Genomic DNA, 144,179 nt, shown 5'->3' on the forward strand with positions numbered 1-144,179 from the left:
CCCCGCCCTCGCCTGGCTTAGCCTACTTCTCTGCGCGGTCATTACTGCGGTCTTTAGCTCGAAGTAGGTATTATGTATTCCGATCTCTAATAGTTTTGGGGTTGGTGTGTCTACCGGTAGCCCTAGGGCCACTTTGTAGGCGCTCCTAAGGATAGACTCGATGTTTGCTTCTTCACTTTTGTTTAGTGTGTAAAGGTACATTGCACGTTATCTTACTCACTACAAGGGCCTATACTAATTTAATTGTGTGCGCCTCCTCCATTCCTTTTTGTGATACGTTATTCTTTGCATCATTCCGGCAACTTGTTTCGTCGCGGATTTTAACATGTTTATTGCGTGGTCTGCTCTTCCATTACTCTGAACCTATTAACCCAGAATTCTTGCAACGGTTAGCTCTTTTATTTTGACTCCTTCAATTTGTATGTCAATGTCACCATTACTTTTGTATCTTCTTTCATGTACCGTGATAATTTCGGATTTATCTAGGGCACAAGTGAGCCCGCTGGTCCTGGCAAAAGTTTCAGCTGCTGTTGCAGCCCCTTGGAGTGTCTGCTCCTTGCTAGCCAGGCATCAGCGCATTGCCCATAAAGTGATATCATCCGAATATAAGGTGTATCTCAACTGCGGTACATCATCCAGGGCCCACGCGAGTCCTCTCCTGGCGATATTAAAGAGCAGAGGAGAGATGATGGCTCCTTGAGGGGTACCCTTGTTTCGCATCTGAAAAGGTTCCGACGTGACTTGTGCTACGCTTATTGCAGCACTCATCCCTGTTTGGAAAGTATTTATGTAATTGAAGGTGTTTTCACCACATCCGATGTTGTTTAATTCGGCTAGTCTTAAATGCTCCCATCCTTTGCGAACGGAGCTGAGGACTTCCTCCTGTAATAGGAGAAATGCGTCATGAGTGGAGAGGCCACTGTGGAAACGCAGCATAGAGGCTGGGAATAGGCCCTTGTCCTCTATGAAGTTTTGAAGGCGAATGTGAATAACCAGTTCAAAACGATTCCCCATGCACGACATCAGAGATATGTGTTTCAGTGCCTGCAGGGATGGCTTGTTCCCGGATTTCGGTATCATTATCATTTTGGCTTCTTTTCATTCATCGGGCATCTTCCCTTTGAGCCAATAGTGTTCGTTAAAATGGCTTGTCACTGCCTCTATGACCTTATCGCTGAGGTTCCTAATCATTGCGTTTGTAATTTGGTCTGCACCACGGGTAGTATTTCTTTTTGCCGCCTGAGCTGCCGCAAAGACCTCTCCGTTGGTTATTGGGGCATCGAGGCTCTCGTTTACAACACACGTGTAGTTAACTGGTCTCTTGGTAGTATTGGTGTCTTCTCCGATGTATCTGTCACGTACCCGGAAACTCGTCCGTGATTCTCTGTAATGTATTGCTCGTCACCGATTTTGAATTTTCTTGGTCGAGCATGTTCCTTAGGATGACCCACGTTTTTGCAGTGCTCAGAGAATCCTGTAGTGAACTGAAGAACTGGATCAATCCCTCGGATGCAATTTTGCTAGCGTATGGATTCGCCTCTTCCGCTAGAGCAGCGATACTGCGGAGGAGGTGCCTATTCAACCTCTGGTTTTTCCACCACTTCAGCAGAATGCGCCCGCTCTCCCACAGGTGGATCAGGTCCATGAACAGCAGGCGTCTCTGCTGTTCTTGCGAAGCGTTTACATTTTTGCTTGTGTGACAATCGTATGCATTCTGACCAGTCCCTCATCGACTCCGATACGGAGTCGGGTGGGGGACCATGTCGTCGGAACCTTTCTCAGTCAGTGATCAACATGTCCCCTATGACCCTGTGTAGTTTGGGTTTCGAGAAGAAAATGCTGATTATGTAGTGATCACTGTCTAGATTCTCTTAGAGATTTGTCCACTTGGCGTCCTTAACATTAGGCGTAAAGATGAGGTCTGGGAACGTGTCTCTGCTTATGCTGCTACCCACTCTCGTAGACGTGGTGGGGAGCGTAATTAGGCTCAATCCTAGTTTGGATACAGCGTGCTCAAGACGCGTTTCCTTGGGAGAATCCCTCGGATAGCCCGAAGTGGTGTTGGGTGCGTTATAATCTCCCAACACCATGAGTCTGTCTCTGGCCCCAGCAATTTTCAATGCCTCCGTAAGGAGTTCTGCAAAATCATATTTCATATTTTTAGGAGGACTGTATAGATTTACTCTCACCGTCCTTGCCCTGCCTCTCTTCAGAGGAAAGAGGCGAATTATTTGATGATTTATCTCTAGACTTCCTATATGTTCTACCGTTGCTGCAATACTCTTGTTAACCAGTGCGGCTACGCGGGGATAATTGAGATCTTGGAGACAGTAATATCCCTGTAGTTTGACCATCTTTGGGTCAACTTCCTGCAGGCATATTAGGTCTGGCTGAATCGGAGCCAAGTTTATGCAATTTTGGAGTGCTGCTGCGCGCTGGTGAAAAAGGCAACAGTTCCAGTGCCACATATTTCATTGTTCTGCACTTTTCGTATTATTTTTGGCCATGCCGTATGGGCGTATACGCGTCGTCTTGGGCCGTTATGATGGCTTTTCGCTAATCGGGGTGGAAAGGGGACGTTTATTTATTGCCCTCTGCAATCCTCCCACGGCTTCGTTAGCGTACTGCCTCTTAATTCTGAGTTCTTCTCCGACGAAAGCTTAAATTTCAGACATGAAATTGCTTATAAGTTTATTCAAATTTCCTATATCTCCCCTGTCTTCCTGAACCTGGGTCTGCACTTGCTGTATTACTTCGCTGCATTGCGACGGGGTACCGAATGTGTCTTCGCCCATCCCGTCGTTCGTTTCAATTTTCTCCTCGTGGGTAGGACACTTTCGCGCTTCTTTCTTAGCCTCGTTAGGGTTGCCTACCGACACCAAGTTTTCCAATGTTTTAATGGCACTTTCGAATTTTTTCTCCATTGATGAGATTGCTGACTGATATTCTCTGCGTTCTGCGGCCATTTGATTTCTAAGCTGTTTAATGTCTTCTGTAATTCTTTTATTCTCTTCTCTAATTTTCCTATACTGATGGTTATCAGATATTGGAACAGTGGGAGGCACTACCGTCACCCAGCTCACCTGGTTGGTTATCCGACCGGCGGCTGCTGCTTCTTCCTCTGCTTTCCCGGCCTAGGGGGAGCTCTTCTCTCCGCTGCTACAAGATGTGTTCTTGAGGCTGGGTTTCTCGGGGGTTTCCTCGGGTCTATTGGTTTCAGTTGGTTGTTGCCGGCTCCTTGATCTTGACGGTGATCTGGATTCTTGCCGGCTCCGAGCTAAACCAGCGATGAGACTTTTGCCAGTTTTGCGCGAGCTGAGGAAATTCCCTCTCCGAGTTTATCCATTATGTTTTTCTTCGGGGCTGCTCCAGTCGCGATATTCGGGGAAACACTTCTTGAGTTTTCTTCTGCACGATTTGTCTCCCGTCGCGTGCTCCTCCCGCATATGGCGCAGTTCGGGGCACATTCGTGTCCTTGGTTCGGATTGGACGCCCCACGCTTGGAGCACACGTTGGCGTTCGGTGTCGGGCACACATCGGTTCGCTGTCCTGTTGACCTACAGATCTTGAAAGCTTGTATGGTAGGCTTCTAGCGGTAACAGATCGCCTCTGCACCGATGAAGTAGACGCACCTCGGTAGTAAGTGGCCCGTAAAAGTTAGTATTGCTGACTTCGAAGAGCCCAGCATCCTGGCTCTTTCCATGTTCATCCCTTGAGTCCGTATTCGCAGGTTGGCCTAAAGTTCGGCCTGGGTGGTTCCAGGTGGTAGTCCGTGAACAATACCTCGCAAGACGTCTTAGGGTCTGCCATGTACGCGTTAAAGGGGCGAATCTGTCCTCTGATATTTAGCTGGCTGATCTCTCTCAGCCTGCCCGCCATTTGTTCGTGTGGCGTGGATAATATTACGATGTTCGAACCGGGGTGGACTCGCAATAAAAACTGCCCCTCCAAAACTGTTCCAGCAGGCCTCTATCACTGCCACAGAGAGCTCTGATCAGAGCAGATTCTTGACTATGAAGCTTTTTTGCGGTCTCAGAATAACCTTTATATCCTCCTTTGGGAGGAGCGGTGGGCCGCGGCGTTTTCTAGGTCGGAAATTCCGCTTGGTTTCATTCACTCCTCCTGCGGCAGCGGACGAGTTACCCAGTGATTTTTCATTTGTCTGTTCGCTTCGCTTCTCGGGTTCTTTTTCGCTTGTGTGATTTTATTTGCGTCTGCGTGAAAGACCGTTGCGCCAGCCGTCGTCCGTCCACGCACGAGGGAGACCGGCGTCGGTGTTCTCATTGGCGAGACTCGTGGCAGCGTTCCTCTCGTTGGCGAGAGACGCGTCAGTCAACGCCCGCGTTTCCACATTCCACTCGTTGCGAGACGCTACCCGCTTCATTTGCATAGTTCTGCGACGCCCGAGAGGGACAGGGAAGCTCCTCGTCGAGTTCTATATCATCGAAAAGTCGTTAGGCCTCTTTAGGCATGCTGTCGACCGCGGCCTTCCACCGCGCAAGGTCACTCGCTTCTTGCCAAATACGTGGGTTCTCGCGCTCAATAGTCAAAATGGGAGGTAAATATTTATCGTGTATGCCGATGAAACTAATCTTCTCATTTCTAGTCCAAATTCACAAGAATTAATGAAAAAATTCAACTATCTACTCAATAAGCTATCTGAAAGGTCAGTCATTAATTGCCTAAAAATAAACCGTACGAAAACTAAAGTAATTTTATTTCGCGCAAAAAAATAAAGTTATTACTAGTAATCAAACCTTAGTGTGTGCGGGTAAAGAACTTCAAATTGTTGATGAACATAAAATATTAGGCGTCACTTTTTCCTCGCACCTCACTTGGGATAAACATATTCAAAATATCTGCACAAAAAATGTCTGCTATCAGAGGCATTCTGTCTCGATGTCGGCGTCTTCTTCCAACCAAAGCAAAACTGAACATTTATTATGCCTTGTTTTTTCCCATTTAAGTTAGTGTAGCTTAGTGTGGGCGACTACAGGAAGGACAAACATTATGAAAATCCTTTCTTTGCAAAAGAAAATGATTCGGCACATTGACAACATGGGTTATCTAGAGACAAGGCGGCCAGCGTTCTTAAAGCATAAAATTATAAAAATAGAATATTGCGACACGTTTTACCTTCTAAATTCATTTTATTTCTCAAATACTGCCTTCAAAAATTTTCTAGTGTCTACTGCATCTTTGGCACCAAAATTCAATTCTTCCAATACAAGAAATAGTGTTACATGGTATGTCCCCTGGTTTCGTAATAAATATAGCCTACAGTCATTAAAACATAATATACCACATATTTTAAATAAATATAAAGGTACATACACCTCTTCATCGAAGGAACTGCGAATGCATTTTGTAAACATGTGATCAGTGATTGTTTATCGTTCTTTCAGATACAACTGTACGTGTTACTGATTTTGTAACCAATACACATGTATTTCTATCTTCTGGTGTATCAAATGTTTTTTTTTCATATTTAGTCTGTATTATCTACTCTCTATATCAGAGCGACTTGTATTAGTTTTGTTATTAACCCTTACACACATACTTCCATTTTTCTGATGTATGAATTATGTTTTTTTCTCTTAGTATTTACATTATTTTCGGTCTTGTTATTGTGCATTTATGTAATTAATTTATTCTGAGTGTCTAACAATGTTACAATTTTGATGCAACCACCATGTATGCCGTGTAATGGACCATCGGCCTAGTCAAGCTGTTTTCCAACAGCGTTTAGCCTTTGGTATCCACCAGAACACTTCTAATTATGGTAATAAATTGAATTGAATTGAATATCGCTGACCTTTGGCTTCTTACTTGGCGAGAGATTGTCGGAAAAAGTCCGTTTTATGGTTGTTAGAAAGTCCACGCACACACACTCGTCGCCGCACCCCGCACATGCGAGCGTCTCCGCGCTGCGCCACCGACCGAAGCCGTTGTTAGGGTTAGATCCGTCGCGTAGGTGGCAAGGCCGATAATGTATCGCACCCCACGATACATTAATGGAGCGTGTGCTGCACGCTAGGGTAATTAGAAGGAGCAGTAAAGCTGAGATTGCATCCACTACACGGTTTCGATAACTGTTGTGCGTGGCGATAAAATGCCATGGCCGGGGAGTAAAATGCAGGTGCGCTTAATACTTGTGGTCCGTGATTTATGGGCGCCCCTGGTAGCTTGTCACGAATTTTTGTGCCAAGGAAATTGCAGACGAGTTCACTCGCGGGACACTGATCGCGCTGTAACAGGCGGAGCAGAAATCGCTGAGCAAGCAGCTGGCAGCCGACAAACACGGATGGGAACGTGAGCTTCCCGTGAGAGCGGGGTTGCCCAAACGCCGCGGGACTTTCCAATTCTCTACTGCCCGGCTAGAAGAGGGAATCAATGATGTAATCGCCCGTAATAGTGACTCTACAACTTCACAACCGTACCCCACAGGGCCACAAATTACAGATTGTGCCAAGTACCTTCTTTCTAATAGGGGCAAATGATATACTTGAACATCCTAAATTGTTCGCCATAGCTCGTCAGAGTTTGCGATGTACCAATAATAGGCAGAACAAAGTACCCACCCATCGTCGTTGGAGTCAATTTGAGGACGCGCAACTCTACATGTTATTGCTCATAATCACTGCACTGACACTGGCAATCTTTGCAGCCTTCTGACAAGTACTTGATGTTGCTGTGATTAACACGAAAATCAGAACAGTGTTCGAGTGCAGTTTCGGTAGTAGAGAACGTCTTTTAGCTCAATAGTCCCATGTACAGCCCTTAAAAAGCACCAACGTGGTGTGGAAGGTCATACTTGGCAATAATGCGCCTTTTGATAGTCTTAAAAAACATATCGTCGACGCGGACCCTCACTTGCAAGAAAAATCGCATTACGTGAATATCCCCGTGTAGGTGTTACCCGGCCTATGGTGGCAAGGCGGACGAGGAGCTCGACACCCCCTTCTCCGTCTCGGAAGTCACAGCGGCCCTTCAAGGCCTCAACGGAAGATCGGCGCCCGGGCCTGATGGAATCGCAAACAGACTCCTTCGAAATTTAGACGGCGGCTCGATCGAACTGGTCACCAAAGAAATAAACGATGTCTTGGAGGCCGGCATCGTACCGGATGCCTGGAAGGAAGCCATGGTGATTCTAATTCCGAAGCCGGGCAAGACACCAGCCATAGATAGTCTGCGACCCATTTTGCTCACGTCTTGCGGGGGCAAGGTAGCGGAGCCTGTCATCCACAACAGAATATCGAGGCATGTCGAGGAACGACACCTCCTCCCGCCGAATATGGTCGGCTTCAGATCCTCGCTGTCCACTCAAAAGGTCATGCTGCTGATCAAGAGGCACATAGTCGAAGTGGTCACGAGAGACGTCCGAGGCATCTTGGCGCTGGACATCTTTAAGGCCTTCGACACGGTCAAGCACAAGCACGTCCTCGAATCAGTGACGACGTTGAACCTCGGCGAACGCTCTCACGTGTACGTGAGCTCTTTCCTAAGGGATCGCAAGGCCACGATGAAATTGGGCCAGATCAATTCGGACGGATACGTGCTGGGAGCCTGCGGCACGCCACAGGGTGCGGTGTGCCGCAGGCTCCCAGCGTTTGTAATAATGATATTGTTATTATAAATAATAATAATAATAATAATAATAATAATAATAATAATAATAATAATAATAATAATAATAATAATAATAATAATAATGCCTATATACATACACGCGTCGATTGAGGTAAACAATGCGATCGCGTCGCTGTTCGTCCTTCTTAGCGAGCGCCGCAACCACAGTTGAGGCGGCAGTATGGACGGCGACAATTCTGATAAGCAGGAGGAGGCCTGCAATCGACTTTGGACCTATCAGTCCGACTCGACCAAATCGCGGCCGTGAATCTCAATCGCGCTATCTACGCGGACGACATCATCGTCTGGTGCGGCGGTGGGTCGGACGCAGCGATGGAGCGGGCCCTGGAAGAGGCCTTGCACGTCACGGAAGAATTCCTCGAGGGCACGGGACTGGTCCTCTCGCCGACTAAGTTGGAACTCTTGATGTATTGACCCGACAGAAAAGGCCGCAAGTTCGACACGACGCTGGACCAAGTACCGATCGAACTCAAAACGAAGGCGGGTCAGCGCATCCAGAGGGTGGATTCTCTCAGGGTGCTCGGACTGGTCCTCAATGCAAAGGGCAGCAACACGCAAATGATCGCGCGCCTGAGTGCGAAGACGGAGAACATGCTCAGACTCGTTTCGCGAGTGACGAGCAGGAGGGGGGGGGCCTCAGCGAAGCTAACCTCATAAGGATCTACCACGCCTTCCTCATGAGCCATATCAACTACGTGGCTTCTGCGCTAAACTGGTCACGGTCGGAGGAGAACAAGATCGACGCACTCAAAGGAAGAGTATTAAACGAGCCCTCGGCATCCCCATGACGACCAGCACGGAGAAGTTCATGCAGCTCGGGTTCCACAACACCCTGAGCGAAGTCGTCGAAGCGCTGAAAACGGCACAGATCATTCGCCTCTCTACAACCAAGGCCGGCCGCCGAGTACTCCAGATGGCGGGTCTGGCAGGCATGGTCGAGGAGTCGTGCGCTGTCCCACTTTGCCAGGGTGAAAGCGAAGCCTTTCGGGTCTCCCCCTTCCCGAGGAATGTTCATTCACAACGCAACGAGGCCCGGTGCGCAGCGAGAGCCCGAGCACTCATAAAGACTGCCCTGCAGAACCCAGAGCTCGCGTCCTTTGTCGACGCGGCGTGGTATCCCGTATCAAACTCGTACGTGGCCACCGTGGTTGACTCCCAGGGAAACATCCTGAATGCGGCCTCTATCCAACGCTGGACGGCGTCCGTCGCAGAGCAAGTCGCAGTGGCGCTGGCTCTGTGGGAACCTGGGCGCACGCAAATCTTCACGGACTCCAGGTTGGCGGTGATGGCCTTTCTCGCTGGCTCGGTCTCGGCCGAGGCTGCGGCGGTGCTGAGGAGCCGCAAGACTGGCACGGCACGTCATGTCATCCCTTGGTTCCCGGCTCACATGGGTCGGAATGTCTCCCCCGGCTTGATCAACCCTAATGAGCTGGCCCATGACCAGGCGCGAGGTCTCATCAACTGCGCATGTCCGAGGGGCCCGGCTTCGCAGGGGATCGACTGAACCACGGACCCGCTGCTTACTTTCCACGAGATCACTACTCACTACCAGCTGGGATGCAGCATGCTTCGCTCCGGGACTTGTACTGCCTGCCTGATTTCCTCCCGGACGACCTCGGCCAGAGCGAGTCGCGGTACTGATACTGGAGCCTCCTGAAGCTCTGAGGCTCTTCTCGGACAACAAGCCTAATGAGCTCCGGCAAGGCGTCGGTATTGTCCAAGGGTATATCGAGAGGGTCACGCGATAAGGTCGAGACGTCACGGTTGTACTGCCTTGTTCGCTGCTGCAGTGCCTTTTCCATGATTATGGCTTCAGCGAGAAACTCTCCAACGGTCTTTGGTGGGTTGCGTATTAGTCCACCGAATAACTGTTGCTTGACGCCGCGCATTAAGTTCCTGAGCTTCTTTTCTTCCGGTATGGATGGATCCGCGCGTCGGAAAAGTCGGCATGTATCTTCCACAAACATTGCGACGCTATCGTTCGGCCGCTGCACTCTCGCCTGAATTGCAGATTCAGCTCGCTCCTAGCGATCGAGGCTGGCGTATGTGCTGATTAGCTGCCGTCGGAATTCGTCCCATCTCGATAGGGCCGCCTCATGGTTCTCAAACCATGTCCACTCATAGTCCTCGAGTGCAAAGTAGCCGTTGCGTAGCTTGTGCTCTGGAGTCCAGCTGTTGAATTCTGCGACACGCTCAATGTGATCGCGCCAGTCCTCAACATCTTCGAAGGTTTCGCGGCTGGTTAAGTATGACCTCGGGCGGTGCGGTTGAGGAAGAAGACGGAACTGAGGCACTCGTCCTTATGACTCGGTTGGGTAGAGGCTCGTGCTCAGGTGGCAGTCCTTGAAGTCGACGGCTTGTCCGTACGTGAACTGGAGTGAGCTCAACTGGACTTCGTACTGGGCTTGTAGGCGGTGTTCAATCTGGGAGTGGTAGCATGTACCCAGCACCTCCACCAGAAAAATGTAACGTAGATTAAAGTCTTAAAAGATAGACGCATCTGTTTAATGGCGGACCAGGAGAAGAACGTGCTGCTCATGCGCTTCATCTTCTTTCATGGCACCGACCATTGCGCGCGCCGTCCCCTGGTGCGGGAGTGCCACATCATTGTGTCAATATATGCCAAATCCTCTGAGCCTCCCCATTCCTTTGCCGGCGGCATGCTTGTGGGCGCGATCATATGCGTACTCATTATTGTATTCATTGCTTTGACCTATCAGCAGAACAGAAAATTTGCACTAACATGCATGCAGGTATCCCATTTGGTGGTACGCTGGAAGATAGGCTAGAAATGCACTGTCGTTGACGATAATGCAAGCGCCTGATGGGCCTTGTAACGCCTTTTCCAGACAGTACATTCATCCAAATGTGAGTTACAGTTTCATGCGACGCAATACAACGCGCCAATGCATTTCCTTTGTCCATGAAAAACACTGAAACATGGAAAGATAAGCAACTTCTTTCGCGGGCAGGGCTCGCCGAGAGGAGAGAGAGAGAGAGAAAATTAGGAGGGCGCTCAGTCTTTTCGGAGCGCTCACACCCTCGACTAGAGGTGTACGGCCAGGCGTCAGCGCGCTATTTAATTAATGCTAAAGTTTCTTTTTTAAGTCAATCCAGCTTCGTCTGAGATTTTGTGTTGTCTTGCCAGTCTCAAGCATAGAATCATATCAAACCGAAGTAACCCGGCTCTTCACGCGTCTGTGCACGCGTGTGGTCAAAGGTCGGCGCAACGTGGGATTTCGAAACTTCTCGATCAAACGCGCAATAATGCACAACGAGAACAAACAGCAGCCTCGGAACGTCGTAATCACGACTTGAGAACCGTGGGCACTGTAGCTGCAGGTAGAATCGGCAATATGTCTGAAAGCGGCATCAACGCGAGAGGTGCCACTTGTCGCAAGATAGAAATTTCTGGCTCCGATGTGTTAGAAGATGCCGGTTAGAAGTTTTCGCATTATTCCGGCCTTTGCATTCGAAGTAGTTTTTATACATTTGTACGTGTAAAAAAATATTTTTATATGTGTACTGTATGCTGCTCTTTCTTTGTAGCTTTCATTTAAAAAACTGAATGCAGCTGACATCGATAGCTGCACTAAACTATATAACAGTTTCGATGTGCAGCTTACGAAAAGAACTCTTTTATTTTTTTTTTTTCGATGACAATTGTACACCCGAGCAATGTCTGCATTTCTACTAATCCACGCTTCATTCATTCAACCTGGTGACGACGAGTTAACAGAAAGAGCAAATTGGTTTGCTACCGCATCATAACATATCTCGGCTGGAAAAAATATTTTCACCTGCGGCAGAAAAAAAGAGGATTTCGATTATTTTTCAGATAAAAAGGACGTAATAAGGAAAGTTACAGAAGCAAAGGGTGATTAATGTTAAGAACATGTGGTTTCACTTACTGTCCAGTCAGGATAATGTGCCTTATCAAATCTGTTATTTGGCTTACCTATTAAGGGCTGAATCCAGCAAAGGTTTGTCTTAGAAGAGGTCTGTTTTCTTTTACGCAAAGCATATTGTATAAGCACGATCGCATTGAGCAAGGTTAAGGTTAAGGAAGCAAGATTAATATATTTAGAGAGTGACACATGCGGCGGTGTTGGTTAAGCGCTTCTAGAATTCACTGACTGTTTGCTCAATGGACAAATCTCATAGAAGAAACCGAGGCAAAGCAAAGAAAATTGCGACTAGGGCGCAGAAAACAACAAGGCTCTGCATATTGGTGGAGGAAGGAACATGCAAACGCTCTACATAGACGATTTTAGATAGGTGCCCAACTTTTTTTTAAATGTGTTGGTTGAAAAGCAAGACTTACAAAATATTTTGCATTTCTCTCACGTTCAACACCTCTGTGTTCGGTCCTCTCAGCCCTTAGTATGAAAAGGCCGGAATTTCAACCAGTTTAGCAAAGACAGATTAAGCGAAGCAGGTTTTGAAATTTGTGCTTTCTGTTTCCAGGCCACCGGCGCGAACTAGAAACTAGCACCACGCCGCCGCCGGTCGAAGGTGGCATGGCGCACGCCTATACCGTCGTCGCCCCGAACGCCTGCGCATACGCAATGGCAGCAAAGGCAGCGTGCCTTCTGTCCACGTCAATTTGAATTCTCAATGGCTGTGCCAGTGGCCAGGCAGGCAGGTAAGTAAGTGGTGTGAGGTGTCTGCCTGTACCTTGGTGTCTGTGTATTTGTGTTTTCTTTGTGGCATCACGCGTTAGCTACCCTGAATGGTAAGTTCAATGCAAGCAGACATTCTGATCAATTTTACGTTGTAAACACTGACTCGCTAGATCAAAGTAGGAGGTAACCTATAGCATTGCTTTAAATTTATGGCGAACCAACCCTGGTTTCTATCAAAGAAGCGGCTTAGCAGGCTTTGAGAGGTGGTTTCTTGTGGCGCTGTGTTGCATTACCTGTGGCATGGTGGCGGCGCTCGCTTTACCATCCTTCATCATCAGCCTGGTTACGCCCACTGCAGGGCAAAGGCCTCTCCCATATTTCTCCAACAACCCCGGTCATGTACTAATTGTGGCCACGCCGTCCCTGCAAACTTCATAATCTCAACCGCCCACCTAACTTTCTGCCACCCCCTGCTACGCTTCCCTTCCCTTGGGATCCAGTCCGTAACCCTTAATGACCATCGGTTATCTTCCCTCCTCATTACATGTCCTGCCCATGCCCATTTCTTTTTCTTGATTTCAACTAAGATGTCATTAACTCGCGTTTGTGCCCTGACCCAAACTGCTCTTTTCTTATCCCTTAACGTTACACCTATCATTCTTCTTTCCATAGCTCGTTGCGTCGTCCTCAATTTGAGTAGAACTCTTTTCGCAAGCCTCCAGGTTGCTGCCCCGTAGGTGAGTACAGGTAAGACACAGCTATTATATACTTTTCTCTTGAGGGATAATGGCAACCTGCTGTTCATGATCTGAGAATGCCTGCCAAACGCACCCCAGCCCATTCTTATTCTCCTAATTATTTCCGTCTCATGATCCGGATCCGCCGTCACTACCTGCCCCAAGTAGGTGTATTCCCTTACGACTTCCAGTGCCTCGCTGCCTATTGTAAATTGCTGTTCTCTTCCGAGACTGTTAAACATTACTTTAGTTTTCTGCAGATTAATTTTTAGACCCACTCTTCTGCTTTGCCTCTCCAGGTCAGTGAGCATGCATTGCAATTGGTCCCCTGAGTTACTAAGCAAGGCAATATCATCAGCGAATCGCAAGTTACTAAGCTACTCTCCATTAATTTTTATCCCCAATTCTTCCCAATCCAGGTCTCTGAATACCTCCTGTAAACATGCTGTGAATAGCATTGGAGAGATCGCATCTCCCTGCCTGACGTCTTTCTTTATTGGGATTTTACTTTCTTTATTTACCTCCTTTACCATCCTTACGTGGGAACGAATCGGCAGTTCAGGCGCCACTTCCACAAGGAACAGTTCGGAACCCCATGAAATATCTCAGACGACACCGTCTACGTCTCCGATCATAGTAGCAGCATCTCTACAAGGCCGTGGAAAAATCGTAGCTCTCACCATAACAGAATTCGAGAACGCGCTCCTTGCCACCGTGCCACCATGTGGTGCCAGCATGTGGTGCCACTATGTTGTAATGAACGGTGGCACCACCGATACCAGCTGCACCACTGGTATTACCGCATTGGGGTACCGTATCCCCGTGCGCGACTTGCTGCTGTCCCAGACGGTTACTTTTTTCGGCCTCGGCCTAAGAAACTGGTCAGACAGTCACCATAAATCGCAACTTAGTGCAAATAATACTAGCCACAATAACAATTTTTGTCAAGGAAGGTGGGTAGCAAGAATTATAATTTTCATAAGACAAAATTCGCAGGATATAGTCAACAGCGTGTCATATTCACATCGCAAATTTTTCCTAAAAATATTCTATCCTTGATGTGATGACTTTGAGCAATCAAAATTTACCAAACTTAACCGTACTTCAGAGGCTGCATTACAGTCATGCGCACTGTTGAAATGAGCCTTACGCGGTTCAAGGGTTTCCGGTGCTCCGCAATTACGTTGAGTTTCGGCTTTCCCACGCCGTCTACTAGCCATGCTAGCAACCCATTCCACGAAGGACCTGACTTTCCGCTTACAATATAACGTGGAATAAGCTGCATACCGAATGCGTGATGGTTCACACACGGTTCACGAAGACGAGAAGTTAACTGTACCTTCCCATGCAGCTGTACTAATTTTGACTACAGCAGGAGACTCGCTTAATATCTTGCAGATGTTATGCAATCTATTTATGCTAACTTCTGGTCCACAAAAAGCTTCATTAGGTTTTATTTTGAGCTAGAAATTTAAATTATGCTTTAAGGTATAATGCGTCATCTGTTTATGCAAGGTAATTTTTGCGCATGAAGGTGCTGAAACGATGCCACTTTTCTAAAACGTGTTTGTGTTACAAGCACACTGACAGAAAACATCTTACATGTCGTAGGCGAGAACTTACATAGGGCTATTTTTCATAAAGGTGTCACAAGTTTGGTGTGTATGTCTGCTTGCGTGTTTGTGTGCGAGTATGTGTGCTTTTGTTTCTGCGTTTGTTTGTGTATGTAAGTGTCTCTATGTGTATGTGCGAGTTTGCGTGTGTGTGTGTGTGTGTGTGTGTGTGTGTGTGTGTGTGTGTGTGTGTCGACCTGGCTCAAATCATGAAATCAAGCAACATAGATGACATGTTCATGTTAAACCGAATAAATCCACTGTCAGAATACCACATTCAATGGCTATGCCAGAAGGAAACTAACATTATTTATTGCAATTATTTCTAAACTGTTGCTACTTAAGTATGCGTAGCCTTCGATCCGCTGTACAAAAACATGAATGGTGTGTGTGTGTGTGTGTGTGTGTGTGTGTGTGTTTGTGTGTGATCATTCTTGCGTCCGTGCTTCCATATTCAACACCGTAGTTCCTTCCAAAGTGATGGTAAAGGGGTTGATATATTGCTTGAGCCCACGCACGCTTGGCGCGAATCTGCCTCATTCATATTTTATACAACCCCAGCCGGCACTGTCTCGGAACGATTATAAAACATAACAAAGCCAACAGAGCGATCGTCATTACATTGGTCTCAGTGATGCTCTATAGGAGTTTACTATGGTGTTAGTGCCTGAATATTGAGAGTAGTTTAAGAATTAACACTTCAAAATCACTTGAAACAGTGGAAACGCACACAGCTATCAAACTTGGACAATGCGGTTCGCTCTAAGTGCTTCCGTCACGACGCCATGCGTCCGAGCTTGACACCCGCGCGCCAGTATCACTCTCTCCTGCCCACCGTCGTTGCTGTTTCCCACCTCTAGGCGAGCGTCTGCAAGCCAAAGCAGCCCTACCCAGATAAGTTTCTTCACTCGCTATCGCAGCTAAACAGAGAGAGTTGCCTATCTGCCTATCTTGCGCTTCAGCAACACTCCCTCGCAGTAGCGTCTAGATACGTGGACACCCTCCCCTCGGCCGTTTGCATAGCCCTCCGCTACAAAGCGCGCGTCACTGCCTGGTCCTCTGTGTGCCACTCTCGTTCCGTTAAGCCAAGGAGCAACCCACTGGAGACGATTCGCAGTCACCATGCCTGTCACTCTGTACAACATGCCCGCCAGCCCGCCATGTGGCTTCGTGCGCTGTATTGCCAAGCATATAGGGGTCGAACTCAACGTCATCGACTTGGACTTCACAAACAAGGAGCACCTAGGTGAGGACTACCTCAAGGTAAGTGAGGGTTTTATGGAGCCTTGCGTTTTATTGTTTCAAAGCTTTATATTATTTTGTTTGTTTCTTCAATGCCGTTTTACCAGTAAGAAGTCTCGTGGCCTGCTTCACACGAGAAGTTGGATGCTGTTGCAGGACGTTCGCAGACAAGCCATCGTTCAAATATGCCCCCTTACACACACACACACACACACACACACACACACACACACACACACACACACACACACACATATATATATATATATATATATATATATATATATATATATATATATATATATATATATATATATATATATATATTCTGATTAATGAATTTGCTCCTATATATTCAAAGTTTTTGTGCATTCTGTTTGTTCTTACGGAATTGATGGCTTCAACTCAGTATTGACGTGATTTAAATTTCTTTGCGTGGTTAACATTATTGCAGATTTTCCTTCTTGGTGGCAGTTATCGTGGTATATTCCCACTTTCCACGGCATTCTTAGTGTTCTTAAGTACCGTGTTTCACTTGTGCATATTATTGAAGCACGGACATGTTATCCAAGTGTTTAGTAGGACATTTGTTTCATGCGGAAGTTTCGTTTCCGCTCTAATACGAGTGAAAATCAAATACAGGGAGCAACAAAAAAATTCAACATTGTATGCGCAAGTGGAAAGCTGATAGTCTTGTTTACCTCTCAGGTACTTTTCTGAGAATTGCGGAAACGCTATCTTTAAGTGTCAGCCAGTTTTCTATCTATTCGTATCTAGATCTCGCCAACATCCATAATCGCGAGGAGTTCAATAAACTCCACTATCAATCTGCTCGCTTCTTGCACGCATCTGCCTCTTGATTCTGACGTGTCTATTGCTCAGTTGTTATCGTAATTTACATGTACACAAGCCTAATTGTTATTAGTTAATCTTGAATGAGATTTAGGTCCGCGCCTTTAACAACCGAGTGCTGACACTGACACATTGTGTTGCTTTATGGCTTTCAGCCCCATATTTTTAAATGAAATCTTTTCCGAAAAATGCGTTAATCTGTTTGGTAACCATTATTAAAGTACAGCTACCAACATACAAGAGAAAAAAAGATTATTGTCCTTTCGAGTCAGCATAGAATTCGTTTGCTGACCACGGAGTCCGCTCGGTGCTTTCAATAATGTGCCACTACAAGAATTACTGGGTATACAGTCCCGAGCAGAACAATGTTGCGAATCCACAAATGGCGAAAAAAAGTTAATTTTTTACAGACCTGGCTCAAATCATGAAATCAAGCAACATAGATGACATGTTCATGTTAAACCGAATAAATCCACTGTCAGAATACCACATTCAATGGCTATGCCAGAAGGAAACTAACATTATTTATTGCAATTATTTCTAAACTCTTGCTACTTAAGTATACGTAGCCTTCGATCCGCTGTACAAAAACATGAATGGTTAAACTTACACAGCAGCCTTCCACTGTTCAACATCTGTAATAGCCCAGTGTGTGGCTACGTAGCCACCTTTTTCAGTGCATTTCTCGAAACCTGATGTACCGTTCAAAAATAGTTTCCTTCGAAGGCGAACAAAATGTAGTCTTCTTTCCTCAAAAAGTACCACTAGTTTGCCATGGTCTCAGCGGAGTCGCCTTAAAGATGCATTTCAAAATAATCGAACCAAGCAGCAGTGCAGCAACGCCCTCACTTTCGTTCCTGCCAACGAAAGCGAGGGCTTGCATAAGATGTTTAGAACACCAAGCGGCGATGCAAGAAAGAGTTCCGTCCTCACCCTCCTTGTGACCGGGGACGCCTTTTGCACTGCACGGCGCACATCAGCACTGTCGCTGGCATGTTTCTGTGATAGTGACCTTCACTCGAAGCTGTAAATGCGCTTACGAAGAGTGTTGGCCTATATGATTTTTTATTGCGAAGGTCGTACATGACACTCACAAATCCACCTCTACACAGCTCGCTCTGATGTATTGGATCATAATTTTCCCTTCCGAAATGGCTGGCTCTAAGACGGAATACACACAGACAACCCTCCACTATCAACGCTCTGAAATTTTGTTTCGCTCTTTCCACATTGAGCGTGCGACAGCACCCGCACCATCCAGAACTTCTTTCTACTGAGAGAGGAGAGAGTAAAGGGTCATGAGAAAGAGTGACTATGGAGCACGGCTAAAGCAGGTTACTCATACCTCTATGAAAATTACTCAATGTTGAAGCGCTTGTTGCTCCGGCTTTTCCAGGACTTTTTACTCACTTGCACAGACACTGCCTGAGCGGCCGTAGACCAACGACCACTGAACACGTTGTTGCTGGCCATTAGCTGTGTTGTATGCTTCGCCATTACGGGAGTCTGTGTCGACCCCTGTTAACAAGTTTGAGCGGCACTTCTGGCGTGGTGCACATTGACATCGGTTTGGAACGAAGGAAGCAAAGCAAGTCCTCCTCACTAGTACCTAGGCGCAGCCCCACGTTTCTCTCTCTCAAGTTACACACGCTCACTGGCGCGAGGCAGTGACCCAAATGCGCATTCAGGTGAGAGATGCTTGACGGATACTACATTCAACGGCTTAGCGTGGAAGATTGGAGGAAGAGACGGAAAGAAGTGTGCAGACATCATTAAGAAAAAGTGTAAAAATGGTGCCTGCCGTGATTACGAGGCTGGTTTCGTCATTATGGACTGCAGTGCTCACCGGACTTCTTCATTAATGTCGCCTTAACGCACGCAGAATAACAAGAATGGTTATAGTTGAATTCCGCAGTTAAACAAAATGTAATTCTGGTGTTTTCTGTGCCAAAATCAAGAAGTTATTAGCGGACAAACTGTGAAGCATTATGCATTGATGAGTCTGCCAATTTTAAACACCGCCTCAGACAACGAGAGAACAACGTGGCCCAAGGACACGTAGCCTCTAATCCATTGGCCGAACACGTTGTTGGCAAGGGCCTCATCATAGACTAAAATTAGCGCAAATCATCGCCACCGAAGGGACATTATGTTCCAGCCTTTTTATTTATTTATTTTATTTTGTTTATTTAGTGAAATACCTTCAGGGCCCGAGGGTATTACAAAAGGGAGTAGAATGCATGACAGACAAATGTATATATAAACGAAATGCGGCAATACAGAAGACAAAAATAACACAAGAATGCGGAAATATAGAACACAAAAACAGAAACAAGTTAACTATGTTGCAGCAAAATGCGGAATGCTTAAAATGAACAAGAACTTTAATAGCAGATTTAAACAAGTCAGTGTCGCTAATACCGGCCATTGAGGAAAGCAAGCGGTTCCAGTCATGATTTGTCTTAGGAATGGATAAATAAAAATAGCAGTTCGAGGAATGAATTTGCAAAACACAAGGGCAATGAAAAAACAACGGAAGCTCCTTAATGTGTTCGTGAACTTACCTAAGTCCGGTAATACAGCTAATAATATACAAGACTAAAACTCATACTCATTTTTTCTAGCAGAGCAAATAGTTTCAATGGCTACATCTATAACATATACGGCAGTCGTCGTATGACTACTACTTATCGCAATTATCGCTGCAATCATTCTTTTTTCTCTTTCCCATAACTGCAGATGAGGCATGTTCCATGGTTTTAGCTCTTACTCTAAACAACACTACCAGTGGCATAGATAACATTTCTGTATATCATCTAGAATTTGTTGCACCACTTATTATTGATACACTTTGTATTATACTGAGCACGTGCTGGTGGGTGAGTTGGTTATGCATGATTACAACGAAGGCGCCAAATAAAACAACGGACGTAGGAAGGAGACCTGGTTGTCTCGTGTCTCCTTCCTACATCCGTTGTTTTATTCGGCGCCTAAGTTGGAAACTTCGTATTACAGTTAATGACATTTTTAATGTGGTATTTCTCCCACTTCTCTTAAAAGGGCTAAGATTATTCCTATACACGAGAAATGTGATAAAACGGAGTTGTTTACCTATCGTCCTATTTCTATTCTCTCGTCGATTAGTAAAGTTGCTGAGAAGATAATTTATAACCGCCTGAATATTTACTTTAAAAATTGTATTTGTTGCATTCTTCTCAGTCTGGTTTTCGCACAGACAGTTCGACTAACTTAGCTTTATGATCCCTAACCGAGTACATGCGTCCCTCGATTGATACGGGTAACTTCGTTGATTCGGTATTTTTGTACTTTACTAAAACATTTGATGCGAAAACGCCTAAAAAGTTACCTGCAAGACAGAGAACAAAGAGTAATTTTTGAAGGTGCTTATTCTGATACTAAAGTTATTAACCAAGGTGTACCACAAGGCCACATGCTAGGTCTCTTACTATCCTCTATTTATATTAATGATTTACCCACGTGTCTTAAATCGGTACATTGTGTACTATACGCAGACGATACTACTATATCAATGCGTGACAATTCTTTAACAACCCTAATCCATAAACTAAACAATGAGCTTGACCATATTGTTGCATGGTGTCCTTCCACTCACTTAATATCAATCCTTCGAAAACTCCATTCATTTTTTTTTCCTTTGTAGCGAAAGAATACTACCTTGCTTGCCTGAGATAACTGTAGATGGTCATCACATTCCCCTTTCCGGCTGTCTATCATTTTTCGGAATCAATTTCTCCTCTAACCTCAAGTTTTGTCAACACTTTGCCTTCCTTAAGCAAAAATGTACCTTTGGTATTAGGGCATTAATGAAATCAAAATCATATTTCTACAAAGGCGCATTATTACCATTATACTTTGCTTTCAATTACACATTAATTACGGCATTGTTTCCTGGGCAAACAGATATCGTTGTCGTATATTGTCTATTCAGCACTTACGAAACCAAGCAATATGCATTAACATTAACAGTGGGTTTTTCACGAGTGCCACTCTATTACTTCGTCAAATTAGCATCCTTGTTGCAACGAACTTGATAAACTATTATATAATAATCATGTGTTATAGATCTCTTAATAAACCGCTTTGATACCAATTGATTGATTCTAGGTACTTCAGCAATAATAATAATACGAGGCTTCCACGTAACTCCAGTTTTCTTCTGCCTATGGTTTATTCTAACTATGGAAAATGACATCATTATTCGCTGCTATAAAACTGTGGAATGGCTTACCGAGCACCATTAAATATTCATTCTTTCATGCATTTAGTCATGCCCTTAAGCTTTTTTATATGTATAGCTGAGTTGACGTCATTCATTGCGCTACATTTGCCATTTGTATGTATTGACAGTTTATTACGCGTTATAGGCTTGTATAGAACCAATTTCTTTCGTTAATTTAATTTTTCTTTGTTGTATTTTCGCGATTGTGTTTGTTTGTTTTAGTTTGCTTGCTCATCTTTAATACATCTCTCCTTTGTTATTATTAACCGAGGGTCCCTTTGCGGTCTTCGACTTTGGGACCCTCTATATATTGTCTATATATTACCCATTCATTGTATTTAAAGCATAATATACTGAAACTGCAAGTGAAACTGAAGCGGGACGCCTACTTTATGGATGGGATCTCTACGGAACGAAATGTACTCTTCCTCAGATAGAAAGACTTCTTTAAGATGACTATGATGTCAAATATTCTGAAAGACTGATATTTGAGACACTTTCCTTCCTAAAGAAAGAAGAGGAAAGTTCAAAGTAGCTTTCATGGTGGACACACTAGATAGACGACAGTAGTTGTGGAGTATGATCTCTCTTTTACTGGATGTTTTACCAGAATCTGTCTACATTCAGTCTACTGATCACACAACAAATCAGAAACATGGCAATATGCCAGACGTTTATCCAAGCAACACGCGCAATATTGCCACTACTTGAAAAACGGCATTCTGTACTTTCTCTCCATATTGAGCAAGGGACCCGTACGGGTCACGAAACGTAGTTAATTTTTCTTGAATTTTCTACATGGGCGAATGTTATTCTTTTTCTCGCAACCATAAGTAACAGCATCGGAGGTAAACGAGGAGCCCACAATGTGTGGCGAAACATCATGATTTCCTACTTCTACGTGACCACATACTGCGTCGCGATGTCACTGCCCAGGAACCTCATGGGTAGAAAACGAAACCAAAACTGGCAGTAGGAAATCTATTATATTCAATTATTTATCGGACTCAAAAGTTCGCTAGTAATTTTCCCGGGGTGTCCAGGTCTAGGGCCTTCGTTTAACGCAAGAAACGTATAGTCGGAAATATCATGTCGCATTGCCTTTATAGGTTCATATTGAAAAAATTACTGTGCATCCATCAGTTGGAGATGAGCGGTGATGTTAATATGATTAGCATTCTTTCTTGCGATGGGCCTGTAATTAGTTACGATTTGTAATGATGATATTTGGGACGGTGGAGCTATTGACACACAGGCGAAATTGTGCAATATATTGTGGAAGAGGCCAAGGATGCCCGTCCAATAAAGAAGCACGTGACGGGGAGCCTCTCCAGTCACGAGCTTCTGAATATTGCGCTTGTCTACAAACTCCTGCATCAGCACCGCGATTGTATGAAGCCCATGCTCGATGAGTCAGTTCATTTTGTAAACGAGAAGACGTCGGGTGCACATTCCCACCTCTGTGTCAGATTCACGCTTAGCACCGTTCAATATAATGTCGTAGATTACTTCTGGGGGCAGAGCACAAGAATGCGGTGACGGTCACTGCTAATTGCATTAACGTAGACACTCGTCTTTAACTTCGAGTTCCTGCTGTTGCTTGCGCATATAAGCACCGCCTTCCGAAGTTATCATCAAAGAGCTTCACTGAAGAGTGGCATATAGCCATTATCACATACCCAATGATCCAAACTGGTCGGAGAGCTTATTTTGGACCCGGTTTTCTCGGCACAGCAGCCCTATGATCAGCCCAGATGACTTTGACTAACGTTGTGATCTTGTGCTGAGGTCTGTGGTTCGGAATCAGACGTCACTTGAAGGTCGCGTGCCTTTACCGCCGAGACGCCTAAGACACGGTAGCTGACCTGCGCTACACTGGGGCGTGGCACAAAGCTGGCTAAGCGGACCAACGCCGTCGTCCATATATATCGCCGAGAGTTGCTTGTTGGTGAAGAGACGCAGTTTATTTAACATAATTAAACAACTCAGGGGACCAATTGCAATGCATGCTCACTGACCTGGAGAGGCAAAGCAGAAGAGTGGGTTTAAAAATTAATCTGCAGAAAACTAAAGTAATGTTTAACAGTCTCGGAAGAGAACAGCAATTTACAATAGGCAGCGAGGCACTGGAAGTCGTAAGGGAATACATCTACTTAGGGCAGGTAGTGACGGCGGATCCGGATCATGAGAAGGAAATAATCAGAAGAATAAGAATGAGCTGGGGAGCATTTGGCAGGCATTCTCAGATCATGAACAGCAGATTGCCATTATCCCTCAAGAGAAAAGTATATAATAGCTGTGTCTTACCAGTACTCACCTACGGAGCAGTAACCTGGAGGCTTACGAAAAGGGTTCTACTCAAATTGAGGACGACGCAACGAGCTATGGAAAGAAGAATGATAGGTGTAACGTTAAGGGATAAGAAAAGAGCAGATTGGGTGAGGGAACAAACGCGAGTTAATGACATCTTAGTTGAAATCAAGAAAAAGAAATGGGCATGGGCAGGACATGTAATGAGGAGGGAGGATAACCGATGGTCATTAAGGGTTACGGACTGGATCCCAAGGGAAGGGAAGCGTAGCAGGGGGCGGCAGAAAGTTAGGTGGGCGGATGAGATAAAGAAGTTTGCAGGGACGGCATGGCCACAATTAGTACATGACCGGGGTTATTGGAGAAGTATGGGAGAGGCCTTTGCCCTGCAGTGGGCGTAACCAGGCTGATGATGAATTAAACAACTTGCTCCAGCTATTGCACCACATTCAATGTCGGCGCATGTTACATGTCTGATCACTACATGCCGGAGCATACATGTCAGCACACACGTCACTGTGCCAAAGGAGTCCACTTTTGAAACAGTTGTTTCGCCTATGCAACGTGACGAGCAAATCTTATGACTTGGACGCGGCCAATCATAATGGTTGAACTGTTCTCAAAATCCAACCCATGACGTCACCCCGTTCCGGTTGAGTTCGCCTCTGATGCTGCACGATCACAGCGGCATGCGATGCAACCACGTGGCAATTGGGGATCCGAAGTCGACGTTTAGACGGGTACGCTTTCGTGGGAATCATCCAAGGAGTGCCCATTTCCGTTTTGAGAGATAAAACTACCAAGTGGCCGAAGCTGGCGGACAAACTGTGGGAGACATTCACAGAAAGACCAGAAACAGACAACCAGAGAGACACCGGAAAACGTTCGTAGTACCCTAAAAATTCTAATCGCAATATTGAGTTATGTTACATATCAATGCATTTCGTAGCCTACCACTAAAGCAAACGAGGACCTTCTCTGCCAAGGAAACACTATACATATATAAGATGTGTAGATGAATTGTCGCGTTCTCTTGGAGATAGAACAAGATTTATCAATGTTTACATGCCGAAATGCAACTCTATTTTTCATTACAGGTAAACCCATTCCACAAGGTTCCTGCCATTGACGATGAAGGCTTCGTAGTTTATGAAAGGTATTGTTCGATTGTTTTTTATTAACATTGGTCTTACAGGTAATCCTTTAAAAAAAAACATTCTAGGATTTGACTTAGCAACTTCGAGCAATGATAGTGCGTTTAAATTCAGAAAGTCCAGTGCAGTTTCATTATGAAATATTATAACCAAAACATTCATTACCTCTTCGCATCTGACCGTGAACAGGGATATCAAACTGTGCTCCCCAGAATTTCTAAACTGACCGGCAGCAGGATTATAGAAGCGAAATTTCAACAACATTCTGAGCGATTCCACGCCATGGCATTCACTCGCCATAGGTTCATGCAAACACCGCGCCGGGGGGTTGTTCAGAGAGTGTATAATGCACATGGCAGGGAAGCTGGAGACGCGTCTGCAGGCCCTTTCGTGCGAGAACTTCGTGGACGTCGCCACATGGCTCTCTGGTCACTGTCACAATGCCCTGCAGAACTTCCTGGCCTAGCGAGCCTACATGCAAGTGCTGTGTTAGGGTGGTTACAGCCTTTGTAAGGGCACTTGCCGCCGCCAGCTAAACTGGCGGGTTAAACTTTCCGATATATTATGGGATGTCGTAAGCAATATGGCGAAAGACCATCCGACCAATCACATTTTCCGCAACCTTTATGACTAATTAACCAATTCTAATTCTAATTAGCTAATTCTAATTAAATAAGCTAAAGCCAAAAGGTATTAAAAAGCTAATTCTAATTAGCTTTTTTAATACCCTTTGCCCTCAGCTGCCAGAGATATATAGCGTGTCTGAGCACAGTACGCGGTACGTCAGCGTTTTATTTCAAAAGGCAAGTAAACGTAGTATTTACCACAGCACACTTCGAAAACGCTAGAACGTTATCTAGTGAGGCGAGTCTAGCAGTGCTATTGGAGGAATTAGAGGGCAGTAAATGGGATATAATAGGGCTCAGCGAAGTTAGGAGGCCAAAATAAGCATATCCAGTGCTAAAAAGCGGGCACGTCCTGTGCTACCGGGGCTTAGAAGAGAGAAGGGAACTAGGCGTCGGATTCCTGATTAATAAGAATATAGCTGGTAACATCATCATCATCATCATCATCAGCCTGGTTACGCCCACTGCAGGGCAAAGGCCTCTCCCATATTTCTCCAACAACCCCGGTCATGTACTAATTGTGGCCATGCCGTCCCTGCAAATTTCTTAATCTCATCCGCCCACCTAACTTTCTGCCGTCCCCTGCTACGCTTCCCTTCCCTTGGAATCCAGTCCGTAACCCTTAATGACCATCGGTTATCTTCCCTCCTCATTACATGTCCTGCCCATGCCCATTTCTTTTTCTTGATTTCAACTAAGATGTCATTAACTCGCGTTTGTTCCCTCACCCAATCTGCTCTTTTCTTATCCCTTAACGTTACACCTATCATTCTTCTTTCCATAGCTCGTTGCGTCGTCCTCAATTTGAGTAGAACCCTTTTCGTAGGCCTCCAGGTTTCTGCCCCGTAGGTGAGTACTGGTAAGACACAGCTATTATACACTTTTCTTTTGAGGGATAATGGCAACCTGCTGTTCATGATCTGAGAATGCCTGCCAAACGCTCCCCAGCCCATTCTTATTCTTCTGATTATTTCTGTCTCATGATCCGGATCCGCAGTCACTACCTGCCCTAAGTAGATGTATTCCCTTACGACTTCCAGTGCCTCGCTGCCTATTGTAAACTGCTGTTCTCTTCCGAGACTGTTAAACATTACTTTAGTTTTCTGCAGATTAATTTTTAGACCCACTCTTCTGCTTTGCCTCTCCAGGTCAGTGAGCATGCATTGCAGTTGGTCCCCTGAGTTACTAAACAAGGCAATATCATCAGCGAATCGCAAGTTACTAAGGTATTCTCCAGTAACTTTTATCCCCATTTCTTCCCAATCCAGGTCTCTGAATACCTCCTGTAAACACGCTGTGAATAGCATTGGAGAGATCGTATCTCCCTGTCTGACGCCTTTCTTTATTGGGATTTTGTTGCTTTCTTTATGGAGGACTATGGTGGCTGTGGAGCCGCTGTAGATATTTTTCAGTATTTTTACCTATGGCTCGTCTACACCCTGATTCCGTAATGCCTACATGACTGCTGAGGTTTCGACAGAATCAAATGCTTTCTCGTAATCAATGAAAGCTATATATAAGGGTTGGCTGCATTCCGCACATTTCTCTGTCACCTGATTGATAGTGTGAATATGATCTATTGTTGAGTAGCCTTTACGGAATCCTGCCTGGTCCTTTGCTTGACAGAAGTCCAAGGTGTTCCTGATTCTATTTGCGATTACCTTAGTGAATAGTTTGTAGGCAACGGACAGTAAGCTGATTGGTCTATAATTTCTTCCGCAAGCGGGATAGCCGAAAGTGGACGTGGAGGGGCCCGAACGGCGAGACTAGAAATGAAATAGACCTCATACTCTGCGCTAACCCTGGCATCATACAAGATGTGGACGTACTCGGCAAGGTGCGCTGCAGTGACCACAGGATGGTAAGAACTCGAATTAGCCTACACCTGAGAAGGGAACGAAAGAAACTGGAACATAAGAAGCCGATCAATGAGTTAGCGGTACGAGGGAAAATAGAGGAATTCCAGATCAAGCTACAGAACAGGTATTCGGCTTTAACTCAGGAAGAGGACCTTAGTGTTGAAGCAATGACCGACAATCTTGTGGACATCATTAAGGAGTGTGCAATGGAAGTCGGTGGTAACTCCGTTAGGCAGGATACCAGTAAACTATCGCAGGAGACGAACGATCTGATCAAGAAACGCCAATGTATGAAAGCCTCTAACCCTACAGCTAGAATAGAACTGGCAGAACTTTCGAAGTTAATCAACAAGCGTAAGACAGCTGACATAAGGAAGTATAATATGGATAGAATTGAACATGCTTTCAGGAACGGAGGAAGCCTAAAAACAGTGAAGAAGAAACTAGGAATTGGCAAGAATCAGATGTATGCGTTAAGAGACAAAGCCGGCAATATCATTACTAATATGGATGAGATAGTACAAGTGGCTGAGGAGTTCTATAGAGATTTGTACAGTACCAGTGCCACCCACGACGATAATGGAAGAGAAAATAGTCTATAGGACTTCGAAATCCCACAGGTAACGCCGGAAGAAGTAAAGAAAGCCTTGGGAGATATGCAAAGGGGGAAGGCAGCTGGGGAGGATCAGGTAACAGCAGATTTGTTGAAGGATGGTGGGCAGATTGTTCTAGAGAAACTGGCCACCCTGTATACGCAATGCCTCATAACGTCGAGCGTACCGGAATCTTGGAAAAATGCTAACATAATCCTAATCCATAAGAAAGGGGACGCCAAAGACTTGAAAAATTATAGAGCAATCAGCTTACTGTCCGTTGCCTACAAACTATTTACTAAGGTAATCGCCAATAGAATCAGGAACACCTTAGACTTCTGTCAAGCAAAGCACCAGGCAGGATTCCGTAAAGGCTACTCAACAATAGATCATATTCACACTATCAATCAGGTGACAGAGAAATGTGCGGAATGCAGCCAACCCTTATATATAGCTTTCACTGATTACGAGAAAGCATTTGATTCTGTCGAAACCTCAGCAGTCATGGAGGCATTACGGAATCAGGGTGTAGACGAGCCATATGTAAAAATACTGAAAAATATCTATAGCGGCTCCACAGCCACCATAGTCCTCCATAAAGAAATCAACAAAATCCCAATAAAGAAAGGCGTCAGGCAGGGAGATACGATCTCTCCAATGCTATTCACAGCGTGTTCACAGGAGGTATTCAGAGACCTGGATTGGGAAGAAATGGGGATAAAAGTTAATGGAGAATACCTTAGTAACTTGCGATTCGCTGATGATATTGCCTTGTTTAGTAACTCAGGGGACCAACTGCAATGCATGCTCACTGACCTGGAGAGGCAAAGCAGAAGAGTGGGTCTAAAAATTAATCTGCAGAAAACTAAAGTAATGTTTAACAGTCTCGAAAGAGAACAGCAGTTTACAATAGGCAGCGAGGCACTGGAAGTCGTAAGGGAATACATCTACTTAGGGCAGGTAGTGACTGCGGATCCGGATCATGAGACAGAAATAATCAGAAGAATAAGAATGGGCTGGGGTGCGTTTGGCAGGCATTCTCAGATCATGAACAGCAGGTTGCCATTATCCCTCAAGAGAAAAGTGTATAATAGCTGTGTCTTACCAGTACTCACCTACGGGGCAGAAACCTGGAGGCTTACGAAAAGGGTTCTACTCAAATTGAGGACGACGCAAAGAGCTATGGAAAGAAGAATGGTAGGTGTAACGTTAAGGGATAAGGAAAGAGCAGATTGGGTGCAGGAACAAACGCGAGTTAATGACATCTTAGTTGAAATCAAGAAAAAGAAATGGGCATGGGCAGGACATGTAATGAGGAGGGAAGATAACCGATGTTCATTAAGGGTTACGGACTGGATTCCAAGGCAAGGGAAGCGTAGCAGGGGACGGCAGAAAGCTAGGTGGGCGGATGAGATTAAGAAGTGTGCAGGGACGGCATGGCCACAATTAGTACATGACCGGGGTTGTTGGAGAAATATTGGAGAGGCCTTTGCCCTGCAGTGGACGTAACCAGGCTGATGATGATGATGACTTCGAAAAACAACCTTTATATATCATGTACAAGTGGAAGGCAACGGCAATGCTTAATGCAGTTCACTTTCTTGGTGCGAGCTAAGGGCTCATTCACACCGACGACTGACAGTGGTCACGCAACCGGTCGCAAATGGTCGCAAAGGGTCCCTTTCTCGAAAAGCGACCATCTTGAGCCAGTCGCTCTATGCACGATTTTTCAGTCGCGCGACCGTGGTCGCAAAACTGATAAACCAATCAGTGGCGGACCGGAAGTGGACTTTCATGTGTCTACATCCGGCCTCCTCCCGCGTCGCGGCAAATTCCGCGTATATTCCGAGAGTTCTCGCTGAGAACGATAATCGCCGCTATTGCGATTGCGGGTCACGCTCAGACGCGCTTGCCGGTCTGAAGGTCACTCGCTTTCGGTAGTTTTTTGGTTGCGAGTCGAAAATGATCGCGCGACCTCCTCAAATCGCTGGTGTGAATGAGCCATTATAATACTACCACGAGTACGCCACGTGCCTGATAACTTTTTTGCTTTATACGTGACGCACGACATCTAATAGAAAGAAATGTGTGATGTGTAACAATAAAAGGAAAAGCCGACTAATTTTTTAATTAAGTATGCAGGTTACGTGTGCACATTGGCATAACACTAAATTAAAGACATTTAATAGATGGCGTGCCAACGCGGGTGCATCAGACGGTGACAAAAAAAAAAGAAAAAGCAGGTATGCGCCGTGACTTCTAGCAACATTGGGGACCAATATGGGTACTCGCCAAGTTTGACGGTAAGTAGCAGTAAAAATGTTTATATTGTCACCACCTTAAAACAGGGTTTGCCTGTAGGTTCCCTACCCTGGCCATCGGCACAATTTCCTGCGGGGGGCTGTAATTACCTGTCAGCCCCCTGCCAAAGCATTTCAGAACGTGCAGCGCCTACTTTGGTACTCAGGTGCAACAACCCCATGGGGATATAGTATAGTAGAAAGCGAAGGCTCTGATCAGACGGGCCAATAATAGCCACCATTAATTCGTGGAAACTTGCATACGTTGGATGATTGTGGCAGAAACAAATGCGCCGGCAGAGAGCGTCATTCATTTGGGGTCTCTTCAATGAAAGGAACGCTAATACTAGACATTGCAAGAGGTGCAGATAAACTACGCATTCTAATTCAAGGTATGATGGGGCACGTGTCTGCCATGTAAAAAAAAATAAACACCGGCTGTGTTTTTACGTGTGGACGACTGACATAGGACGTGAAGACGCAAAGTCGCTCTAAAGCACCACAGCGCCTTCAGCAAGCGCCTCCAGTACTTGAACACTCCAGCCACGATGGAATACGCTCGTGGGAAGGAATTACAGTGCCGACTTCCTCGCAAGGTAGGAAGAAAGACGCACGACAGGCCTCGAGCAAACACGTCTCGCTGGGTGTTCTGTGTACTACGTAGACAAACACAAGTGGTACGCGTAAGGTAACATTTAACATCACGTCAACACTCAAGATCACCGCCAGATATTGTCAGTGAACGCAAACAGGACAGGAAGTTTCGCTCACATCCATTCCTACAGTGCGTGGGATCTATTAACAGCGATGCGCTGTTCAAGCTGGGGATTAGGCCGGCGAGCGTGCGCAGCATAACCTCGCCGAGCGACGATGACATCGCGCGCGCCAGCACAGATTCACCGTAGCTGTGCCGCCGCGTACGGAGGCCGCGCATGCGCAGATGCGGATCTAAGCCGTGACGTCACCACGGGGGTATAAAAACAGCTCCGCTTCATCGCCGCGCCTGGCCGCGCCAATAGACCAGCCAGGTCTCCGAGGAGACGAAGTGAGGCGAGAAAAGAGCGTCACTCCCGAGAAAGAGGAAGCACGGCGGGAAAGCAGCCGCTCCGTTACTCGAGAACAAATGCGACAACTTCGGCCCAATTCCGAATATCGCGCCGGTGAAACTGCGGCGATACGTCAGCGAGTTGCAGAAGCTGTGCAGTTACAAGTTATCACACGATCGACTCGTGTGATACGTTTGCAGACAGAGAAGAGCAAAAGTAAATCGAGGTACTCTTTGACAATACAGAGGTTTCAGGCGGGACAGGTGAAGAAGAGGTGGAGGTTTATCGGAGTAAGCATCATCATCAGCAGCCTGGTTACGCCCACTGCAGGGCAAAGGCCTCTCCCATACTTCTCCAACAACCCCGGTCATGTACTAATTGTGGGCATGCCGCCCCGGCAAACTTCTTAATCCCATCCGCCCACCTAACCTTCTGCCGCCCCCTGCTACGCTTCCCTTCCCTTGGGATCCAGTCCGTAGCCCTTAATGACCATCGGTTATCCTCCCTCCTCATTACATGTCCTGCCCATGCCCATTTCTTTTTCTTCATTTCAACTAAGATGTCATTAACTCGCGTTTGTTCCCTCACCCAACCTGCTCTTTTCTTATCCCTTAACGTTACACCTATCATTCTCCTTTCCATAGCTCGTTGCGTCGTCCTCAATTTGAGAAGAACCCTTTTCGTAAGCCTCCAGGTTTCTGCCCCGTAGGTGAGTACTGGAAAGATACAGCTATTATATACTTTTCTCTTGAGGGATAATGGCAACCTGCTGTTCATGATCTGAGAATGCCTGCCAAACGCACCCCAGCCCATTCTTATTCTTCTGATTATTTCCGTCTCATGATCCGGATCCGCCGTCAATACCTGCCCTAAGTAGATGTATTCCCTTACCACTTCCAGTGCCTCGCTACCTATCGTAAACTGCTGTTCTCTTCCGAGACTGTTAAACATTACTTTAGTTTTCTGCAGATTAATTTTCAGACCCACCCTTCTGCTTTGCCTCTCCAGGTCAGTGAGCGTGCATTGCAATTGGTCTCCTGAGTTACTAAGCAAGCCAATATCATCAGCGAATCGCAAATTGCTAAGGTATTCTCCATCAACTTTTATCCCCAATTCTTCCCAATCCAGGTCTCTGAATACCTCCTGTAAACACGCTGTGAATAGCATTGGAGAGATCGTATCTCCCTGTCTGACGCCTTTCTTTATTGGGATTTTGTTGCTTTCTTTATGGAGGACTACGGTGGCTGTGGAGCCGCTATAGATATCATTCAGTATCTTTACATTCGGCTCGTCTACACCCTGATTCCGTAATGCCTCCATGACTGCTGAGGTTTCGACAGAATCAAACGCTTTCTCGTAATCAATGAAAGCTATATATAGGGGTTGGTTATATTCCGCACATTTCTCTATCACCTGATTGATAGTGTGAATATGATCTATTGTTGATCTATTGTCGGAGGAAGCATAACCACGCATAAATTTAGCCGAGCCAAGAATAACCTTGGGGGAGCCGCCAGCTTCGATGTTTTGCCGTCTTCGCGCCACTAGTGCAAAGCTGCCCCAAATATTTTTTTTTTGCTTCTCTTACCTGCTCCTGCAAATGAATTTGAATCCAGTCCGTGGTCGCTAGAAATATAAAGTTGTCATGACGAGCGAACTTTGGGAATCTCTCCTTGTCTTCCACAAAGGTGCTGTAAAACTGCAACTCAAGCCGATAATAAGGAATGATCAGTGTACGAGCAATCCTGTCGAAGCCGCAACTATTCTAATAAGTTTTCAATTTTACGGCGCTTAATTGCAGTCTTTCTGTCTAATAACTCCCCTTATTATTCTCGCAATGTATGTAGCTTATAGAGCCACGAAATCAGCTTCTTTTCGAAAAGCATTAGCTTTTGAGCGCCAGTTGTTGAGAGCTCAGCTCTTAGACGACCGTTCCTTCGTTGAGCTTCGGCGTGATTCTGCGTATACCTTGTAATAAAGCGAACAAGCACAGCGAAAAAGAGAGCAAACTCAGAGCGCAGCGGCGGATGAAAGAAGAGAGCTACAGTAGGAAACTGGAGGAGGAGGCTACAATGAAAACATGAGGCGGAATGTGGAGGGGGAGCGGAGGAGAAATGGCCTGCGCATCCGCTGTGTTGGCGGCGGCCTTGGCATTCGCAGCCGCGTCGGCGAACTTATCTGCGCTGCCGAGGGGGGGGGGGGGGGGGGGAGGGGGCGAGGGTTAAGGGCAAGATATAGTTCGGCGTAACGCGCGCGCGCGGCCACGCGCGGCGCGGTTAAGCGACGTCGGTGAAAAGCGCGCACTCTACAGTCCGGCGTCCCGGCGTAGCCGGCGTGCTTAAGCGCGCTTGGCGAGCACAATGCCGCCGGCGCGGACATAGAGCGTGTTCTATTTCACGCGGCTGCCGCTAGACCAGAATGCACTGCGCGCTGCAGCGAGCAGAAGGCAGAATGGCGGCCTGCGGTGCGCGTACTGACAGTGCGGCTGTGGTTTTTTGAACATCCGTGTGGGATGACAGCGCTAGTGAGGACGCCTGCTTGAAGCGATTTGCAACCTTCCATGTGTATACGATGTGAAACGCATGGACCACCGCGACACAGAGCGCAAGAACAACGCGTGGGAAGCTATACGAAAGCAGTGTGGTCTCGCCCCAGGTAAGCTGCATTTCGCAGCTCCTGTACTAGCTGGTGGTAGTCGCCGAGTTGAGGGCGCTTGTCGAATAGCTTTCGCATGTACATACATGGTCCGCTTCCGTTTTTGACGTAGCCGAAGTACTAGCAATATGAGTGCGATGTTCTGGCTGTCAGGCACGGCGGCCGCATTTCGATGGGTGCGAAATGCGAAAAACACCCGTGTGCTTAGATTTAGGTACACGTTAAGGAAGCCCAGGTCAGAAAGAAAGTGGTTTTCGCACGTAAAACCTTATGTTTTTTTTTTTCTGGCTGTCAGGACAAGTTAACGCCATCCCGCAAAAGTTTTCCTTTTAGCGCACAAACAGGGCGCGGAACGAGAAGCGTGCGCGCTACCCGAACGACGCGCATGCGCCATGTAAACAGCTGTTCGCCGCGGCGATGTTGCGCTCCCGGACGCACAGATGGCGCCAGCCTCGAGCTGCGCGCGCACGCCGAACTCTAGAGGAGGCAAATTTCTTGCACCCCTGGCGTCGCTAGCGCAGCGTATCCGACTTCGCCTGCCGCGGCCTGGCGCGCCGAGAACGCCGGACTATATCTTGGCCTTTAAGTGCCGTTTATAGTCCGACGTAACGCACGCGCGCGCGCGCGCGCGCGCACGCTACGTCACGTCGGCGAAAAGGACACCTCTATAGTCGGGCGCACCGGCGCAGCCAACGTAACTGGCGGCTTCCGACGCGCCCCGACGGGCCCGGCGCCGATTTGGCTCCGGAGCCATTCGCGCGTCGAAGTCGGCGGAACTGTCGCACCACAATGCATTGCGCGCGGAGAAAAAGGCGCCAACACAACTCCGCAGACGGGCTTTTGCGGACGGCGCGCGACTTGGCGAACCTTCTGCGCATGCTCTGAAGACAGCAGCCTACGGCGCGCGCGTTGAAGTATAGAGGGGATGGCATCTCGGCTGGCGCAGCGCAACCGACGTAGCGTGACTGACCGCGAACGACGCTCGCCCGCGCGCCGATAACGTCGGACTATAAACGGGCCTTTACGTTGGCTGCGCCGGTGCGCCCGACTATAGAGGGGTCGTCTTCGCCGACGTGACGTAGCGTGCCCGCGCGCGGGCGTTACGTCGGACTATAAATGGCCCTTAAACGGCCCTTAAGACTCGATTTGACGCTCCATTGGGTGTTGCCTCCGTTGACACTAATGGCACAATTTCGCCGCGACGAAGGGCAGCTCTCATCGTTGGTGGAACGAAAGCGTAAGAAGAAAACCATCGTGCCACGCAAGACGGGCTGTCCCGCAACAAGGGCTACGATATGGCGCCATAAAAGCGCGTCGTTTATATGGAAACATAGTGTGGTGCTCACAGCGTTCTCTTCCTGAACGGTGTACATGTATAATCACAATGGAAGGTATGTACGTGCGGGATAAAACACGTACTGAGATGCGTTCAAATTTCGCATTAGGGAGTATCGTAATCGTCGGTGAATTTTCCAGGCTCCGGTGGTTCGTTCACCCTGTCTAGTGTGTGGCGCTAGGAAAAGTTATTTTCAAGCAATTCGCATCTATAGGCGAATAGATGCAGATGGGTAAAGTTCGCAGATAGTTGGGTCATACTATGACAAAGGTCTGTTATGAAAATTGGTTTTCCTCAGGTTAGTTTATTGTTAGTTGGGCGTAAGTTATGTCTGTTGTTCACTGACGCCGTAAGGTCAAGTATTCATTCGGACAGCAACATGAACATAACAGACAAAAACGATTCAGAGGCTTCGAATTATAAAGGAAGGCTGGGTGCAATCGAGGCATGTCATTGGCTAGCGATACACTAGCATATGTGAGCAGCGACCGACCGCGCACATCAGATACGCTGCGCACAGTAACAAAGTAACACTTGATAACCGTTGCACCGATCCAACAATGCCATAACAATTTTGTATAGTATGCTTTTTAATGTAAAAGTTTGTATGTGTCTGCAGTTCATTACTTTGTGATATAAAAATGCCTTTCATAATATAAAATATCCCCACAGCATTAAATTTGTGTTCTAAGTCCCTGCGGGCTTTGATGGTTCGCTCTCAGCTGACCTCTTGTTTTAGGATGCATAAAAAGGAAGATGTTTGTACACATGTAATGTTTACATGTCCTTGCGTGATTTGCGGCCACATTATGTAGGGTATTATTGACCAATCGGCAGGATACTTTTAGTAAGTACTGATTTCTTTCATCAAGGTGGTACTTCGCGTAAAAGAACACCTGGACTAAAGAAATATGAAAGCAGAAGCGGCTGCCAATTTGGCGTGTGAAGAAATGTTAAGTCATGGCTCTGAACTCATTTTGCAAGGTTTGTTTTTTCTAAGTTCAGTAGGGATAGCAGTAGCTGACTTCAGAACGGGGATGTGAAAGCTTTACGGACAATCAAAAGCGAGAACTTAAGTTGATATCGCAAATATCGCCCCAGCAAGGTGCAGTCACCTGCTTAAACATTAAGGCCATTCTGATGAACAAAGAAAAGAAGTGATATTGTAATATGATGGTGGGTCCGTCAATGTGCTCACTCGTTTGTTCCTTTCTCTTCTTCCAGCTCAGCCATCGCCTGCTACCTGCTGCGCAAGTACGCCCCCAAATCCGAGCTGTACCCCGATGAAATCAAGGCACGGACGCGCATAGACCAGACACTGGCCGCACTTTCAGGCACTGTGCATGCTGTCCATCCCCTGGCAGCGGTTTTCTTCGTAAGTGCGCATGCTTTTTTTTTCGAGATCTTGGTCGCAGTGCTTAACAAACTTTTTCGGCACGCGGTCAAAGTTGGTTGTGTTTTAATGCAATTAGCGTTTTTTGCCTACTTCAGCTATTTTCAGCCTGCCTGCCTATCTATCTATCTATCTATCTATCTATCTATCTATCTATCTATCTATCTATCTATCTATCTATCTATCTATCTATCTATCTATCTATCTATCTATCTATCTATCTATCTATCTATCTATCTATCTATCTATCTATCTATCTATCTATCTATCTATCTATCTATCTATCTATCTATCTATCTATCTATCTATCTATCTATCTATCCTTTTACGGCGACCCAGTGGCCTAAGTTGTCTAATTGAATGGGCCACTATATATGTGCTCGTGTTATGCATGTGCTAGGTACATGTTCGTTGCGCTGTCGTCATTCAAGCTTTATCATCCGACTTTCGTCATGCCGTCATCGCCACGCCACCGTATTCGCACAGTCATCATGGATTCCATGTCACACCCGCATCGTGAGGCGACAAAGCTGATTCCAACGTGACCACCTCAGCTTCATCAACCAACTCTCGCTATGTCGTCGTCACGCCATCGTCGTCATACAGGCTTCGTGATGTAGTCGTCGTCACGTCATTGTCCTTACACACTTGTCGTCAACTCGTTGCCCTTATTCATTTGTCATGTCATCAGTCATTAAGTCATGTCGTCATAACTAGTACTAGTTATGATATGGGCTCTGCCATAATTCTTCATGCCTAATCACCTGAAGCGCTCCGATGGACTGATGTTTCTCCAGTGTTTATTTTAGAGTCTCCTTATTTAGCGAACCATGTTTCGTCCGGTAGGTTCAGCTCTATCTACGCAGCTCACTCATATTCTGCCGGTTCTCCGGATCGTGTGACGTTATAACGTAACCTGAATTCAGGCGTTAGGATTCTGCAAGAATAAAATAAAAACCGTATGCAGGTGTACTATACAAACATAGAACGCGTTATAAACGTAGCCATGAAAATCGGCAAAGAATGAGCCTAAATAAGAGCTTTATACTAATTATTTACTCACATAGGTGGCCAAGCTGCATCCAAGAACAAATCGACATCAACGTTCGGCAACTACACACTTCCGTAGTGCAACGACACGCGGGCAGCAGTGTGGGGCGTGAAAGGGTTTCCTGCAAGCTTAGTCATAAATTAGGCTTAGAGCTATATTGCTTTTGCCGCCGAAATGTTATCCTAACAGCGCGGAAACGTTTACCTACTGTAGCCTATCTCGCAGTATCATCTTAACGGTTTCTGGGAAAGTAGCGAGTACATTTTAATTTTGGCAGCGCTTGCATGCAACCAGAACAATACTTTCAGGCTCTGACGCTCATAAAACTGCCTTTAACGCACTGTACATGCGACTTGTTTTAAATATCTATACGTACGTAGCAGGAAAATCTATTAGATAATTCACACAATCAGCATCCAGTAAGCATCGGCAGCTACGGATGGGGCCATGCGGTGATCTTGACATATATTGACGTACAGTTGACCGCACAGCACATACTATTAACTCACGGAGGTTTATGTCGCATCATAATGCTACAGCAAGAGAATTAGGGCAGGGCTAAACTAAATCAAAGCACGCGATCGCATTCGCGATTTCGCTCCGGTTGGAATAGGGATGCTACTGCCCGCAGACACCGCAACAGCACCGTGGTAAGGCCGCCAACCAACACCACTGTTTTTGACATCAGGAAAGTTTATGAGCTCGTTTAGGAGGGGGCGAAAAAGACTGAGTGCATCGGTTAAAACGACATCCTGGGCGTTTCTCACGCAACTGCCGAGAACATCAGACCAACCGTTGAAGGAATGACTGCATGCTATGTAAATGCTGTGAAATGCTTTATTTTCTGTTAGGAAAGAAAGCTGAGGAAATGGTGAGTCAAATATATTGGTGAGAATGTGCTAAAAAAGAAACAAGAAGTAATGATGTATGCAACTTAGATGTAATTTACACGCAAAATGTAAAATACATTTTGCATGACATGGTATCGTGCTTACAAAACCGTACGGAAATCTGTGTCGCTATAGTATCAGTGCTTGCCGGCAGTAAAGCATTTCATCCAGTGGTAATGTTGTGCGGTAGTGTAAACATAGACTTTACTATTCCATGAGGCTATGTTTTTCTTCTTTTATCATATTTCATTTTTTTGTTGTATTGAAATGATAAGACTAAGAGAGCCTCTACCTTCAGCGATCATAACTTTATCAAAACCGTTTTTAATATCAACGGTGCACTCAAAACAAATTCAAAACAATATTGTAAGCAGCATACTTGTGCGACCTAATAGAATTTCACCCAGATTTGCAGCGAAGGTGTTTTTTTCGAGCTCTTGCAGCAACGATTCCCCTTAACACTCATATTTACACCACACCTTTGGCTGGCCGTCTTTCGTGACATTTCCTTTAGCTTTCTCTGTATTTATTAGGTAAATCACAGCAGAAGCAAAGTGCAAAACCCCGGAAAGACGACACACAGACTATCAGCTCATTCTTTTGCAGGGAACACACGTACACTCAAGATCAAATGTTTGAGGACCAAATGGGCCGCGATCGTTTTTTTTTTTTTTTCGCAACCTGGGCATTCCGGCGGATATCAAGAGCGCATGCGTACAACCAATACATTGTATTAAACCAATTCCAAGCTGCGGGGCTATGCTTGAATGTACTTTATTTTTTTTGCTGCAAGTGCCATGTTTTCCAAACTTTTGATCGCGATTGTTGAGGATGCAAAACATCTTGTTGAAGATGGAAAACAAGAATACCGAGCAATATATCCAGAGAGGTCTAACGTAAGCACTGAAAACCATTGTCTTTGCCCAGAAATTGACGGGAAGAGTGTTCCTATGTTGCTCTCCTACGGGGTCCATGAAATCCGCTTCAATTATTCCTCTATATTACGTATTTCCTTCAGCCTAACCCTAATGTTGTACTCGTCATAAAAGGAACGCAAACAGGTCATTCGCAATAATGGAATAACTTCCCTGCTTCAACTGTTCTATGCCTGATCTGTGTTGAAGGCGTGCTTAAGCCTTGCACGCGTTAAGTCTGTAGGGTTATATAGCTTGTTATGTCTGCTTTACATCCTGTATGTCATGTGCGTCTACGCACCTTTGCACCGCGCCAATAAGGCCGTTGTAACTCATATGTCTGCGTGTCGTCTTTTGGGGGAAGTTCAATGTCTAATGCGCTACAATTTACTTTTGATGCAAGACTGATTTGTATTTTCTTTTTACCGGATTCATATTTGGTGCCACATTCGACGCTTCTAGGCTGCCAGACAAATGTGCGCATAACACTTGTATAACACTTCCTGATGCTGCAATAAGAAATTTACCGCAAAGGGTTTGAATAATTCAAAAAGTGAAATTTGTCAACACATAACCCCTAACATACCCCCCACCCCATTCCTTCCAAATGAGGACGCGGTTGCACGTACACTTCTAATGCACGGCGTCAATTTTTTGAATTATTTGACCACGAGGTATTTTTTGTCATGGTAATGGCAGAAGGAGATGGAGGCGCACAAATGCGTGTGCAATTTACTCGTTGGCTGTTTTTAATATGACGTGTGTACTACATACTATTGCTACATATAAAAATATATACCATAGTAACAACGAAGTTGCTTTATCACATATATGCCTAAACTACACCATCATATTACGAAGAAACTCTCAAAGCAGTAATGTGAAGCACAATATCACATAAGAAAGAAACAATCAAACAACAATGGGAACCACATAAATATTTCATATACGCAGTGACATTAGGAGTAAGGAATGTTCTTATAAACACAATGCATATTTTTTTCTTGAATCAATACCAGCCAATGATGCTACTGTCTTCCAGCCTTTTTTATGCGAATGAAGAGCACTTTTGCACGGTCCTTGTTTTCACAGCCCCAATGATTTCTTTGGGCTGAATGGTCTACGGGTTAATGTCATAATTGTTATAATTGACGATTTAATTTGGCATCTTCGTGTGTCTTGATGCGGGCACATTTACATGAAAGCTGGTCAAGCTGCGATTCCTCATACTTAATTTGGCTTTGTTGTCAAAGACCCATATCACCATCTTCTAATTTGACAAGGTATGTATATCCTTGTAATTTGAAAAGGTATATATATTTCTCGCTGTTGACAGTCGATTATTTTTCCGCTAACTTTCTGCGCAGCGGCCTGGCTTTTTTCTCAAGAAGACGCCCACAGCTCCAGAAGTGACCACTTACGAAGAAAACATTCTCGACAACATTGAGCACCTAGTCGGGGACAGCATGTATGCCGTCGGCGACAACGTCACCCTCGCCGATCTTACCGTACTCTCCCACCTCGCCATGGTTCTCGAGGTAGGGGGCGAGCAAGGAGGTTTATAATACTACGCATGAGGTTCAAACACTGGCGTTTCTGACTGTTTGTGGAACGGTGGTTTGAGCAACCTTTTTTTTTGTTAGTAGACTTCGCATTCATTATTCGGCACGATATAGTATTCACGGGTATTAAAGCTGGGTTACGAGATTTTTATTGCTATTTGAAACAAGCGTGTTCTTTAGAAATTAGTATCACGTTGTGAGCGCGTTTTAGGCTTCCTTCGCATACTACTGAGAAATCCACTGAATTCACACCATTGAGCGCCTCGGTTTGCAAAGCAGAGATAAATAATGTATCTAAAAGCACGCAGGGTGAGAAGAGGTGCGTGGTTTGGGCTGGCTACATTGTATGGTGCAAAGATTAAGAGAATAAAGAGGGACGCTAACGAAATAGACCAAGCACAAAGGCAATCGATTTGTAACACAGAGCGTACTTAGAGTACATAGGCCCGTGGGGTTCAGAAACTTGAACCACAGAGCTATAGTAGTCTGTGGTGGGTTACATTGGGAGTACTAGTCAAAAGCTCTCTGTCCTGATAGTTTACAAACAAGTGTCCAGTCAATCAAGCACTAAACCCATCACTTCCACTTTCAAGAATTCAACGCCTGGGAACGCAAAATCTTTTGGAAGATTTTGGAACGCGCAGTATCTGTCGTTTCGTACTCTTGATTCCCAAGTCGTTATTTTCCTTTTTTGGTGCAACAATGTATTCATTAGGGCCATATAGTGGCCCTGCCGTGAAGCCAATGCATGGCCTCAAAGACGAGAAGCGTCTCGGAGGCCACTCCTTTGCCGCACGTCATTTGCCGCACACTCAGTGGCATCTACTCAGTGGCTCAAATTGGCGAGAGGTGCATTGAAGAGCGGCACTCAGCTAGGGCATTCATGGCGCAGCTCACTGAAGCGTTGGTGTGAAAGACCTTCATTGAAAGGCGGCACAAACCGAGTGCATTTGTGGCGTGACCTGCAAATGCATCCCGTTGCTGTCTTTGAGGAACGCTTGTGCAGTGCGTGCGATTCCGCTCAGCATCGGAGAAGTTTAAGGGGTATTATTCATCATGGTAGAATGGCACATTAATGGTGGCACATCCCTAGTTTCCCAAGTTGGGGCCGAAGACGCTCACTGAAAAGCAGCATACATTTTCTGGTGCATCTCCAGCGGCCCACGTCGGCCTGAAACAGATTACTGAAGACTGGCGCTGACCGAGGCGCCAATTCCCAGTGCTCTAAATCGGTGTCAAAGAGTTCTTACGAGCAGCGATAGCTACCCCGACCGGTACCTAAAGTGATCCATGTCTGCGCGATAAAGGGTCGTTGAATAGCGGCACGTATGTACACATTGCCACATACTCAGTGACTACACTTGATCAGACGGTTGCTTTCGAACCCTGTTCCCTCATCACAGCAGCCCGATTCGCTACCCTTTCACCCATGGACTATCCACTGATGCAGATAGGCGGGTGAATGGTTGAATACAAACACACGCGCAAAGATAGATAGATAGATAGATAGATAGATAGATAGATAGATAGATAGATAGATAGATAGATAGATAGATAGATAGATAGATAGATAGATAGATAGATAGATAGATAGATAGATAGATAGGCCCCCGGAGAGTACGTGAAGTACTCTCAGAATACGAATGCATTAAAACCTTAAGAATTGCGTATATATATATATATATATATATATATATATATATATATATATATATATATATATATATATATATATATATATATATATATATATATATATATATATATATATATATATATTCAGAACAAAACACATAATGCTATACAGAGTGTGTATGTCGCACCACGATGAATTACCTTTGTTAACACTTTCTCTATGTCATCCATATAAGCGAAACCCCTTAGTATGTTCTTAAATGTTGATTAGTTTTATCTCATGTTCTTGAGGAGCTTGACGCAAGCGGAACCAACATCAATATCGATTGCAAGCTGTATCGAACACGATAGCTCAACTGATTTTCAGCTCACAGCACTTTCAGAATGTCCTCGTTCTCATTCAAAATAACACAGTCGGCTGGGGAAGACCGCCGGAACGCCCTTCTTTCTCATCGGCATCGTGTTCAGGCGGGTCTTTTTTAAAGATAACATGCTTGGACATTAGCACTCGGTCATGACGCCAATCTCTTTGGGTTAATAATTGCTTCGCCGTAGAAACTAGGTCGCAGCAGAAGCATCAGCACCAGCTTGTCCAGCTGTAGTTTTTAGTATTCAAGAACTTTTGGGTCCAACGTGACAAGCCGCCTGCATATGTACTTCAACAAAAAAGTAGATGCAAAATTGTTTCCATAGTTACAGCCATTATGAATTTAATTCTCAGTGACGACACAGATTCTGGGCAGAAAGGGTTTGAATAGATTTATGCATATTTCAGTAAAATAGGGGTAGTTATTATGTGTACACCACACATGACGCCCTTACAGCATGCCGTAAGGTGTTATACGAAGTGCCCTAAGCACTTTTTGAGTTTACCGCGAATGCCGCGAATAAATGTACATGAACTTCCATGTTCCTTTTCTGGATTCTACAACAGGCATCTCATATTAGAATAAAGGTACCTAAAAGCGTTATATAGATCAGCTTTCACGCTTTGTGCGTCCGTTCGTTTTTTTTTTCGTAATGCTGTCATCCCGCGATTCTCGTATTCTGTCTATTACGTACTTGCTTTCCACTGTAGTAAAGGCACCGCTGACCTCAATAAATGGGTCTGGGGCATGTGTACACAACCGACGACCGTTTATGAAGTACTTATTAGGAATTAGCGGTCTAAATACTCTTCTCCTCAGACCATGATTGTCAACGTTGCCTTTCTGGGAGACACAACATTTTACTACGAGAGACTGTAAGAAATATTCCCAGTGTTTCTTCCTATTATTCTAGTTCTACAGCTTTCATCTCCTAATCATCATCGTAACTTTCTCCTTTTCACATTTCTTTATTTCTTTCACATTTCTTTATTCTGTCACGGGTTGTTGTTTGTCCTGAATGCGAATAGTGAGTGATGTTTGCCTAGGCATTCTCGCGTTGCCTGCTATATGTAAAACAAGGTATAAAACGCACTCATTCGAGTGGACCACTCAGCTTAGATATTATGATAATTTTTTTGCATCTTCCATTCTGTCTTGCGTCTTCGTATTAAGATAACCGCTTGTTCTTCTTGCGTAATTTCAGATCGACTGCGTTGACCATTCCAAGTACCCGAAGCTTGTTAGCTACTACGAAAGCCTGAAGTCCAAGCTACCTTATTTTGAAGAAATCTACAGGCCCGTCATCTGCTACGTGAAGCAGCACTGGGCTTCGTTGCAGTAAAGTATGGGACTTACATTAGTGACTTAATGAAGCAGAAAGCTTAACACATCCTGCCGCCAAAGCCGGTCAATAATCGACGCTATAAAACGCTTATTCCATCGAAGCTCCACTCTTCCTTTAAGTTTACTTCGCTCATGCATGATGGGGCTTACGTCGAAGAAGACGTTCCTAGTGATCTGGTTATTTGGTGCACATGGCTCCAGCATTTCTAATAAAACCCTCCAGGCTGCGCCCACACTGTGACGCACATAATATGGTCATCACGGCTGCACGCGTGCCATCACGTGCATGCTGACGCGTTCACGTGCAAAACTATGATGCCTTTCAGCATGTGCGTTAAGGGCCATTCCATCGCCTTTAAAATCACCCATTGATTTGAGGACATCGCCGTAGACCATAATATTTCCTGGAGCCCTCACGTAGCTCACATGTAGAGAAAACTTATTTTCATTATATAGCTTTACATGTTTAATGTTGGGAAAAGGTGGAGAACATCTGTGACTTCTTTGTTGGAGCTGTAGAGAGCACTTCTGGCGGGGATTTCTCCGCTACGTCCAGGCAATGTTTTTATACAGGTGCAAAATGAACCTCCGCGGGCTACGACGCGTATGAGCCCAAGCACTGCGACTTTGTATGGGCCTTCCGTGGTGTGCTTCTAGAGTCGTAATCACCGCCATTGCCGAAGACTGCCCGGCGTGTACACACACAACCTTCGTAACACTCATAATTCGCATGCGCCACTTATCCCGCTTCAAATCACCCCATCTAGCTTCTTTGTCTATGGCAAGACCACGTGGCACATTTTACGATGCTGTGACTGTGCCCCATGCACCTTTTACATCAGCCTTCAAGCCCGCTTCGCAGTCATCCACTGCCTTATGCTTCATAAAGCTCGACTAACCTATGATATCCATGTTATTCCAATGAAAATCGACGTGTCACGGATGGCTGAGACAAGTCTCCTTACAAAAATATATCAGATATGTTCTCAGTGTGTTCATCTATAATAAAATGCTCAGTTACTCCAAGCGGCTGCTTAAGTGCGGCAGTACTCCCTTCAAGATCAGCATCACTCACATTCAAGTACTCCCTTGCCATAACTTCAACTTCATTGGAACTTGCGGCCCTCAGGGCAGCTGTTTACTACATACATGCACAGGCGCATACCAGGACCAGCAAGCGGGGGATAGTTCGTGATTCACAGGTTGCACTCTAAATAATGCGCTCAAGCCTAATTCTTGGTTCTCATGAAAAGCTGCTTTCTCAGATCAGAAAATCTGTCCACCCGCTGTTGAAAATGGACACATAATAATATTTCAATGGTGGCCGGGTTATTGCGGCATTATCAGCAACGAAAGAGTCGACGACTTATACGGGCACCTATGCCATTTTGCAGACCTACTTGGTCGCCGAAGTACTTTACAACATTGTAATTCACCGTAATCTTCCAACCCACGCATGTACTCTCTCGACCCTTCATTGCAGCTTCGGATGCCCTCTGGTATGTGCTGGTTTGTGTTCATGCCACGCAACTTCTCAGTCGTCAGCTTTACGAACGCATACTGCTTCTTAACTGACGTGATCGGCAGTGCTTCGTGGAGCGTTTGATTGGTTCGAGACCAGAAAGCATATTGTAATAAAGTGCACCTATTTTGACAGTCATATAGAGACATTACGGGTTGCTTTAAGCCCACTGGAAGACAATGCACATTGTTACGCTAGACCGGCGGGAGCTGGCGATCTTCGGGGAAGCGACTGTCGGAAGGGTGCCGGCAGGTCTGCTGCGGTGGCTTGCTTTGAAAACAACAATACGTCAGCCCCCGCCCGTCGGCGCCACCATGTCTTCTGCGACGACTCGCTTTGTAAGGACCACAATGCACCGCGTCCTCAACCGAACGACGCCGACATGTCTACACGCAGTCGGCGGACCAGGTATTGTTAGTGGATTTGCCGTCACCGTCAAGGCTTCTTTGAAGTGGTGGAACTCCTGGAATAAGTTTTGTGGCGTCGTCTTACGGTTCTTAGATATCGTCAGTCAATGGACAGACGCGGCGGCCACTGTCTGCGGGGTCGACACTGGGACCAAGAGACGCCTGCTCAGGTCAAGACCTCTGTCCGCGAGAACCCTCTCACCTCGGTGTATTCAGTGAAACCTGTGCGGGAGTGAGTGGGTAAACCCTCTCCCTCAAAGGCGGGTTGGCTACCGTAACTTGGGACGCACCGAATTGGTCGACGGTTGAACGGCCGTTTACCCTCACCTAGGGATCTAGGGAGGACAGAGTGTTTATAAGCAGCTGTTGTCAGCTCTTCAGTGTGCATTGTCGTTGAGTCATGCTAGACTGATGAACTTTGACGTTCTCATGCACATACTGTAAATAAATCTCATATGCCTCGTTCTCGATGAGAACAAGTCTCTCCCTTCAACAACGTACTCAGCGTAGATAAGTTCGACGACGGCATGGACCAGCTATCATCTATTTCATGCCCGACTCCAAACATTAGAGTACGCAGAAGAAAAATACAGGCACCTTGGCCTCGACTGTCATCTGCGCGGCGAGCCACAAGCACGACGATGGACATTTCGAACACGACTGAACTCTGCGACCGCCTTCGCCTCTGCCAGGTGAACATTATTACCTGCGTACGTGCGAACGCCCAGCAATTGTTCTTCCTTTCTTTCTGCCTGGTTCCCATCAACATAAAAGCCAAGCACTCACCCACACGAGATCAATGTCACGAGACACCACCTCTCCCGCTGGCCGACACCTGTTGCTGCTTGTCTCAGATCTCACCCCTGATCACTAGTTGTAGCTGTGCTAGGTTATGTCTCGAATCCAGCTCCATATGGTAGCGTGGCGGAGGCTTCGGGTTGAAGAAGTCAGAAGGTCTGAAGTGGGGAAAATGGTATCCAATAGGTCTACTGGCACAAGAAAAAAAAACTTATCTACATCATTGAATAGGGAAAACAGAAACCAGTCAAGTGTTTAGCAACAAGCATCTGGATGAGAATCGTTTCCATGGCTCCTAGCAGCTTGTTTTCTCCCCGCACCGTTAATATAACAGCTGTGCTCCAACCCGTCCTCATAGCGGTGTTCAATCACACACAGTTCACAACCCACCAGGACGACAGCTAATCAGGAAGCACAAAGAACACTGTCGCAGACGGAATATCGGACCGGCAACCCCACCGAGTTCCAGAGGCTGCAAAGGCTGAGAGAGGGTATGGCCATGACAATGGGAGGTATCTTTTACTCGCAACTGGTCTTCCCCACTACTTCTCAGTAGAGGGAATGTAATAGTTCATGGTGGCTTTTTTCTAGGAAATCTCCATGAGCCCTTGGCGTCATCTGTGCCTCCACCGGACTGGCAAGACTTTCTTCCTTTTGTGGCGCTTCTTCTCTTACGATAAGAGGTCGTTACACGAAAATTAGCAGCACCCAGCATCGCATGGTAACTCTCCCCCGACTCTCTTTCCAGCGTAATTCTCGCATTCCAGTCTTGCGCGTGATAAGCAGCACTTGTCTACAGCAGTCATAACAATGTGCACTTCGCGAGGCCTGTGGCATAGTGCGGGAGCAATCCTGCAGTGCAGTACAATGAACGCAGATAGTGCGGAAAATCTTAACGGCCACGACAAAAGCAGCTGCATCGACACGAAGAGCATCCCACCACGACTGACAACCGAGGAACACTGGGAGTTCGGCAATAAAGGGCTGGGTTGTGGGTTGGGCGAGAGTACATGGAAGGAGCGTAGTAGCCAACACGACCTGATTACTTAGCGCCGTTGTGGTTATGCTTTGGGCTGTTTACGAACCGACCCTGTTGATATCAATGTCGCGAAGTGCTGGTCTTCTTTGCAGTTTTGAGCATGCAATTAATTGAATACTAATAATAAATATGTGTTAAGCCATTTCTCCGTTTATTTTTGTTGTTTACTTTATGTATGTCCACATAAATCAATCGCAACATGTTTTGTTGCGCGATAGCATATATCTTAGCAGTGATGTGTGTTCGGCGTGTGGGTACGCGAGCTTTCATCGGTTATCTTGCAGAACAAAAGAAATATGTTTGTTCCAGGCTTGCCCTATAATCTTCTAGCCTGTATGTTGTGTTTCTTGTCATTGGTTTTTCACGTTCAATGCGTTTACGCGAACCCGACGCTGCTCGAGGCATAGAGTCTCCTAGGAAAATTATAGCGTGAACCGTGTCGCCAGTATCCGCGGGAGCTGTACACATGGTGATTCATCCTGCACGTTAATGATGTGCAGTACGTGGATCTGCCTCAACTTCGCTCTTCCAGCCTCGGAAGGCTTTCCGGCTTTAAGAAAAAATTCCATTTCTAACCAAATGCTGCGTTATAAAACGAACGATATTGCAATATTTCTGCATATGCGCAGAGTCTCATTGCCTTTTGCGTTAACAAATTATAGCATTGCTTCAAAATTTAAGCCGAAACAGAAGGATGAGGCACAGCAATTAAAGCCTCGTAAAAGTTTCACGAAACAAGCACGAATTTTACAGAAATGCCTGCACCAAACATAATTCACATGCTGGCTAACCAATTGCCGCAACAGAGCTCCCTCTAGTAAATTTTTAGTAAGATCCATGTTTCGAACAGTCTGACGCTCAGCGTACGCCTAAATCTTTCTTACGCTGTAAAAAGAAATGAACAGAATTACGCATGGCAGCAGCCAGTTTCACCGAAAAAAAAAAAACAATTTGCGCTTATAATGAACACTAGAATAAGCTGCATAATGCACAACTTTAAGGAAGTGCCATGGCGCTGAAGTTGAACTAGATGGCTCGCAAAGCTAGGCGTATTTCTTCATGCGGTTCACACGCTTCAAAACAGAAAACTCGCTGAAAACCTGGTAGAAACAACAATTTCAAATAATTTTGTTACGTTAACTTCATGAGCACGAAGTTTTCTTTATTAGGTGTTAAAAGTGCTAGATAATTAAAATGAGCGCTTCGGCTAATTCGTTGATGCGTTTATGGAAAGTTGCTTTTTGTGCCATAAAGGTGCTGAAACGGTGCTTCTTTTCTAAAATATTTTTGCATTACAGTCACAATAGACCTCAATGCACCTCTCACGTGCATGCATACATACCTGAGATTAAAACTTACATTCGATCACCTTCCACAAAACAAAGGCATTATATGCGCGCGCGTGCCAGCATTCTTGCGTGCGCGCGCGCGTTTTCTTGAGCGAGCGTGCGTGTGTATTTGCGCGTGCCTTCGTGTCTGTTTCAGAACTACTTTCGGATCATCAGAAATCCAGTAGCGCTGCCATCACTATGTCGATCTCACTGGGAGTGGAGACGTTCACTAAACGGTGTGCGAGTGCCCGGATACGGGGCCCACTTCAAGCTTTATCCGTTCGAGCACCCTCAGAACTATGGAAACTTGGACACTGTGGCTCGCTCCAAATGCCTCGGCATCGACGCCTCGCACGTGTACCTGATATCGGCGCGCCAATATCAGTTTCCCACCTACCGCCCAACACTGCCGCAGTTTCCTACTTTTACCCGGTCGTCTGCGAAGCGAAGTTCAGCTCTTCGCCAATACGTTCGTCGGCTCGCTATCGCGCCCAGAGGGAAAGAACGTTGCCCACGTGTCTTGCGTGTAGCTGCGCTCAAGGCCTCTCGGTAACACCCCCCTCTGCAGTGGCGCCGCGCTTCGCGAAAGCTGTCTACACGGCCGTTTGTGCAGCTGTCAGCTATAAAGTGCGCCCCATCGCTCGGTCGCCCTCTGTACCATTCTCGGTCCATTGAGCCAGGCGGAAACCCTCCGGAGACGATTCCCACGCGCCATGCCCATCACTCTGTACAACTTGCCAGGCAGCCCGCCCTGCGGCTTTGTGCGTTGTGTCGCCAAGCACATAGGCGTCGAAATGAAAATCAAGAACGTGGACTTGGAGAACAAGGAACACCTCGGTGATGAATACCTCAAGGTAAGTGAACACTTCAAGAAACCTCTCGTGTCACTTTCTTTCAATGCTTTATTTCTTCTAATTCATCAACTTTCTGCTAGCAGAAAATTACCTTTTAGTCTTAGCTTATCATTACAAAGTAGTACTTCGGCTTATTTCACGTGCGAAGAACGTGGACGCTTTTGCAGAACGTTCGCCGGCTACGCTTATCCTTGAACTCCTGCCACCTAATCTTTATTTCGTGCTCGAATAACTTGCGAATTCTCATTTTGAGTAATTGTGCATTCATTTTGTTCTTGCGGAGTTGGTGATTGAACCCAGTATTGAGTATAATGAAATTGTTTCGTGCTGTCGTTGTTATTCCGTGTTTTTTCTTCTCGCTAGATAGTCCCGTAGTATTTCTAGTTGTTTGATAGTGGTGTTAACTGCTGTGTTCACTTGTCTTTCACTGAGGCACCCTGGTTCCCCCTCAAGCGTTAAGTAGCCCATTTTTGGTGGCGCGCCATGGTTTGAATTGGGCCTTGAGCGAGAATCCAAGAAAGAAGCAGATAGAAGGAAACGTTGTTTGCGCAAGCCTAAAGCCGCTGACGTTGTTTACCTCTCCGGTTTCGTTCTCGAACTGCCACAGACGCTATATTTATGCGTTAGCCAAGTTGCCTTTATCTAATCGTATCCAGTTCCCGCTGGCGTACACGCCCGCGAAGAGTTCAATAAACTGCGCAAGCACTAAGCGCGCTATCTGCAGACTCCTGCCTCTTGTTTTTCGCGTGTCTTTGCTCTATTGTTCTCCGCGATCAAATGTACTCTTAGGCTGAACCTTCCTTAACAACCTTACATAATGATATTGAGTAGCACTTTAAGAACCGAACATGCTAGAAATCCGAAGCCCCCAACTGCACCGTATCTCATAGCATGGGCTGTTTCAAGACGTTAAACGTTATCGCATTTAACGGACTACTAGCGCAGCTCAATCGGGTGTAGCTATAGTTGGAACTTGCCATACTCTGATATCGCAATAAGCACGTAGGAATCGGGAATAAATGTTACGCCCTAATCCGGCGTCGTAGGAGTGTTGGAAAGAAAGTCGCGCTTCATGGGGGAGCGTGGCTAACCAGTTACCGAACTAATGCCACTGATTTCGGTCTACATCACCACTTTCAATTTTAACGTGTAGCTGGTCTTTAAAGAAAAGTGCCTTCAATTATCAACATATATGTGGGCGGTAAGATTTGTAACTATGCAGTTACTAATGTAAATAATTTATTTGCAGATTGTATTTTCTTGTCTTTTTATTGTAAACTGCGCCCGGCAGAGCAGTAATATTTGTAGTGGCATAATTCCAATGCTCTGCAGGCTTTTTTTACATGCTGCAATTTAAAAAAGAAAGGAACCCATTGTATACTCAAGCGGCCAGTGTGCTTGCTCGTCGATAATTTAAATGCTCAGCTCAATGTGATGTCGATTTTTTTGGATTGAATGGCCTATAATAAAGATCAGTTTGATGAGTAGCTTTCAAATGGGGGGAAAAGAGGACGAATGTGGTAATTAAAGACTGCACATACGTCAGATTATCTTCTGCTCATGAAAATGGAATAGTGTTCAGGGGGGTAGTTTGTAGTGCGTGTTCTTGCATAATATTGGGCAGGATAAGTGTCCTGCGAACAGACTAGGCAACGGCAAGGCGAAAGAGAGCGGCGTTTCAACCTTCAACTTGGTCTTTCATCCTCTCAGCTTCATTTATTTCCCATTCTGTTCGCCGGCGCTCTCTTGCTTAGAATAAGTGGTATGAAAGTTGATTTTAGGGTTCCAACTGACATTCAATTTCCTTCCCAGGTCAACCCTTTCCACAAAGTACCTGCCATTGACGACGACGGCTTCGTTGTTTACGAAAGGTAAAGCCGGAGTGTTTTCGAATCGCTGGTCGTACACGTAACTGTTCGCTTACCCCCGAGGAGGCTTGAGTGCGGCTTAGTGACTGTTCGTTACCAGTGCGTTTGACTTCGTGAAGTTGCCTACAGGGTAATCTGGACCTCTAGGTGACGTTCATTATTGATGTTCCACCACCATGGACATCATATCATGCTCGATTGAAGCTATAGTAATTTGACTGCAGCGAAAAAAAAAGCCAACACAAACTATTATTTCAGTAACATTTTGATATGTTAGGTTGCATGGCATCATTCTGAATAGACAAATATGTGGCGGGTAAAGTTCATTGCTCAATTTTGTTTGTCTAATGCATCGGAAGGCATACGAGCGCTGCTGAGACGCCATGCAATGGTTCTGAAAATATTTTTACCTTTTCAAAAACTTCGAATTAACTAAACGCCGAAGACTGACTTCGAATGAGGGGTGTGAAAATATATTCTTGTAGAAATAGCAGAGATTCTACCACATTTTTTTGTTGTTTTTGAGGTGCGAATTGTAACGTTTGGTCGAATCAGTGCTCCTCTCACTAGCGCAAAGTTGACACGTGTAAAGATCTCATCTCTCTATATTCAGAAACCTTCACTTTTGCCAAATCAGTTCTGCGGAAAAGCGCAAGGTGGTGGAAAGTTCATGGACACTTTTCCTCCCCCCGACTGTAGTGTGAATAATGGAGCAATACTCGCGGCTACACCGGGCATATCCGCGTTAAAATGTGTCGCGTAACATGTTCGAGGTGATGTGTTCCTAATTTGCAAGGTTCTTTTTTAGCCATCTAGGCAGGCGCATGTTAGTTCGTAACGGTCACCCACTTCCGCAGTGTTGGCAAGTTGATATAATCCAGATTGTTAGGCACCGGGTAGTCTTGTTATCGGCGAGACAATTTGCAGTTAACAAGGACATTATGTGTAGAGATCACTGAATTGCTTATCTATTGTATTATGATATTCAAAAGCCGTCAAGGAAGTCCGAAGTTTGCACAGGACTAAATACGATATAGAAATCTTTGCACGCCTTAAGCAGTTTGCGTTTAGCTATCTTCTTGGTGTATTACACTTCCAAGATGGGTAGCTTTTCTAGTGTTTTCAAGATTTGTTGTTAATAACAGAATAGCGTACAGGATATCTGTCACTGTGCCAGCATGCTTGACGTGAGCTAACCGCTACCTTGCGTATGCAAACCTTTGGATAACCTTTAGTAGATAGATATGAAACCGTCAACCCTGACTGCGCCATCTGAACCTTTTTAAGTTGCAGTAAATGCCCGAAATCTTAAGATCACTGTGTCTAGGCTTTATTTGGTACAGTAGTGATAGCCGTAGCCGGATTATTTCGGAACTGAGCTGTGACGACTTTGATATCATTGAGATAAGGCAGACGCTTGTCTGCGCACAAATTTCGCTACAGCAACGTGTGAACGCTGACGGTAGGAGAAAGGCTATTTCGAACAAAATAGTAACAAAAAAGGCGCTTAGTTATATTGTGGCAGAAGCTTACTCCTCCTGCCTATTGGACATTTTAAGCCGTGCAGTCGCTCAAATTAGTCGTTCTCCTCTCGCAGCATAGCGATCGCCTACTACCTCCTGCGCAAGTACGCCCCAAGATCTGAGCTTTACCCCGAAGACGTCAAAGCACGGACCCGCGTTGACCAGGCCCTCGCTGCCCTCTCCGGTACTATCCATCCCCAGGCAGCGGTCTTCTTCGTGAGTTCGCATCTTGTCCTTTCAGATTCCGTGCATAAATGCTTCCCTGTAAGGTATTGTTTTTTATTATGGTTCTAAAGTTCCCCTGCATTGTTCTGAGATGACATACAGAAAGAAAACACGAAGACAGGATCTCAGCAGGCGTCCATGTGCATTTTGCACGTGCGTTAGCACTTCTTCTGTTTCGATAGGTGACAAGGAAATTGCATTGTGAAATCCACATAATATCGGTAAGCAGCAGAAATTCTAAATTAGCATTCTTGCTTCACGCTTTCTTTCCTTCTGTTTGTATACATGTAGACAGTGTGTGCTCTGAAGGTCAGTAAAACAGTTGGTAATTGGTTCACTTTCTTGTGCGTGATCGTTATTTCTTTGTCTGTCTTCTGTTGCAACGATGCAGTGCCGCTTAGCATCAATGGTCAATTTCTACTAATTAGCCCTAAATGTCAACAGCAGTTAGTCGAAAGTTGTGATATTTGTTGAGCCACTCACTAAGGCCCTCAACAGGGCAGATGCTCCTGCGCTTCTTGCTCCTTTAAGAGGTGGTCTATTTATGTGTTGTTTATTCACCCGTTTGCCTTTTCTAGAAACATGCGGCACATTGCAGTGCTGCAAAACAACAGCTGTGCAAAATGTTTTCGCTTGTGATTATATAGTATCAGAACTGCCCTTCAGCTGTTTCCGTCCAATTGACTCACTGTGAACCAATTCGTGAAAAAGGAATGTCTCCACGAAACCTCGTAGTTACAGCGCAATGTTACAGTGAAATGGAATTGAGGGGGGGCTCCAAATGAGGCATCACGAAACCCCGATTGCAAGCCTACGCTTGTTATGAACTCGCATAGACTGCGAAGCTGCACCAGAAAGGTATTCACATTCTCCGCTAGGCGATTCCATACTCCCACCTCGGCAGCGCACACTTAGCTTCACGGCGCCTGACGGATTGGCTTGTAAACTGAGCCCCAGATTACGCATCTACCCATAGTACATTCTTCCGCCCAATTTCTGTTCCAGCAGCAAACAAAATTTAATCTACAGAAGTATGTGGTTAACATACGAGCTTACAAGCTTCTTGCCAGCTTCGGAAAAAAAGTACCGAGTAGGCTTCAATTTCGAAGGGGTTGCTTTAGCCGTCCATTTACAATAGCGCATATCACGCTATACCTAGTAATGCGTGCGAGCTGTAGTAAGATGTCCAAACGTAGCGAGAAAATAAAATTACAGCGTGGGTATAAAGGCAATCAAGATGCCTGTATTGAGTAGTACTAGTGCGAGAGAAATTGGTTTAAATATAAAGAGCCTACATGACCGACCTCACTAAATCAAGACCGAATTTCCAGGAAAAAATTTTTCTTTCGAACGCTTTCATGATATTTTTAGATGATCCGCTTTGAGTGCAGTCATGCAAGTACACTGAAAAACGTCAAGTATAGCAATCATAAAATTGCCACTTTCGAGTAAATGTACGACTGTTTTTTTTGGGGGGGCAGCTATGTTTAACGGTCGCTGTTTAAACTTTGCCTAATGATAAGTCATAACATCCAGATTACTTGGTTTGTTACAAATTCTGCGACATCAAGTTCTTCCAGAATGGCGGGCAAACAAACCGCATGGTTTATTAAACCCCTTGCTACTTTTCAATGCTTAATTTTTAAAAATGCCTAAATGCTCATGTAGTCTTTCATGCACTTTCATTTCCAATAATTTACGCTTCATTTAGTTTAGTAAGTACAAGTAATTTCCGCTATGTTGTCCTTGGTGTCAATGTTTGTTGGCTTCTTGTATCACTTTATTGTAGTTTTTTTAGCTTTGCTTGATTAGCAAAGCTATAACCAGATAGCTGATTACTATTTCTTGGATGACCTTGTGTTCATTTGAGTCGCATGGCATTTGCGAAAATCTAGCGACTGCTAGACCTCTCGTGCTTGCACGACACTCTGCAATCGTGAGACACTGACACCACCATGTGTTGGGTGAACTGCCTGGCGGTATCGTCACGGCGATGAATACTTCACGCCACCAGCACTTTTTTTTACCACCGCGAATTCATCGTTGCCACTTTCTCTCTAGCGCCCTCGCTTCTTTCTCAAGACGAAGGCCAGTGCTGAAGAAGTGACAGCTTACGAAGAAACTGCTGTCAAAGGTATCCAGAACCTCCTCGGGGATGGAAACTACGCCGTCGGCAACAAGCTCACCCTTGCCGATCTTGCAATTGTCTCGCACCTCGTTCTGGCTCTCGAGGTAAGAACGCAAACTTTTCTTTAGGATTCGGTTCTTTCAATGAAGTTTCTGCCTTTATGTAATTAGAATGACGATCTGCGCAGTTCCTTTTACTTGTAGCTTGGTCTGGCATTCACTTTTCAAGACAAAATATTGCTGCTTTAGAACAGCCTTTGTTTGCCATTCAGAAATCATTACGATATTTAATATAGAAACAAGCCTAACTTTGTCAGCCTGTTATTCAGTTCCTTCACACGTTACTCAGACAGCCGTACAGCTTATTTAATTCATTGCCGTGTTTTGAGTAACAGAGAGGGAAGGCTTCATAGCAAAACATTCAGGTTAAGCAATGCTAGCCATTGTTGGCAACCCTGTACTCGCGCAAGAGGAAAGCGGATGGAACCACAATGAAAGCGCACATACTTAATAAAGAGTGTACGAACTTTGGCCGTATAGCAGGCAGTGTAATCCGTATGTTTTCATAGGTCCGTGCAACTCGGCAGCATGAGTGGCACAGACACGCGGAGACAGAGGCAGCAGAGTGGCACGCGGAGAGTGACGTTGGAAACACTGACCTAGAGTTCTGAAAACGCATGGCTATCATAGTCATCAAGCATGTGAAAATCATTTCCCTTTGAGTGCGAAAGCGCACATGGAAAGGCGCAAAAAAGTCTCTGAACGAAATTGCAGGTATATCCCCGTTCCGAGACCCTATAGGCGAGATTGCAAGTTGACACGGTGCCTTGCATTGCGTCTGTGTGTTAGTTGTCTTGTTTGGACGCGCCTTCTTATGGTTTATTATTGACTGTAATTTGAATTTTCGTCTGCGATTATTTGAAACCACTCCTGTAACGGTCGCAAGTGTTACTAACGGTATATGCAATTAAATAAATTAAAACATTGCACTTCTACCTGATTCAGTATTCGGTTTGTATGTTCTGTGCTATTTGATCTTTGTTTACGGTAGTTCTAACACTTGGCAGTTTGGTCTGTGTTCGCACGCAGCCACTTTCACATTTCTAAACTTTCTTCAGGAACATAATTTTTATTTCATGTCTTCTATCGAAAACTCGGTTTTACTTGTGCGTTTGTAGTACAAAAATAAATGGGTCACAAACTGCGATACGTATTTTATTATTCTCGCCGATGGAATTAAAAATAATAAATGCTATTGTTTAGGACATTCTGTAAATATCCGAGTACACTCTGGCAAAAGAGTGCCAACATTACGGCATGTCTACTCGGCGTATATTTTATACTATCAAGCACGAGGCAGCGGATATGTGCTCATTTACCAGCAATTCGCTACGGCAATTTCAATTTCGTTTGCGAGCGTAGTTAACCAATAGTGTCCAAATACGTAATGTATCTTCATCGCTAGCTGCGCCAGTAAGCTGCCATTGACATCTGCACAATCCAGTGCAAACATCCAGCATTACTGACAGCTACAGATTGCAACAATTAGAACAGATTTCCGGCATTCTCCGTTCACTCTATTGCTTATTTCATTCTTTGTGCAATTTTACAAATTCAGCCTGACGTTGTTCCATGCCAGTAGTGTGTTAAGTGCCGCTTTGCTCATCCTGAAATGGACAGTCAATGACTTAATGATTGGCTTGGGTTTACCATCGACCACGTTTTAAGGGCATTTTGGATGAGTGTTTCAAACACTCCCCGTCACGTTGTGAAGGTTACTGCGGCTTTTCAGACAGACTACGAACTTTGTATTCAACGGTAACAATTACTGTCAGTTATTTTGCTATTTTATTTATGAGCAACAGATCCTTTCCTAAGCGCCTTCGTTGATTTTTTTTTGTACTCTCCCTTCTCTTTCCTTAACATCTCACCTAGTAACTTAAAAAGACTTGCTCAGTCCGAGGATTCAGCCCTCGTTTCTGTTACATTATATTTCTGCCTTTCCCAGTCTCTCTTCCCCCATTCCTATTGCGATAACCAGTTGCTCTGCTTGCGTAATTTCAGATCGACTGTGTCGACCATGCCAAGTACCCGAAGCTTGTCAGCTACTACGAACGCATGAAGTCGGAACTGCCTTATTTCAAGGAAATCTATGGAGGTGCTATCTGCTACATTAAGCAGCACTGGGCTTCGCTTCAGTAAACTACAAAACTTACGCTACCTAACTAATAAACGAGAAAGTTCATGTTGTGACTGCAAAGCTGTCCTTATACGGTGCAATGAAAACCGCGTTGCTTGAAAGCTTTCTTCTTTGGGTTTACTTCGATAGTGTCACCACTCTCATTGCGGAAGTCTTTCTTGGTTAGAACAGGCATGCAGCTAAGGTAGTTTGCGGCGTTCTAACTTGAAAAGCATCGTTTCGCCACTTCGCGCGGTGTATTTTTAGTGCGAAAGCATTCTTAGCCTGCCGACGTTGATTTCGCCTGTCTGTTTGAAGCCCCTTCATGCAGCCCCGTGCGGAGAGGCTGTTCCTGCGCGTTTCGCGAACACCGCCTCTTTCTGTGCCCGCGAAGCGGCCAGCTCCCTCCATTTTCCTTGGCCGAGGCTCATTGGAGCTGCCGAGCGTGACGCCATTGAAACCTACTGCTCTCCCTATAAAACCAGCACGCGTGTCACACCGTTTAATCATCCCTTCCTTGCGCTTCACCTTGTGTGCAATCCTGCCCGCGCGCGTATGTGCGAAATAAATATCAAAAGTGAAACGTTGAAGTACGACAGATTGCACAAGCGTGCGACGTGCACTGGCGAAACGGATGAACGAGAAGCCCGACTAGCTGCGGACGTTGCTATTCAGCATTGCCGGGAAGAGGGGCTTTCTCACGATATTCTGTTGTTGACACAGCCAAAGCATCTGAATTTTTGTACCCAACGTCTATCGCGGCAACTAACTTGGGTTCAATGGTTATGAGACACTGGGTACGTGCCGCTCCTTAATGAACCTCATTCACGCAAAATTAGGTCAATGGATATTTGCCGCTCTTGAATAAACCACTTGCATGCCAACTTGGGTCGCTGTTTAAGTGCCGGTCTAAAATGAACCTGCTTCACACCAACCTGGGTCAATAGATATACGCCAGTCTTCAGTGAACCTCTTTAACACCGACTTAGGTCACTAGGTAGGTGGCTCTGTGCGCTTGCCAGTCTTCAATGAACCACTGTACACCAATTTGTCACGTCGTAGGGGCCGCCCTTCAATGCACTTCCTTGGCTATAACTTCTGTCACTGTGGAACTTGATAATGGCCGCACTTCAGTGAATCTGTAGCGCATACCGACGTCACAACACTGGGAGCTAAGGTCGGCACTCTCAGCCGGCGCCTTAGTGCCGGCGGCGATAGGCGACGAGAATAAAGATTGGCGGCGCGTGCTCAATGCGCAAGCAAAGCAGGTGCAGTTCCGTTCTACAAGCCTGCTTCCGTGGTGCTTCTGTTCTGGCGCTCGGCTGCGGCCCCTCGCGTCCTGCCCTTGTTGCCCCGGACGAAGTGATAATCGCAGCACCAACAAGGACCAATTCGGCATCGCCAGCTACCAAGCTCTGCCTGCAGTCCTGGACCAACTTGAACAGTGGCGTCTACCAAAGCTGGACGAACCTTGGTGCTTGCAAAGGTGTCCCTACCGTCCGCACAGCCCTATCGTGTGGTTCGCGTACGTAAATGCACAACTACGCGTAAATGGCTGTCATCGTAGCTATGGCGGTACCTGCTTATCAAGCGAGAAATTCCCGCCGACACCTTCTATGGTCTTCACCTTCCACCACCAGACCAGAACATGTACTGTGACCTCAACATCGCCATCAGAAACCTTGCCTGATGGGGAACGTAGCAGTTCCCCATCAATTACCCAGCAAGCCATTGTCTCTTTCAACGGCTGACGCTTCTAAAAGAGCGGCTCACCCTACGTTGTACTCTTCGCCGTTGGCGCCTCGTCAGAGCTGCAACACTGTTCGCAAATCTTCCGCCGCCCCTACACCACAGGAGACACGGTGGGGAGAAAAAAACTCGAGTCGCTTAACCTTTGCCTTAAAGAGAACGTGATAGCGTTAGATTCCCTGTCTGCTTCTCACACTTCCTGGCAACTGCAGATTATGCAACCGTAATCTTTACCGGGAAATGCTTCCGGCGAACGCTATGCACGGAGGCGACCTTTCCTGTTTCTTCCTTCCCCCCCGGCGCGGCCACTGGCGGGGATAGTAGAAATGCGCCGCGCCACGACAAGTAGAAAGCGGGCGGTGTGTGCCGCTCTGCGATTGATTGCTAAGCTGTGCGTTCCGCGCTGATTGGTAGACATGTTTCGCTCACACTCAACGAGCATGCTTAACGCCTCGCATGTCGTGTTCACTGGGCAATTGGGCAGCCTCCCAACGCTTTGATACGCCAGCTATGCCTCCTGTGTCTCGTTTGTCCCACGACATGAAACTTCCCGCCCCGCCAACTACACAACCGGCCAGTCCTCTACTTCTCAGCAACGATACCTTGCATCAACGCCCGAGCGTGCCAAAGCGCCGCCGTGCGCCCTTGTCTTGTCCTACCCCTACTCTCAGTGCACGTTCACTTTCTCGGCTTGCACGCACCAAGACATTGCATTGGAGCTTGCCCACACACATTGTGCCGTCAATGTGCGAGTTGCGCTAATAAACGTAATCTCTCTAAAGTTGACCCACTGTGGTTGCTTAGTGGCTATGGTGTTGGGCTGCTGAGCATGAGGTCGCGGGATCGAATCCCGGTCCCGGCGGCTGCATTTCAATGGGGGCGAATTGCGAAAACACCCGTGTGCTTAGATTTAAGCGCACGTTAAAGAACCCCAGGTGGTCGAAATTTCTGGAGTCCTCCACTACGGCGTGCCTCATAATCAGTAAGTGGTTTTGGCACGTAAAATCCCATCATTTAATTTTAATGCCCATTTGCAAATTCTACTCTACACCATAGAGAGTAAATGAGAACTGATGTGGCAAGAAACCGTGTTTTGGTGTGGTAAGGATGTTTTGATGTGGTAAGAAAAGTGGTTTTGGCACGTAAAATCCCACAATTTCTTTTCTCTAAAGTTGGAATATGCAATGTGCAAAGTAGCGTAAGAGTGCGTTGTGGGCGCACACACAAAGCCAACGCGTAGACATTTGAAATTTTCGGTTACCAACTAAGATTACTGGAGAGAGTGAAACGATGATATTTGTACTTTTAAGCCTCTGTACGAGTTCTGACCATACGAAAGAAATGAAACGAGGCGATTTCACACTTCCACACAGTACTCCACAAGTTACCTTTGTCCCTTCTGGAAAGTAGCCACTAATTTTTGTCAGTCAATCTTTGAATTGTGAAGTTTATGCAGTTTGTTATCGTGTGCAGCATAAAAAAAACGCGTTGCTGCGCTAGACACGGGACATAAGGAAATGCGCGAAGCAATAACTGTCAACCAATGTTCGTGTTTTGTTTTTTTACGCACACAGTAAACATATGCGGGTGCGCGAAGTGGGAAAGAGAGAGAGTAAGCTACATGGCACGAAGGAAAGGCATGACATTGAAAAACAAGATCACTAATGAGCACCCTCATCAATGTGCAAAAGGCAGGATTACCTTGGTGAGGAGTGATAGAAACTGCACACACACGCATATGTGACCTTTTTTTCTTCAACGCAATAAACCATGCATCTCTCATGGGCACGCAAGTTGCGATAGCACCTTAGTACTATAGTAACCCTACTTTTGAAAACGTTATGAGCTTTAATACACCGCGCCAAGGCTCCTGGGACATTAAATGTACCTTGGACAATGGCAGCCGACACACCTTCGTTAAGAAACATGTCTCCACACAAATAAACCTCAAGATGTAAGGATAAGTTGTTCTTACCATCAGCGCTTTTGCTAACAGAAGTGGTGGCTGACGTACTTGTGGAAGAATAGACGACGCGACCTTACAACGTCAGTTCGACGGAGTTCATCATCTGATGGAAGCACTAAAAATTGCGTAGAACTACGAAGCCCTTATCACGAGCCGAAAAACCCATATTATGTCAAAGGCCTCTAGACTCATGTTTGGCAACTAATTGATGCGCTTTGCTTTCCTAACGTCCACCAAGAAGAAGGTTTTGCCTTAAATACTTGCTCAGACCTGTTGTGGAGGATTATGCGAAAGGACGTCACTTGGAATTAGAAACACAGTGGTCTGCTTAAAATAAAAATTGTATGAGCTAGGGCATATATAGGAGTCGACAGCAATGAACACTTGCCTGCATGAACAAAAGTGTATCAACCTTTTCCTGACATTGTAAGAGGAGGCTTAGGCGCACCAATACTGCGGCAGCTACTGCTTACTCTTGAATATGTGGTACATACAAAATACAGGTGAACCACAATATACACTACATATACAACATAGTTACACTAAAGTTGCGTTATCACATGCAAGTCAAAATAACAAGGCCAGATTACAAAGACGCACTTAAAGCAATGAAGCGAACGTCAGTGTCACAAAACAAACACTCGAACAACGTTTCTAAGAAGAATACAGTCGCATATATAGCTTTACACCAAAAATAAAAAGCTCCTTCTAAGTAATTAATGAGTTTCTCCGCGAAAAATACCACTGTATTGCTGCTTTTTACTGATAATAAAGGGCAATTTTGCATTGCACTTGTTTGCCAGGGTCTGATTAATCTTTTGAAAGCAGAAGTTCTACATTCAAATGCAATTTATGACGATTTATGTCAGCGTCCTGGCGTGTGAGGGCGTGCGGGCATTCAAGCTGCAATAGTTTGCAGCTTGAATTGAATTGAATTGAGTTTGCAATGGCTTGAAAACTTGTGGTGTATTCGGATGGTCGCTTTCGAGCGCTCTAGACGGCTCCGAAACGTAGCCACGCGTTCGAGTGGTAGACGTCGAGTGCTCAGACTACATTCGGATGTATCTTTCGAAGCGTCAGCCTGTGAATCAGAGCGTTCCCAACTGCTCTGACTTCGAAGTGAGAGCGTTGGTGCGACCTGGCCCAGAGTAGTGCCAGGTGACACTAAAGAGTTAAATATATAGTCCGACGTAGCGTGGTAGCGCACACCGTTCGTCACGTTGGCGAGAACAGCAGTGTCCGTAGTTCAACCGATGGTTCGACAGACTGGCGGAGCCACGCAACCGGACGCTGCCAAAACTCTCCGACGCGCCTGGCGTCGAGCGATGCTCGCCCGGGCGCCGATAGCATCGGTCTATAAACGCGCCTTAACCACAGGGCACCTATATAAACTTAGAGAAGGGAAACTGTACCTTCCACAGTGCAACGAAAATAAGACTAGCGGCCGCGCTGTAAACTGAACTATGCGACCGAGAGATGGCGCTGGCAAAATAAACACTAATGTCATCATGATTACGTAGTGAGCAATGTGGCCGCTGCGGTAGCGGCTGGTAGGGCTCGTTGCGCTGCTCGGTCGCTGGTTTTGGACGTTGTGTTACCGCTTTCGGGGTAGTATTCACGTAGACGGTATTCTAAAATGATTACATATATCTTTATTATATCGGCAGGTAACGGAGGCCTTAAATGGAAAAAAAAGACACGTCAGACAAGTACGCTTACGTTGTTTATTTTCAATCGTGAATCGTACATGTACACAATGTTCGTACAGGTCAGGTGTCGCTAATGCTGTCAGTCACTCAGTTTACAACATACAGAAACCCAGATAGTATTCTATTTATTGGAATTGAAAGCTGAAATGGAGCGAAATTTTCGCATCGTGTTTGGCATGCCGCTAAAGGAAGAACGAAGCTTCACACAACGATATTCGTGCTGGGCTACACTCGTAATACGTACAGTGCTGTTTGACGTGTTTCATACTACAAGTATATTGTCTGCATTTAACAATTACAGGTAATTTAAAAAATAAACATAAGAAGTCCTCGGCTAAGATGTACTCTCAGTACGATAACCTCGACGTGCAGTGTTGCATTGTTTTCATTACACATTGGCGATAGGCACGAAATGTAGAGAGAAAAAAACACGTTATGCGAAATTTTAAATGACTTATTGTCTATCCTTCCTATTTCTGCTGCACATTTAGTGTTCAGGTGCAGCAGTAAAGGTTTTGAGACAAGTGGTGTACTCTTAGGAAGGCGAGGAATGTTATAGAGACAACAGTGCTTACAAAGACCTCTGCAAATAGTGTATAAAAAAGAGGCTAAATAAACATATAAATATGCCCAATTAATGCTCACAGATTCTTGGGAAGAGCAATTTACGGTTTCTTGCTGAAAAAACATCTTGGTTGGCGTGTTCAAACAATGCAAAAAGGTTACAAGGAGATGAACATTGCAGTTGAGTAACAGAGGTGAGCAAGGGAAGTTTCAGCCGCTAGGCAATGTTTTAAAAATCAAACACCTTTGTGAGGGCCGTGACGAAGACAAGTTCGCACGCTGAGGTTTCCGTTGCTGGTCCATTCTTGATTGGCTGAATGTTAAGCCAACCATCAAATATATTTCAAAACTTTTGTGAACAAACTGTCCTCAGGTATGACATCTGCTGTTTGGAGAGACAAAAAATTATTTTGTTGTTTTGTCACGTTTGAAAAGTCTGGAGTAGGCCAGTTTTGTGAAGTCTTTTCCAGCCGTCTCTTACGGTGCAGGGCTAGCCTAGTGACTGATTTCATACAAACTGTACATGAGCCGTTTGTAGTTAACATATGAAAAATAATGCATATATCAAAGTCTAATTCTAAGCCTATCACTTACCATCTTAACGGCGTTCCCTCAGATTTCTTCATCTCCTATAAATATATTGTTGTACAAATTACAAATAAGTTCAATTGGACCGATATAGAGTACATCCTTAACAATGCTATTCACATGCTCGGGTACTTATGGCACGACTTTTTCAAAAAACTGTGTACTTTAAAACTGCACAATTACAAGGCTCTCATACGCTCGAAACTTGGATATGCATTTTCAATACGCGATCCCAGTCTCCTTATTCTGATTACTTCACTTTAACTATTACAACATAACTCTGCTCGTTTCATTGTTTCAAGTTATAGCTGTACTGCGAGTATAACCTCAATGAAACTAATCAGCACTTATTCCCCTAGCTAACTACAGCAGTCGCCTGTGTTTCGCTATTTCATAAAATTTTTCATCATACCACACCTCAGACCCACTTCATACCACGGCCTCGAGTACATTCGAGACCGCATCTATCAGTGGACTGAGGTAGGAGTTGATTCTTGTTACACGAAGTCTTTCTTTCAATCTTTCATACCCTGTACATCGCAAGAATGAAAACACCTTGCCTCAAGCATCGTAGCCATCACCGATGACAAACTTTTTTTCGAAACATTAGCTAACATTATATAATAAGGAGAATCATTGCGTTACCAGAACGCGCTGCTCTTGTTCGTTGTTTTTACCTTACTGCTTCGTTCGTAACCACACCCCTCTTTAATGACATATGGCCCTGCAGGTACCCTAAATAAAATATAGAATAGTAAAGTTAAGAGTGATTGCCAGAGCTTCAGTCAACATGAAGCATCATTTCCTCAAAATATCACTGAGCGGTTTTGAAGGTTTCAAAATTCTTTGCAGTTTCGTGTAACAAATCAACACTATGAGGGAGCATGTGATACTTTGTGGTTATGTCCCTCAATCTGATTTGCAAATAGCAGATCAGAGTTTGTGAACTAGAAAATAGGAGCCTGCTACATTGTTTCTATTCTGGTCGTCATGACTGTAATCGCGGTAAAAGAAAAAAGTTGGGAGTCAACATGTTACTTATCGGACTGCAATAAAACGTCCTTATTAAAAGCAAGTAAGCTTGTATGCCAAATTTTAGCATTCCCGCTCGGTATGATACAAAACTGTTCACTGCTGCTTTCCTGATGGGGCTCACAGCCCTCTATCTGGTAAAGTTGCAAACATTTCATGGTGAGGCACGTAGTTCTAGAGGACCTGTTGTCGTTATGGTTACCGTTGAGCTTCTTATGACTTGCCATGGGCAGCTTGCAAATCAATAATCTCTCTTTTGACCTTTTCCTGAAAAGAGAAACAATGCAGTCATGACAGATATGCTAGCAATAAATGATGAAACAAAAGCTACTTTATTAAATGAACTAACAAAAAGCAGTTGAAGTGTTTAGAAACATACCTTGCGAGGATTCTGGCTCTGTGGTGACCCGTTCACTGCTGACTTGTACGTCCAGAGACAATAGACTGCAAAGGGGTGAACAAATATGAGCAGCGTCCTGGAGGCTGGAGGCAAAACAAGAGCATCAATTACTATTATGGTAGCGTGGGTGAGTTTGTGACTCACGTATGACTATGAACAATGCACAATATGCTCCATGACAGAAAAGCACGCACACAACGCTGTTTTCAGTGTGCCTTTCCTCCAATTGTGTCCTTGTGTGGGCTGTGCTTAGTGAAGCCTCGATTGCATGAATTTTTTGGCAGTTGCAATGAACTAAACACAATAATTTTATTATGTACCAAATGCTATTAATTCAACTGTATCACAGGAAGTACATTTCCACTAATTTGCAGTGAATTTATGGCAGTGTACCGTTCATGCAGGCACACCAAACACTATTTATATTTTATACTGTAGTCTGTGTTAGGAATTTTATCAACGTGGCAAAATAACAAGATCATTGTTTGAATAGCGTTTGAAGTGAACCCCTTAATCCGTATTTTCCACTTTCAGAAAAATACTAGAGGAACGTGTTTTATCCGCCGCGCACGCGAATATATTCAAAGTTAAATGCGAAGCAGTGTTTGTTCACTCAACGGTGCACACACCCGGAGGTTGCAATGTTAATTCGCTTTCGTGGGCAGTTTCCAAACTGACTTTGCTTGGTTCCAGCGGTGAATTTCCACGCTAGCTAGCACATTTTTTTTTCATGCAGCACGTCATTCCACGGTCAGATGCGGCAGATCACTGACGTCCGAACCCACACATGCAGCCATTAGGCCAGTGAAGTGCCGCAGCTGATAAAATTCACCGTTTTTAAACACGTTCGCCTGGTAGCGGCTATAGAATGTTGGACGAATAAACTGGCTGATATATAATTGTTAGATAATTAAAACGAACCTGCTCGATGCTGCTCAAGGAAAAGGACCACTTCCTTCGCGAATGTAACCGCCGTACATTTTGACTCGATAAACGGAACGGACTGCACTTGATACCAGTGGGCTGCTGCTTAACACACGTGACTGACTTATCAAAACCTTTATTCAAGTAATAAAGCAGATACTTTAATAACGAAACTCCAATAAAATCAATTACACGCTAAATAAGTTTGTCGTTATCGTTACTATAGGTAAATCTTTAGATCAAATATTTAACAGCGTTAAGCGCCTCTAGGAGAAAAAATACAATTGAAACAAAGTGACCAAATTACAGGAGCTCCACTTGCGTGCTTCATGCTCAAACCCGCCGCGGTTGATTTTTCGCCCTCTGTGGCGATCGCTGGCACTTGAGAGTCTGCGGGGCCTGCCTTAACAGCCGTGGTTTGCAGCGGTTGCCGACAGGTGACAGCGCCAGCACGCACTTTCTCCGCGAGGAGTTTTGTAACGTCGTGCGGGTTTGTTCACTTGTGTTCGTGGCATTTTGGTTTCTCATTTCGGTATTTTTGCATGCAGCAAGGCATAAACGCACTACGTCGATACGAAGGCAGCTACTAAAGGTGCAATAATCATCATCAGTGATACTTCTAGAGCACCTCGCAACCGAAGCCTTTGAACTTAGCAGCTCCGACGATGCCATTTGTAAATTTCGCGCACGAATGTTTGCGGCGGCTCTCCGCGCTATCCTGCGCCGGGGTGCCACAGGCGCGCTGCTCCTGAAACCTCTGAATCTTCCAAAACATGGAGGAAGGAAACTGAGGAGGGGCCTTACCCCCTCCGCGCGTTACGAGAAAAGTGTGGAGGAAATGACGTAGTAGCGTCTTCTATTTTGCTGTTTTTTATTTCTTTGCTGTAGCGGCCACGTCTTTCGGGCCACAATGGCGGTTTTGTTATTGTTCTGTCCGCTCACACGTATTGCTTCGTAGGTTTCGTACCGTGGCAAAGGCGCCGTGCGGGCAGGTTCGCGTTGGTCTCCGCGTTTTGTTGCGCTGTGTTATGTGGACCGTGCTCTACCATATGTTGCTGTAGCCAGATGGGACAGGAGGAATTCGTGACAGGAGAAGTTCGTGAAATCAACGCGCATGCAACGCTGTACGCAATGTACCGCGCCACGGCAATGGCAATGGACGAAGGAATATCCGCGGGAACTTTTGCCCTCTTTGGCGGAATCATGCTAACGCGCTAACGATTGTTTAGTATTGCTGCGGAGCGCGTGCGTGCGAGCAGCCCGGTTGCGGGCAGCGCGACGTTGGTTTCGTGAGAGATGTAAACAAGAGAGGAGCTACGCCATGAGCTACGCCAACTTCCGGCTTCACTTTAGCTTCACAAAGGGTGACGTCAGGGCCTCTCCTGAGTTTTTTTCCTCCGTGTTCCATAAGCAGCCCCAACCATAGAGTTTCCTACAAAAATTACTAGAGGGAACTCTGGCGCTGCAGTCGTAAATAAATCTTATTGTCGTGTATTTCAGCGCAATTTATATTCTTCGAAGTGCAGAAGACGCCGGGAACGCATGCAATTGTTATTAATTGCAACGATTGCGCTTGTCCGGGTGGCCAAATCGAAACACGCCAAGTGTCTCAAGGCACTGGCATGCCCGCGCTAAATTCATAAGGGCGTTTCATTCGCTTGTCGATACATGCGTCCGCGGCTTAATGGTTTTAAAAACAGGCTTCTGTGCTAGAGTCCCTGTGTTCGAATCCTGCCGTAGGGCAATATTAATGATGTTTATTTAATTATTTATTACGCAATATACTGTTGAAAATAACGAGTTTACAAAGTCTCAAAGCCGTTTGAAGCCGAAAGGACGAAGTTTAGGCAAATCCATGTACTTCCCATAATTCCCACGCTGGGACAACCATTCCCATTGCAGCTCCCCTAGACACTAGCGCCAGAATTCCCTCTAGTAAGTTTTGTAGGAAACTGTATGGCACCAACGACTTCCCTCTTCCTCCGCTCCACACCCCCGCTCGGCGCGACGTCAACAGTGGCGCCGCCTATGCTGGCGCTGCCATAGCAGACAAAGGCTAACGCGCTACCGGAGGAAATCCGCGGAACTTCGGAGCATATCCTCAGTGTGTTACGCAAGATTTCGCTCCGTCAGTCAGTAACTGGCTTTAATAACGTCGTGTTGTAATTGTGCGAATGAAAGAGAAAATGACCATTACTTGAGGTGTAAAGCGTCCGAATGTTCAAAGCTCGTGTTGCACAGGTGCGAGGCATGCACGCGGTGCGCTCAAACACCCACGTAATTACCAGAGTTTCAATTTTTCATGGCGTAAAAGTATGTGTACGTGGTTTGGTCGATTCATTTACGTATCTGCAGGATACTTTTGCTTGGCCGGCGCGTGAAATATTCCAGGTTTCTGGGGCCCGCAATGCCTAGCAAGTTTGACGCTTCTGCTCTGCCCCTTATACACATATGTGCAACGGATGCACAGGTTCCGGCGGCCATGATCGACGTCTTGCCACGTAGACCTTATTGATAATGTAAACAACATACCGGTAGTTTTCGCAGTACGTGAAATCATTTTTGCTTTACTTTATTACAGTGCAAGATGTCGGAATTTGATAGCAAGATTCGTTGTCACTGTATCATTGTTTAACAATCATTATGGCGCATTTGTTGCAATACTGCCACTGTGATGCAGTCTTGGTCGTTTCTTCATCGTCATTCTAGCTTCTCCATACACTAGTTGTCATATCGTTGTCGCCATGCCAGGCTCATCATACAGTCTTCGTGATAGCCATAGTGAATCAATGAATGAATAAATGAATGAATGATGGAATGAACCTTGAACCTGTTTTTGAACGTACGACATTTTCCTTACATGCATTCATCCATGAGTTATGATTTATATTCGAAAAAAGTCGTTTGGGCCGGCCAGACGACATTCCGGACGTTCCTCAACAAGTATGCCGATTTGGCAAGGAAGTAGCTCGTGCTCATAACCAGATTAATAAATCGCAAATCACTTTATTTGCCGTGGTGACCTGGCAATTGGAAGTACGCGGGATGATCCCAACTCACGAGAGTGAAAATATTAATGTGGCGTGTAACTTTTCTTGCATATGGATTACAAGCACACCTCCTGAAATCTTGGAGCAGAATAATATAAAATGCGTCATCGCTTTCTTGTTAAAGAACGACACATTTAAGCACATGTACAGCATACACACTTCAATAAATGTACACCCTTTGGGGTGTGTGTTTGTCACACAACAATAATGACCATCCGCTTTGCTTGCGTTTCCTTTCTTGAAAACGCTGTGCTCGGTACATTCCTGTCGAAAGTGCTCTGTCATGGTGACAGCGCGCATGCCGTTCCTGACATTGAAGTGCAGGGCTTGCAGTGTAAAAGAAATCAAATGCGGACAACACAGATGACGGTTATTGTTGTCAGGCAAGATACGACCCGAAGGATGTAATTCTGATTCAGAGTGTAGCATCTGAACCGGATTAAAACGTTATACATTGGAGTGTGTCCATGTTCTTGGAGAGACCTGGATTGGGAAGAATTGGAGATAAAAATTAATGGAGAATACCTTAGTACCTTGCAATTCGCTGATGATATTGCCTTGCTTCGTAACTCAGGGGACCACTTGCAATGGATGCTCACTGACCTGGAGATGAAAAGCAGAAGAGTGGGTCTAAAAATTAATCTGCAGGAAACTAAAGTAATGATTAACAGTTTCGGAAGAGAACAGCAATTTACAATAGGTAGCGAGGCAGTGGAAGTGGTAAGGGAATACATCTACTTAGGGCAGGTAGTGACGGCGGATCCGGATCATGAGACGGAAATAATCAAACGAATAAGAATGGGCTGGGGTGCATTTGGAAGGCATTCTCAGATCATGAACAGCAGGTTGCCATTATCCCTCAAGAGAAAAGTGTAGAATGGGTGTGTCTTACCAGTACTCGCCTACGGGGCAGAAACCTGGAGGCTTACGAAAAGGGTTCTACTTAAATTGAGGATGACGCAACGAGCAATGGAAAGAAGAACGATGGGTGTAACATTAAGGGAAATGAAAAGAGCAGATTGTATGAGGGAAGAAACGCAAGTTAATGACATCTTAGTTCAAACCAAGAAAAATAAATGGGCATGGGCCGCACATGTAATGACGAGGGAAGATAACTGATGGCCATTAAGGGTTACGGACTGGATCCCAAGGGAAGGCAAGCGTAGCAGGGGGCGGCAGAAAGTTAGGTGGGCGGATGGGATTGAGAAGTTTGCAGGCATGACATGGCCACAATTAGTACATGACCGGGCTTGTTGGAGAAGTATGGGAAAGGCCTTTGCCCTGCAGTGGGCGTAACCAGGCTGATGATGATGAGTAACAGGGGAACTAGAAGCTGTCATGGACAACTGGCCATTTATATTTAGATGCTTTTGTATATTCCCTCACAATTTATTTATACCAGTATTTCATCTGCTAGAGCAACTTTGGGAGTCCCCTTCGAGGCATGTTGGGTAAGTTCTAGGCTAATACTGTTTCTCGTTTTCATATACGAAGTTAATTTTAGTGGTTACTATAGCAATAAAACTACTTCAGATGAGCAAGAAGTATGTATAAAGAAATGAACTCCTGCATAGAGCGCCTCACTCTCGCTGCGATCCCCACCTCCCTGGCTTCCTAGAAAAATGGAGGCTTCGCGTAGTCTCAAATATTACGAGACAATCGCAGGTTAAACTTCTGCGACAATACGTAATTGTTACAGAATGAATCTGGAAAGCATTATTCCTTCTACAGACTGGTGTGTCCCCTTAACAACCTCAGGCTGTTTCTGAATGCACCTTCTACTACTACAATTTTAAATATACAGAATGGAGCCGGTTCAATCCGCAAGTTAGAAATGAAGTCAGTTGGGATGCGTTCACAAAGATAATTTAGGAGATATAGCAACACCTACAAACGCTCTTTCATGGATCGCATACTTTTAGGTTACACGTCCCTGTTCCGATTATTTATCTTGGTATGTTTAGCATTAATTTCATAAATTATCATCAATTATGTGTACATGCTGGAACAAAACTGCCGTGGCATCAACAGATTTTTTAAAAAAATTTCGTCTAGTACAGCTGCGCAACGTGTAGTGGTTTAGACTCAACGTATTTGTCGAATAGGAGCATGAAGGCTGTGCCATTTAATTCGAGCCAGCTTGTCTTGCACGAAAATAAGTAAAAAGAACATATTGCTACCTTTATGGATTGCTGTTCATTACTGCGTAAATGCACTAAGTTTCTTTCCTTGTTTTGTTCTGAGAACGTTGATTTTTTAGCCGCCGCGCATCATGCTCCATCTTATTTCCTGCAATACCACTGTTAATGAAAACCTATTTACGTGCGACTATTTTCTATTTGCTATGGTCTGTCTACGAGACTGACAGCATATTAAGTAAAATAGAACTCGTCAGCCCACCGTTAATGAGAGACGGGAATAAGGAAATGAATTTCTGTGAACTGGCTCTCATATTATGGTCTACTCTCTGTGGTGGGGCAGAGAGGGCGGTAGACGAGGGGTGAGAGGACCATTTTTTTTTCTTTAATTGTTGATTGGGTGTTTTAGCTTACTGATGCGAACCGTTGCTATGCACTTTTTCAAATACCTTCATTTACACATGCTTAATATGACCTCAACAAAAGCACTATGCAAACGTTCTCTTCATTTATTTTCATAATATACGTTACCGAGTTAGGTGTGACCAACGTTCTGTTATCTTTTGTAACGTTATTTAGCCGGCCGTAGTCACGCAACCCATTGTAGAGTTGTAAGACAATATTTAAATAGATGCCCCCCCCCCAATATGCCGCTCTTGCTGTTGAATGAGACACTGCTTCACAGCACGTGCGCTAGGTATAATATTGCTGTTGAATATTCGACGCACTTATATGGCAACAAGCTATAATTTTAGCCACATTACTGCTCAGCGTCCATTATTGTGCAGCGCCATCTGTTTACATATATTGAGCTCTATCGTATGCCAAGTAACCACCATTTTATGTTCGATGCATACACGAAGCAGACGTTTATTCTATTAGGGTAGATACATGAACAAAAAAATTAAGCTAGGAAATCCCGAGAAACTTGAGAATACGCATATATCATTGGCCACTCTGCACTTGGAGAATAACAAAAAGTAGAAAATAGCAGACGTGAAAGAAATCTGCCGCCCCCCCCCCAAAAAAAAAAATACGATAACGGCCTCTTACAAAGAGAACAGACTGTATACAATCCCGATGATGAAGCACACACACATAGAGAGAAGCATGATTTTAAATGAAGTTTCGCTAACTAGGCTACGTGGTCCTAAGTAGGTAACGGGAGGACGGTGGTCGAGTTGGTCGAGCATGGCACAGCAGGCAGTAAGGAAAAAAAAAAGCTTTTAGAGGGCACAACCCCGATTTGTCATTGGCCAGTTGAGGACACCGTAATTCCATTGCTTTGAAATCAGTGTGGTATCACGGGAAATGACCAACAGATGGAGTCTCCCCGATCTGCCCATGACCGTGCATACTGCGTAGCCACCCGATGTCAATGGAAGATGCAGCAGCAACGCTGTAGGCACGTGCAGCTGAGCTTACATTGTTCCAATCGCCGTTCAGCATACTTCACAAACAAGTGAATTTATACCCTGCAGCCTCGGTCACCAAAGCAAAGCTCCGTCTTCCACACGGTTTACTACCTCATTAGTTCTCATTTACTCTCTATGGCGTAGAGTAGAATTTGCAAATGGGCATTCTGTTCAGTGGTGCAAAATCAGTGCGCGTTATCTCGCCATAGAAATGTCCCCTTAAATTACCAGTACACTGGCATACGCGCGCATACGCTGAGAGAAACTGCTGTATTTATTTCGATTGCGTAAACGGTTTTGCACGTTTTTCACAAGCAAAAGCACAAGGTTTAAAGTGTACAAGAATCATGATGCAGACTATTATGTGTTCCACATTACTGTACATTCGCTCCTTCGGATGTCGCACAAAAAACGACCAGAAAAATCTTAGCGTTCTGCTTTTTTTGTACTTTAGCGCAGGAGGGCAGGGCAACCTGAATACTTGCAAACCGTGTTTCGTGACGAAAACAACCTACCCAAGAAGCACCCTCACTCAACTCTGATATCATCATTAGAGGCTCGAACAGTTGCTTCAATACTGGTCAAATGTATTGCACTCCATGGTTGCCTACAATTAAGTTATGCTCTCGAGTTAGTGAAATAACTGTAAAAGAGGAAAAGTATGATCCACCTGAATTGTGGCACAAAGCTACAAAGGTGAATAAAAGATCATCGCAGTTGAAGAAAAAATCGTCCTTCCCGGACAGACGCCTTTCCGGGGTTGCCGCTCAACCATCTCAACCAACAAAGAGGCTAGCAGGTCTCCGAACAACGGCAGATTAATAGACAACTGAAGGCACTGGGATGCTGAATATGGAAACTCAGTTCTGCGGACGCCTTCAAGATGAAGGAATGTATATGAAGGGGGAAAATTGTCATCCACCTGAATTGTAGCACACAGCTGCAAAGGCAATCAGTATGGGTTTTCAGTACGAAAGCCTTGAAGCTAAGGAAAATATAGTCCCGCGCTGGGATTTTAACGCGGGATCAATGCGTTTCCGGAGTAGGCGCTAACCAGGACGCTAGCACACTGCCGAGCGTGGCCACATTAGTCGACAACTCGATGCACTGCGGCGCTCAATACAATTTTTCCTTTACGCATAACTTTCCCCCACCTTGCGGGCTATCTGAGAACTGCTTTGTCATATGAAGTCACAGTATACTTACACAAGGGCCTTGAATTATTGCTTGAGATAGATTATAAATAATTGCATTTCACCGTTCGCTAGCACAAGCCAATATCAAGATGTTTGCCAGGATCATACCTTGCTTTGTTTTTCTAAAGATGTCCACTGATAACTCAAGCTATTTTCAAGTGGCAAACATTGCTTCAATAAGCGGTTGATTAGGATAGGTTTGGCAATGGTACAGAAGATCAGCCACTACTTCAATGGTGATGTTCGAAAATATTGAGTGCATTCTGCCACAAAATTTCCTCCGTGCATTCATCTGAAGCTATAGAGTGCTGAAATTCTTTTTTTATTAAACTGGAAGCATAGTTCGTAACGACAATGACCAGCAAAAAGCCATAATGTGACTAAGTTGGTTACATGCATTATACTCACTGAGAGCACTTCAGCACTAAGAGAAGAATTGTTATGCACATTGTCAAAGTTAAATTTTTGCATTATAGCCTGGGCTGCTATTGCGCCCTAAAATAGACACAGAAATTAGGGGCATCATAATGATGCTTTCTGAATACTATCGAGACAAAACTTTTAAGTGAAGTACGGCCAGGATACGGTTAGTAAGAGATTGCTAACGATGCAACAAGCGGTTTAAACGCTAATGAGATTGTCAGAGAACAAATATTCTCGTGCACGGTGTTTACATCATGAAATGGCATTTGCAATTTTTCGTGCGGCTCTATCCTGCCAAGAAATGGCAAAGGATGAGGACATCTCTACTTTGTGTTCCTAACTTAAACGCAATAAAATGGATAGGCACGCCTATATATGGGCATCATTTCATTTTGTTTATGTGTTATTATTTTCAAGCATTGATACGTCAGCCTCATACACGTTCCATGGGCTCTTTTGTAATTGTCTAAATCGTGTAATGAAGAATCCAATTTCATTTCTATTAGGAGAGCCTTGGAAATGAGCTTCACAGCATGGGTTCGGCATGCGAGCTGCGACTGAGCTAGAAGTTAGGAAAGTTGGCCAGATATAAATGACACTTTGGATCTTTAGAAGTGGCTAGAGTGGCCATGCTTTTCTTTTTGCTGTCTGGTTATTAGACCTAAAGCAATTTTTTGTGGCGCAATGAAAACCAGAATGTCTTTAAAAATGAGTAAAACGCATACTCTATAGCATCTTCTGTGTGGAAAATTTAAAGTTAGTTCGACAGACCAGATCGAATGACATTTCGAACAGAGAAAATTTTTTATATATATTATTTTTTATTTTTATTTGCATCGAGATATTAACTGTGTTCATATTCGGTGATACTGATACATTTACACTACGTTGCAGTAAGTGAAGGAATCAATGAGGAAAAAATTCCATTCTCCTGTTTCAAGTATAAAAGCAGGAAAGAAATATGGTAGCAGCATGTGACAGCAAAATTGCTCTTTCAACTGAGGCTGTAAATTGAGTAGTGACAAAACTAGGCCTAGTTCATCGTAAAGCCAAGCTGTGGTTGACGGAGCTCTCATGAACCACATAAACATTAAGAAACTCCTACATTCAGAAGTCACGCAATGCAAGCACGAAGCCAATCGCTATTCTAGTAATTTCATTTGGAATTACATCGTCTAACTGCCAGCAGAAAGAAAGTAAACGCGTTAATTGAAAAAAAAAGAAATCTGATTTCATAGCTCATTCTGGTACCACAGTGCACTTGCCATGCTTCTAATACGGGGAAATTTGGCCTTGACCGAATTTCCTGAGCGCTTGTGTCACGCTGTGCTCTTCATGATTTCTACCTAGTGACACATTTCTACTGCTGTTTCTTTGTTAGATATTTGTCTACATTAAACCTAAAAGAACAGCCCCAAATTGAATGGAGTAGAAGCATACCGGCAAGAGGGGGGAGGGGCTAGTACAATATTTCTCCTGACAAATTAAGGAGGATGTTGTAGACCACAGGCGGATATAGCCTTGCCAAGCACGCCGGCAATCACTCCGCCTGACCACCTCTTGTCAAAATAATTCGTAACTTTTCAGAAGCGCAGCATGAGATGGGCGAATAACGGCTTGTAATTAACGTTATTCCACTGCGAATCATAAATATGGTGAGGTATTTTCTTCTCAGCATGTAAAAAGACCGTTGCCGGAAACGGAAGCTTTCTTGGGTGTTTCTTTTTATGGCTACCTGTGTGTCGGGCACACGTTTGTATCCAATCGAAAGAAATATGTGTGTATGCAAGAATGTGAATTAAATTGTGAGATGATGTGTAGATATCTAGCTAAATAAAAAAAATCTACAAGATGCCGTAGATAAAGCTCATAATCGAATGAATATTCTAATAATCTCATAACGATGGTGAACCAGGTAGGTCTGAAGGGATTGCGGTAGCCCTCAGATCGTTCCGAATCAGTTGTACAGATGAGCCCTGTGAACAAAACGCGGAATAAAAACGCCGCACGAGGCAAATACCGGACTGAAAATGAAAGTTTATGTGAGGTTAATGCAACTATACACAAAAATTGAGTAGGCCCCCATATAAGGGTATACCCTATTGGAAGTCTTCTTGATATAATTAAAGCGTCCCGCTTGATACATTTACGACATTTCTGAAAAAAGCAACAATAACAACAACTTCGAAGACAAACCTACACTCTGCTCTATGCAGAAGAGCCACTCTTCCTGTGACGATAAATACAAACGTTAAGAATAAAGTTCTCTCTCATGTTGCCAAATTTTCACTATCCAAATCGCAGCTGTTGAAACCGACACCGTTCTCACGGTTGTTGATGTAACGACGGGTGCAAGTTCAGTAAACAAAGTTTAGAGTTTTACACAAGTGACGACACTGACACACTATCTATATTACAGATCTCAGATACGAGAGACATTTAGAGGGTTGTGCTATCATCAGCCATCATGCCACCCCAAAAGTCTTAATTTGTACCACCAAGTTCGTTACCAGCATTTTTCACTGGAATCACGAAAGGAAATTGCATGCATTGAAGTGTGCAGTGTCTCTTCAGTCTCTTTCTCATGGATCAAGCCTGGTCTCTTGACGTGATGATGCCGGCAGATTAGTTCTGGATAGAAAGGCGTAATTGAGTACGTTCTTTTCCCTCGTATAGCAGCTGTACATGTGTTACTCGACATGTTACTCGCGCGTCATACCCTCTTTGGTAGGCGGAATCTATTCTTCATTTCAGACCGACACGATCGCGTAATACCGTCTTCGCAAGTACGCTTCTTAGTCCGAGGTGTACTATTTCGGCTTTAGGAAACAAACTCGCGTTCTACTGAATTATACCATGTGCTCAGAGAAGGGTGCTTGACTACCACGAAGTGCATGCGCTCAGTAAGTAAAGTTTCAACTTTAGCTTTCCGTTCACAACTGACAAAGACGTTCCTGCTTGACACACCTCACAAACAGCAACATTCGGAGGGTGAGCTTGTGGCGGCGGATTCAATGAAAACACCAAGCATGCATTTGGCAACTCTCTAAGTCTGGAAAATGGCTACGCGGCGAGTTGTAACTGCGTGCTCAGTAGCTCAGATGTAAAGGAAAAACATGCATTGTGATTTGCTGTATTCTTTCCTTTGGAATTTCAGCTTATCCTGATGAGAAATTCGATGGTCAGTCAGTAAATTGGGGTATTAAGGAAGATGATGATCAAAAATATTGTGCTCACGTCACCATGTTGGCCTACGGCCTCTTTGCTCACACATACGTATATCGATTAACTGGAAAGATATTTGATGCAATGTGCCTCTTTAGACATACAGGTACCAATAACTTGATTTTCCTCAAGTACGCGTGACAAGTCTGGTCATCATCAATAGCCAATTCCAGAACTACTGATTTCGTGCTAATGGATGAGGCTGACATTTCGCCGGCATTTTTACTCCATATAGCGACCCTGTGTATGGCGGGACACAATCCAGACTGTCGAGGAAGTGACGGTAGTCAACGAGCACGTGGCCAAATGGCTCAAGCGTCTCGGCGGTGATGGCACGTTACACCGTCGGCCACATGCTAACACTAGCCCATTTCGCGATCGCCGGCCACCTCTGTCTGGCTATGAGATAAATATTCTGTCTGACGGCTTCGACTTGCCTCACTGCTGTAATTATTATGCAGTGCTGTAGTACCGCTCCCAATACTGCATAACATTCAGTGCAAACTCATATCACTCATAGTGCAGACGAATGTTGGGCGAGAATTACCGAAGGAAACTGCAAGGGATTTCAGTAAATAAGTAGGCGCTGTCACGCGATTGTCGTTCGCAACTATTTCGTATCTTACAAGTTTGTTTCTTTGTAAAGGTTAGGCATATTCGCTCGGGAACACCACTTAAAGCGATCTCTTTTTAAGCAGTACCCAGAAGATGGTTGTAGCCGATTGACACAATTGAAAGCGACAGGCCAGAATCACTCTTAAACAGTCGAGCATTGCGCCATCGCCCCATGGGCGCCAAAGACGAGAAAAACAGTGTCGCCATACACGAGGCACGGCACTCGTTTGCCGACGAACTATAAGTGGAGACGCCAGCAGCCGGCAAAAGAAGGAGCCGGGATTGAGAGACACACAAGTCTCCGTAGTGTGTAGGCACCGGATGTGTCTTTCTATCTTGTGCCGTTTTTTTTGTGATATGGTGGGGTTACCAGCAAAGGCAAACATGGCTGAAGCATCTGCCTTTGGTCTAGAAACTTTGCCCGAGAGGAAGATATCGTACTGGCGCTTGAATCTAGGGAGAGGACGGCAGCTTGTTCCGGTGAGGGCCTTGCCCCGGATATTTGACGATACTGACGGAAATACACACTTATCTTGGCTCACCAGACGTTTCGCTGGCGAGGTCAAACAGTTCAAGGACGTGCTAGAGCTTGAAAGGAGAAACTTCCGAGGAAAAGCGTTATTCGATAAAAAAAAACACACACAGTTCGTTTGTTCTTGTGTCATTTGGGCTCCAAGAAGATAGTTTACAGTGGTAAAGTATCTGTGACATATGTTTTATTAAGGCCGGAATAAGCTCCTCTTGAAATCGAATATGTTCACCTAACGAACAATGTGTACAGCTATGCTGAAAAACGGCACCAAAGGAGGCTTTCCCCGCAAAGGTTTCCTCATGGGATATTAGTATTGTCTGTGCTCTTTGTTGAGGCTGAGGTTGAGGTTTATTTTCCTTCAAAAATGAAAGAGGGAACTGCGACAAAAGGCGGTAAAGCCTGATGAGGTCACATTTGCCCAAAACAGTCGATACAGCAGTGAGCAACAGAGAAATAAATATTACCGTAGTATAATAGGGAACAAAATACATTTAATCAAACGACACTATTACCGTGAAAAATATTACTTTTGTTACAAAGACAGTGCACCATAAATCAAAGGCAGTGTACAAACATGGCATGAGGTCGCTAAAGAAAACACTCACACAAAGAACTTGACACGAAAACAAGAGATGCTTCGCTAAGTAAAAAACTGAGATTATATTGAGTCAGTGATGATTGTTAACTTTTCGATGTCTTTTTTAAATTTGTCATTAGGGAGATCAAACATGACACGTAAAGATGGGTTATTGAAAAAGACTAGAATCTGGCAATCGAGCTTTTCTTTGCCCTAATTTGTCCTTGTTTTAGGGAACAAGTTTCTGTGCTGCCGAAGGGGGTATTTAGTACGAGAGCGGTTTGGAGCAATGGAATACAAACGATTCCGATGGATGTACTATAACTGGCGAAATATGTAAACTTGGTTTGCTTTAAGTAAATTATGCTTATGATGGAGTGGTAATGTTGGTAGGATTTCCGGCCTACCATGGTAACCCTCAATAGCCCGCAATGCCTTCTCTTGCAAAAGCAATAACTTCTGAAAATTACTTATTGTTGTAGTGCACCAGACCAGTGTACAATAGTACGTACAATTTGGAAAAATATAGTGTGTAGTATATGGACCCTCTTAGGGAAACGGGCAAGAGATTGCTGATCCGGTAAAGACAAACAACAGTTTTACTAATGTCCGTAAGAAGTTTTTAAATACGTGTGTTCCATGATAAATGTTCATTAAACCAGACACCAAGAAATTTCTGAGTTCTTACCTGTTGCATATTTGTGTTGGTGTATATTAGCTTAAGTTTGTAATGAACACAGGTATTAATAGGTCTGAAAATCATGTACTTGGTTTTGGACAAGTTTAAACTGCGTGATTAGCCGTGCAGTTTTTGCAGCCTCAGAAATTTTGCCTGCATTTCAGTTCGTTGTTGGGTCGCCAACACCTACAGGCAAAAACAAATTGCCAAAACGTGGCAAGGGCACATCACCAACTGCTAACCAAATGTTCTTTCAGTGATATTAGAGATAAAAGAAATATTCTTCTGGACCCTTTTGCAGGCGTCTTTTTTCTAACATACACGCCAGAGCGGAAATACGTACCAGTTTAACAGGAGTGTCAAAGCGTTGCTTTTTCGTCGCTGATGTGTGCAGTTAGCCTTGGTCAACTGTCGACGTTTGATGACCAAATGATACAGAGTGGGTATATGAAAGTCATCGTATTGATTGCATATGGATTGATTGTATACTGTTGGAATTTTTTTACATGCCGCCAGACCACGTTGCGAAAAGTATTTTATTTTACATTCACCTGGTACTAAAATGCGACTGCGAATCTAACGCGCACCCGCATGCTTGCTCACTAGTGTCATTGCGTAGTCACTTATCTACGAGTGGGATGTGCAATATAACATGAACCCTATAAATGAAATTCGTTATACGGCTTATGTCATGAAGTATGTCATGCCTTGTCGTGTTTTGCACGGCGGATGTGCTACGGTAGCTTGAGCCTGCTGTACCTACTTTCATTGTACGCTCGACGCAATTGGAAAATGATTACGCTATTGTAAGAACGACACGGGCGATTCCGAGAGCTTTAATTTCAGTAAGGGGGTCTGCTTGCTTTAGCGGAAAAAAGCCGAAGCGTCTAATAACTTCTGAATTTCTTTTTGTGACACAATGCGCAAAAATAATTGGTCATTGCAGTGAAAAGAAGGCATTCAATTACTTTTCTTTTTTTAAGAGGTTCAATGGTTGCCCTCAGCTCCCGGAGTTTCTCATCTGCTTTCTCTTTCTAAATAAATTCATAGTTTTTTAGCAAAGCAGCATTGGCGCTGTTTAGCTCAGTAAGTGTTTTTTGCCTGGTCAATGGTCTCCAAAAATCAAGAAAATATGAACTCTTTAAACTTCAAGCAATCGAACCGACCACAAAAGTATCATTCTTGTAGCGGATCCTGAAAATTTAGCACGATTTCTTACTTGTTGCGAATATGACGCTTATATTAGGTTCTCTCCATTCGACTCTGCTACTACATTCAAACACACCGAGATGGCACTTTGACAATGTGCCGTGAGCCGAGTTCATCGGGTATGAAGCGTCGTTCTTCTCTCATATTGCCTTCTATGAATCCGTTTTCTCTGTTGCCTTCCACTCTCCCCCGTCACGTCATGCGCCTCTACGGGAGCCTCTGTCCACCCCCTATACCACGCCCACAGATTGGTCGACTCGCTGTAGCGCCCATTGTTGCGTCAACCAGGCGGCTCTTCGTTCAATGTCTTTATGTGACATTTTATGCAGCAGCGACCCGCTCTGCACCGTCCGCTTCCACTAAGCCGCAGGTGCAGGTGGCCGCTATAAAGCCTGTCTCACTCAGCGGTCCGACTCTAACCGCTCTCGGTCGGATTTTGCGAGCGACCATCCCCTGGAGGACAAAGCTAGGAGCCATGGCCATCACTGTGTACATCTTGCCGGAAAGCCCACCTTGCGGTTTCGTGCTCTCACTCGCCAAGTATCTAGGCGTGGAAGTCAAAGTCAGGATTGTGGACGTGGCAAACGGGGAGCACCTCGGTGAGCAATACCTCAAGGTAAGAGCACTTCAAGGAGCCACGAGTTTGTTTATTTCAAATATTGTAATTCTCTCTTTCTTCGAGGCCCCGGTTGTTACATTCATCTAATCATAAACGAAAACAATTGAATCGAACTGTACTCGACATACACGGGCACCCCTAAATAAAGAGGATGTGTGCCGACAAAGAAATCAGTTCAGGCTCTTTGCTTGCGCCAAGATATACTTATTTTGCGTCGAGAACATTCGCTATTGCATTTTATGTTGCCGTCTATTTGAACATTTTCGTAGAGGTAATAATCTTAAACTTGTAATGGTGCTGCGCAAATTCCTTTGGACAGTGACGGTGACCTGCCGCTATAAGTGCAGGAAAATTTTATGCGTGGATGTTCCCATTACTCTGGGGTAACTAAAGAGTACACCTAGTTTAAACTTTGATGGTTTAGTGAACACGTTGAATTTGATATGTGGGCGAATATTGCGGCTGAAGCTCCTCGACTCTTGTTTTTTGTCTGCTCAAATGTATTATGCAACACGTGGACATTTTGCATTTCGTCATGTCAGACACACATGCGTCAGTTACCTAAAATTAGAAGAACATCGCTCGTATGTTATAGGTGACGTGAGCGGGGAGTAGTGTGCAAGTTAAATTGGGCACTTTGGAGATTTTCAGTAAATACTTGTTTTCTTTCTTAGTAAACTCATAAAAAAAGTCGCAGTTTTGCCTGTACGACGAAGTATTGAAAGCGATAACAAAATAATACATAATTAGGCGAAGTAAAAATTGAAGATTTATGCGCCATATAAATTTCGGGAAACATTTCTAATAAGCCTGGTATCAGGTGTGTCCAAACAAACATAACGAACTGTGCTGCCGCTCGCTTCACATGCACGTGTCTCCAAGAATGAGCACGCATGAAGCCATCAGCCATCCTGGCTAGACCTTAACTCTGGCACCCGTCGCTGATAACGTCCAACGTCCAGTGTGCGGGCCACGCATACGTACATTGGCGCTAGCAGCCATGAGGAGCAGTGGGCTCATTTGTGCACAGCCACTCTCGGGATAGAGGAGGAAACGCACGCTGTCCTCAGTCAGCAAGCTCGATCACTTGACCTGGACTGGTGGGCATGAGGGAACACGACTCACATCATGCCGAAATCCTTCTTTAATCACCCTTAGCATGCGTGGTTTAAGTGTGCGGCCTAGGTGACTGTGTACAAGCGCATTCATGTTTGGGCTTTTGTGTCCAATCATTCTGAAATTCGCCTATGGGATAGCAGGTTAAATTACAAAGAGTGTGGATGTGCGTGATACCACATTCTGCGGGCGCGCAGGCGTGCGGGTGCGCATTGTCCTTGCAATTGGGCACAAACGGCGGCGGCGGAAATTTGCTTGCGGTGTCCATAATTGTTATCCCAATGAAAATTTCCGTTGCGCATTTTAGCAGTCATGGCGTAATGCTTCTGGGCAAGGGGATGACGATTGAACTTCTACCCATGGAGTTGATTTGACGTTTTTGATGATTCCTGATTTCAAAAAATGCACCTCTGTACTGGGAATGGTCGCCGGCTGATGAGACACTTGCTTGTGACGAAAGAAAGTGTTTCTGATCTTGGGGCACTATAACCTAAAACTATTCCAATCTTTTCTATTCCAATTTTGTAATCAGCCCTCCGTGATTGGCCAAAAACTTTATTGGACCATCTCCACTTCACCTGTCTGTCACGCGACGTCACGACAACCGCGATGGCTCCCCATCTGATATGACGTGTACGTACTGATTATGCAGGATTTGAAAAGACAAATTCTCGACATTAGCCGCCGGCTATTGGTCAAAAGTTTTCTGGCTGCACCCACTTCACCTGCCTGTCACGTGACGTCACACAACCGCAAGAGCTCACCGCGTCAAAGTGACGTGTACGCATTAAAGATGAATTATTATGCTGAACAAAACTGAATTTTCTTCTGAATAGCCGCACGCAGCCCCGTTCCGAGAGCAATGAAAGATTGCTGCCGCCGATCGCTCAGGCGATGGCTACTCACACCTGCCGGAGAGCATGAGTTAATTTGCGTATAATAAAACTTCTTGCGTGGCCGTGTAACATTTTCGAGCACTTTCGGCCCGTTTACCACCTCGTTCTGCCAATTTTTCTTTGCTGAGGATCTGTTTTAGTATCACTCTTAATCAGGAGACACACGGTACGATTCGGCGTCCGATCCGACGTGCGGCGCCGCATGCTCCGGCATGCGGCATACGACGATTCGGGACACACGGTGCGTGCATCCGAAAGATTGAGCGGCGCGTAAGCTCCGCCCAATCTTCATGTCCACGTCGAGAAACGCAATATAAACAACTCTGCACAACACTGCGTCGCTTTACGCGAACACTTCCAATAACGTTATGCCCCTGCGAGTGACAGAACACTTCACGACGGCCCGTCGTCCACTGACGACTCCGCTAACAGCCAGCGATAGGGCCGGTAGGCCTAGCTAGGCAGACGCCGCGGGCGACGGCGCTTACGATCCAACTCGAGCTCGTCGAAGAGCGCTTATGTTTGCCAAAACAATTAACACTGTACACTTAGGTCGCCCGTAATTAAATACAATTGGTTTACTCGACGCAGTCGTTGCGAAGGGCAAACGTGCAAGCAAAGCGAGCAGCCTCGCTCAGACGGTCGGTGTGTGCTGTCTGCCCGCGAAATGCCCTCGCGTCGCGTCTCCTGATCTTGCCAGTAGCCTAGTCCTAGTGTACTAGGCGTTGCTTAGAGTAACAGGCACACGTCGAGATAATTTTACTGAACTAGTAACTATTTCGTGTCGGAAACAAACTGCAGCAGGCAAGGAAAAAAAAAACACTGTGAGAAACCGGCCAGCCAGCGCCGCCTCCGTGGAGGGAACGTCACATGCCAGCCGCGCTGTCATTGGCTGCGGCCAGACGACGGTGCGGTTGTCGGACGCGTCGGACGATGAAAATCTGCCCGGTTTGTCGCACGCCGGACGTCCGATCCGGCGCTCCGGCACGGCAAAACACCTCGATTCCGGCTGCCGTTCCGGCGCGTCGGACGCCGGATCGGACACCAAATCGGACCGTGTGTCTCCCGCTTTAGGCTTCCGTTGCATACCGCCGCGATTTTCGACCAGCCAGCGCAAGCTAAGTAAGGGAAAGCGGACCAATCACAGACGCCGGCACCATCTCCTTCATCCGATTATCCACTTTCAGTGATATAGCCCGGCCCTATCGAATATCTCTCCACTTGAGCGTACTCCTGGCCTCTTGTCAGCCAATTATATAAGACAAGCCGCTGAGTGTAGGGCAATGTTACTCGGTTTTCAAGCAAACAAAAGTGACCTCCTATGAACGAGGGGAGCGTTTGATTGGCCTCTTCAGACAACCCAGCAGGTGACCGCCCGGTGTTTGCGTCGGCGGTTACGCAAATTTGACGTAAGGATATTGGAATGAAAACATATTGGAATAGCTTTATGTTATAGGGTCCGTGGTCGCATAATTCTATCGAGGCTTCCACGCGATATTTCAAGTGTATTGTCTATGTGAACGTGAGATAGGTGCATATTATGCATACGCATTTGCTTGGGAGCATTATTTGAATGACCTGTTCGCCAGCAGGATTAATTACAGAGATGATGAAATTACATGGTGGCGAATGCAACTAATACAACCTATCCCAGGCCTTCCGACATCACATGGCCAAATTCCTACTAACTGAGAACTTCCATCAGGAAAAAAAAAAATTTTTAAATGCGGAGACGTACGGAGGAATTCAGAGGAATTGTGAATGCGAAAGCTGTAACGACCCGTTGAACGCCGCTGAGCGGTCATTCCAGTTATGAACTACTTCCGGGCAAGCGAGCGCTTTTATACGTATAGACAACACTCCCTAGACAGCCCATGGCCGGTGCTCGTTGATCCGTGACGTCACGATACTTTGCCAGACTGCCGTAGAATTTAATGAGGACGCTACCTAGAAAGACGTTGTAGTTTTTACGTCACTGCCTTCGGCACTCCGGGTTAGGCAATGGAAATATTGTTGCAGGTAGCATGATGGTCGTAAAGCAGAGTGCACAGGAATGCTACCTAGGCGGCGCTGGCTTGTCCCAGTGGGTAAGACACTCGTCTTCTCTGGGCGGGGTCGTAGGCTCGAAACCCACTAAGGCCAGCGAGTTTCCTTTCGAATTTATTCTCTTGTTTATACAATACTTTCTTTATAGTGGCTACAGAGCCGACTTTAAAACGCAGGCGAGAGCTTGCCCAGATAAGGAATGCGAGGATAATACAGGCTTTCTAGAGTGATAGCCACGGAGACGTTGTATCGCGGCGATGCCCTCTTCCTCAAGCAACACCTGGCGCGCTAGCGAAGGAGCACGTGTCCCATTTCACCCGCTGTGCTCCGCCGAGGCGCGCAAGTGATGTGGTGTCGCAGCCACTGCGAATTGTGGGATTCTCACCCGTGCTCTTAGGACAAAGGAACGACAACACAGTAGCGCAAACAATCACAAGGGCATTCATTGCACCTTACATATATAAGTGCCTGCTGGCCGAGTTGCCATCCACAAAACATGCCGATGGGGGTGCGACAAATCTCGGAAGTCCGACTCACCGCGACAGGATAACGAGCGAATATGTTTTTCCCATGCTGCACCAATGCCTGGTCGTTCGCGCGTACGGTCACGCGAACGGTGGCGCGTTCTAACAAGGCTGACGAGACGGTCTCGCAGAAGCATGGATCGGTGCACGCGCGGAACGTCCGCGCCGCTTGCCGATCTCCAACCAAAGAGCAAGAGCCTTTTCCTTTCCGCGCCCAAGTAACCCCGCTGTTAGGCGGCACTAACAGAGCTACACTCATGCCATCTCTCGCAATGCGCTTCAACCATGCCGACTGCCACGGGCACCAGGCCTCTCGGCAAAGCCGGATTACAGGAGATGGGAGCTATGCGGGAAAAGAACATATCAGGGCACGCTTGAGAGCCGCGCCTGCCCGCAGAATTTAGATGTCATTTTGCTGCTCCAGATGACAGACGTCGGCTTTTTCACTCAATGGCCACTTTGATGCTCTCGCATCAAAAATAAAAAAGCAAAACACCAATTAACTAAGCGACTCGGTGGGTACTAGTTAACAAAATGCCACAGTTGCGAAGGTTGTGCCATTTCTAGAGGTTTGAAGCAACTTCTACTGCCTTTATGCTGAGAAATAGCCGGTATCACTGAAAACTGCCGGGTTCAGAACAAATCAGAGCGCATGGGAGTCATTGAGACGAGGTATACGCGTTATTTCTCCCGTCAGGTTGGCGTGGTCTATGCCCAAGTATTGGAAACCACTACTTCGTGCTCCTAAGGTTACGCCACGATAGTGGGTCGGGTATTCTCGACATTTTAAATAATAAACTTTCTGTGGCATTGGCATTTAGACAAGCATAGTATGTAGAAAGGTATGTGGGGAAAAGAGGACGCACACTATTTATGGGATAATTCTAAATTATATATATCTATAGCCACTCAATTACAGTGATGTAAAGAACTTTTTAAAATCCTTATTGTCTCAAATGCAATTCAATTTCCTTTCGCAGTTAAACCCATTCCACAAGGTTCCGGTGATGGATGATGATGGCTTCGTTGTTTACGAAAGGCAAGAACATGCAGTTTTTCACTCGCACTCCTATAAACGGCAAGCATTTAGGAAGAGGCGGTTGTTGTGTGCGATGCGAGTGTCTTTAACCTTACGCAGTTATATGCTGTTTTACTGTGACCTTTTCGAGGTCACACGTTTATTGCTTGAATGTGACAGATCCTGCCATTTATTCGTAGAAATTGAATCGGAGAAATACGACTATCGACACTTAAAATACAAAAAAAGCATTGTAAACTATAACGTGCTACCATCTGACCTAGCGCAATGTTTAGACCCCACAGTAGTCGCCATTATACCTTTATGATGTGTCTGTTTTCTTACATTAGCGTCTACAAGCTGTGTGAAAATGAAAGGACTGGTTTATGCGCCGCATATTGTTAGACGGCGGCAGAGCGAGGTCAAAGGAGTAGACGTTAGATATTTGGCGAGAGAACAATTGTCTTTAGAGGCGTATGCACAGAGAAGTTCGACGCATATCTGAAGGCATTTAAGGAACTTGTAACCTTTGCGCCACATTGATACAAGCCCATGCTGGCCACAACTTAGAATGGGTGACCAGCGCTGCATAGCGACCGACACGGAAACTTTAGCAAGGGTAGTCATGCTGGCTATTTTCCGTAATTCAAAACAGGAAGCTACGAATGCGGTAACTTAATTAAACTACTAGGAAAAGCTTTTGCTTAAACAGACGGCTTTCTAGCATTGGAGGAGAAGGAGGAAGAAAAGATGGAAGGAAAGGTGGGGAGGTGAACCAAACGCACGTTCGATTGGCTACCCTATGCGGGATAAGAAGATTAAGGATGAAAAGAAAGGAAAGGGAGGGATGGAAGTACTTTCAATATGAACATGCTCGGTTGTGCATGATTTCTCGCCTACAATCGATCACTGAGGCCAGTGTTGGTACTTCTTTATGGAACAAGCTTCCAGTTCATGCAAAAAACATCGAGCTCTTCTTGTGATAGTTAAAAGTTAATACAAGGAACTGTATGAGAGGTTTTAATTACTTATGTGTGTATGTTAACGTGATATGCTGGTAAAGTGATGTTTATATGTATTTGCTGCCTGCAAGTTTATGCATGTATTTGTCGCATGGATCCAAACTAGCATCAAATAAACAAAGTAATATCAGGATTCCATTAAAAGGTGTGCGTGCTTTTGAGACACGAGCCGCATCATGCCTACAAGTCGCAATTTATTTTTTCAACTTAACATAGGTGGGCACACGGACACTACACTGACGGTCAAAATTAACTGCTATATAGTTGTAGCCCGACTGTATCTTCATCTTTGGCACCCGCATGGTATAATCCACATATGTGTCTGCTCCTTTCCTCGTTATATAACTATGGTGGAAGTAGTTTCTCTGCGGAGATTTCAGGCCGGGGCTGCCCTTACTCCTTCAGGAACCTCGGTCTGAGCCCTAGCACCTGAAGAATACATGAAATGCCCAAAATGATCTGCCCGTGTCTGCAAAGGACGCTAGCCATTTGCTAGGGTAAAAAAAAACAACAAAAAAGTGCTTTAGAGTTTCCGGGATACGGACAAACTAGGTCACAGATTATAAACAGTTAATTGAGACGATGAGTTCCACAGGCCAGCTATGCACCTTTTTAACGGAGTAGGAGGGACCAAACTGTGGATTATTTTACGTAGATAAAGTTGGTCTCTCTCTTTTACACCCAAAAAGAAGGAATGCCGACATTTCATTAAACACTATGCCATTATGGCAAATAGCGCGATAAAAAAAATAACAATGAGCTGCACCATCCGATGCCGAAAAGCCCGCTGTCTAACAATGGGTTTGCCACTTGACACATATGAGAAATTTAGGCAAATAAAACGCGCCTTGGAATATCACGTAATTTTCAACAAAAGATATGTGTGCGTTAGAGATTCTTACGAGCAGACAATGTGTACTGTTTGTACGAGAATAGTTCATGTTTTATAAGACAGAACACAGGAGCGCTCACTGGCGCAATAATGGGGTTCATATGAAAGCCGTTCCCTATCTTCCATCATAGGCCGCTTTCCTATCTCTCGCTGAATAACAGAAATGAGATGATCATAAATGATTGGATAGGAGGCAAAAAAAAACTTCCGCATTCAAAAGCAGTGATGCACCCATCATGTTGGGGCTTCCCTAAGATCGGCGCAGCAGGCCATGAACGAGCTCACATGATCCGTTGTTGCCTCTCAGCTCGGCGATCGCCTACTACTTGCTCCGGAAGTACGCGCCAAAGTCTGAGCTGTACCCCGAAGACATCAAATTACGCACCCGCATCGACCAGGTCCTCGCCGCCATTTACGGCACCGTTCATCCACAAGTGGCCGCCTTTTTCGTAAGTGCGCATGCGGTTCGTAAACATTTCAAGTGATTTATTTTTGCTAAGTTTATCAGCCCCATACAAAGTAGCCAATGCTATTTATCGAAGAAACATCTGGTATGCTTATGCTGTAGGCTTCTTGTCAAGCCAGTATTTTTGAGCGGACTCCTCATATCGAACAGCATGCTGTCCAACTGCCATTCCGTCGTACTACACGTTCGCAAAGTGCCTGCGTCAGTAATGTCATATAATTGCCCCACTCACAGTTTTGGTTATTCAAAGCAATGTGATAATAATTTTTTTTAAAAGCAGTTCGAAAATAGTCATAACTGACCTTCTAGTCATTTTGCCCGAGTCAGCACCTGGTGATTAGATTCCTCAGGCATCGTATTGTGAAATCCCCTGCTTCTGGCTCCACATCAGCAGCACGAATGGCTTCAGGTTGCTGGTAGATAGACGAAAGGCTTGTGGTACTGGGTATGCACTACTCTTCAATGTACGTCTTTGACGCCAGCTTTCAGCATAAGTCTGTACTGCTCTACAATGAACCTCTTTTACCTTAAAGGGGCCGTGAAACATTGTTTTTTTACTAATGTTTTTTTTTCTAACAACGCAAGAAAACGGTGCAGATCTGTCGTAGAGGCCGCTGTGAACACGTGAGTAAAATATTACTACACTTCATGCAGCGCAGTATTCGCAATTTGCTGTCAAACACAGAGAAAAATTGCTTGCTCTCGCATCCGCAATGCATGAGCAGCGTCATCGAAAGCACCTGGGCTACCAACGTTGCTAGATGATTTAGTGATTGCGAGAGCACTCACAAGAATACATAATTGCTAATTGTGACCTAAGTAAGTTGAAAACATACATGTCTGTGAACCCAGGACGACCGAGAAATCATTTCATCTTTGCAGTGCTGGTAGTTGCGGCAGCTACGCGTGGCCTCAGAGATGGCAGCTACGTGTGGCATAGCGTAGCTTACTGCGGCTGCCACATGATGCCGTGACGAGCCCTTTCGCCTCCGCGAAACTCACGTCCAGGCAGGGGCATTAGTCTCTTAGTTTCTCCGCTGTGTAGCTTCCAGCGCGCTAGGGGCAGCGAAAAAAGAAAAAAGTCAAGTAGTGGTGCGAGAAATCCATGTATAACTGAAGGATTCAATTTTTTTTTCCGCCATGAGATTTGTGAGAGGCCGTCCTTTAATGGTTAGACCATTCAATGATTAGTTTCTGAAGTGATTTCAGGTCCATTTAACTTGTGTAACTAGGTATCGGCCAAAGGGCACGGAGTGATCTACAGTGACAACGATCATAACTTAAATTTCTCGCATCCTTCATACAATCCAACCAGCGTTAAAAATCGAGCCTGGGTGCATACGCGTGCACGTCTGGTCGTTGGCACCATGGTGTTTCGTTAGATTGCCTCAGTGCTGATGGTATAAAAGTCGACAGTCATCGTGAGATGGGTACTGCCGGGTTTTTTAATAAGTGCGCTAAATGGGTCTCAGAAACTAATGTTCTGAAGTTTGCTAAGCAAGAATACGCGATCAGTGGAATTACACGAATGCGACCGCTACGGAAACGGTAGTGAGCATCGTACTGATCAAAGACACCGTGGCCACGGCGTGTGAGGGCGCACCCGAACGTAACTTTTTGGCAACATTGTTACATATGACAGCAGATATGTGATCCCGTCAGGTGTAGCACGACTGGACTGGTTGCAGTGGACGCATGCTACTCCGCGCCCTTTAGTAGACTCGTTCATTCCTCTTGGCAGCATTAGGTACGCGTTAGCAGAGTTATAGTTACGCAATATCGCCCCGAGTGCGTGGCGATATTGTCTTACGGTAAATTATTCTACGCTGCTGTAATACGTTGCACTTCTCAGAACCAACCGTATAATAATGTCATTAACTTTCCTTGTAGACTCCTCGCATAGTTCTCAAGACGAAGCCCACTGCCGAAGAGGTCACTGCCTACGAGGATAACGTTGTCAGGGGTATCCAGCAGCTCATCGGTGATGGCAAATACGCCGTCGGCGACAACCTCACCCTTGCCGATCTGGCCATTCTGCCCCAGCTGAACTTCTCTCTTGAGGTAAGATGCAACGTGTCACAAGTATAACTACATGTTTTTCTTGTGGTGATGTGCTTTCAGCAGTAAGCCCTGCACGTAGCTGGCGCCAATGTATATTATTGGGTGCAAAGTAGTACATAACGTCAATTAAAGCACCATCACGAAATTTTTTTTTGGAATGGTTCGTAAGGGTAACCATTGAAATCGCTCATTGTTAGGTTATTTCACATCCTATTCTAACATTGGTGACGTATGCAGCTCCAACAGGAATGCTTGCGAAAGGAACCTTTCAGCTTATCTGCATTCAACGTTAATATACTTGCCAGTTAGCCGTACGTGTTTGGGTGGAGCTATATGCAGAAATATGTCCACCCTACGATCGCATTACGTTAGGCTTCCGTACACGTGCAAGTTGTGCCAGGCTACATTGCCAGTCAAATGGCTTCCTATATTAATGGATCTTCATATATTGTGATATATGCTGTGTGTCCCGACTACCGTAGACCACACTGTTTAAAAAAGGCTACGAGATACCACGATGGGGCAAGAGGTAATTTCTTAGTATTCACCTTGTCCACGCCGATGAATCCTTTTGTTATCATGGATGATAGATTGAGTCAAATTTAATTGCCTAAATTCACCAATTCGTGCATTATCGCGCAAGCTGTAATGTCAAATTTTGCATCAAATTAGAAAACATCGTATTCAACAGAATATAGCTCGCTCCACATATATATATATATATATATATATATATATATATATTGTCGTGTATATATATATATATATATACTGTCGTATATATTTTTGAGAGGGGGGTATTGACACGTGTACTTGTCTTTATCAGGCGACAAGTTTTGTCGCCTAACAAATGTTATCGCACAGCGCGGGACGCGCCTGCATGTATCCGAAGTTTCTGGAAAGTTATCGATGCTTCTATCCGCTGTCTGTTGTCGCCGAACGTTGTGTTATCTGATTTCATCGCTGGACACGAACGGTGCAGAACATTTTAGAAGGCATGCGGGTCCCAACGTTTAATCTGGAACATTCGATGATTGCTGTATAAAAGCCGACGCGCTTGACCCGCTGATCAGATTTTCGACGATCGCCGACTGTGTTCGCCGCTTTCGTTGTGCTATAAGTGTAGCCTGTTTTGTGGGCACAGGTTCGCCCAATAAAAGCTAGTTTTGTATTCCACCGTACTGCTTCTTTCTTCGCCGTCACTACCACGTGACATCTGGTGGAGGTGCTTTACGTCCATGTACCGGACGCCCCCGACAAGCCGTAATACAAGCCCGGACCGCAAAGACAACACCAGCGCCGTCCCGGAACATCGAGCAAGCCGCCGTCTTCAACAGCTGCCCCCGGAGCACGGACTTCTACCTGAGAAGACCAAGAAGATTGTGGACAAGGCAACCCCAATGGCAGCCCCAGCATCCCCCATCGTGCTGCAGCAGCCCAGGGAACCTCCGACGTTCCGCGGATCAACATTCGAGGACCCGGAAACCTGGCTCGAAACGTATGAGAGGGTCGCTAAGTTTAACAGTTGGGACAGCGACGACAAGCTGCGGCATGTCTATTTCGCATTGGAAGACGCCGCCAGGACGTGGTTCGAGAATCGGGAAGCCACCTTAACGACGTGGGACCTTTTCCGAAGCGGCTTCTTGCACACGTTTACAAGCGTCGTGCGAAAAGAGCGAGCCCAAGCTCTACTAGAAACCAGAGTGCAGCTGCCAAACGAGACGATCGCAATCTTCACGGAAGAGATGGCCCGTCTTTTCCGGCACGCCGACCCGGAAATGTCGGAGGAGAAAAAAGTTCGCTTCCTGATGCGCGGCGTCAAGCAAGACCTTTTCGCCGGACTTATTCGTAACCCACCGAAGACTGTGGCCGAGTTTTCTGCAGAGGCATCAACGATCGAGAAAACTCTGGAGATGCGCACCCGGCAATATAACCGCCAGGGGCACACGCCGCAGTATGCCCTCCAAGGACTGGGTTCGGACGACCTTCAAGAGACCATCAGGGCCATTGTGCGCGAAGAACTGCGCAAGGTCGTGCTTTCGTCGCAGCCTCAAGTGACCTCTATCGCCGACATCGTGAAGGAAGAGGTGCACCGATCCCTTGGAGTTCCTGAGGTGCAACCAGAACCACCGCAGCCGGAAGCAATGACCTACGCCGCCGCCGTCGCCCGCCGTCAAGGCCCCCCTGCGCGACCGCGTCAAGGTCCTGCAACACCGCAATTCCGTCGTCCACCGCCGCCGCCGCCAGCGCGCCCACCCGTCGCCCAGCGCACCTATACGAGGAAGACGGACATTTGGCGAGCCCCCGACCACCGCCCGCTCTGCTATCACTGCGGAGAAGCCGGCCATGTGTACCGCCGATGCCCATACCGCGACATGGGACTGAGAGGGTTCGCCGTCAACGCGCCGCGTCCACAACTTGGGGAGCGCCCACGTGACATTGCCGATTACCTAGCCGCCACTCAGTGGAACTCTCGACGACCGTCCCGTTCGCCGTCACCAGGCCGCTACCTGTCGCCGCAGCGCCGTCCATACACTGGCCCAGCCCGGGGCCGCTCTGCGAGCCCATACCCGGAAAACTAAAAGCAGCAACCGATGGAGGTGCGGTTGCTGTTCGTCGAACTGACGAAGATCCTCCGCCGCCGACGAAGACGACGAAGAGACCATCTCGACGACATAACGACACGCCGCCGTCCCGACGAAGTCTGGAAGCCAAAACTACACCGACGAAAGACGACTTGACGACGCGACGTTCCAACCTCAGTTCAACACGACGCAGCCGTGATCCAACGCCAAGACCTAACTGCAATGCCAGACAAAGAACAACCGACCTCGACGTGCTTCTCGATGGCCACGCAGTCACTGCCTTAGTCGACACAGGGGCCGATTACTCCGTAATGAGTGGACACATCGCCGCCCAGTTGAAGAAAGTTAAGACCGCATGGGAAGGCCCTCAGATTCGCACCGCTGGAGGACACCTCATCACGCCGACTGGGATCTGCACGGCAAGAATAACCATTCATGACCGGACTTACCCTGCCACCTTCGTTATCCTCCAACAGTGTTCACGAGACGTCATTCTCGGTATGGACTTCCTGGACCAACACGGCGCAGTCATCAACCTGAAGTCGAAGTCAGTAACGCTGTCGGAAGATAAAGCAATGCCGCCGGAGAGCCCTCGTAGTCACCACGCCTTGAGTGTGCTCGAAGATCAAGTGAGCGTCCCGCCTCACTGCAGCATCGTTATTTCGGTCAGCACCGAAACACTCGCTGACGTAGAAGGCGTCATTGAAGGCGACCAACGTCTACTGCTAGACCATGAAATTTGCGTCGCAAGAGGGATCGCTCGACTGCATGGAGGGAAAACTGAAGTGTTGCTGACAAACTTCAGCCAGGAGTTCAAGCACATCAACAAGGGCACGACGATCGCGTACATCGAGGAAATTCTTGAAACAAGTAATGCGTTTGTCCTCTCGGATTCCTCCGCATCTACCCCGACGACCATGGTTCCCGAACCAGACTACGACATTAATCTAAATCTCCCTATGATTAAGCAACAGCAGCTCAGAAGTCTGCTCCGACGATACAAAGGCTGCTTTTCGACGTCATCGAGGATTCGACAAACACCAGTCGCCAAGCATCGCATAATCACCGAGGAATGCGCTCGCCCACTCCGTCAGAGCCCTTACCGAGTTTCGGCGCGAGAACGTGAAGCTATAAGAGAACAAGTCGACGAAATGCTGCGCGACGACATCATCCAGCCGTCGAAAAGCCCGTGGGCATCCCCTGTTGTTCTGGTAAAGAAAAAGGACGGAACACTACGTTTCTGCGTCGATTATCGTCGTCTGAACAAGATCACGAAGAAGGACGTATACCCCCTCCCACGGATAGACGACGCATTGGATCGGCTCTGCAACGCTAAATACTTCTCGTCCATGGACCTAAAGTCTGGCTATTGGCAAATAGAAGTCGACGAAAGAGATCGCGAAAAGACCGCCTTCATCACCCCAGACGGCCTCTATGAGTTCAAGGTAATGCCATTCGGACTGTGCTCAGCGCCTGCAACGTTCCAGCGCGTGATGGACACGGTTTTAGCAGGATTGAAGTGGCAGACCTGTCTCGTATACTTGGATGACGTCGTCGTCTTCGCCGGAAATTTCGACGTTCACCTTAGGCGGCTGGCAACAGTACTAGAGGCCATCAGGTCATCAGGACTTACTCTGAAGCCGGAAAAGTGCCACTTCGCTTACGAGGAGCTTCTATTTTTAGGCCACGTCATCAGCAAATCTGGAGTCCGCCCCGACCCGCAGAAGACAGCTGCCATAGCAAAGTTCCCACAGCCCATCGACAAGAAGGCAGTGCGTAGATTTCTTGGCATGTGTGCCTACTACAGGCGATTTGTCAAGAACTTTTCACGCATCGCTGAGCCGCTGACGCAGCTAACTAAATGCGACGTCGAGTTCAAGTGGGAAACGCCGCAGGCCGAGGCATTTCAAGAACTCAAACGACGCATGCAGTCGCCGCCCGTACTTGCTCACTTCGACGATCACGCCGATACCGAAATCCACACTGACGCCAGTAGCCTAGGCCTCGGCGCCGTCCTGGTCCAGAGAAAAGATGGACATGAACACGTGATAGCTTACGCTAGCCGGTCGTTGTCAAAAGCGGAAGGCAATTATTCTACAACCGAAAAGGAATGCCTTGCCATCGTTTGGGCTACAGCGAAATTTCGCCCTTACTTATATGGCAGGCCATTCAAAGTCGTCAGCGACCATCACGCCTTGTGTTGGCTAGCGAATTTAAAGGATCCCTCAGGACGGCTGGCACGGTGGAGCCTCAGACTACAAGAATACGACATCACCGTAACATACAAGTCCGGACGAAAACACTCAGACGCCGATTGCCTATCCCGCGCCCCCATTGACCCGCCGCCGCAAGATGACGAGGATGACGACGCCTTCCTTGGAATAATAAGCGCGGAAGACTTCGCCGAACAACAACGAGCGGACCCGGAACTTAAAGGCCTCGTCGATTATTTGGAAGGGCACACCGACGTTGTCCCCAGAACATTTAAGCGCGGATTATCTTCCTTCACGCTTCAAGACAGTCTACTCGTGAAGAAGAACTTCTCGCCAGTCCGCGCCAATTACCTTCTTGTTGTCCCGTCAGGACTTCGTCCAGAAGTATTGCATGCCCTACATGACGATCCGACCGCTGGACACCTCGGATTTTCCCGGACACTATCGAGGATACAAGAAAAGTATTATTGGCCGCGCCTGACCGCCGACGTCGCCCGTTATGTCAGAACATGCCGAGACTGTCAGCGACGCAAGACACCGCCGACAAGGCCAGCCGGATTACTACAGCCAATCGAGCCTCCTTGCCGACCATTCCAGCAGATCGGGATGGACTTGCTGGGACCCTTTCCGACGTCAATAACCGGAAATAAGTGGATCGTCGTGGCGACGGACTACCTCACCCGCTTCGCTGAAACAAAAGCATTGCCGAAAGGTAGCGCAGCCGAAGTGGCGAAATTCTTTGTCGAAAACATCCTGCTGCGACATGGCGCCCCAGAAGTCCTCATCACCGACCGAGGAACGGCCTTTACAGCGGAGCTCACCCAAGCCATTCTGAAATACAGTCAGACAAGGCACAGGAGGACAACGGCTTACCACCCGCAGACGAATGGTCTTACGGAGCGGCTGAATAAGACCCTCGCCGACATGCTAGCGATGTACGTCGACGTCGAACACAAGACCTGGGATGCCGTCCTGCCGTACGTAACATTCGCTTATAACACGGCGGTGCAAGAAACAACACAGATCACGCCGTTCAAGTTGGTTTACGGCAGGAACCCGACGACGACGCTCGACGCCATGCTGCCGCACGTAACGGACGAAGAGAATCTTGACGTCGCTAGCTATCTCCAGCGCGCCGAAGAAGCCCGACAGCTCGCCCGCCTGCGGATCAAGAGCCAGCACAGGACCGACAGCCGACACTACAACCTCCGACGACGCTTCGTCGAGTACCAGCCTGGCGACCGTGTTTGGGTCTGGACCCCGATACGCCGACGAGGACTCAGTGAGAAACTACTCCGACGATATTTCGGACCCTACAAGGTCATCCGACGTATTGGCGCACTGGACTATGAGGTCGTGCCAGACGGCATTTCGCATTCACAGCGGCGCCGCGCACGATCTGAAGTGGTCCACGTGGTGCGCCTTAAACCCTTTTACGGACGCTGACGAACTTCGTTATTTTTGTTTTCTTTGCTACGAGTCATTTTGTTTATTAACTTCGTTTGTTTGCAGCATCGGGTCGATGCTTTTTGAGAGGGGGGTATTGACACGTGTACTTGTCTTTATCGGGCGACAAGTTTTGTCGCCTAACAAATGTTATCGCACAGCGCGGGACGCGCCTGCATGTATCCGAAGTTTCTGGAAAGTTATCGATGCTTCTATCCGCTGTCTGTTGTCGCCGAACGTTGTGTTATCTGATTTCATCGCTGGACACGAACGGTGCAGAACATTTTAGAAGGCATGCGGGTCCCAACGTTTAATCTGGAACATTCGATGATTGCTGTATAAAAGCCGACGCGCTTGACCCGCTGATCAGATTTTCGACGATCGCCGACTGTGTTCGCCGCTTTCGTTGTGCTATAAGTGTAGCCTGTTTTGTGGGCACAGGTTCGCCCAATAAAAGCTAGTTTTGTATTCCACCGTACTGCTTCTTTCTTCGCCGTCACTACCACGTGACAATATATATATATATATATATATATATATATATATATATATATATATATATATATATATATATATATATATATATATATATATATATGATGCGTTGCCTCATGGCTGCGCATCAAGACCAAGGGCAATACAATCGTTACCGCGCGCTGTATGTTGTACGTACTAGAGACAGCGTGCGAGAGTGTCCAGCGACGATGATGTTTGAATTCAAACTCGTGCACGCAAAGGAGGAACGCGTGGAGGAAGCGCGCCGTCTGCAATTAGTGCACGGCGCTGAAGGGGGGGTGGGGGGGCGTGCGTTCAACTCCGACGGCAGCTGCGAAGGCGCGCGCGCCCACCCGTGCCGCGCTGTCTTGAAAGCCATTTGCGACGGGGACATAGTCCACAAGACGCTTTGTTTTCCCTGTTCGCGTTGATGCGAGAGGCAGCACGAAGGTGAAATCGCTCGCTGCTGCTGGCGCGCTTCCTCACTCCAGCGTTCTGACAGCGAGTTTCCGCGGTCACCAAGTGAGACGTGTTCATGTTTGCTTATGCGCGCTTGACACCATGCTTGTTAATTAAGTTAATACGCCTATGTTTACAAGTTTATAAGGCCGATAAAACTACTATCCTTACTTAGTACAGCTGTTTACTAATTTGCTATCGCAATCGATGTTTCGGCTTTGGAGCGAAACTACGACTTTTTCGCCTCATGATCTCGAGTTCCCCCCGGGCGGAGAGGAAAACATGCGACAATGCTTTTGTAGATTGTGGCAGACAGAGATAAAGACGATTACAACAGACCCCATTCATGTCACCGCGTTGCTTTCCAGCCTCTTCGCTCACATGTACACCGCATGACATAGCCATAGGAACGTGTGGCCATATAACCCGTAGGCATAATACGTGTTTCTTTGGCTTACGCCCTTGTTCAGTACTGTGTCGAAGACAACAATCGGCGTGCCGTAAGCTTGCGTACAACGGCCTGCGTACAGATCAACGACCGGAGTACAGTACAGCCGCATTGCTTATCGCCACCGTAAGCCAATGCTCAATGCTCTAGCAAAGAGCATGAGAACGCTGCTTGCTCATAGCAGCATTGAGCAGCTACACCCTCGCCTTCTGACCTTTTAGTGGCCACTATGTTAGCCATCGAGTAGCGTTGATTCTTCGAAATTTTTTTTTAAATCGCTGTTGTCTCACGCGCTAAACGAGCGGCTACGATTTCACTTCGCATTCTGATTAGCTTTGTGCGCCACACCTTTGAAGGGGGGCAATAAAATCTGGTGCAAATGTGGCGAAGTGGCAACCGTTCTTAATGGTGCGTTCGGATGCGATGTGCAGTTTCACATTGGCAATTAGGCAGTTGTGCAAGTAATTATAAATTTAGGGAATCAATTTTGACGAATCAGCTAATAGATGATGACAGGAAAATTCACCAGTGTACGCAAAGCGACTGTTAACGTGCCACCATTGGTCTCATTGTTGTATCTCGAATTCCTTTTTCCTAAACAGCTTGTCCCGCTTTAGCTTGGAAACATCTATCGTTTTCTAGCTGTATCCCTTCTGCTGTTCAATATTGGTAGACGACAAGTACTGCACAAGCAAGTTTTCAGCTTTTTTTTTACAGAGAAGCTTTCTCCTATGCTTTTGGGTGAAGCAACTTCTTTCTATATGATAAATGAAATTATTACAATTAAGAATCAAGATTTTAATCCTGTGTCAATTTACCGCTTCTTCTTATTCTATTTCTCGTAACATGAAATACTTAAATCGGAGATGATCTCCGCGAAATGCTGACTGGAAAAGACAGAGAGGTTCTGTCTTTCGACTGTTCAAGAGATAGATGTTCAGATTTAACGCATGGAACCCGCTGTGCTGAATGTTCCGGCACGCCCGCGATAGCGCATAGGTGCGAAAGCCACATGAATTAGCACTGGTGTCGCAACTGTCTGAGTGCGCAACAGAAGTTTACATAAAACTTTGAGATCAAACGCACACAAACATTCACAGTCTTCCTTTACAGGCTTGCGCGTGCATCCCGCTAGATAATGAGCTAAAGAACGGCATAAGTATGGCACTGCAATATTTTTAATTGTTCCAGCGTTCATTACGCCTATGGTCGCCTTTATTCTGTGCCTTTCAACATCCCTCATTTAATGAGGTTGCAGGCTGTTGTGTTATACTCATTTTGAGTCTGGCTTGTCAATTTGTTAAGGTTTTCCGCCTTTGAATGGGGATAATCACTTTTTTCTGCTCATTTTATTTCAGATCGGCTGCATCGACCCTTCCAAGTACCCCAAGCTTGTCAGCTACTACGAAAGAGTGAAATCTCAGCTGCCTTATTTCGAGGAAATGTTCAGACCCATCATCAACCAGTCTAAGCAGCTGTGGGCCGCGCTGAAGTAATCTACTGAGCTTACATTAAAGACTTTATAAAAGAGAAACATGAATATACACTGTATTGTGCTAGAAGAGCACTCATCAAACGACGATAACACAAGATGCCGCCGACTTGTAGGACCCTGCCGAATCCCTACTCAGTTTCCCACGATGCTCGTTCTTTTGAGCGTTCGCCAAAAACAATATCTTGTGCCTTTACTTATATCTCACATTTTAAAATGTTCCCGCTATACGACTGGTCCGCTCCAAATCTAGGCCGCATAGGAAGCTTTCGGGCGCTTGCAATTTTTTTTTTAAAGGCAGTATTTCATTCACATGCATTTTACTCCAACAGGACATAGGCTAAATTATGCTTGGTTCGTAAAACACTCATAACGCTCCAGAGGGCTTGCATACGTAACTTGTTGCAAAACAGGCATTTACACAACACACTTCCAAATTTCGTTACAGATCACAATTATTCTAATGCAAACATTCACCAAACGCAAAGTAAGTGCCTGGTATTACCACCGTAATAGGCTTCATGCAGGGCACAGTAAAACTAAAAAAAAGGGGGGCGTTGGCTGTATAATTACTTGTAAAGCTCCTAACTGAGCGGCAAACGTTAAAATTTAGTGACACATCGCGACTCAGATGGCCAATGCTTGTGTTTAATATGAAGTTTGTGCAACGCTGAGTTGTCTTTGGACATTGGGAAAAGTAGATGATGACTACCGCTTGACATTTTCTAACATTCACCAAACGCAAAGTAAGTGCCTGGTATTACCACCGTAATAGGCTTCATGTAGGGCACAGTAAAACTAAAAAAAAGGGGGGCGTTGGCTGTATAATTACTTGTAAAGCTCCTAACTGAGCCGCAATAGTTAAAATTTAGTGACACATCGCGACTGAGATGGCCAATGCTTGTGTTTAATATGAAGCTTGTGCAACGCTGAGTTGTCTTTGGACATTGGGAAAAGTAGATGATGACTACCGCTTGACATTTTCTAACACTAGCTCGAAGAATGTTTCTGAAAAGTTGTCGTTGATCTTTGTGGCACTTACAATTTGCCACGATAGCGTGCTGAATTTAGCACATTTCGTAAAATAGGCTGATAAACCCCTGAAACACTTGAAAATATATTTTTTTGCAATTGCCGCAATTACCGCACACACTCTATACTTTTCCTACGCATTACTTATGACGTGCCCCATAGCTTCGCAAAATATAAGTAAAATACGTTGTTTCGTTCACTGAGCACTCTGGAGAAACTAATTACGACCCCCTTATGACTTATAAGGTAGGGAAAAAATGAGGTTTTCGTACACATTTTCAACATTTCTTACTAAGCCAGAAACGTGAAAATTTCGCCGCAAATTAAACTTAACGTTTCCGTTATGTTCCCGAATTGTGAATCGCTGCCTTGTAGTGTTGCTTTAGGACTGCGAGAAACATTACTGGTAACGGAAGAATAACACTTTCAAACATTTCACTAAGACATTTTTTTGCGTTTCGAAGGCTGTTATTAATTCACGCGCAGTTAACTTCTCACTCAAATTTTCTAAAAGATTTACCATTGTTTTACTAAACTTTATCTTGGTACGCTTTTTACGTACGGCGGGGCCATGGGCTACATTTCGCGCAGCTCGTAGAACTGATCTGTGTATGCTTGCGAACGCGCAAATGCGTAATTTATTGTAAAGGCCGTAATTACCTCAAAAACTTTTAATTTCACCCACGCACAGCCGAAAAGGAGACCATATTTTTCCCACAGAAATACTTTGAGTTACGCATAGCAATCTTAGAACACTGAGTTTTCTAGTTAGGCCAAAGCAATGCGCTAAATTTTGAGCCGATCATGAAACCCGCGCAAACTGCTCGGGAACACTTGAAGACATAAATTACTGCATAGGCCACATTTAACCCAGAATCTTTGAATTTTTCCTATGCATTGCCCGTAATGACGCCCGTGTTTTCTAATTATGAATAAGGTGCCTATTTCAGTTAGCCGAGGCCGGCGCACAAACCGATTACAAACATTTACAATTACAAACAGTTACAAAGACGAGAGTTCAGTATTTATTTGCAACACTTCTATATAGGCCAGTGACATCGCTCGTGTTGTCCACTTCCCTTGTGTCCGTGTCTGCATGCCTTACCCCTTCTTTGGATTATGATTCCTTACCAACTAGCTCAGCTTTCAGTAGTTGTAAGGTGAGAGTCTTGCGACACGTGCAACGTAACATTTCTCCTATTTTTTCTAAAATCTAAGTTTATCTATAGCACAGTTCATTTAAGTCTTTGGGAGACGCTACAAACTACCGCGGAATGACAGTATGGAACGCTTGCATAAATGGCTCTCTACAAGGGCGGTAGTTAGCCTACACAGATGAATAACTTATTTATATATTCATTCATTTGAGTTCCCTAAGGGCCCGTTAGGGGATTAAATGCGTGGGATGAAAAACGTTCAAGCGTAACTGGAATGTGTACAATGCAAATACTATATAAAGGCATTAGGAACAGTAAGAAAATTATCTAAACATCGAGCATGAAACAAACAAAAAGAAAGAAAGAAAGAACGAAAAGAGAAACGGAGGTTATAAATTATTGGGTAGCGTGAAAAATGCATTAGCGCCTAAAATGCGATGGAGACAACCAGTGCCCATCAGAACACGAGCCTAAAAATAGAACCGAATGATAATTTAGGTAAACAACCTACAGAGGTACATATCAGATGAAACCGTATGAATTTGATACAATGTCAAGCGCATGAAAACACCGTTAAATAAGCATTCAAGCAAATGTGGGTTCGGACAGGTTGATTCACTCTAAGAAGGTTAGCAGTGCTGCATGAAATGATGAAGATTCCGTAAGCCAGACAATGCTTGAATGTAGCGAGTTCCATTCGGCAATAGATAAAACTAGAGGCGAATTTCGATAAGCGTTACTCCTGGCAAATATAGGTTTTACTTTATGAACGTGGCGTGTGCACGTCGAAATGTGTGGAGCGTGAAGAATATGTGCTCGAGGGAACGCAATGTGGCTGTGGTATTCGGTATTAACAAAAACTGTAATTTTCAATGAAAAATAAATACCGTACCTCACATAGTTCACTCAGGATAGCAACTAAAATCAACTAAGTGCATCGTATAAGGCATAAAAATTAGAAGAGAGCAAGTATACAGTAATTATATAGAAAACAGATTGTTAGCTTGCGCACTTTGAACTTTCTGGGCACGTCACAATTAGTTTGGCCTCTATTTCCTGCAAATATGAAATCTCTACCGCTTTAAGTCTTCTCACTAAAGTCATGTAACATTTTACGCGTTTCTTATAACACGTCTAGAGGGCCTCAAAATAAATGTTTAACGCTTTGTGTTTGACTCCTGTGTAATAGACAGACCAAAAATTTCACCTGAATATCACTCTCAACATTTCAAAAGATTCCTCTACAGCAGGAAGATTGTGAGGAGCATGTTTTTTCAGAAAACTGACAACTTTTATGTAAGGATTTGGAGCGCTTCTAGTTGTACTATAGCTTTTCTGTAAATGCTCCTTCCCTGGAATAGCCGCGTTTGCTTCAGCTTATCTTCTTCACTGGCTTCTGGCGGGGTCCCCATTCGGAACACGTTCCTTAGTACTGTGTTCTGTAGATAACCGCGCGCTAGCATATTTGTTAAAGGGCCCGTAACCTGGTTTGGTCATCCTAAACTAAACATCGCAGTGTGCGCGACACGCACTGACAATGGTGTCTGCCAAATACTTCACCCCTGCATGCCGCGAAACCAGCTGAAATTTCGAGCAAAATGCCGCGCGGCCTTCTTAAAAGAGCCGCACTTCCGGCCGGCGAGTCGATGTCTGACGCACATGTGCCCTAGTTAATTCGCATTGCTTGAACGTCACTGATTGTGACTTGTAACTTACAGATTTATTCAACGCTAGAGCAGTTATTTGGACTACGTAATGTTCAGAGACATATTGAAACCTATAAACCGAAAGCGTGTGACACTTAGAGTTCATTTTACTCCATGCCGTAAGAAGAGAGACGTATTTCCTCTTCGTCTGTTGGTTACCCCGTCGTACGGACGCGCTCGCACAGTGCTGAACTATCCGCCATTTTCTACCGTGTTCGAGCACGCGGTGGTGCTCCTTGAGCAACTTGCGTCTGCCTCTGTCCTCATGCGGCACTGCCTCATCGTAGCGCTATTCTGGTGTTCTCGGGCACAGCGCCCTAAATTATGCGCGCAAAGCAAGACAAACATAATAACACGCGTGCGAGACTGTTGCCGGTGGTGCGTCGCGCATGAAGAACATAAGGAAAAACAAGGGGAAAAAATGCCGGGCTGGTGACGTTTGGGTCACGCAAACCTCCGTATTCTTTATGGGAAATTTTCTTAGTGGGCCAGTTGGTTATGCCTAATTAAAGCTGTTGCTAAAAGCAAAGGAGAGACAGGACCTAAGCGAGCGAGCAAAACGCGACAACCGAGTGCAAACTATCAACTGATTTATTTTTCAGAAAACAAGGCACACATATAGGCTAACCGCATGCGCATAGATGCTCTTCCCAGTCTTCCTGTAGCCTCTACTATCTGCAATCTCTCGTATTTCTTCTTTTTTTTTTCTGAGTGATATAGCCAGCGCGCTGACACATGAGCCATTACAATTACACTTCTAGTTCCATTAACATTACACTTCTAGTACATCGCGCCTTTTTGTCAACAAACTTCCTCCACTTCCCCGTGTATGTATGTTCATTGACTACAATGCAGAAACAAGATGAGGGGCTCATGCTCAACAATGGCATGGTGACAGAAGTGGTCGTTCATGGGTTTCTACGGAAGGTTGTAACCATGGGCGGCTGTTTGTAGGCGCACGTGCAAGATACAAATGTGCGAGGCTTGTCGACAAGTTCAGTTTTTCAAGGTCAACATAAATGTTACCCACGCCCCATGCTTGTGATCGGATTTGTCAACAATAACTTACAAGTTTTTACTGAACTTGGCAAACAAAAGAAGCGAGGTACATTGAACCTGGTTATTAAGGCTTTCATGTAGGAAGTTTCCTACGGCAAAGGAGCAGATCCTAATTTTCATCGACATCATGAGTCATAAGATGCCGGATCAAGTCGAAACGCTCCTAGAGAAAGACAAAAAATTTGCTATCGAGCCACGTCCAGCTCCCGAAGATTTGGCTGCCTTACCACTTTGCATAGGCTGCGAAGTGCTGGAGGAACTGAATGAGAAACGCTTGGGCGACGCCATGGACTGTGTTCAAATTTCTCTAAAGAAACTGCCCAGCAAGCGGAAGCCTTAAAATCCAAAGAAAACCATTCAATGAATGAAGTCTAACAAGTGCAAGTTGGTGCTGGCGGATAAAGTAGGAGTTTTTAATCTTATAGGTAGAACAGCATCGCTATGATCACAGAGCACCGAGGCCTTAGACAAGACCTTCAAGCAGACGTCGGTGTTGACGGAAACAGTGCGCTCTGAGTAAAAAACTAGGGCTGGAAAATTTATCGCAAGAGATCTCCGGCAGCTAGCAAAAGCAGTCAGAGCAAGTAAGGTATCAGCATTGAAACGATTCTTCTCTGCAAAAACCCACAAAACAGGAACTTCTTTCAGAGTGATTCTATAGGACAATGGAACCTGGCAGAGAGTATGCGTCTCTCCAAGAGGATTTGGTTCAGTTTGAGGTCAAGGACCATTTCCTGATCCCCAATTCTGGAGAAGTTGTAGCTTTTCTGAGGATGAGCGAGCCCATACGTGCTTTTCTTCTTGATGTCAAGGACATGATTTATAAGGTACCTCAAGAAGTTGTACAATTCCAGATTGAATGTGGAACTAGGTCGAAGAAGTTCATCGAACTCCTGTGCGTGTACTTAAAGTCACTCTTCTAGCGTTACCAAATGCCAGACCTTCCTGCAGAACGATGGCATTTGTATCGACTCCCGGATGGCCCCTATTCTCCTTGGCCTCTTTCTAGCCAAAGCAAAGGAGAAGTCGCAAGAGCCGCTAAGAACATTACGGGTAACCAACTGTTTAAGGTACTGTCAACCCCAAAAGGTTACCGATTTTGCAACGCATGGTCAAGCGCCGCAAGACTGCATTGCTGCGCGGTCTGCCATCACACAGCTGGGTGTCGAGGCTCCCGGCACCTTCGCGCCGGGCGCGCTTTGCCCATGTGTCTCCTTTCTTCGCTATCGGGCATGTCTCACCGCTCACTTTCGCGTGCTGCGCTTTCGACACTTCTGGAAGCTGCTGAAGCCCCGTGTCGCCATCTTGGCGCGTCCGATTCGGCTGATGCGATGGATGATGGAGCTTCCGAGTGTTTATGCGCAGCCCACAACGCTTTCTGTATAAAAGTTTTCTACCAAGTGATGAGCTGCTCGATCGTTAAAATTAATTTCCATTTCTTTTCACATCATTGGCAGCAGGCAAAGCAGACGCGCGGCGATGGTGACACGGCGCTTCAGCGGCTGCCACAGTGTCGAAAGCGCATCGGAGAGAAGCGAGCAGCGAGACATGCCCAATAGCGAAAAAAGAACCAAGCGCGAAGCGCGTGGAAGTGCCGTGAGCCTTGACACCACACTATGGGACTGCAGACGGCGCAGCAGTGCAGTTTTGCGTCTCTCTGCCACGCACTACAGATACCACAAACTTTCACGGCTGACAATACGTGGATCACTTCCTTGTCTGCCTAACCGCAGCAAAATCGACCGACAGTATAGACGACGAGCTGTTGAGGTCTTTTGGCAATGAACACAGCGAGCTCCAGTACACGTGCGTACTGCCACGTGGGAATTGTCTTCAATTTGTGTACCGAGGAGCAAACACAGGTATCTAGACTATGTGGAGCACATGTCACATCCGTTGAACTATGGCATGGTGCGTTGCTGTTCATTATGGTTATCATAATGACGGCATACACTTCGAAACGGGACGGCGACAAATAGTCACCTAGCTTGTTACATCCAGGCTCAACTACATGGAGCTTGCAAGTACTATATGCAACTCCTACATGTCGGGACACCTTGTAGAATCTAACGGAGTTGCAATGCAAAGTTTGTGCGTATCTATGCTACGCCGCGTGCATGACAAATGGAACATAATGGATCATAATGATGGTGCTGAGAATTTAGTGACATTCTCTTTGAAACGGTACGGTGAAAACCTGTAACCTAGGCTGCTTGAATTAGTCAGGTATGCCATACATGTTTTTCGTGACATGAATATTTATACCTCTCCTTAACATTCCCACAAGACTTCTCTACCGAAACTGCAGCTCCACCTATGCAGCTTGTACATTGCGTGCCACCTGGGGTAATTATATTGTTACATCACGAAAGAAACATGGTGTCTTTAAAAGGAATCAAGGCAAGCCTCGGACTGGGCAGAACATACTTCTTGTCTTCCTCGTGTTCGCCGCCCGCTTCCATTCATGCGGCTACATCGACCGTAATATTCCTCCCTTCTGAGATGAAGCCCGCCGGGCGAGTCAACTTCTCGGAGTGAAGGGCTTCAGACGAGCGACGTATTGGGGGCGAGCTCCACCACTGGAAAAGCTGACGCTGCCATCGGGGCGACATATTAGGGATGACATGGACACAGCGACCGGGTCGGCTGCTTCGGAAGCTCCAAAGCCAGCTGAAAATGGAAGTTTAAAGGTCCACCTGCGCTGCGGTTCTGATTCAGTGGGGAGGTTTCCCCGCTTCTGCTATCTGCTTGACAACACTTGAAAGTACTATAATAGGTAGTGGCTCCTTTAAAGGTGTCCAACGTGGTTAGACTACTGAGAAGTGTCGCAGGGCCAGACCTACGGGACAAAGCCTGCAGGATAAGAGGCTGCCTGAACCTTGGATTGTGAAACTTAGAACCGACAAGTAGTCGTCGGCTACAACTCGGGTGTGCAGCAAGCACTTCCGCGAGGAATCTGCTACGGCGTCGAGGCTGCGATGTTAAGTGAGTAGCAGAAAGCATGCGCTAAGACGCTCGCCCGCACGCGCTGATCAGCTAATTGTCATGAATTTGATCTTTGAAATTGTTCATGCTAGATCCTGGCAAATCCACATGAATTGAAAGGGAGCGGTAAGAAGCACAATTAAAAAGGGCATTGCATATGCTGAGACTTGTGTTAGCACCGTGCATTGAATGTACTGGATTAAGAAAATTAGGCAGCGGGAAATTTCTTGCTGAAAATACCGAGAAACCTACAGTGCTATGCAACTTGTGAAATGATATGAAAACGTCCAAGAATTTAGAAGAAGAGAAGATTGGGTCGTCCCGACAGCATATGAGCACTCGCCGTCGGCGTCGAAGTCCCTAGTTATAACAAAATTATTTTTTAGCAGCTCTGATAGCCTCCACGCAACATTGGCTGTTTGTGTACGGTAAAATGTTCATATGCTGTGGCCTGAAGCTCTCGGCACGGTGACATTGTGCGCGTGCATACATGCAGACACGCAGTCGGTCTCGACGAACCCGTGTGCTCGCTGCATTGAGGCTTCGTTCTGTTATGCTCGGTTCCGTTACACAGACAGGCCAGTGCAAGAACATATTTCACATCGTTTGCTCTCAGCGACTGCCTACCTTTCACGCAAGAAACCGGTTCGGGGAACTTCATCGCGGCGACCGCGCGCAGTGGTCATTCACTGTACCTATGCGGCAAAGATATGGTGTCTCCATACGATTCTGTGCTTTCTGTTTGCCCAAGATTATTATTTGAATGTGAACAGAATATGTACACAATACCTACAGGGAGGCTAATATTATTGCCAGTTACCAGTTACGTTCCTAACAACTTGTGGTCGTTGATCAATGTATGCATTATCAAATTGAATATAAGGTTTGTTACCGTACCGGTGTTATTCTTAAGGACACGCAGTTTTTTTATTTCTGTTGCGTTTAATAGCATATTCAAGTGCTGGCTACTGATGGAAATATGCTCGAAATGTATGCGCGCATAGCTGCACTGAAAACACAAGAAAGAAAAAGAATATAGAGAGAAAAACGAATTTTCATTGAAAGGTGCAGAGGGACCTACCAAGCACGTCGACACCACATTTATTTGGCAAGCGTCCCGCCTTTTCATCCTTTTTTTCTTCAAATGATAGCTTTATTTGGAATCTGGTGATTGGGAAGCCCGGGCCTGGGGCCGCCTAGATGGCCACTGGGAGATGCTGCTCCCGTGCGGCTTCCTTGGCTCGCTGGACGGCCCAAACTTGGTCTTGGAGTTCTGAGCTGAAGAGCATGGCCGACCACCGCGCCCGTAGATTTTCTGGGGAGACTGCCATTTTATTTTGGTATATTTGCCATCCCCACAACATGTGTTGAAAGGTGGCTCTAACAGACTAGCATAGCTTGCACATATCGCTCTCGTATATATCGGTGTAGACCATGTATTAGCACATGGTCAAGTTAGCCGTGGAGATGACTAAGCATAAGTTGGTCGTCTTCCCTAGCAGTCCATGGCGGGCGTTCGCATTCTGCCCATACATATAATTACCAATAAACTAATAACCCTGTAAACAAGACTTCCGTTAGCGTTAGTCACAGTGCTGGACCGTAGCTCCACGACCGCGACACCCGAAGCAACGTGGGCATATACATATTCGAAGCGTTCAAACACGGTTGCTCGTAAGTTGAAAACCCGCTTTCACTTGTTCTCCATGCTGAGCCATCTGCCCACTTCTTGCATCATTAGGAACTGCCTAAAACGTGGCCCGATAGCATTTGACCGGTATTAACCCTCATACACCAAAAAATGCGTAACCCTATCGTGTACGACACACGGCGTGTGCCTCCTTTCAAAGACGCCCCCTGCACCTATGTCCAGACAACTCAACGCTGGGAATGCGGGTGAGGGGACGGAAAGGAGGAAACCAAGCGAGTGGGAGATGGGAGGCTGCATTCCACGTTGTCTGCGCCTACTCCTTGGAGTTAGGTGCACTACAGTAGAAAGCGCGGCTGCAGTCTACTGCACTCTGCTTCGTCGGGTCAATCACCACGTTAATTCTTTCCTTTGACACGAATTTCACACATTCTGAACTTGCTTCCGAATTCGCAGCCGTGTCCGGCGTGTTATCGCGCTTTTCATAAGCTCGATTTTTCCATATTTGGACGTGATGGAGTTTTCTGTTAATTCGTGCATGTGGAAGGGAGGCGGAACAATTAACAACGATGAGTTACATATATTTACTCGCATGTCTGCCCGTGTTTGGTTTCATAGCACGGTCAAAATTAAAAAAAAAATGTTTAACCAGAGCAGTTTCTAGCTTGTTTTACTTTGAGTTCGCCTAAGTAGACTGAATAGGCCGGCGTTATTACTAATCCAATGTTTCACAAGGTGCTGCAAATGCGAAAATCGCAGCCGACGCAATCGGTCCATGAGAAAGCATAAAGTCAAGTTCGCATTTGCGATTGTTGCACCGCGTCAAACAAGCATTATGGCAAATAAGAACAGTGATTTCTTTGGGCCGCCACTCTTAGCGTCGTTCATCTTGGGCTGCCGAAGAAAAGCCATTTTTGATCATAGCGTACAATTGTTAGTTGACATAGTCGTTCGGATTTCAGTACAGTGATTCAGTTAGTGGACCGGGCAGTTGTATGCTTATTTCGCGAAAGAAATCGCTTCGCTTGAATTCGTGAGTTCCAAGGAATGTACCTTTTCGCTTAATATTGCACGTTGAGGATGCAGGACGAGCACCCCAATTAAATAAATTTCAAAGTGATGTTTTAAAGACAGGCTTTCGAAAGGATCTACCTTAAGCGTCAAGCGCAGAGGGAAACTGATTACCATTGCCTCCCCCGATAGGTGCCAAACGAAAACAAGCAAATGAGGCGGACTCGTGTGTATTTTTGCAACCGTATCTTACTGAGCTGTATCCCACTGAACTGTATCTTCCTGTATCTCACTGAGCATACTAGAGAGGCTGGGCGCTATCGCGGTAGTGTGCATCATGTTTGTGCCATCTTGCCACATGCTATCGCACGGGTTTTTTGTGTGGACATGTGTTTCTTTTGTTTTGATTCTTTCGCCTCATTCACTTCCTTTTATTCGTCATCACGTATTAAGCCAAGAGGGACCACTGCGCGAGCTGGTACGTATTCAAAGCAAAGGGTGCAGTACCGAAAACACAAGGATGGCACAGTGATTGTGGTGGCCGCTCTTCTTTCGTCCATGTATTTTACTTGGATGTTCTAGTGGTTTAGTTGGTTCATACTTGAACGGAGGTTAAAACGGCGGTGAAATAACGAGGACAGCGAAAGAAACACACAACACACCACGAGCACAGTGCTGCGCTCGTAGTGTGTTTTGTGTTTCTTTCGCTATCCTCGTTTTTTCCCCGCAGTTTTAGCCTCATTTCATGTATTTTACGAACTGTGCCATTTACCGGATCATATTTTACACGTGGCGAAGCATCTCTCGTTTGTAGCTAACCTCTCCAGTTAACATTAAGCTTTATCTGCATGTGTGTGCGTGTGCGTGTTTCTGTCGGTGTTTGACGAGCTGGGCCGAGTGCAATCACACGGGCTTTTCGCCTCCTTCAACAAGCGCAGCCTTGGACAGCCCTGCACAGAAGCGGCTGTGAACGAGCGTCCGCTTGCAGCTCAGCAAACTGCGGCTGCCTATCTTGTACAGCGACCATGCTCTCCCCCTTGTACTCGCACCCGCGAGGAAAGGGAGAAAATTACCGTCCGCCTAAACGACCTTGCCCGCTACGGCGGCACTTCGGCGGAAGCGGTGGGTGAGGGCTTCGCCGGGCAAGCCACGCCGACGTCCCCCTCCCCCGAGGACGGCAACGAGAGCCACTGCTCCTCTGGAACGGGACGAGAACGGAGCAGACACCGGCTATTGCGCGGGACGCCAGCATCCATTTTGGAGCATTCGCCTCGTGCACAGCACCACCGACCCCAGCGCGATGCCGTACACCCTGTACAACCTCTACGGCAGCCCACCCTGCGGCTTGGTGCGAATGCTGGCGAAGCACATCGGCGTCGACTTGGAGCTGAAGACCGTGGACACTTTCAAGCGCGAGCACATGTCGCCGGAATACCTCAAGGTGGGTTGGGTGGGTCGGCTCGCCGGACCAGTGGGCGTTGCCTGCGTGCGTTGGCATCGGTCAACGCGGATCATTGGAGAGTTTTAGATCAGGGGACGCGAGCGGCTTGCGTATGCAAGAACTAGGGGCGACGGTACTGTGCATGCGCTAACCCACTCGTAGGGGTCAGCGCATGCGCAGCACCATGGCCCCTAGTTCGTGGGTACGCAAGCCGCTTGCGTCCCCTAATTTAAAACTATCTGTTGTTGATGGCCACCGCGCTGCCAAAATGGCGCCGAGTGCCAAATTTGGCAGCGGTCCGTGTTTCGTAGGAGCCTGCGTTGGTCGGCGAACACACGCAAGTGACGAAGTAGCCTTCGCGTAATTTCATTTAGTAGCGCATGTCTTGCATAAAATTTAATTCGTTTAAAACGTGCATTTAACCCGGACGCAATCACGATACATAATAAGTCATTCTAAGGCAACAATGAAGGTGCATTACTTAATTCTATGCAGCAAAACGTTCGCTGTGTCAAACAGGGGCTTGCTATCTATCGGCGCCTTAGAGGTAAAGTTTTTTTTATAGCATAAGGAGTGACACATTTGCTGTGCTGTGTAATATATGACCAATACATCGAAGCCGGGCCCCTACGATACTGACGTTTGGCTTCACAAGAGGTATTCCATTTGTTTATTTTTGTCAAACTTGTTTTGTGAAAATTTACTCAAGGAACACTTGAACCCACGCTCATTCGGCGGCCATGAACCAATCTGCGAAGTTTTCTCGCGAACTCAATAATTCCCTTGGAAAATTGACTTGTACAGGCCTTGCCTAACATTATGATTTGGCGAAAGCGCAAACGCTACTTTCTAGCATATCTTAATTAGAAGCGCAATACCCTACCGAAACAAATAGAGCGTGTGCCACTCAACATATACATCAAAGTAGTCGACCCGCAGATGCTGTGTATTGGCTTTGGGGTGGTGAGCCGAACGGCAGTGGCATCAAATTCCCGCCAAGGCAGTGGCATTTCGATGGGGGCGTGATGCAAAAAAAAAGAAAGCTGTGTACCGTGTATTGGGTACGAGTTAAAGAACACCAGGGGAGCTATAACGTAAAGCTATTCCAAACTTTTCTATTCCAATTCGGCAATCAGCCCTCCATAATTGGAAAAAAATTTTCGGGCCACCCGCACTGCTCCTGTCTGTCAAAAGACGTCACGAAAACCGCGATAACTCCCCATCTGATATGACGGGTACACACTGATCATGCATGAACGAACCGAACGCAAGAAAAATAGTTATTTCTGATTCGACGCCTTTTTGCCACTAACCCTCTGCTATTGGTCTAAAATTTTCGGGCTGCGCCCACTTCACTTGCCTTTCAAACAATGTCACAAAACCACAAAAACACACCGCGTCAAAGTGACGGGCAGGCGTTACAAATGCATTAGAATGCCGGACAGTGCCTCTCAGATACTGGCCGCTTGCACCTGCCGGGAGCATGCGTTTATTCGTGTATAATAAAACTTTTGGCTTTACTATGTAATGTTTTCGAGCCCTTTCGGCACCTTTTCGACGTCGCTCCGCCAACTACTCTATGCTTAGGATCCATTTTAGCGGCATTTCTGACTCACCCTTGCACGCCGCCGCGATTTTCGACCAGTCACCGCAAGCTAATTAAGGGAAAGTGGGCCAATCGCACACGCCGGCACCACCCTCTTCATCCGGTTAAATATTTCCAGCGCGCTGGCTCGCTCTCATCGAAATCGTCTCCACTTTAGCCTTGTCGTCGCCTCGTATCACCAAATTGCATAAGAAAAACTACTCGATGTACGCAATACTATTCGCTTTGAAAGCAAAAAAAAAAAGTCACCTCCTTTAAACGAGGAGTGCGTTTAATTGGGCTCAAACAACGCTGCAGGTTACCTCCCAATGCATGTGTCACTGTTTACGTCAACGCGACGTCAGGAGATTGGAATAAAAACACATTGGAACAGTTTTACGTTATAGGGCCCCAGGTGGTCAAAATTGATTTAGGAGCCCCCACTACGGCATACCTCATTCATGTCTTGGGTTTGCCATATAAAACACCACAATTTGATGTTATAATCTACAAATTTGCTGGTAATCAGTCCTTACATGGTAACACTACATCAATGCGCTTTCATACACGCTGCTACAGCGTTCCACAAACACAGCTAAGAGCGCCGCCCAATCGCTAATTCTTTACTTTGACCATCGGCTTTTACATCGTAGGTGCGGACGCTCGTGAACAGGTCACAATAACACCTGACAGCACCGGCGCGAATGTAAAAGAATCTTAGAAGGGTGAGCTAGTTGGTATGGGTCATTCATCTTAAACACAAATCGACAAGCCAGTTCTAAACACAAATTGACATGCCTGTCCTAAAGGAGCGCACTAAGTTTGCCATGGCAAATCTGACCTAATGATGTCGCGGGATATCGAGGCATTGACAGGTGGCCTGAAGCCTGATTACTGTGGTTTTCATATGAACGCCAAGTTTCTACGGCAGTTCTTTGTAAATTAGTTTACTACATAGGAGTGACAGACGCTTTCAATCAATGTTCATTGGGTCTTTTAAATTTTGCTGTTCTCAGGTGTGCTCATGAGGCACGTGTTGAAGGGCGCCTACCATTTCTAAGTGTCACCCTATTCTGACAAACACATGTGCTTGGCGCGCCGACTTCGTTCAAAAATGGGATTAGTTCGCCGTTGCTTCACTGTAGTGCGGTTAAGCTTTAACTTCTTTCAGCTGCTTCTATTTGGAGCCCAGCAAGTCTCGTGAGCACTGGCTGGTAACTGGCTTTAAAGGTGACGTGCAGTGCCTCTCAGCTCCTTCCCATAAGAACTTGTTTCATATAATTTTTAGGATCCTCGCCAGGCCCAATCAGGTGGACGAAGGAAAACTCCTCCCTGGCATGCAGAGAAGCCCCCGCTGCTTTACCCTAAGCGCGCGAGCTGTTGCAGCTCTTGAAATTACTAATTGAAATTTGCTAGACTGCTGTATTTTCACAGCTTAACAGCATAAGTGTTTACAATGGTCATTAAGTGAAAATAAAAAAATGATGTCTGCATACAAAGCTTCCAAATATGGAAATAACGTGTTTTGCCTGTAGCGCCCACTTTTCAGACAATGCTCTGTAATGAGTATTTGGCAGTCTTTCAGGTCATCACAGTCACCATCATCATCATAATAAAGTCTGGTATCTTGTTATGCGCTGTCAATTTGCACTTTACCGCGTACCTCTACCTTGCGTAAATTGTTGCATTGGAGGGACCGGAAGGTCCGTTATTGCATGACAGAGAGTGTCCTGGCGGAAATCCAAGCACCAGCAGGGACGGAACAACTTCAAAATTGTTGTAAAAGAAAGCACGTTTGCAGATTTGCTTGAAGGGGCTGTGTTCTAGAAAAGCATAACAGCCAGAAACGCATGTCAGTATATGATGCATGTTATTTTAAGAGAGATAGCTTCTACTGTGTAAAACTTTCAAGCTTTAAAACATATTTGAAAATCGCTTGTGGTAGATGTCATAATTATATTCCTAGAGCAGGAATATGCAAAGATATGGACATTACCTGCATGATAAATCGAAGCACATAATCACCTATTTGATAAAAATATAATAATTAGCCTCCTAATTACTTTACGGTACATATTGCCATTTAGGAATTGTACCTGGTTAATATACAAAGCATATCAATTAGCAAAAGAATTTGACGATTGCATGGTTTCGAGAGAGGCGCCATGAAACTCGCGGTAAATATGCACTGTGTTTCCACTTACTTTTTTAACAAAATGCTATATTATGCATTGAGGCTCAAAATCCATTGGGGCGCCCATGTGTTTCGTCACGCATTTGGCACTGAACATCTGGAAACTGGCCTCATCATGCGAATTCTTGCTATATGGATACGCTTAGCAAGCTCACCGGGTACAATTAATAAATTTCCATATCTGCCGTAATGTAATTAATTATTAAAATAACTAATGAATGTATGCTAATTAGTTGAATCTATGTTTGAATTTCTCGTGCAAGTAATATCCAGCTTTATATATTCCAGCTCAAATAATGTAATTAGGCTATCTGCCAGAGGTGGTTTTAACAATTGCGGTGAGCTTAAGTGACCACTCGGTAAATATGTCAGGTACACAATGCCTGCCACACTGCCAAATTAGGAAATCTAATGCCTCTGCCAGCGGCTATGTGCTTGACATGCCCCTTTTTCTGTTGTCGGCTCTTAGTCTATTTATTTTTTTTCGAGCAAAGTCAGTCGAATACTAGCGTTACTCCTTCTCTGCTTCTTATGTTCCAAAACTACTAGGTAATGTGCAATAACATCGGGACCTAAATATTTTTTAGGCATCACGTACTTTCGCCAAATTTTGGTTTAATATTATAAAGCAGAGCACAAAGTGTCGTTTTCCAGTGCAGGACATTAAAAACATAATTAGTAGTCTCATTTATTCATGAGCATGTATTTTCACTAGTCGCAATACCCATAAACATATCTATACTGCTCACTGGAACAGCAAGGATGTATTTGTGCCCTACAATGTTTATAAACAATCTGTGGAATAGCGCAAGCTATTCATATGTCATTATTTTGTGTTTCCTGCAGATGAATCCCTTCCACAGGGTTCCTACCTTCTCTGATGATGGCTTCATTATATACGAAAGGTAAGATCCAACACATACGTCGTGGGGTACGTCGGTGGCCACTAAATACTATTACAGCCTCCAAACTGAACGCTCTGAAAAAAAATTTCCTAACAACGCTTTGGCTCAGTGTCCCCTATTGAAAACCGTGTGCAAGAACACGGGAAGCAAGAAGTAGATACTGTAGGAGGGGCTGTTTAATATCTTCTTGTGTTTTGTGACCAGCAGACCACCTTACTGCATATTCTTGTTTCAATGGTTCATTAGGAATGCAGCGATATTCCTTCCTTTTTAGTGTAACCCTTAAGGTGTTGGACAAAACTCTACGATGGAAACACTAAACTAAGCTGCATGGAACGGAAACAAACCACGGGCAGGGCATCACCGCAGTGTCTCTTCGGTTGAATGTGGAGTTACCTTGGTTACGCGACTATCACTACTGGCGATTATCGTGTCGCGGTTTCGATTGCGTATCGAATTTTTTTTAACTGTATCGGGCTTATATATGAATTTTGATTTTGAATTTTAGAAATTATATTGGCAGCATGCATGACTGCAAGAAACATGAACAAAACTGGGATAGAAATCTTTTTTATTTAATGAAGTATTAATGAGCTCATCCTAATTTAGTAGCCACATATGTATCTTCGTTAACTGGTTGTAAGCTTCCAAATGATACGCTACCAACGAACCTGCAGCACGTGTTTACAGCGATGCTATCACGTGCCAGCTCACGCAGTTCGAGTGAAAGTGGCTGGTCTTACATCTGCTCTGATATTCTGTTTGAATGCGTGATCTTTTGGAAGGCAGCTCTTAAGACCAAACTACACGTGCGCTTGCCGGCGTGCGAAATCTCACGCCCGAGTGCCTTGCGTTTTCCGCACCTCCTGAGTGAAGGCGTTAAGAACCTACAACGCGCGCTCCAGCTCGCCTCCAGTTGGCTCATATTTTTGCCTTGGTAGACATCGTTTCATATTTCTGTAAGGCAGCCAGAGCACCTACACCAGTCTGGAGAAGATTTATAACAGCTTTAGTATCGCGTTTGTTGCCTTACGTACGTTAAACACAAGCACCTTTGCGGGACCTTTTGTGGGCGTCTCTTCAGCACTTTTAGTTTAACGGACGAGAATGCAAAGGCAAGGAAGCTTTATTGAGCGTGATGTCAAAAACTAATTTTGCTCAAAGATGAAATGCAGCAGCGTGGAGCCTTCCACTTCCAGATTCAGCGACCGAGCATGATGCAACACGTACGCGATGGAAAGCTCCGCCAGCGCCGGCACGTTGACACGTCGACAAGTTGTCACGTTGACAAGCGCCGGGACGTCTTGACGTTGTAATTTGCGCAGGGTTCATTCGCATCTTGTTGCTCTGATCTCTCCTAGGGTTCGCCGTCATAATCACTTTGTGGGATCATAGTCCGAAAAATGCTCTTTCTTAGTTTCTCGGGCATCATATTGCAGACATGAGCGGAAGCACCATATTACTGCATCTGTGGTAAACATTTCTTACTCGACAACATGGGCACAATCATGCTTGCGGAAGTGTACCTTAAAGTGTCCTTCACCGACATCCGATGTGCGCTACTGCCCTTGTCGGAGTTAGAACAAAGCTGCTTTAGGCAACCGTGATCTACAGTTCAGAGCGAAGAAATAAATGAGCTTGTTGGTCTTCTCTGAAGCAGAAATACCACCACAATTTGGTGCGGACACTTGTTCTTATTCGCCATCGGAGATAAGGTAGACCTAAACATGCCGCTTGCATTTTCGTCGTAAAAGCGTCATCATATCTCAGCAACTAGCAACCACGCAATAACAGGGACTTGTATCTCCTCATTGGACAAACTGACGTCAACAGATGGAAGTATTTCACTATGCATGCTTTATTGGTTGCGTGCCGTCTGCCACAAGTACCACACGACACGCGCCGCAGAGAACCATTGTACTGAGTGTAGCGCCATATTTGCATCATGGTACGGAGCAGAGGGCAAATACGCTTCAGACGGGTTGGTCTTTTATGTGTTTCATTATGGCTAGGTCGGCCACCATAATCCTCTTATTGCTGTGCGAACGCGTCTCGTTAGGCTTACGCGAGTCACAATCGCAGAAGGATCTCGCAAATTGCACGCGCAAGGTGCTCCTAACTAATGTTTCAGGTGAGCTTAGAGAAAGCGAAAGCTCGTTTCAATAGTTCCTGGCAATCAACGCGAGTGAGAACGGAGCCATCACGATAATTCACGCTGAAGCGGGAGTCATGGGTGTCGCATATTGGACAATGCTATTTTTTTAGCGTGCGTGAACATATCTGTGCTTGCGCCGCGCTTCGACGCGTACGATCTGCCATGCACCATCTGCGCATGCGTGAGGCTCGTAGGCACACGTACGTGTAGTTTGGCCTCTAAGCAGCCGTTCCTGCGGCGAGCGGCGACGTCGCTCTCCACGTACCCGAACGGACGAACAAAACAGCGAAGGATGAAAGAGCGAACGCGGAGCGGCAGATGAAAAAAGACGCTAGCCGCCAATGGCGGAGAGCAATGGTAGCGGCCCCTTCAGTGAATCTGCTTTCATGCGGAAGTGCCCGACCGCTCGATGCGTAGTCGTATCTTCGTCTCAGCCGCACCGCTAGTTTCGTGCTATCATCTGCTCGCGTCCGCTACTGCTCGCGCTTGTTTGGTTTGCTTGGTTTGGTCTCGTTTAGGCTTGTTTGGGTTGTCATGGCTTGCGACTGCTTGGTAACCCGATTGCATTCCCGACGTGAATAGTGTAGTATTTTGTGGAAGTCAAACAGCATCAGCGATTTCCCTGGAACCTTCGACAAGTCATGTATAAAAGCCGACGCCATTGACCCGCACGTCAAATTTTCGCTGAGTGCCAACTCTGGCACATGTCTCTCTCAATTTCTTTGCCTCAATAGATCGCGAAACGAAAACACGTACAGAGCGGCGTTCAAATTTCGTATTGGGGGTCTTGTAATCGTTGGTGATCTTCTTTCCTCCGCAGTTCGGCTATCTGCTATTATCTGCTGAGAAAGCACGCCCCCGAGAACGAGCTCTACCCCAACTGCCCCAGGGCACGTGCTCGTATCGACCAAGCTCTCGCCACGATAACAAGCACCATTCAACCACACTTTTTCAAGTTCATGGTGAGTTTACGTAGGGGTTCTGTCACGATTAGTGGCCTTAGGTATAGGGATACTCATTTTCATGTTCTCTTTAGGTGCGTTCATCGGTTTGTGCTATATATTCTTCAGTTATTTTGTCACTTTCATTTGTTACACCTTTTAAAAGTCGTTGTTTTTTTTTTGTTGTTGTTGTAGCCTTGGGATAGGCGATAAGTTTAGATTACGCATATAACATTAGGCATGAACTACTCGCACTCATGTTCCAAAATAATCTATTCAATGTTTTCTAACATAGAAAGTAATGAAATAACTGTTCTCCTCCAAATAAGCAAAAGATAAGAAATTTTCTTAATTAAAGAAAAGAACTTTTAATGCAATGCAAGAAGAAAATAGGTAAAACAAGCTTTGCTTTGAGCTTGTCGGCGAAATTCAGCACTAAAAATTGTAACTTTTGCTTGTAATCTTACGTAATGTTTCTGGCAGTTTTTTACCGTAACATGCTTGTCTTTTTGTCTCTTACGCGTTAAGCATGCACTGCCGTTTTCCTCGTACAGACCCTTTAACAATTCCGGCGGCACGCAAATCCTTCAGCGGCTTTTCTCTTCTATCATCAACAACTTCTGATCTCCTTTCAATAACGGTTTATTTTTTTTATTTTTTTAAACATAAAGCATCAAGCAACTATTCTTTCTCAGAAAATGTGCCATTTGGTATTAAAAAATGTTCGGATTCCGTTAGTTCAGTTACTTTATCAACAAATACTGATCGTGTGTTTTGACAGATTCCAAATGTCCGTGATGGTTGGCTTCAGTTTTTATCTAGTCAGTACAAGCGTGATAGCTGGCTCGCCCTAAAGAAATATTTATGCTGCGAATATATACGCCTGCGCTTGACTATTCTATATTCTTACTCTTCGTATACTGTTGGTATTCGAAAATGATTATATTCACCCACCTCTGCTGTAGCGTAATCGCAGAATTATCTGGTATATTCATTACCTTGCCTGTTCGTTGCTTCCATGTATGGAGCCACACCATTTCTACCTCCACACATGGAACATTTTGCTTGTGGGTTTAGGATCAGTGTATATCGACACTTTTACTTGCTTACCTTTTTTTCCAGCGACCATTTGCACTTGCTAACAAATGTGAAAGTTATCGCTTGGCATAAGTTGCGGCCTGCAGACATCTGAAAATTCTCGATTCTCGTAGCCGATTATATCTGTTGTCTGAGTTGTCCCCGAATTTTTTAATAATCAGATTGCATGCAGGATGCGAATAGTGTTGTGCATCCAAGAGGTTGTGCGAGCGCCAGCGATTACGCTAGAACGCTCGATGAGCCAAGTGCAGTCGCAATCAAAAATACGCGGATCACGGCTCCGGTCGCAGGAGCGGCTGCAGGGCCACACCGCGGCGCTGTTATCTGCATCCGGTGCCTGCTTTGAGGGGGCACCGAGTGACGCCAATCTTCGCCCTCGCTCTCGTGTTTCCGTCACGCGCTTCACAAATTTTAAGAGCGACGTTCGAATGTTTCGCAGCTGATGGCCAGTGCACAGGAGGGCGCTTACATTTTGCTTTGTTCGCCGTGCTGATAGTAGTTCTCGGCACGACGGTGGCGGACGGCTTCCGGGCACGGCTGGCAGGTTCGGACGGATTCGGCAATGTGAGCCTAGTTGCGCTTTCGCCTTAAACGACAATGGAAGATTAGTCAGGACGGGCATTGACGCTAACAAAGTGGTGGCTGTTTAACTGGTACTCCTAGGCACAAATGCCTTTGCATGGCGTCTTTCGCTGAGAGTCTGCATACACGTGCGCCGTCCGTTCAAACGCCAAGCACGGAAGCGCGGCAGAGACGGGTGCGAGGCGCACGTAAACACGAAACGTGAAACCGAATCGGACACTGCCAGGCACACGTTCCGTGCGCTTAGCCGAACGGCCGAACGCGAGCTGACGCGGAAAGGAAGGCAAGCGTAAAGCCCCTAAGTTCAGGGGCTTTGCGCAAGCGCGCACTGACGAACCCACTTTCCAGCTGACCGTCAGCCGCGAAACAGCCGAACGCCGCACTTGAAATTTATCAAGCGCGTGACATAACCACCCGAGAGTGAAGGTGAAGATTGGCGCCACATGGCGCACCCTCAGAGAAGGCGCCCGATGTAGGGGCTTTATCCCGATGAAGATAGCAGCGCCGGGGTGTGGCCCCACAGCCGCCCCTGCGCCCGGAGGCGTATAAGGAAAACATGACCCCTGGGGACACCACACGCGCTTGTCGAGGTCAGACGTGCCTAAACACTGCTCCACGGCACGTACTTCGGCCAGAACCGCCGCCCCCAGCCGGGGCCCCCGAGGCACCGCGAGCGGCACGGCTCGCCTCGAAACCCCAGTGACACCAGCTGCCCAGCTCCGGCGAGACGCTCGGCCGCCGCGACGGCGAAAACTGCCGGTCGCTGCTATCTCGAGTGCGCACGACTACACCAACGCCTTCATACAGCATGGAGGTTCAGGTGCAAGGTACCGACATGGACCCGAGCCAGTATGACCCTCGGGACTGGACCGAAGTCCTGCGAACACAGGCGAATCGTCGGAAAACCAGAAAAGCAACCCAAGGACCAAGCGCCGATCCTGCCGGTCGGGAACCGCAGAGTCAGTCGCGGGAAACGCGGGATACCGCCACAACTCCCGCACACTACACAGCTCCTCGACGCAGCTACGCGTGCTCCGTACAGCTGCACAAAAGATCAAGCAACTCCCGGCTCTTCCCCCAGACGAATATAAAGTCGTCTTCCGCTCCCAGGGAGGCCTTGACCTGACGATGCTCCAGCCACGCTACCTCCTCACCGCTCTCATGCAGGCCGCTGCACTGACCGACCCATCTACGCTGACACTTCGGATTCACCCGGTCAATAACACTTGCATAGTGTCTGCGGTGAATCAAGATGACGCTCTCAAGCTCGTACAACGCCAGCACATCATCTACGACCAACGTGAGTATGCCATGGCGGCATATATCACACCCCCTCATAGCTCAGTTAGGGGAGTTATCACGAGTGCCGACTGGAAAGAATCGCCGCAAGAGCTTCCAGCACACTTGATCGCCCGCAACCCCTACGCTAATATACTAGATGCTCGACAGATGGGACTCACATGCTCGATACTTATCACCTTCGGTCAAGCCATCGTCCCCCGAAAAATTGTTTATGGTGCAGGACTGCATCTGTGCACGCCTTACACACCAAGGGCCGAGACCTGTAGTAACTGCCGGACCATAGGCCACCGCACGGATGTCTGTATCGAACCTAGGACACACAAGTGCCTTAGATGCGGTGAGTCACACCCGAAGGAACCAACTCCAACATGCACTCCCGTCTGCATCATTTGCCAAGGCCCGCACTTGTCCGGAACCCGGGAATGCGAGCACCACCATCTCCACAGGACAACGAAGCCTACCCCCGAACGCGAAGCATGATCCCAGCGACAAGACGACCACCACTCACCGCGCAGTTCAGGATCCGAACGCCCGGCACCATCTGCCGGCCAACAAACAGGGCGCTGTAAGAGCCCGGACCGACTGACATGGGCGGACAAGCTGAAGACGCCAAACGTGAACACAAAACTAGCAAGCAACACCCCGCATACCCCGGACCCTCGCGACCAAGAGCTTCGGGCTCTGCGTGTTGAGGTAAGCCGCCTCACAACACTTTTAACACACAACCCCGTTCCCCCCTCCACACCCCAGCATCCCTCCCCAGAGCGAATCCTCCCACCCACTGTAGAGTCACCCACCGCACCTGCCATACCCGCCTCACCCCCCCCCCCCATAAAAAGAAACGCACATCGGAGTCGCTTGCCAATTATCAGGCTGATCTCAAAGACTCGGAAACCAAATTTGACGCCAAACTGGTACCTCTGGAGGCGCGCCTCGAAACCAAGTTCACAACACTCACCGAACAGCTATCTTCTCGCCTTGAGCAACAGATGGACACACTTTTCACACGCTTAAGCCTAACTCTCGAACGTACTTTTGCACAATTTGAGACGCGCCTTCAGAGGCTAGAGACAAATACCAGCTCTTCACAGGACGTTTCCCCTACCTCCATCCTACGCCCACCTACTCCTCCTATTCCACTACCACCACGAGAACCTATCCTCGCCCCACACACGCTCAAATATGGCGGGCCGGGATAAATCTATCCACCTATCGCTAATTCAATGGAACTGCCGTGGCTTTCGGGGCAAGCACGTGCTGCTGCAGCTCTTATACCTACCCTCCCTGCCATACCTAAGCTCCTTTTGTTAAAGGACACACAACACCAAGCCAAACTTCCCAGTTACCACGTATTACACTCTGACACCATCGCCAACCCTCGGGTATCCACACTGATACATCGCACTATTACCTACCAAGAACACACAATCACCTCCACCGCTCCGTGTGTCCTCATTGAATTCATCCCCATGAAACGTAATACACCTCCGATCTTTATTGCCAACATATACCACACCCCACGCCAAGCTATGACCACTCTTGATACTCTACTCCATAAAATTCATAGCATCGCGGGCCGAAATACCCTACTCACAGAAGGCGACCTTAACTTTCAGCATACAGACTGGGGTTATCGGAACACCACAGCACGGGGTCGCAGGCTTTGGACTACTGCCCAAGACCTGCGCCTTACTACAAGTACCAAATTTCACACACCAACCCGAATTGGCAACAGTGTAACCATGAATACTAGTCTGGACCTTACACTTAGCCGTTGCCTCAAAGGTATCTTGTGGTCACGAACGCAACACACACTCGGAAGCGACCATTACATTATAGCCATCCAAATACCTCACACACAACCCAGCCGTCGACTCCTCACCCACAATCTTATTAAATGAGATGCAATCCGGTCCGCACGACAAGAACGCCCAGACATCCCGATACAAGACATTGATCAGTGGGTCGCATCTCTCCTAAACGATATAACCGCACACACGCGACACATTACCACATCACCCGACACCCTGACACTGGATACGCGCCTAGCCCACCTCTGGGAGGCACACCACACCATCCTAGAGAGATGGAAAACCCAAAAACATAACAGAAAGTTAAAACGAAGACTGGACACGCTACAGGCACAAATCGCTGCACACGCCGAGGAGCTGTGCCGTTCCAACTGGGGTCAGGTGTGCAACAGTATATCTGGCAACCTCTCTACCATGAACGCATGGCAACTCCTGCGGCATCTCGTTGACCCCACACACTCGCGCACAGCATCACATCACATCACACGCCTTATTCACAACTCCACTCTCGGCCCCGACACCCTTCTGGACCAACTCCGGACAGAACACACGGCACCCGGCATCTCCCTCCCTCTATCACCCTACGCAGGAGCCGTGAATGATGCCCTTGACACCGATATTTCGGAGCAAGAGGTCCGCATGGCCCTGCAAAACATCCGCCCAAGCTCTGCACCGGGAAAGGACAGAATAACAAACTCTATGCTCCGTAACCTGGATGATCAATCTATCACACAGATTACAGAATATTTTAATAAATGCTGGAGAGAGGGCACCCTGCCACAGTCCTGGTGCCATGCCAAAATTATCTTCATCGCGAAACAGAACAAATCCCACACCATGTCAAACCTCCGCCCCATATCACTCACATCATGTCTCGGGAAGCTTCTGGAGCATGTTGCTTTAAACAGACTGAATCAGCATATGCACGACCACAACCTATATCCGCACAGCATGGTGGGCTTCCGCCCAGGTCTCTCCGCCCAAGATGCAATGCTTCAATTGACGCACAACATCTTTGACCCTCTCATCCCTGCTCATACTAAAGCCGTCTTGGCGCTGGACTTGTCCAAGGCCTTTGATCGCGTAGAACAAGAAGCGATCATGGCGGCTCTCCCCCCTCTCAATGTAGGCGCCCGCATGTACGCGTACATACAAGCATTCCTCTCGGGTTGCACGGCCGAGGTTTATATGGGCTCCCATGCGTCCCCTCCGTACACCCACAGCGGAGTGGGTACTCCGCAAGGTTCCGTCCTTTCCCCTTTTCTCTTCAAATCCACACTCATTGCCTTAGCCAATGCTCTTCAAAATATCCCTCACCTTCACCCCATCCTCTATGCAGATGACATCACTCTGTGGACCACCCACGGCAGGAATGGTGACATAGAGAAAACCTTACAAACCGCTGCAAACATCACACAACAGCACGCATAAAGCATTGGTCTCTCCTGTTCCCCGGAAAAGTGTCAAATAATTTTCATGCGTCCCTCACCACCCACTCTTCCCACCGCCCCAATCACCGTTACTCTGGCCGGAGACCCTGTCCCGGAGGTCGACACACTCCGGATCTTGGGCCTACACAGCCAGAGCAACGGCCGGAACACTTTCACAATCCGGAAACTCAAGCGGGTGACGGAAGCGCTGTCGCACCTCATCCGAAGAGTTTCCGGCAAACAATATGGCATGAAGGAGCGCGATTTGTGTCGTCTTATTCATGCCTTCATACTTAGCCGTTTCCTCTACACAATATCGTATTTTCGCCTTCGACAAGATGAAATCGCCACCCTAGATGCTATGCCTCGTAAAGCCTACAAGGTGGCCCTACACCTCTCCCCTAACACGCAAACCACCAAACTCCTCCAGCTTGGGCTCCACAACACCACACACGAACTCATAGAGGCCCATCGACAAGCACAATACACTCGTTTAGCTCAATATATCACAGGACGTTACATACTAGACGCTCTCCGAATTCACATACCAGCAGCCGGCCCCACGCTCCTATCTGTTCCCCGCCCCATACACACTCAGCTCATATTAAGACCCCTCCCTTGGAACACCCACGCCACCTACCATTCGGCCCGCCGCAAAGCCCGCGCAAAAGCTCTACACAAATACTACGGTATCGAAGCTGACGCCGTATGGGTGGATGCGGCCTGCACGGGCGAAGACGCGGCAGCTGTAGCCGTTAACAATACACTCCAAGCCATCGCAACTCTCCACCTTCCTGGCGCATCCACCCAGGAATCCTCGGAAGAAGCGGCGATCGCGCTTGCCCTTACACACACTAATGTTCGGTACGTACCGACTCAAAAACCGCACTCCTAAATTTTGCACGAGGACGAGTCCACGAGACCGCCTTCCGCATTCTCAGCTCGCCCTCCGCGAACCCGCCCCGCCAGGTGGAACTGATCTGGGTGCCTGCGCACTCTGGGAACCCCGGCAACGAAGCCGCCAATGATCACGCCCGAGGTCTCATCAACCAGGCGGCGGCGGAATCAGAGTCGAGCTCTTCCCGGGAGCGCATGCACTCTTTCAGCGAGCTGACCCAGCAATATCGCGCCGAACGTCCGCTATACACCCTGCCCCACCAATACCTTGGCAACTATCTCCAAATACGATGGCGCCGCCTCCAGATCCGCACCCTTCCCTCCCCCTATTTCCTCTCCCGCATCCGCCCGGGAGCATACACCCCCTCGTGTGCTCAATGCACTCACCCCCATGCTACGCTTACCCACATTCTCCTTGAATTCCCGGCGGACCCTCCCCCGCGGTGCCCGGAGCTCCTGATAACCTGGGAGGAATGGGAGACCCTTCAGCGATCAACAGACCCGGCCAGGCAGAAGATCGCCACTGACCGGGCCGCCCACGTCATGGAACTCCATGAACTCAAAAACGTGTAGTGCAGTGGGGTCGTGCGGGGACCCTGGGACCTACGTGCCCGAACCCATTGGTCAATAAAGTTGTTTCTCTCTCTCTGACCCCTGGGCTCTTGGAGGTCTCGCCGCAGGCCACTTCCACTAGCATGGCAGCAACCAGGGCCGAAGGCTCCGACGTTGTTTCCGATATTTTTTGTTAACGCTCCGACGCTGGGCTGCCGCCGCGGTGAACGCGATGTAGCAGTGGGCACTGACGCCCATTTGGTGATAGGAGCACGCATCACTTGCATTTTGGTGCATCCCAAGCACGTGAAGCTACTTGAAATGCTTCAAGGAACACTTGTGCAACGTTGCGCAATGGCTGTGTGCAGGCCTTTGACAACCCCACGGCTCGCTCTGCCGAAAGCCGCGTCGCTGCGTTGTCAGTGACGCTGGAAAAAACATTCATGCAGAACGTGGACACGCACCACAGCGACAAGGAAGAAAAAAGACGGCGGCGGAATGATCATGGAGCCATGTGTTGAGGCTGCAGCAATAACGACGACACGGTAAGTTTTTCTTACAGTTCGGAGTGCTTATTTCCGAGAACGCTAGTAGATTAGGCAAGACTTAACGCCGCATACGTTACGCGGAGGGCAGCTTTCTCCAACATAATTCAACGCCACACCAGGAACGATAAGCGCGCATATATTTGCAGATCTACATCCATAAGCCTTAAAAGCCTGTTTCAAACCATGAGCACTTTCCTGCTCTCCTGCTTAGCTCCGAAACCCCATTCTTCGTGGGACATAATTTTCTCATACCGGCTATGTGTGAAGGAAAAGAGCGTGGCCAACATGTAATTGTCTCGTCTCTTATTGGAGTAAAGCATAGATCAAGGGAGAAGCTCTAGTAAAACGCCGAGCTTGCTCCGATTTTCGAGTTATAAAAAAACAGAAAACAGTAATTTCTGATAGCTTCAACGCACGGCACTTATGCAATTCGGCGAACATTTAGTGTATTGCAGTGAAGCGAGTGAGAATTTACATGCATACGCAGTGTAAGCAATGCGTTATAATAGATACTCAAAACGTCACTTCTCCGCGCTTCTAGCCTTTATTATCTCGGACGCTGACCTGACGCCCCCGCGCTGAAGCCCTACACTGTGTTGCATTGATACGAAGAGAGAATTTGGGCGGGTACTAAGTGTAAGCAACATGTTATAAAAACTGGGAACCCACTGTTCCCACGGTTGTAGTCTTCATTATTATCTCGGATGCGCACCTGAGTCCTCCTGGGCGCCATTTTTTTCACTTTGCTTCTTATAGAATTTCAATGCACTGCATAGAAGTATTGTGGAAAAGGTTTTTTAAAGCACATTCAACATGATCATATGGGTATAAGCCCCCCTTCCCTCCCCCAAGGAAAACAAGAACAATATCTACCAGATCAAAATTACGCGTAAAAGCATCCATAAAATGGAAGCAGTAACAGTAGCCGTCTTCATAAATTCCTCATCTCGTAAATATACGAACATGTCTTGGTTTAATTGGCATTGTTTAGACACAATTTTTTTAAACGAATGCTTATTTAAGGTATATAATCTGAAAAAGTGTAGAGGATTCTATAATGCCTTGTGGTAAAGAGCCCAAGCGGAAATACTTGACCCACATCTGATACGCTAACGAGATACCTCAGAGAAACCACCTGACAGAACAAAGGAAGTGGAGACGTTATCCACTTGATGGTAGCATATTGGTTCCACCCCTAGTTTTATAACTCGGAGATCACTCAGCTAGTCTAGAAGAAACAGTGTACTGCCAGGGAAGCACTTTTTAATTTGCTTTTATTTCTCAATACATGCTGAAGTAAGCTTGAGTTCATTGTATGTGTGTGCAAAAGTGCGTTAAATGAAGATGCTTTCATCTAAACGTATAACATTGCAGAGCGTTTTCCTCATGAGCAACAGTAGACTTGCATGTTTTTATTGTGCCAACAAGCCTACTTCGCGATTTAGAGTAAAAAGACATACAAAAAGGAACGCATTTCATGATGGTGACTGTGCTTTTAAAGCTTCTCCACAATACTTATATGCACTGCGGTGACATTGTATAGCAAGCAAAAAGAAAAATAATACCGAGAGCCGAAGGTCTCAGGTGCATATCTGAGGTAATAATAGAGACTACAACTGTGGCCCAGTGGGGTGTCCAGTTTTTATACTAAGTTTTCTTTTCGCTTCACTGTAACACACTGTATGCTTCAGCGCGGAGACCTCAGGTGAGCACCTGCGATAATAATAACGGCTAGAAGCGTAGCCAAGTGAAGTTTACAGTTTTTATAATAACGCGTTGCTTACGCGTTGCAACGCGTTTTATAATAACGCGTTGCTGCGTATGCGCGCAAATTCTTTCGCTTCACTGCAATACTTCCAATCCTTTGCCCCATTACACAATCGCCGTGCGCTGAAACCATCAGAAATTGCCGTTTTCTTTTTTAATAACTGAAGAATCGTAACAAGCCCGGTGTTTTAGTAGAGTTCCCCCCTTGCTGTACGCTTTATTCCAATAATAGACGAGACAATTACGTGTTGGCCACACGCTGTTCCTTCACGCATAGCGGCTATAAAAAAATCATAGCCCACGGAGAATGGGGGTCAGAGCTAAGCCGCACGCGCGACAGCGGGAACTTGCTTATGGTTTGAAGCATGCTTTGAAGGCTTATGGACGCACATCTGGAAGTACATGCGCGCTTCTCATTCTGCTAGGCATGTACTCAGTCACTGTGTAGGGCGTCAAATTATCGTGGACAAGTGCGCGCTCAGCGTAACGTGTGCGGCGTTAAGTCTTACCTGATCGCACTAGCGTTCTCGTACATATGCACTCTGAATTGTAATAAAAACTTACCATGTCGTCGTTACTGCTGTGGCCTCACACATGGCTCCATGGTCATATGCCGCTGCCGTCTTCCTCCTTTTCAATGTGGTGCGTGTCCGCGTTCCGCCTGAGTGCTTTTTCAGCGTCGTTGAAAACGCAGCGACACGACTTTCGGCAACGACGTGTGGCGTTGTCAAAGGCCCACACAACCGATGATTTCCCTACACACGCCAAAGGGTTGTCTACACGCCCCCTGGATATTCTGGACACCCCCCCCCCCCACTTTAATATCTAAATTTTACTCACGTAAATTCTTCTAATAAACATCAGGGCTGTTTGGTCAAGCCCCGATAAAAGGAGCAGTGCAATACCATGTTACCATCTAAAGCGATACAGAAAGAGAAAATACACACCTGTCTACTTTAATTTACGTGGCTTTACTTCGAACTACGGACAAATTTTCTCTGCAAATATGAAGCCTCATAGGAAGCTTTGGCAGCAGTGGGCGTCAGGTGAGAAGAAAAAGGAAATGATATGGTTCGAGGCACGAAACTATACAATGGAATCTTTTTAAATACAAACAATGCTCATCAATAGTGGAAGCAAGTGCTACAACCTAAACGAAATTTTATAAAGAAATTAAATCTAAAAAAGAAACAATGTGCAAGCGTGGTGCTTCCAATATTGATCCTCTAAGAAATAATCCCTACAGTTGGCGCCACAGGCTTCAGCCACCGGAAGAAGTGCCAGAAGACTTCCACTCGTTGATGTTTACCTGTGTTTACGCTTTGCTTACGTGGCCAGGTCTTCGCTTTTCTGAAAAGGATGCCGCAGTTCTTTCGCTAAAATCTTTTCCTGTAGCGGTCCTTTTTCCTGCGCCCTCTTTATAAGTGCTGCATAATGGGCATACTCCCTAAACATTGGTTCTAAAACTTATGTCTCGTCATGGGCGCTGGCAACAAGCTTGAAAATGTCCTTATACGCTGAAAAATGGTCAGACATTTCAAAACTGAATACTGCCCTTTTTCCGTAAAAACTTAACTTCTAAGAAATATGTGTTTTTGTAGATTACATAGAAAACACTGCCTCTCAATTGTATACAGAGAAAAAGGGAAACATACGTCACGGGTACGAGCATTTGGGTAATAGAGGTCTATTTTTGAACTAGTGGACTAAAAAAGAAAATCTTGGTATAGCTTATCTAGCCTCCCACCTCCCGAATTATCTAGCCTTTATCTAGCCTCCCGAACAAAAGCAATCCAAAGAATACCCTCGAGTACACTGAGGACGTTCTCTCGGTGTACTCCACGCTGTAACGAAATTCCACAGACAGGGAAGAAAGGAGTGATAACTTCCATTTTTGCTAGGGTTGGTTAATCTAACCCTCTGTAGCCATGAGGGAGTAATCATAGCACGGAGATGCAAACATGGACGGAAAACGAGACGTCAGAAAAGCAAGAACTTCAAACAAACAAGGTTTGCCGTGTTGCCGTTCCCCCGAGTTACACTTGCGTGTAGTGTTTTTGCATTAATTTATGGCGGCAGTCGCCAGACGCATAAGAAAATTTCAGATCAGGGTCAACACCTGGGTCAAGTTCCACCGTACAGAACTCCAGATATTTCACTCAAACGCCGCAACCACAACCAGAACAAAGTGCGAAAGTGAATTCAGTGCCGTTGCAATGCACCTCTTCCTGCAAGCATCCCAGAGAAGAGCAGATGATGGTTGACTACAAACACGACTCTCTCGCCAAGGGAAGTGCAGACAAGTGACTTTTAACACTGCGGAAGAGTCCTTTGAGATCCGTTTTCACAGCATTGCCAGAAGCACCTTTCATACACCGCCTTCTAACTGGAATTTCATGGTCAGCTACAGTCCAAGGTAGCTCCCCGGTGTCACAAGCGCCGACCACCCTGGTGTACACGGACGTATCTTCGAATATTTCTCTACAACCGCATTCACCTAACTGTCCACTAACACACATTATAAATTAATTGTCACTTTCAAACTGCCTGGTACCGATCGTCGTACCTGTGCTGCCGGGATAAGTTCTATAATTGGCGTCTTCATGTTTGTACTATTGAATATAGTTCAAAAAAGCAGTTCAGAGTTAAAACGCATGCTCGGTGATTCATAACAATCAGTTATTTTTCGGGCCCAATACCGCAGCTTCCGTACACTCTCTAAGTACACATCCTCTACTTATCCATGAAGGACGATGTAAGATAATACAATGAACACGCGGGACTATTAATGCGTAATCACTTCAGAACTACTTCCCTCAGAAGTCTGTCTGTCCGTCCGTCTATCTGTAACGCGTGACACGATGCGCTCCATAAGTATACATAAGGTCGTATGGGAGTATATCTGAGAATGCTTTATGACTACGTATGACTACTAAATTTATGGTTATTACTATACACAATGAGTACTGAAGAGGTAGTGCGAATTGTTAACTTATTAAAAAAAGATTAATTGCGATATAATTAATTAGGCCTAAGACTTCCTTGGACTGTAATGAAGGTTAAGCAGCCTAATGGGGATTAATTACGATGAAATTACTTAATCGCAACAATTATCAGATGAGGGATATTTATAATAGTGAAGCTAATAAAGTTATCCCAGCTTGAATTAACTAATTTATTAAGGGGCAATTAAGGGCAAAATAATGTAAGATAATCAAACAGAATTAGGGCTGGCTAAGATTATAACGTCCAATTTCGATGGCATGCCATCAGCATCCTTAAGGCTAGCCGGGATTGATCAGGTAAATAAGTGGCCTAACCTAAGTAGAAATATTCATCTTAGCAAATTATTGATTAACATAATTATCATTACTCAGACTAATTATTCCATAATAAAAAATTATGACAATAATGAAACAAAAAAGGAAACCATGCAAAAGCATGGCCATGATATGATCGGATCTGTTCGCATAGCTGAGCGACCTATGTTTGAAAGATGAGCCTCTGGAAAGAATACTTAAGCGCAATCTGACGAGTCTCACTAGGCAGTTTCCGCAGTAATTTTTTTTTCGTAGTGTGTCTCCTTAATGTTTTGTATAACGTCATCTACCAGAAGAGCTTTCATGTCTTTTTTTACGTGAGATAACATTTTGTTTGGAAAATACTGCGGGGCAGGGAAGTGTATGTAGGTAGCACAATAAATGTACCTCTAGTATAACTAAGAACAAGCTGAGCTTCTTGTTCTTCTAGCTTGGTTTCGGGCAGTACATCGCTCTTGGACAGTTGTTAGTTGTGCTTCCCTGCCTACATGTGTTGCGTATGAATAAGGACTGCTTTCAGAGAAGCGGCATATCGCACAAGATGCTTTCTATATCGTTAATCTACTATTCGGTCCATGGTGATACACGAATGGGATGCTGAAGAAGTTTACTGTTTTGTTACAGAGACCGCGTTTCTATGATTTGAAGAAGCCTACCGCGGAGGAGGTGGAGCAGTTTGAGGAGGACGTGGTCAAGGGTTTCGAGCACGTGCTGGGTGAAGGAAAATACGTGCTCGGTGACAAGCTTAGCCTCGCGGACCTTAGCCTGGTGGCTCACCTCACCCTTGTCCTTGAGGTAAGTTGTGGTGCAAACTACCTTTTGCAGTCACCTGTAACCTCCATATACCTAGCCGCAATAACAAGGATTAAAATGTCAAGTGTGCGGTAGATGCTTCTTGTATACATGGATTTTTTATAATGTACAGTGGGTGTTACCAAACAACTCTACCGGGCACATGTAAGCATGAAATGATACCGCACATGCGGACAAGCTTGACATAACTTGATTCTCTTTCCATTTTTGTTCGTGCATATTGGCGATACACCAGTGGGCAGCATTCTTAGAAATACCATTTTAGAAGTCGGCCCCAATTTGCAAAACTTTCAGTTAGTAACATCGAGAGGGTGCGCTCTAATAACAACTGTATTTATGGCAATTATTGGTAACATTCTTGCTGCGTTATGGTAGTGTTTTATTACTGACCGAAATTCTATTAGAACGCCGCGAAGGCTTTTCGACTATGTGCCGTAAGTACGCATATTAATAAAAGTGCGTAATCTCTCGAGGTTGCTCACTGCAAGTTGTTGAATTTCGAGGGGCCTACTGAAGCATAGTTCATCAGAAATGCTGCCCATTGAGTTACGCTTGCGCTGCGGTGAAGTTCCACAGATCACCCAAGAAGCAATGTCAAAAATGTCTGGACATGCAGAGCTTGCGGGAATCCTCTCTGGTCACCTAGAATCATGAACAAATCCGAACGGACGCCTACTAATGTTTTGAAAATACCTGACATTTCGTGCCCCGCGCGGAAGTCTTGCTCTAGCTCACCCATCTGAGGGCCGAAACAATGCTTCTGCATGGAGGTCAATACGTCGAGCTCTTTTTCAAAATACGGAGCTTTAGCATAGCGTTACGGCCCTGCTCTTGTCAGCACCAGCTGTCACAACGGCAAATGAAGTGCTAATAAATGTATTATGACGCAACGTAAAATAAAATATGGAAAGGAAAAAGAGACGACAGAAAGGGCGCCATGTGCTATTTTACAATGCGCCACAATACCTCTCTTACCTGTGGACCGACTATGCCAACATAGTACCCGGAGAATGCGAGGACATTACCGGGCTCATATGGGTTTACCGGAACGGTTCCTGGCCGTTACCCTGATTGCATAGCATATAAATGCTCAGCCTTGCAGGCGTGGTGCTAATTGGCGCGTAAACTTTTCGCCGTAACTACAAGATATTAAGTATCGGCACCACGAGCTACTGAGACGGCACGGAGTCGATAAAGCGGGCCAAATTTTAGCTAAAGGTTTCCGCCACAGCATTTATTGTTGTTGAACGCTGTGGTGTGTTGGGACGCCATTTGACTACGACAGCAATTGCGTGGATACTGCAAGCAAAAGCACGTAGCTGGTGTCGTCGTCACAACGATATTCCCAATAGTTAGAGATATACTTACATAAATAAACATAAATGAAATAGTTCGCCTGGCGGATTTGCACAAAGGACCTCTCACGCAAAAGCGCGATACTTTAGCCATTAGGTCACGGATGCTTTCTTTCAGTATAGCATCGAAATGATGTTAGTATAATGCAGAGCGAACATTATTTACGTCACATCTAGACAGAAAAAGACAAACGCACGCTATCCTACACCGTGGAATAAAGATTTAAAAGAACTGGAAAACAAGCGCCAGCCCCAGCATGCGGATTAGAACACCTTTAAGAATTTCTGGCATTCAAGATGCATTTCGTCATTTCAAGGGCGCTGTTCCTTCTGCGCAGTATGAGCTGCCTTTCTTGCGGCTTCGGGCCCATATATCTCACCTGCGTATAGATTAAACACCGTGGTTGCCCATGCAGCTCGTGTCTCATACGCACTATATAGAAGAGTCGGTGTGTGGTTTATTTCAAATTACAACCAAAACTCCTACAGAGCAAGTGACCTTGAGAGCAGATGCAATGTTTAAAATCAAAGCAATAATTGTAGTAATAATCAATATCCAATGTTTCAAAAGCACGCAAAAAAAAGATAAAGTAAAAATTTAACAGTACATGCGGATGTTCTCTATAAGTCATTGACGGACTGCTGACCAAACAACCCTGCGGACGATTTCCAGAGCCGAGGCCCGAAAGGAAAGAGTGAAAGCGCGACGTTAAACCTTGGCCTGACCGTCAATGATCCGTCCTGCGTACGAAACTCTCACTTCTTTTAAGTGTTAATCGACAGACTTCTGCCCCATTCTGGCCTTCTCAAAAAGTTTAGCGGCGTCCAGAGAAATAACTGGTTTCGAGAATGACTAAAAAGAACACTGCCTATACCTTCATCTCACCATGAGATGATATTGATCGATGGGTGATTTACCATTTTGATTGTGCTGTGACGATGAAGAGAAATAAAACTGACAGATTATGTTGAAAGAGGGCGCCTAGCTGGGCCTTTGCATGTCAGGCAGTCATGGTAGCCGGTTGGAACGGTTCCGGTAAACTTGCCGGATCCCGGTAAAGTCCGCGCATTCACGATCTGGGCGGCTGGTATCGATTACGGTGGGGCAGATACGCTAAGATAAATCTTGGACAAGATGGCACCAGCTGTGTTTTCAGCCGTCTTTCGGGATTTAACGCAGCAAAACCACTTCGCGTGTTTGCACGTCGGTTAACAAAGAATAAGTGGAATTCATTCGAATTTGCAAGCGCACGCCTTCATACCTCTGAACCCCGATCTACAACTTCGCCTTCCGTCCGATCTCTCACGATGTGACTCCACCCTTCTTATCGTTGTCCGGCTTGGTACAAGATTTCAAAGAGCCTATTATTTTACGATTTACACGTCTGCTAGCACAGTTTGTAAATTTGGCGAGTACAGTGAAACCTTGGCTCATTTTCAGTTCGTGTGCCCATTGTTTCAATCGCCGAAGAGCAGTGCTCTCAACCAACCTAGACAAGCCTACACGAACATCAGCGGGAAACACTATAAAGACGCTGCTGCGTTTCTTAAGGCACACCGCACTGCGCGACAAACTGTTACTGTACACTGTGTGGGGTTTTATCCCGAGTAGGACATTGATGTTGTTTACGACTATGTTGCACCTTCAAGACCGTGCTAAAGCATTCATTCTTTTCGTCTTTTGCTTTCTTTTTTTTAGCTTTAGATATTTCACCCCTTTTTCACCCTTCCCCACTACAAGGTATCCAACTGGAGAAATCCTCTGCTGACCTGCCTCTCTTTCCCATGCTTATATGTGCAATTTCTTCATACTGCTTGGCGTCGGCTTTGTTCTCTTGAGTACTGCCCTGTGCTCGGGGGTTGCTAATTTTGCATGAAATTATAGCTCATTGTCACATCTCTTAGCTGCCGATAAGTTAAATGTAGATCATTCGCAGGCATTCGACTAAGTTAATCTTTCCCTTTGTCAAGAAGGATGTGGGAGTATACTGCGTTATTCTTGTTCTAAACGTGCCTGAAAAGAACTAGCCCCAATACTCGCGTTTCCGAATTAGCCGTGCAACCATGGTCTCGTCATAGTATGAATCTATAACACAACAATTGGTTTGATAAGAAATGAACTGCATTTTTTGAAGAAATAACCCAATAAAGAATGATTTGCGTCGTTCAATAGTAGCACGTTTTGTCGAACACAATTCTGATAGCTAAGCAATACAGTCTGATTATTCGAAAAAAAAATGTTATCACTGAATTTTTTGGTGGCACACGCACAGTAAATGTTTGATATGGTACACACATATCTGCTTTATTGCACCACTTAACAAATATGTACAATCATATAAACAGTGCTGTCGGCACGAAATTTCATTCATTGAGTGCTCAGGCCACCTGAAATTCTTTTCATGCGGTTGCGTTAGGTCCTGTACAGAAAGCAACTGGTTATACTCAGTTGGAGTCATTTACGTGGCTTCCGAAGCAGACAATACTCGCAACACTTCTTCAAAGTTCAAAAATTTTCTACATTGTGTTCACATACCTTACCCTACTGAGAAAAACCCGTATTTCTCATGACTCCTACACCCAATAACACGATATGAGATATAGGAAAAAGTCGTCTTTATACATGATCCTATGTTTCATGTCGCATTGTTGGGTATAGGAGTTATTGAGCATACGGATTTTTCAATAACGTTGTCTTCATTCTCATTAAACAATACTTTAAACAGCAGAATACGTTTTGTTTTTCAATTGTTATAGGGATAAAATATGGATACAAAAAAATTTTTTCCACTCCTGCAAATGCGTTTTGTTGGATGCGTATCATCAGAAGTCAAAACTACAGCCTCAAATTTTCTCGCGTAATCCTATGAGAGAACAATGTCGTGCTGGTCTGTATTTTTGTTTAATAGTGGCGATGGCTCTTAGTAAAACGCTGTGATCATTACCTTAATTAGCTGACTTCGATGCAATGTTCAATTCAAGCAGAAGAAATGCATAGCTATATCATTTCGGTGTAGAGCATCGATCTGTGGGTGCCATATGCTACAACCCGAGTTCCGGAATTCTGACAAGAATTGCGGAACTGACAGGACGGAATTGACAAGGCATTGCGGGCACTTGATGAAATAAGGTGTGTTTTCCGATCAGCGACTGCGCACAAAACTACGTATGATGTTAATAGCGTTTACCACATTGTATTTCGAAGCGAAGAAATAAAAGAATATGCGCCAGAAAAAGCGACACATCAGCGACAGAATAGAGATTGTGAGACCTAGTACTCTTCACCATTATACTTTCTTTTAAATCTTTATTTGGTCGGCGAAGTGCCCCGGGTTTTTGTTTACCCTTTTAACCACCATTTTACTTGATAAATGTCCAAAGCTTCACAGAGCGCTTTTAACACGTTATGGTCATAGGCAACCTTAATCAAGTGCCGTCAGAAGTTTCGCGGTCTACTTACGAGGCGCCTACAAAGCTTGGCTCCCCTGATTATGGTCGCGGTTATACACCTGGCGTGTCGGCAGAGGGATATACTGCTGTATTCTAGTAAGCGCCATGGTAAACGCTCGACTTCATTACCAGATCTGATAATGTATAAAGGATAGCCATTGGCCAGAATAGTACGCAGTGGTGAACAAGTCAACAGAACCCATGTCGTAATGAATGTCGACGTAAATGCGACTAGCCTTGAAGCAATGTGACTGCACTGCCGCTGTGTCGAAGACCCTTGCTGCCGCACTGACGCGCATGTGCAGCAAGCGTCTTCTCTCGCGCTCCCCTCGGGACTCGCCACGCCACCTCAAGGCGCCTCTGCGAGAGCTGCTTGTGGCGCATGCGTGAATTCACATTCAGACAACATTGCCTGAATGTATACGATTCGAGTTTGATTTGGCCATACAGGGAAAAAAGTGTTTGATGTTTTTTTTGGCCATTCAAGAGTGAGACATTTCTACAGGACATTCATGTGCATGGACCCAAACAGGCGTAAAATTGGTTGATGGGAAAATGGAAAACACCAAGTGGCGCATAAGCAGTGACACCGAAATGACGTCACAGAGGATCATTGAGGAGTTGCACTTACGAAGTGGCACATATCCAGGTTGCAAAGTTGGCGGGAAAACTGCTCTAGATAGATAGATAGATAGATAGATAGATAGATAGATAGATAGATAGATAGATAGATAGATAGATAGATAGATAGATAGATAGATAGATAGATAGATAGATAGATAGATAGATAGATAGATAGATAGATAGATAGATAGATAGATAGATAGATAGATAGATAGATAGATAGATAGATAGATAGATAGATAGATAGATAGATAGATAGATAGATAGATAGATAGATAGATAGATAGATAGATAGATAGATAGATAGATAGATAGATAGATAGATAGATAGATAGATAGATAGATAGATAGATAGATAGATAGATACGGCTCTTTTTCAGCCCAGAGCGTGCCCAGACCGGGGGCACCGAATTATTGTGTTCGTTTCTGAATGGTGCAGCGCGTTATTGCCAGAGAAATTGTGCCGATTCGTCTTTTATTTTGCAGGTGCCTTTCCTGGACGCTGAGAAGTACCCAAAGCTCAAGGCTTACTACGATCGCCTGAAGGTGGAACTGCCCTATTTCGAAGCAGTGAACCGGCAAGGAATCTCCGCCTTGGAGTCTCTTTGCGCCGGTCTGAAGTAGATTCCTGTGGCACTAATGTCAGAGCGTTGTGAAAATAAACACGTTCTATATATCTACACTCTCATGTTTGTTTTGGTAAAATAGGTTTTGTTTCAAGTTTCATCCACGAGCATCTTAAGAAGCTGAAACATGTTTTAGCAGCTGTTGCTATTAGGACTAATTCCAGGAAGTTGGGATTGATGAGTTTTGCTGATGGCTTGCAGGGGTATGGGTTTATTACGCTATAGGACAGGCTTTGCACTCAAAGTAGGCGAAAAAACACATAAATACAGGCACTACCGGAAAGTTCAAACATAATTGCATTGGTGGGCTGGGTGAGCTTTATATAAACACATGATGTGACGTTCATGCGGTTAAGTTACCACAGAAAAATCTCGGCAGAATATATCTTGCGATGAATTTCGATGGTAATGCGAGTAGCATTGAAAAAATGTAGTGACACGCTGGCTAAAATGGCTTCGTGACATGAAATAATTACTAAATCAGTAAAATAATCTCGAACACGTGGCTGTTCTGCAAAGCACCGCATAAGTACGCAAGTACGAAGCTACTAGTGAGATCGGGAGCCGTGATGCGAGGGCATTTCGCAGGTAGATGGCACACACCGACTGCCTAAGCGAGGCTGCTTTCTTCGCTGGCACGCTTGCTCTTCGCGTCTACGGCGTCGAGTCAACTAATCGCACTTAAATAAGGGCGACGTATGCCTCCAGTTTTAATCGTGTTGGCAAAAATAAAACGCCTTTCGACGAATTCGTGCTGGATTGCGAGTGCCGTCGGCAGCGGCGTCCGCTCAGCTAGGACTTCCAGCCCTATCGCTGTGTCTCATCGGAGCCGCCATTGGACAACGCGCTGTTTGTCAACTGTTTTGTTCCAGGCATAGGCATAGCTTTAGTGACAGTGTTTGCGTACATCGAAGCAGTGCTGCACAAAGTAGTTTATCTTGCATTTTTCGACGAGAATGAGAAGTCCTTCGAGAGTGCAAGCTGGGGCGTTGGATCTGGGTGGAACTTACGCGCCGCTCGCTCGTACGGATGCACCTCTCCTGTATCGTGAATCTTCGCATGCATGCCGCACGCGAGAGTATATAGCGCCGCACGTCGAAACGGACGCAGAATCGGTACCGTGTGTCTCCCGCTTAACGGCGCCACCGAGAATGCCGCGGGGGGCGTGAGGGTAAATGTGCACAGTGTCCCAGCTAAATTTAGCCAGAGTTTAAAAATATGTGAATGACACGTAGCTGCAGAGAACGAAGGTACGTTGGTTGCCGTAGCTTAGCTAGTGAAATTATTATTTTTTTCCGTTCTGGCTAATTAGACAATTAGCCTCAATTAATTATTCACCTTCTCAATTATATCCCGACCCGGCTGTCTGTTGCTCAATACGTGCTACATAAAATTCTTTTTCTGAGGGTGAAAGAAGCCCGCAAATGCAGGTGAAATTGATACGCGACTGGTAGCTCGAGGCACTTGGCGTATATTGGCCGGCTTCTTTAACGCTCGGAAAAACACTTTTGTGTAGCACGTATTGAGCAACAGTAAGCTGTATTTGTAGTTTTCTCATTTTCACAACTTTCTCATTGACACTTTTGATCTAAACAGAACATTTGAGTTGAACAATTCATTAGGAATACATATCTTATTAGGCGGCATCAAAGCAACACAGTCTGAGTATCTTGAAGCGACGGCAAACAACACTACCTTGGTTGTGCTCAGCTACATGCCATTCGCAATTATTTTTGAACTCTAGCGTAAGTTAGCTTGCGCACCCTGCATATTCGCAAAAAATAGCCTAAATCTTTATGACCCGGGTACAATTCCGCCTCACACTGGCGACATTGGGAACAATATTATTTTTTGTGATTTAAGAATTGCACATCTCAACAGGACATACCCAGTGACCCAAGTGGTTGTTGAAAAGGCTCATTCAAGAGTTCAAAAGCAACCAGCGCTGTAAACTGCATTAAACAGAAAGATACTATACACGGAGCGTCGACTATACCAACTGAATGTTTATTTCCCGAACGGTGGCCGTCGAACCTTTTGAACATGGGTTGCCTTTCTTTTTCTTCTTGTTTAGCGCTCCTCCAAAAGTTTTAATGTACCAAAAGCTAATTTTCAATTCAAACCTAATTATATAGCGGCTTATACACAGTCGCAAAAGAATGAATGACCAAAGTTGGTAACAATGAGTTTCCTTGAATAGCGGCGCACTCAGTGACCCGAGTTAGCATTTCAGATTGCCATTTCAGCGTCGCACATGCCCACATACCCAGGAAGGCTTGAAGAAGCTTTAGTGAAGAGCGGCAAGTACCCACTACGACATGCCCAATAGAACAACTGCGTCCAACGGTTCATTTCGAAGCCGGTTCCATCAGCACAGAAGTTAAAGGTTCTATACTTTAGACCCTGGACTGCGTAGTGACCTTTGTTGGCGCGAAAATTATGAAACAGAAAGACAGACGTTGAGACGGACGAACGCACGGAAAGATGTATGGTACAGTGCAAAATTT

At 45.9% G+C, this 144,179-nt stretch overlaps 4 protein-coding genes across 5 annotated transcripts; all 4 read left to right on the plus strand.

The window, feature by feature from the left end:
• Positions 1–13,205: 13,205 nt before the first annotated feature.
• LOC139055994 (glutathione S-transferase 1-like) lies at positions 13,206–49,531 on the plus strand. Of its 2 annotated transcripts, XM_070533728.1 has the most exons (6): positions 13,206–15,888; positions 24,388–24,446; positions 36,084–36,234; positions 40,475–40,645; positions 43,877–44,015; positions 49,268–49,531. In XM_070533728.1, the coding sequence occupies exons 1-5, from the start codon at positions 15,748–15,750 to the stop codon at positions 44,012–44,014; spliced, it is 660 nt and encodes a 219-aa protein (XP_070389829.1). In that variant the 5' UTR covers positions 13,206–15,747; the 3' UTR covers position 44,015; positions 49,268–49,531. The 2 variants fall into 2 exon arrangements, with proteins under 2 accessions (XP_070389829.1, XP_070389828.1); XM_070533727.1 differs by lacking the exon at positions 49,268–49,531 and having other exon boundaries at positions 13,207–15,888; positions 43,877–47,915.
• A 147-nt stretch (positions 49,532–49,678) lies between these two features.
• Positions 49,679–57,970, plus strand: LOC135900980 (glutathione S-transferase 1-like). Its single transcript, XM_065430605.2, has 5 exons — positions 49,679–49,967; positions 51,780–51,838; positions 53,433–53,574; positions 55,645–55,815; positions 57,775–57,970. The coding sequence occupies exons 1-5, from the start codon at positions 49,827–49,829 to the stop codon at positions 57,910–57,912; spliced, it is 651 nt and encodes a 216-aa protein (XP_065286677.2). The 5' UTR covers positions 49,679–49,826; the 3' UTR covers positions 57,913–57,970.
• A 24,329-nt stretch (positions 57,971–82,299) lies between these two features.
• Positions 82,300–101,711, plus strand: LOC139046721 (glutathione S-transferase 1-like). The gene is made up of 5 exons (XM_070532967.1): positions 82,300–82,496; positions 88,062–88,120; positions 90,321–90,462; positions 92,370–92,540; positions 101,545–101,711. The coding sequence occupies exons 1-5, from the start codon at positions 82,356–82,358 to the stop codon at positions 101,680–101,682; spliced, it is 651 nt and encodes a 216-aa protein (XP_070389068.1). The 5' UTR covers positions 82,300–82,355; the 3' UTR covers positions 101,683–101,711.
• Positions 101,712–113,416: 11,705 nt separating this feature from the next.
• LOC135900981 (glutathione S-transferase 1-like) lies at positions 113,417–141,728 on the plus strand. The gene is made up of 5 exons (XM_065430606.2): positions 113,417–113,717; positions 118,343–118,401; positions 121,377–121,518; positions 135,429–135,599; positions 141,533–141,728. Exons 1-5 carry the CDS (start codon positions 113,577–113,579, stop codon positions 141,668–141,670), a joined length of 651 nt encoding a protein of 216 aa, XP_065286678.2. The 5' UTR covers positions 113,417–113,576; the 3' UTR covers positions 141,671–141,728.
• The last annotated feature ends 2,451 nt before the right edge of the window (positions 141,729–144,179 follow it).

Source organism: Dermacentor albipictus, chromosome 2 (assembly GCF_038994185.2).
Source record: "Dermacentor albipictus isolate Rhodes 1998 colony chromosome 2, USDA_Dalb.pri_finalv2, whole genome shotgun sequence".
NCBI classification, from domain to species: Eukaryota; Metazoa; Arthropoda; class Arachnida; order Ixodida; family Ixodidae; genus Dermacentor; species Dermacentor albipictus.

Bases quoted from the DNA above. Each gene is read 5' to 3' on its own strand.
- LOC139046721 (XM_070532967.1), top strand. From the start codon at position 82,356: ATGGCCATCACTGTGTACATCTTGCCGGAAAGCCCACCTTGCGGTTTC. The intron at 82,497-88,061 runs GTAAGAGCACTT...TTCCTTTCGCAG, and splicing joins TCGGTGAGCAATACCTCAAG to TTAAACCCATTCCACAAGGT. The intron at 88,121-90,320 runs GCAAGAACATGC...GTTGCCTCTCAG, and splicing joins GGCTTCGTTGTTTACGAAAG to CTCGGCGATCGCCTACTACT.
- LOC139055994 (XM_070533728.1), top strand. From the start codon at position 15,748: ATGCCTGTCACTCTGTACAACATGCCCGCCAGCCCGCCATGTGGCTTC. The intron at 15,889-24,387 runs GTAAGTGAGGGT...TTTTCATTACAG, and splicing joins TAGGTGAGGACTACCTCAAG to GTAAACCCATTCCACAAGGT. The intron at 36,235-40,474 runs GTAAGTGCGCAT...CTTTCTGCGCAG, and splicing joins CCCTGGCAGCGGTTTTCTTC to CGGCCTGGCTTTTTTCTCAA.
- LOC135900981 (XM_065430606.2), top strand. From the start codon at position 113,577: ATGCCGTACACCCTGTACAACCTCTACGGCAGCCCACCCTGCGGCTTG. The intron at 113,718-118,342 runs GTGGGTTGGGTG...TGTTTCCTGCAG, and splicing joins TGTCGCCGGAATACCTCAAG to ATGAATCCCTTCCACAGGGT. The intron at 118,402-121,376 runs GTAAGATCCAAC...TTTCCTCCGCAG, and splicing joins GGCTTCATTATATACGAAAG to TTCGGCTATCTGCTATTATC.
- LOC135900980 (XM_065430605.2), top strand. From the start codon at position 49,827: ATGCCCATCACTCTGTACAACTTGCCAGGCAGCCCGCCCTGCGGCTTT. The intron at 51,839-53,432 runs GTAAAGCCGGAG...CTCCTCTCGCAG, and splicing joins GGCTTCGTTGTTTACGAAAG to CATAGCGATCGCCTACTACC. The intron at 53,575-55,644 runs GTGAGTTCGCAT...CTTTCTCTCTAG, and splicing joins CCCAGGCAGCGGTCTTCTTC to CGCCCTCGCTTCTTTCTCAA.